This window comes from Phyllostomus discolor, chromosome 3 (assembly GCF_004126475.2).
Source record: "Phyllostomus discolor isolate MPI-MPIP mPhyDis1 chromosome 3, mPhyDis1.pri.v3, whole genome shotgun sequence".
Classification (NCBI taxonomy): Eukaryota; Metazoa; Chordata; class Mammalia; order Chiroptera; family Phyllostomidae; genus Phyllostomus; species Phyllostomus discolor.
Window position 1 is genome coordinate 34,156,317 of NC_040905.2, and position 141,670 is coordinate 34,297,986.

General features: G+C 49.7%; 3 protein-coding genes and 1 pseudogene across 6 annotated transcripts in view; 3 read left to right on the forward strand and 1 right to left on the reverse strand.

Annotated features, from left to right (window-relative positions):
* The first annotated feature begins 20,925 nt into the window (after positions 1-20,925).
* On the forward strand, positions 20,926-30,206 carry LOC114489480 (annotated as a pseudogene).
* Positions 30,207-39,546: 9,340 nt separating this feature from the next.
* Positions 39,547-58,109, reverse strand: TRIP13 (thyroid hormone receptor interactor 13). 2 transcript variants are annotated; one of them, XM_036020302.1, is made up of 13 exons: positions 57,876-58,109; positions 56,926-57,086; positions 55,194-55,323; positions 54,224-54,279; positions 53,143-53,233; positions 51,854-51,926; positions 48,478-48,541; positions 47,622-47,708; positions 47,230-47,336; positions 44,038-44,191; positions 41,746-41,858; positions 40,867-40,936; positions 39,547-40,448 (listed from the first exon to the last, which is right to left on the reverse strand). In XM_036020302.1, exons 1-13 carry the CDS (start codon positions 57,901-57,903, stop codon positions 40,353-40,355), a joined length of 1,230 nt encoding a protein of 409 aa, XP_035876195.1. In that variant the 5' UTR covers positions 57,904-58,109; the 3' UTR covers positions 39,547-40,352. The 2 variants fall into 2 exon arrangements, with proteins under 2 accessions (XP_035876195.1, XP_028371144.1); XM_028515343.2 differs by having other exon boundaries at positions 56,926-57,091.
* A 76-nt stretch (positions 58,110-58,185) lies between these two features.
* BRD9 (bromodomain containing 9) lies at positions 58,186-86,305 on the forward strand. 3 transcript variants are annotated; one of them, XM_028514570.2, is made up of 16 exons: positions 58,186-58,365; positions 59,035-59,249; positions 59,564-59,696; positions 61,137-61,197; positions 61,614-61,758; positions 64,008-64,118; positions 64,806-64,981; positions 66,351-66,483; positions 68,314-68,389; positions 69,713-69,814; positions 70,885-71,017; positions 76,132-76,243; positions 78,400-78,438; positions 81,317-81,416; positions 84,113-84,280; positions 85,514-86,305. In XM_028514570.2, the coding sequence occupies exons 1-16, from the start codon at positions 58,314-58,316 to the stop codon at positions 85,612-85,614; spliced, it is 1,857 nt and encodes a 618-aa protein (XP_028370371.1). In that variant the 5' UTR covers positions 58,186-58,313; the 3' UTR covers positions 85,615-86,305. The 3 variants fall into 3 exon arrangements, with proteins under 3 accessions (XP_028370371.1, XP_028370390.1, XP_028370379.1); XM_028514589.2 differs by having other exon boundaries at positions 64,869-64,981; positions 85,514-85,735; XM_028514578.2 differs by having other exon boundaries at positions 58,187-58,365; positions 64,866-64,981; positions 85,514-86,295.
* Positions 86,306-117,831: 31,526 nt separating this feature from the next.
* LOC114510051 (tubulin polymerization promoting protein) overlaps positions 117,832-141,670 on the forward strand; it is a 31,448-nt gene continuing 7,609 nt past the window's right edge. The window contains exons 1-2 of the mRNA XM_028528743.2: positions 117,832-117,948; positions 136,340-136,660. Coding sequence (XP_028384544.1) covers positions 136,344-136,660 — 317 coding nt within the window. The 5' untranslated portion in view covers positions 117,832-117,948; positions 136,340-136,343. The remainder of the gene's footprint in view (positions 117,949-136,339; positions 136,661-141,670) is intronic.

A 141,670-nucleotide genomic window follows, 5' to 3' on the forward strand; every position in this document is an offset into this window, starting at 1 on the left:
CCAGGGCAGAGGTGAGGGAGAACACCCCTGCTCTCCTGTCCACTGTTGGGGAATACAGACACTTCTGCTTTCTAGGACCACCTCCCAGTATGATCCCATATCCCAGTTTCTGTCCTGTGGTCTGCTTACGGGGACAGCCCCTTGGGCTTTAAGTAAAGCAGCAGCCCCTGCTTCTCTACTCTGCATGCACCTGGGCCTCTGACATTGCATCTGTGTGCTTACCTCCTGGGAGTATAGGTCCTCCTTATCTCTCTGCTGGCCCCCAGAGCCTGGAAGACACCCCTCCCATAGCACACCCTCCAGAAATTTCTGATAAAGTGAAGAAAAAGAAAGAAAGAGAGAGAGAGAGAGAGAGAGAGAAGAAAGAGAAAGAAAGAAAGAAAGAAAGAAGAAAGAAAGAAGAAAGAAAGAAAGAAGAAAGAAAGAAAGAAAGAAAAGAAGGAAAGTAAGGAAGAGAGAGAGAGGGAGGGAGGGAGGAGAGAGGAAGGAAGGAAGGGAGGAAGGAAGGAAGGAAGGAAGGAAGGAAGGAAGGAAGGAAGGAAGGAAGGGAGGGAGGAGGAAGGAAGGGAGGAAGGGAGGAAGGAAGGAAGGGAGGAAGGAAGGAAGGAAGGAAGGAAGGAAGGGAGGGAGGAAGGAAGGGAGGAAGGGAGGAAGGGAGGGAAAGGAAGGAAGAAAGGAAGAAGGAGAAAGGCAAGAAGGGAGGGAGGAAAAGGATGGTTGAGTGAAGGAGCACTGGTCATTCTGTGTAGACACCGGAGGCGTCTGCTAGGAAGGGGAGCAAGATGGAAACTGAAGCTCCCCTCCAGCCAGGCCTGTGGGATTTGCCAGCCCACAGGGACCCAGGGTGAAGGTGTGCTCTGCACACTCCCCAGGTGGGACCTCAGTTGAAGAGGCCGCGTAAGCAGAGTTGTCACAGCTCCTAGCAGAGCTGCAGGGACACTGTCCAGACTCACTGCTCCCTTCTAACCACTTTCTTTCCAGCTCTGTTCCTCATATGGAAATAATATTGGGCCTCATAAAAGATTCAGGTTCTTGTTTTCAAATTATGAAACAAACATTCTCCTTGGATAATACCATGTCAAGCAGCGAGTGAGGTTTGAATTCCAACTTCAAGGGGAAGTTGAGATTAGCTCTAAACCAGAGCATGTAAGTTTGTAATAAACTGGAGGCCACGTTCTGCTGCCAATTAGAAGTAACTGTGGGATCCGTTCCTTTGAATTATTTGAATCTATGCACATGTTAGGCCCTTTGTAAAGCCTTAAAGTTGTGCACAAAAGTATAAATTAAAAAGTAATTAATGCAATTTAATGTCAATGAGTAAACTTCAAGCCCTGCAAAACAGCAGAAACTCATCAAAGCAGAAAAAAACAAATATGTTTCCAGTTTCAGATCTGAAATCCTCCCAGCGGCCCAGCATTTAATCTTGCGGGAAGGCTTGCGAAACCCTCTGGACTGAGGGTGTGCGCCTGCTCCCTGCCCTCTCCTCGCAACACGGAGACATGGTCACGTGTGTAGCCTGTGCGTCCCAGGACAGAACCTCACTGCTTCTAATAGTGTAAAGAGAGAGAGCTTCACTGAATAAGCAGACAGAGCTAACCCTCCAGGACACATCCCAAAGTTTAGCAAAATGGTGTTTTAAACCCTTTGCTTTAACTAAATATTACTTTTGAAAGCAACCAGCTTCTCCAATTGGGCATTTTCTAGTAAACCTCAGCTTCAGGGCTTTGCAAACAAAATGAGATTTAACTAAAAGTGAGTGTTAAGAAGAGGAGCGTCCATGAGCTCCGGGCTAAATGCATGAAGATTAATTTGAAGCATGCATCATTTAGAACTATTCAAGAATGAACAATGGGCTCCATCGTGAGACTGCATGCCTTGTTTTGCAACTCACTGCTGCTCTGGAAAGCACACAAAGATCACTTAACATGTGTGTATAAATGTGATGTGCTTTGTGGCCTTTCTTTCAGTAACTCTGGTGGCCCAGAAGGGTCAAAGTCATCCAACTCAAAGGCCTTCATGACGTCTCCCAAGTCTTTCTCTGCCGGAATTGACCCAAACACCTTCCCATGAGCCTCAGAGAGGAGAATAATGTAGTCTTTCTTGGAAATCTGTTCTTATGTTTAAGCCCCTTCAGGAAGTTATTCTGTGTCTGCGTCTCCATGACACCAATACATTAAGTCAATTAGGGCAAAACTGAGTCACTTGCCCAAATGTTTTGTAATGCATGGGGCTCAACAATGCGGGACTGAGTTGACAGGAGGTTTTGACATCACTGTAACACAGACGTTGTGTCTCAACAAAACATTCCTTTGACACAATGTAGACAACTGTTTCTTTTCCGTGTCATTAGAACATTTGCTCCTAGAAAAACCACTGTGAGCCAACCCACAGAGCCACAGACTTCCCTGTGTCTTTGAGGAAATTGGACGTGGCCTCACAGTCACATCATCCCTGGCCTGGGCACAGGAACAAGTGACATCCTCTGCCCAGGTGAGTCAGGTGCAGCCCTTACCTGCCCCTTAGCTCCTGAGGGAAGGAGCATGAGCAGTGAGCTGCCCAGCCTGGCCAAGTCCACACGGTTGCCAGCTGTGGCTGGGAGAACTTGGCAAGGCCCTGAATCTCCCCTCCATTCCTCTTCTCTTACTGTTCATCCATCGGTTTATTGAGGGCCTACTGTGTGCCAGGCCCTGGGGTGGACATGAGGACATCAGGGATGGCCATTCCTGCTTTAAAAGAGCTGGAAGCTGAGAGGGAGGGACATACAGCACGGAACTAAAGGATGGTGGGGTCCCTCCCTCGTGGGCCCCAGCGAGCCGCCCGCCGTCCATCCAGTAGTCTCCTCAGGTGAGAGGGACTCCTGTGCACATCACTGCCCCAGGGTCCCAGCCACAGCGCAGAGCCCGGCTGCTCCCTGGGGTTTCTCACAGTCCACCCTCTCTGCTGGGTGGAGTACAGATGTTGGGGGCTCTTGTCCTTCTCTGGAGCCCTCGTACCCAGTACATCTGGGCCAGAGCGCCTGGAAACCCGGCTCCCTGCCATCCTCGTAGGAACCAGCCCTCCTCTGGCCCCAACCTGAGTCATAAAAACAGGATTTAGATGCAAATCAGCAAGTGCCACCCACCCCAAAAGGAATACTCTCTTGAAACCGCCGAAGCAGTGTCCTCTTCCCCAGCATACACCCGGAGGGGGCTGCGGACACCTGAGGAGGGAGCCCCCACTCATCTGGCTGGCTCTCTGGAAAAGGTGGGTGTGACCGGGTGCACACACCAAGGTGCAGCTGCACCAACACGTCAGAGGGGACGGCACAGCTTAGGGATTCATGGCTGCCCACCTGGCTCCCTTCTGACAAAGAGGAAAGTGAGGTTTAAGCCGTGCGTGCAGGTGTGGGGAAAGTGATCCTCACGACAGTGAACTGTGCTCTGCTATTGTTCCAGAGTCACCTGGCTTTTCCTCCACTGTGAAGGCCCCCGCGAGGGCACGTGATGTTTGGCTACAAGAAGACAACTACGTGTAGTTGTTTGGAAGCTGAAGTTCTCGTGTGCATGTGTGAGTGAACCTGCATGTGAGGGTGCATGTATATGTGTGTATGTGAGTGTGGGTGTGTGCACAACCTCCTAGTGAACCTCAGGCAGGTGCAGCTGTGTGGCACCGAGGCATGAGCCTTTCTCCACCAAGAAAAACAGGCCCTTCACCAAGGCTGGATTTCAGTGACCACAGGGGCCTGTGGCTGCCTCTGGCTCTCCTGGGCCTCTATGGGAGGAACTGCTCCTTGTACCTAGCCCTGGGCTTCCTGGGTCCTCTCCGGTCGCATGAGCTCGCCCTAGAGCTCTTGTCTAGTCCCTGTGGCCTTGTGGCCTGAACAACGAGGCTTTCCTCAGTGCTGACAGCAGGAGGACATGCAGGAGAACCTGTGGAGACTCAGGAATGTGACCTTGCCCGTGGCCCTGGAGCCCTAGCATGGCCACCACACCCTGGTCCTGAGGGAGGGGGTGCTGTGGGTGGGGCCAGCATCCCAACATTTCCTCAGCAATGACAGCTCCAGGGCTGGGTCCTCAGAAGGCCAAGCCCCAGGCCACAAATTACACTGGCTCAACCACCACAAACAAAGTAAAACCCAAGTTATAATGGCCCAGGGAGCAGTACCCCTGGTGCGGCTATTTCTCACGCTGCCCAGGACCTTCTCTATGGCATGGAAAATTGTAACAGTGGGAAATTGTAGCGCACCCCACCATTCTTTTGACATTATTTCTGTGAGTGGGGACTCCAACTAATATGTAGCTTGTAGATGAACAGAACATTTGTATTAGAATCCTAGGAATCAACTTCAAAAGAAACAGATTCTGACTGTCGGGCATCCCAGCTCTGGGAGATTTGTTGACCTTCCACCGTTGGATCCAGGATGACGAAACCAGGCTGACACACACAGGACCATCACTTGCCTTATTGGAATGGGCTCTGCTCATCTGCATGTGGAGAACTTTTCAAGCCCCTCCTTGATCTCTTTGTTCTGTTCCCATCTCTCTCCTTATAAAAACCTCCGCCTCCACTGACATGGGGAGATGGGCTTTGAGACGTGAGTCCCCCCTCTTCCTGGGAGAGAGCTTTGAGACATCAGTCCCCCATCTTTTAGATGCTGGCATCTGAATAAACCACTTTCCTTTATAGCAGCATCTTCCTCTTGAATATTGGTTTTTGGAGCTGCAGGCAGCCGGACAGGCTTTTCGACATCGCTGCACCACAGGCTGGGGACTGCCCGGGAGGGCGAGTCGGCATTCACTGGTGCTAACCTACAAATAAAAGGCCTTTCCAAGTGAGAGGCAACAAGCACTTACTGAGATCAGTAAGAGCAGCAGCGGCCCAAATAGCGTCCCAGTCAGGAGGCAAAGACAAGGTGTGTTTGCGAGAGGGAAGGGGAATAGTTATCAGCGGAAGGCATCGCAGTTGGTGCAGATAGCATAGTATCACTAATTCTAAACAGTGTTTTTAATCTTCAGTCCTGTAGTCATAATAACTGCTTTCTTGTTATCTTTGCAAACAGATCTTCGGGACACAATGTTGCCCTAGGCCCAGTCCAAATGTTATTTTGCCCTGTTTTTAACATTCCAAGGTTTGAGGTATCAGACATTCAAGGCAGCTCCTCTGGGACGGCAGCTCTCATTCTGTTCTAAAGTGGTTCTTTTTCCAATGATTGTTTACACCGGCTTGCAGGAGGGGCCACATGCTGCTGCCTGTGTCAGGGCACCTGAGACCCAGTCCCCGAAGACCCGTCAGTGTCACACGGGCACTTCAGGTACAATGAGATGGGCATGAGGGCTTGAACCATTGTGTTCTGTATTGTCTTCATACCTAGAAACGGGAGTGGTATTTCTAAGAGGTCTTTCACACCAGGCACACTCAGTCCCAGCTGAGATGGTTTCTGGCAGTTTTAACCCTCTCACGTGCATCTTGTGTTTCCAGTGATTCCGTGGAAAGCAGCCTTCTCCTCCTGCAGTCAGCATATGAACCTCCCGGCCTCCCGTGTCTGACCCAGCGCTGCCAGGTGAGTTTGGACCCCAGGCCCCTGTGGCTGCCTCCCGCTCTGAGTGGTGTGGATGTGAGCCCCTGTGAGGCCCCAGACCAGCTGGAGCTGCGGGCCTGGTGACCTTCACCCCCAGGGGACCTCCTCTCCCTCATGAGCAAAGTCAGAATCGTGCCTCTGACATCACAGGTTGATTAGGGTGAATGTGCCTGGCCCACTGAGTAGTTCCCTCCACCTGCTGGGAGGATCCAAGGAAATTGTGCAGAGAGGAGGATTTGGAGCCAGCACAGAGAGGCCAATGCTGGGCAGCGTGGGACAAGAGGACATCTGTCCTCCAGGTCCTGCCCACATCCCAGGAGCCCCTGCGCTGAGCTGGCAGGCAGGGAGAGGGTGAAGCGGGAGCTCTCACGGAGGCCGTCCCCAGCAGGAGAGATGCCTACCACCAGGGAGAGAGGCAGCTTCCTTCACACCTTCTGCGCAGCTGCAGGGAGAGAGGAGGAACTGCCGGCCTGTCAGAAATGTCCCAGCTCAGGGCCCTTGAGGTAACCCAATTCCATCTGTGGGTGAGTCAGCTCAGGCTGCCATAGACCCACTACAGGCAGGGGCTTAACCTGCAACAGCTTATCCCTCACAATTCCAGAGGCCGGAAGGTCCAGGACACCACATGAGGCTCTAACACGGCTATAAGCTGGCCAGTGAGGCAGCCACAGGGCCCACACTCCCTGCCCCCACTGCCCTGGCTCTGGCTCGTGGCTCGTAGGCCCCTTTTCAAGGGTGTTCACCCAAGGATTTTATTTCTTTTGTGTGACATTACTAGCCATTACAAATCTGTGAAATTAGACTTCTCCCTTGCACTCCAGTGTGATTCTTCAGAAATGCCTTCTCCCTCTAATCTTCACTCACTGCCTGAGTTTCTGATGAGCAAATGCAGGCACACAGAGGGCCCGCCGTGCTGCCCTGCCCGGGAGGAAGGCCCTGTGGCCCCATCTCTTGTTCCATTGAAAGCACCTGCCTGGTCGGGGAGGGGAGTCAAAGAGTTGAAAGTCATCAGCACCAGGTACATCCAAAGCCATGGGCTTGAGGCAGAGCCCAGAGAAGTCCTCTGGTGGTGGAGAGGAGGCCAGGGGCCGAGGAAGAGCAGGGATCAGGGCATTGCATGGCAGGCTCTGCTCATGTCCCCAAACTCCTAAAAACCAGTGTGGACAATCAGGGAGTGATACCAAGACCACGGACAACCTCCTCCAGGACAGACCCCACCGGAGCATACCACAACCAGCAAGGGGTCAGTGCATGCCCAGGTCAGTGGGAAATCAAAGGGGCCCAGGATGGCCCTGGGCAGTGCACCTCAAATCACCAACACCGTTCACCCTGAAAGGAGAGGACCACCAGGAGTGGAGCAGGGTATGGGGCTGGGTGGAGGAAGGCACAGGTCAGAGGGGTCTTGAGGAGAGCCGGACAGAGTGAGAACAATGCCACCCAGCTGGGCTAAGGACAGTGCTCCGCAGACAAGGCTGCGGAATGTCCCTGAAGACATCTGCGGAGGTCAGGGCTGTGTTCCGTGAGGAAGACCGTCAGACTCCAGTGAGAACCCAGAGAAACCAGCTTGGAGGACTCTGCTTTCCCTGCCATGTCCCAGGGGCTGCCTGATCACTGTCCATGGAAATCCATCCGTGTGTACAGGAGGACATGCTGTACATATAGACACATACACGCATGCACATCACATGTGCACACCACACACACTCAGTCATTATATACATATGCACACATGTGCACCGGAGAGGACATGCATACACATCACACACAACTACACATTCATGCATGCACACACAGATGCATCACATATCCAGATACACCACACATCCAGATACACACTACACTTGCACAAAAAGCACACATGCACACATCATACACAGGCTGACACACACTGTACGCCACAAATACACACTCAAAGATACACAAACATAGGCAGACACACAACACACATACTTGGCACACACACTCACCTTTTTCTGTTTTTGAAACTCATGACTTTCTCACAGACCTTTACATTTTTTTCTTTCTGTTTAATTCTCTCTCTGGTCATTTTCATTTCCTTTTTCCTTGCTTTCCATGGTGTCCATTCTTCTTAGATTGTTTTAAATCGAGTCTCCATTTCTGAAATTGCCTTTCCATTGTTTTTCACAGTATTTCCTGATTTCTTCAGTTATTTCATTTATCTCTGTTTTCTGGCTATATTGCTACAAGATTTTCATTTCTGACTTGTGCTCTTGTCTCAAAGCTTAAATATTACCTCAATTTTTTAAATTCATTTTGAAATATTAGGATACAATTTTTGTCGGCTTTTCAGTCAGATTTTCTGATATGTTTTTGTTGCCTGTTGGAAAATTATTAAATTCTTTTTATTGTAACAACGTTTATGGGGTAGGGTGTGGTCTGGGGGCAGGGGTGTCCCAAACAGCACCAACATACACCCTAACAAACTATCGCACTCTGAAGATAAGGGGATAATCCTTTGGGCATTCGAACAAAAAGAGTCCAAATTGTTTACAAAGGAAAGAACATAAGATTGGCATTAAATGTCTCAATAGCAACCCTTTGCTAGAAAACAATGAAGCAACATTTAAAAACACTCCAGGGAAGAAAATAGGGGCCAAGAGGCTGCACCCCGCCAAGCAGCTCTGTGAGGACGAAGGCAGGAGTCACAAATGTGCAAGCTCTCAGGGAGCACCATCCCCATGAGCCCTCCTTCCTGAAGAATTTACTAAAGAACCAACCTCCAGCAACCACAGAACAACTAGAGAAGCTTCAGCACCGGCTCTGAGGATGGGCCTGGACATGTGGGCTTGCAGAGCTCAGGCAAGGGACCCAGACAAGGGTGGCCAGAGAGGATGCACATGTCACATGTTGAAATGCAGAAACAGTGCAGCTAACATGAACAAAATAACCTTTGTGGTTGCCACAGTGTCCCCTCACTGCACTGACTGATGTGTTCAGGGCTTGGGAGAGGAGGCAGAGACCCCTTGGCCAAGGGGCTTGCTCTCGGGGGCTCACCTCCCGGACCCTCTGAGCAAGGTCTCTGCACCCACCTGCACTGTGGACCCTGACCTCTGACTGCACCGGGATGGCACCAGGCACTCCGCACAACAACTTGTGTGCTGTATGCCATCCATGCCGTGGTTGCCTTGGTGTCAACTTCTTACAGGAGATTCTTAGGTCGTGTTTGAATCTAAGTGAACTACGACTGTGAACCTGTCCAGGCAGGGCCACGAGACTTCCGGGCTTCCTTCCTCTGGGCCCCTTTATCAGTAAACCAGAGGTGTCTGGACTCATCCCCCAGGTGCTCCTCTATCTGGACTGGCGCCATCTAACAGCATGTAATGCCAGCACACATGCAGATGTAGATTTTTCTGGTAGTCACACAAAAACACCCAAATGAAACAGATGATAGTAATTTTATTATGTTGTTTAGCCCCAAATACTATTATTTCAGCAGATACCCCAATTTGAAGTTGTTTGTATTCTTTCTCCAGTACTATGCTTTCCCCATTCTGAGTCTCACGTGAGCGGTACCGCTCTCTGTGGGAGGGGGGTGGTTTTCCTGTCAGCGGCCACCAAACTGGACACTCAGGCCTAGACTCGTCCCTTCACCTTCAGATGCTGCCAAGCCCACCACAGAGGGCTAAGTCAGCTTTGAACCTACGCTTGGTTTACATGGCCCAGTAGGAGGGTTGGGGAAGCCAGTGTGAGCCATGTTATGTGAGCTCCTGGGGCCCCAGGCTGGGGGATGTGAAGGGTTCGGTGGGGGGGGCAGGACACATGGTCAGGAAGGGTAAGGATCCCAGAGGACCTGCCTTGCCCTCTGCCCTCCGCTCCCTGTGCACAGACTGTGAGCCCTGCAAGGGCAGCTGGTGCCCAGCTCTGAGTCAGCACCCAGGGATGTGCACACCCCATCTGCTGAGGTCCCACAGGAGCTGTCCTGGGCTCAGGGCACCCTTGCCCCTCCCCCCTCTGGAACAGTCTTCACACCCAGGGCCACAGACCATCCCCCCAGAGGATATGGGGACCCCACATACCCACCTAGGATGTGCAGGATCTTTTCTTCTGGCCCAGGGCCTGTGCTTCCTGAGAAGAAGAACTGATGGCCAGTGAGGCCTCTCCGCTCCCTGAATGTCTCCCTGGGGATGGAGCCTCAGAAGCACCCAGGCCTTTGTTCCTTAGAGCCAGCAGCGCCCTCTGACCCTGGGCTGTAGTTGGAGAGGAGGCAACGAGGGGGGAATGGTGAGTAGAGAGAATGTCCTCGAGGATAGAGTGGGCACCGAGAGCAGGGCAAAGCCTCAGTGGGTGGTCCCTGACCCCTGGATAACGGTTGGAACTGGCCTGGCTTCTCCAAGCGGCAGTGTCGCACAAGAGGCCATTACCAGAGCCCTCACGGCCCACTGCAGACTCGAGCACTGGTGGGGGCGCTCTGCAGCCCTGTGTCCTCGCCTGGGATCCGACCCTGGTTTCAAACCCCTGATTTTCTGGAGTAGGTGGTTTTCACACGTATCTTTATACCTGAAAAAGCTGCTCTCCTAGCTACCTCCTGGCTGTGTTGCCCCAGAAGCCACTCCAACCTCTCTGGGCCTCCAGTGTCACCAGCAAAGCAAAGTGTTTGACCAAGATAGACACCTGGTTTATCCCTGTTCAGTACTCTGTGGTTCCTTCTGAGTTTGGACAGGGTCTCTCAACTCTTGCCCCTTGAGGACTAAACTGCTATGTTTTAGAAGAGTGTGTTCACTGTGATGACCTTAGGGTCATAAATTCAATTTCTGGATAGGACCTGGAGCCCTCCCCACAAGGCAAGAAGCATGATGAAGAGTAGGTTCAAGGTCATGGAACTCAGTGAGCCTGGGACTTCAGGGCCAAGTCCATGCTGTCCTGGCTGCGTAAACACAAGCACACCACTTAGTTTCCCAGGCCCCATGACCACATCTGCAAGATGATTATAATGCAGGCCCAGGGTATGGGGGCCTGGAGACAGCGGGAGCTCAGAGCCGGTGCTGACCGGGGTCAGTACTCAAGAAATGGTGGCCTTTACAAAAAGACAGCTGCCCAGGTATGTTATGTGAGCTCCAGGGCTCATAGAGCTGGTCAACATTGAGGCCCAAGCCTATGCTTCGCCCCCGATCCTGACTCTTGCTCCCCGACAGCCTCAGCCTATATCACTGAATTCCTCTATCTTCCCTGCTGCTCTGTGGGCTGCTGACCACACCTGGCTTCCCCTGACAGTGCCCACACGGGTCTGCGGAACTGAAGTCACCAGAGAACTGAGGCTGTCGGGGTCCTTGAAGCTGATTGGGGTGCAAACCCTATGTGGGCTGGTCACCTGCCCTTGGTGGCCTGAAATGCAGAGCTCTGGGTTGACGGGTAGCTGTAGGGGCAGCCAGCAAACCCAACATAAGGAGGACACACCCCAAACCCTGACCTCCCCAGTGGACTCAGAGAAGCCCCAGCGACTCTTCACTTCACGCTGACACCGAGAACCTTTATCAGAAGACCTGCATCTTCTATGGGGCTGAGAGCCGTTGGACTTGAAGGCCCTCCCGTGGTGTGAGATTCAAAGAAGAGGCTTTAAAACAATGTAATTGAATGAAAGTTGTTTTCTTTTATTTATGTATTTCTTTTTGGAGACAGGGGAAGGAAAAGAGAAAGAGTTAGAGAAATATCAATGCAGGGCTGCTCTCACACACCCCCAGCTGGGGACCAGGCCTACAACATGGCATGTGCCCTGAATGGGAATCGAACCAGTGACCCTTTGGTTTGCAGGCCCACGCTCAATCCACAGAGCCACACCAGCCAAGGCAGGAGTTCGTTTTCATTAAAACAGTTTCTAGGACATAGCAGAGAATCCTCACAGCTCTAAGATCACAAAAGCCACATGGGAACGAAAGGGATGCACGTCAGGCAGCTACACACGTCAGATGGGTACACACGTCAGGTGGGCACACACAGTGAGGAGCAGGGCGCTCAGACACATGCTCCCAGCCTGTTCTGTGTGCATCCGTGTTCACCGTCCAGAACAGCGCAACTCAGAACAAAAACTGGTGCTCATTAGATGAGGCAGCCTCTGCCAGCTGTGGTTATTTCCTGCCCAGCACTGCCCGGGGGGAGAACTAGGGGAATGGCCCCCCTTCCCACGCCCCCCACCCTGAGGAGCCACCTTTTGTTGAACTACAAAGGGAAAATCAGCGAGGCCATGCTTGATTTAAAGCTGAGTCTGTTGTGTCTCGCGCTGGATTGATCCCCTGCCAGCCAGATGTGGCCAGACTCCGCCCTGAGAGCTCCAGCGTGGCTGGGTGTGTTTCTGGCAGGGAGATGCCGGTTTGGGGCCACATTGTTTCAATGAACAATTTGTTCCCTGCTGCAGTCTTGGAGACTAACATTTTTACAGGTGGCCTGGGGGCAGGCAGTCGGTGGCAGGTTCCCCATCCAGCACTTTTTGTTTTGCAGTCTGGGAGGGAGATGGGGAGCTGTGATGGAGTGAGGCTGGGGCATCCACTCCCTGCTTCCTGGCAGTGCTGGGCTCTACAGCTCACATAGTGGAGCAAAGACGAGCCATGTGCTCAGCTGACAGACAGGTGAGGTGCCCTTTGCCAGGCCTCTTGTATCTGAGGGCCACGTCCCCAGGTGAGGTCTGGCTTCAACTGTCAGCCACCCAGGCCCCACCTTGGACCACTTCCTAGACTCCCGTCTCTGAGGGGGATCTTGGTGGTGGAGTAAATCAACGATGTCATGACCTCACCGCCGACATCACGCTGTGTGCCAAGTTGAAGAAAGGATAGAAGCCTCCCACTTTTGGAGGCTGATGAGGGACCAAAGAGCCCTTTGCAGTCATGCTCTGTGGCTGACTGACACCTGATGTAGCTGTTGGGGGTGGGGGTCTACATTAGGGCCTGTGGGTCCTCCCTCTTAGCTTCAGCAGAACCAGAGAGTGTGGACCCTATGTCTGTGCCCAGACACCTGTCCCAGAGCATGTTTCCTAATAGTCTGAGCTCATGTTGCAGCCTTGCATATGACCCTTTGCATCTGTTACCATGGGGCCAGGTATTATGCAAGCCATACAAGGATAGAGTCCGTAGGTTCACAGGCCCTGGGAGGGCCTTGTAATGCCCTCACATAGTCAGTTCCTGGTAAAACCTGCGAAGGAAAGATATTCTGTCAGTCAAGGCCACTGCCTCTCAGAGAGCGCCCCAGGCCCAGTTGGAGAAGACCCAGCCTGGCTGAGTGGATGGCTCCTGGAGACCTGCTGTTTCAGCTGTTGAACTCCCATGCAGCTCAACATAGCTCTTCTGCAGCCATGCCCCTGCTGTGGGGCTCAGTGCTGTGCAGCTCGGGGTCTGGGATCTCGGCAGCTGAGCCACAGACACTCCCCAGCAGGCCCTGGGTGGGACAGGGCACAGGGCCACTGCCCAGCAACCTCAACCCACCCATTTTCTCTTTTTCCTTCAAGGTGATGAAGAGGTTGCCAGGATCCCTGAGAGTTCACAGGTAAGCCTCTTCTGGAACCCAACACTGAATGCTTCCCTGGAACCAGTCCCCAGCACAGGCCTCTCCCAGCCCGTTCTCCCCTTTTATTGTGTTTTTCCCACCACAAAGGAGACAGACAGGAACTCATCCGTCCTGAGAGGCAGCTTGTAATAGAGGCCTAGGCGTGTCGCCAACCTACCATCGAAGAGCCCTGTGCTGGAGCCACCACGAGAGGGTCATGCAGATGCCACAGCCAGACCCAGGGCCCAGGCTCCACCTGTCCCTCCAGGCAGAGAAGCTTTGTTTCATTTCATCCACAGATGGGGTTTCTAGACAAGACTTCTTTGGAAGGACATTTGGACGGATTTAAAAAAGTAGGAAAACCACTGGCAAAGGGGTGAAGTGCTGAGTTCTTTGTTGTTGTTTTTAAAAGTTTTTTATTTATTTTTAGACAGAGGGGAAGGGTGGGAAAAGAGAAGGAGAGAAATATCACTGTGTGGTTGCCTTTCACTCGACCCCTATGGGGTACCTGGCCCACAACCCAGGCACGTGCCCTGACTGGGAATCGAACCAGTGACCCTTTGGTTCACAGTCCAGTGCTCAATCCACTGAGCCACACCATCCAGGGGGTGCTGAGTTCTTTATCAGAGAAAATCTGGCTTCCGATCCCAGATCTCACTTGCGACTAATCCACGTTGAACAACTAACATTCCCCCAACCCTAGGCTCTTGTCTGGGGTGTCACAATGTCCCCAGGGGCTGTTGAAAGCTGTCATGAGGCACTTGGGAGGCCTGTCACGCATGTCCACCTTCGCCACCTGGGTTGCCTGTCGAGCATCTGTGCACTGGGCACATGCAGCACACGATGCTCGCTTGGGTGACTTCCAGCCAGTGTCCAGGCACCAGACGGGTGGGGTGAAGGTGGTACCTGAGAACCAGCTGCTGTGTCAGCCACTCCACCTAGGTGTACCCTCTGTGCTCCAGGAACCCAGATTCAGAGAAGGCTAAACTCGACAAGAAGGAGAAAAAAACTTCTCTTTCAGAGATGAATCCAGATGGTCCAGAGACCCTGCTTGGAACAGCTGTTGATTCATCCTGCGGCCAACCAACTCAGGAATCCAGTCCCAGCTCAGGCTGTTTCTGGCCAGCAGCCCCAGATGGGTTATTTCATCTCAAAAGCCACATTTTCCTGTGCTGTAATATGTTTAACATGTTATACGTCCTTCCGCCCCCACATTTCTCACACTCACCAGACTAAGGTTTGCCGGGGATGGGAGAAGGGAGGGAAGGAAGCTGGAGGAGACACAGGAGGAGCTGAACTTGGCTTGGGTCTAGCCATCCCCCCACTCGGAGCCAAATCCAAGGAACCACGTGGGTTCATGGACGTGAAAGGGGACTGGCCCATCGTTGCCTCCTGGTGGAGTTTGGGAAGCTGGATTTTCCTCCCAGTCCCCACCCTGCACCTGTGCTGCGGGGAGCAGGGATGGGCCTGCCACCATCTGACATGCCTCTGAGAGCAGCCAGAGAGTGTGCAGCAGGAGGCAACACTGCATAAACTTGGCGTTGGTCCCGCCCCCACCCCAACTCCATTGTGCAACTAGGAGTCCAAACCGGGGAGCGCAGCCTGGATGGAAGCAAGATGGCAGCTGAGCAGCCCTGCCTGGGCCAGATGTGGTGGGACAGCAAGAACGTGGAGTGAAAAAGTGCATCATAAACATCCTTAGGGGAATCAAGAGCAGTAAGTTAGCAGGCCAGTCACCTGCCAAAAGAGCAAAGCACCGGTGAGAGTGAGTCCCTCCTCAAAGGCCTCTGTCAGTTGGCAAGGACAGAAGGATGCTCAGAGCTGCCATGGGGAAGCCACAGCCCCGAGGCAGATGCAGCTTTGCTGTGGAGACATCTGCCTGCCTGCACTTGAGCACCAGGCTCTTGGCCTGATACAGAAATGTGAAGACGGCTTTGACAGAACCCAGGCGAGACATCACACTGAGGAAGGGGAGGAGTGCAGACATCTCCGAGGGTGTGAATAGACCTACACAGATGGTGGCTACGAAAAGAAGTGCAACCAGGACTCGAGGCCCCAGGTCGAATGCAGTGGCAACACAAGCATTGGGAGGGAGTGGTGGGAGCAAAGCTTCCCAGGTGCTTTGTGCAATCCAGAGGGGACCCAGGTGTTAGGAATCTGGGAAGCACGCCACACACCAGAGCGGCCATGTCAACAGCAAAGGGTGTAATTTCCAAGTTAACAGAATGACAAGAACAAGGCATCAAATAACTCCAGAGACAAGGAAGGAGGCATAACGTGGAAGGAACAGTCATGAAGAGAGGGAGTCGCCTTTGGGAATAAGACACCCAGTAGCTGAAATACAGAACTCAGAGGCAGCAGTGGCATCCGGAGCCCCAGCAGCCAGATGAGTCCAGCCAAGTGCAGGCGCACGAGAGAGGGCCGAGAACAGAGAGGGCACTAAGGGCAGAAGGGGACGTCCACATCCAAGGGCTCCCAGAGGAGAGAAACAAGGTAGGACAAACAGAAACACATAAAAAGATTCATGAAAAGAGAAACAAGACTGTAGACGGCAGGGTGCACTGAGGCCAAAGAGCACGGGGTGTAAAACACCCCCACCTAGAACCATTGTCCTAAAAATTAAGAGCAGAAAACCAAGGAGGAAAGTCCAGATACTCAAGGGAAGGGGCCCCACAAACAGCAGGATGGGCGTCAGCTGCACGTATCAGCTGAGGACAGTGGAGCCAGGTGCCCAGTCCATGGGAGCCTCAGGTTTTCCGTGGGCTGCACTGGAAGGAGGACACGAGGGTGAAATGGCCTGGTGAGTGCAGCACAGACAGTCTCTGTCGGGAGAACATGAGGGACGCCAGAAGGGGGCACCCATGGTGACCATTGCAGGTTGTCGAGGGGGAACAGCCCAACTGTGGCCCCGACAAGTCCAGAGCAACAGAATAATAAAGATGAATGTGCACCTTCCAAACCATTCAAACCAGCTCAAGAAAACCTGGTCTCAACAGTTGGAGGCAAAAAAAAAAAAAAAAGAAGAAGAGACAAAGACACAGAGACAAAGCGTGGGCAGTTGGGCAGATGGAAACCTGTAATTGAGGGGACGGATGACGAGCCTCCAGATTTCACACACTTCTGCCCTAAGAGGAGACAAGAGGCGGTGCCCACCCTCCCAGCCTGCTCAGAGCTCCCAGTCGACTCGAGACGAGAAAAAAGCAAGGCTGGCTGAGCATCGCTTTCTTAGAGCTGGATTTCTTAGTGTTGTTTCATGTTTCAAAAATACTGCAGCCTTCCAGAGAACAGCGTCTGGCATCAGCCCACAGACTTGGTGTTCTATTTGCTGCATGCTGCGTGTCCCCAGAGCCACCACTGCTGGTCACATGACCTTGGTAAGGCTTTTGCAACCCTGTCACTCACCAGCAAAACGTAGATAATAACAAGGAGGCCTCAGTTTGGGTTTATGCAGAGAATAAATGGGGCGCCCGTAAGAAAAACAAGATCCATGAGGCGGGCGGCTGGCCTTATGCCCACTGTACTCATCCTTGGAGAATCTCAAGAAGCACTCCCTGAATCCTCCTCGTAACCCACGAAGCCATTGTCCCATCATTTGGATTAGGTGCTTCGACTGAGCCAAGGGAATGAACTCACCCAACCACCGCAGGCCAGATGAGGCCAGGCCGGCTCAGAGTGTCGGGGCCGTTGGGATGTGAGCAGGTCCCCAGGATGCTGGTTTGTCATTGAGGGTTCAGGCTTTGTGCTTGGGAGCACCCCACTTCCTAAGTGTCTCGATGACTGGAGGCTTTGTGCTGTACAAACAAGCGGTCAACTCCAATTTCTTACAAAAATAAGATGAAGGTTCTGCTTGGTAGATACACACAATTTAAAACCAAAGCTTTGATCATTTTAACCTGACAGTTCCCCATTCGTGGGCTGAAAGTTCAGCTCCCAGTAATTATACTTACTTCTTCTGCTAAGTAAACATCGGGCCATTCATTTTGCAATGGGAAAAACTGGAAAGTACACCCAGGCCTAACTTCAGGTTGACTTCAGAAGCAAAGAGGGCCTTGCCCGTTGTCCACACAGCACTGCTTCCTGCCCACAGTGCCACCTTTGTAATCGGGACACAGGCACACAGGGTTTCGCCATCTGTCCGTCCAGCCTAAGAAATGGCCCTACTTCCCTTTTATTCCAAACATTAAGCCCAAGAAAAACCAGCTGGAACATTTGCCAATTGTTCTTCAAAGGGAAGTAAAAGAAGTCACGTGTCTCAGACAAAAACATAGCAACTCTGTGATAGGCTGGTGGGTGCGCCAGGAGTTGGCTTCCCTGCCGGATCCTGAGACTCCCACTGTCCTGACACAAAAGGTGCCAAAGCTTCCCCGACCCGAGTGTCGGTAGCCAGCTCTTCTGTCTGGAGCGCCCAGGAAGGGGTTGACAGTGGGTGATGTTGCACTGTCTCATTATCACCATTAGTTCTCCGATTTACTCCAACAAGTGAATAGCAAAGCTGCAGTTCACCCTCTGAGCCAAGACCAAAGCAGCTGGTGTTATAGGCAGGGGTGAGGGGGAGCCTGAAAGTGGGGATGAGGGCCTCTGGCCACGTGGCCACTGAGGTCTCTGAGCAGGCCCCTCTGTTCCTTTGAGAAGGAATGCAGCGTGTGGCTGAACGGTGGGCCACAGGGTAGCAGCCGACCTCCCTCGGAGCAGGGGTGTAGGACACAAACGCACTGGTCAGTGGGCACACAGACCCACGTACAGAGAAGGATTCAAGGGAAGACGGAGCAAGTGTTGCCAAGCGTATGCAAAGAGAAGTAAATTGAGGCGGAAATAGACAATTCTAGCAGGACGATGATGTCCTCACCCAGTGCTGCCTGCCTTGCCCTGAGGGGAGGACCTGCTGGCCACGTCCACCTCAGAAACAAGGGCCGCGCAGGGTGGGCCAGTCCCCAGCAGAGAGCCTGCCTGTGAGGCAGGGAGTTCGGGCCCAGCATTTCTTATCTTAGACAGTGGCTGCCCCATGCTCCCTGACGTCAACGCTCCTCCCTCAGAGCAGAAGACCCCAGGGCAACAGACCTGCAACAGTTTGCTGTCCCCACTGAGTCACTGGGCAGGCACTCCCGTCTCCCTTGGCATTGTTCCATGAAGGCTCCTGCTCTCAGGGTCTCTGATGGGGCAGTTCTCAATTTGGGCTCTTCTGGTGCCCAGAGGCAGGAAAAGGACTCTTCCCCAAACTGACCAAAAGGAAAATTTTTTTAAAGAAATAGGTGACAGATTTGGCCCCTTAGTCAGGTCTGGGGCCGTCCCTGCTAGTGGGACCCCAATGCCACTCAGACATCAGTCCTTTATCCTCAAGTGGGGAAGTGTGACTGGGTTACTTGAGACTTAAAGTGCGACAGGAGAGACGGGGTGGTGGGCTGGGTGCAGTGGAGTCGGCGGTGGCCAGGCTCTGAGCCCTTGGAGGAAAGAGCTGCCGACCTGGGGCAGGAGGGTCACCGAGACTCTGCCTGGGGAGCTGACCAGTAGGGAAAACATAGACACCAGCATCAGAAGAAAGACAGTGGCTTCTGATGGAGGGAGACGACACAGCATTCTGGCCGCCAACACCCCAAACCCAAGCCCACTGCTGCCTTACAAGGCAGGTCAGCAGTTTGTCAGCCCTTCCCACCTGCCTGCAGTCGCTCACAGGGCTGATGGGGTGTGACTGTGTCACCAGTGTGTGTCCAGGCAAAACCAGAGAGGGCATGGTGGGCATGGGCCAACGCTTCTCCTCAGACACTGGGAAGCTCACACCAGACCACATGTGCATGTGTGAGATTGCGTGTGCAATCACATGCATTTGATTGTGTGCATGTGGTTGTATGCACACAGTTGTGTATGGTTGTCTGTGTGCCCTGAGCCTGCCCAGGGACATGCAGACCAAGTCCTGCCATCTGTCCATCCTGTTGGAGTCTCTCTGGCACACTCACTCCTGTCTTCATGAGGACAGCTGACCTACATGCTCAGGGCATGGGTGCTTGGTTTCCCGAGAATAGGGTCACTTTGACTTGGGTTCTCTTGACTGACCCAAGGGCCATGAAATGCAGAGCACCGCCCTGACAGCCCACACCAGGCAGAACCTGTCCCGCCAGCCACATCGTCCTACATACTCTGTCCCATGGCGAGCAGTGCCCCAACTACACAGGCTGGAGCTCCTCTTGCAGATGTGCCCGCCACTGAGTGACAGGTGACAACAATTGATACAGTAAATGAGGGAAGAAGAGTCCTCACCTGTTCCCCACACAGCTTCAGGCTCAGTAAAGCATGGTTGGGGTCGCAGAGCCAGAGAGAATTGTGTTCGTGTTTCCTGCTAAATCTGAAGGTGTGCTCTGGCTCCAAGCTCAGGCCAGCTCACCGCCTGGCCAGGGCAGGGGGGCCCCAGCATCCTCTAAGCCAGATACACAGCTGCGTGATTCTGAAAACTTATATGGAGTCAGAGCAAATGCTTCCTCCACAGAAACTTTCCATGAAGTTACCTGGGGTCACAGAGCCTGGGGTGAGGGAGGGCGCTGGCTGGCAGGTGGCAGCCTGTCCCAGTAGATATGTGGGATGGGCTTGTCTGTCCAAGGTGGCCTGTCCCCACTGGGTCAACGAACAGGGCCCTCTGCTTCTCAGAAATACCAGCCACCCAAAGGTCTCAAGACCCGCTGGAAAGAACTACTCCTCTGTGAACAAAGCAGACAGACCATGCTGACTGGGAGGCTGGTGTGTCGCAGGAAACAGTGTGGCGTTTGCTGGGGGAGGCAACATGTCAAGGACCGGTCTTGCATTTCACATCCCTACTCAGTGGCTCTGGGCAGCTTGGAGCAAATAATCAACCCACTAGGAGTCTGAGTTCCCCTCTTGTTGATGAAGGTACGGTCAGACATCTTTACAGAGTTGCTGTGGACTCAGCACGAGCCAGTCTGGGAGCTCCGGTCTCCTGTATGCCAGCCCAGAGGGAGTGGAGTGGACCACACGTGGCCAAGATCCAAGCCAGAGGGAAGAGCAGGAGCGTGCTGGTAACGCCTGCAGCGAGGAAGCTGACAAAACAGGGCACACAGGTGACCTTTATTTTCTGAAACACTCAAAGAGAAAAAACAAGATAAACTTATGTTGGAGCAATTGCTGCCCTAAACCCAGGTGGTTGGAAGACAGGCTCCCTGTTTTTAATGCCTCAAGAAGACTACACAAAAACATTAGGAGCAACTGAAACTTTTCTAGGTAACCTGGTAACGTGTCTTGTTGACTTGAGCAATTTCAGCTGGTATGGCATTTTGCGAGTCTACTGAGTACATGGTATTAGGAGAAATACCTATAGTGATATCCTTCCCAAATGAGTGCAAAAAAGGGGTGGTGTAAAAAATCCGCACCTCAAACTAAGAACAGAAAGTCAGTCAGGGCATGAATTCATAGCTATATTTCTCAAACTTCTGTTTAACAGTTTTTCTTTTTCCAGGTAAACCATTAACTTAAGAAAAGAAAACCATTAAAAGTAAAACAAGGTGTGCAATGTAGCTCTGGGAACATAAAAGAAAACTCAAGGCATAGAGAAAGAAAGATCTTCAACCATAAATGATATTCAGATCACAGAGAAAGAAAGTTTCCAGTCATAAATAGTAAGTCACATGATAAGAAAGCAGGTTGCAGTCATAAATGATAATAGAGAAGGAAAGGTATCAATGAATAAATGCTAACTCATGTGATCAACTTTTCCAGTCATAAATGATAACTCAGGTGATAAAAACAAGTTTTCCTGTCACAGTGAGAATTCTGGTGATAACAAAGGTTCCTGCGGCGGTGTCGGGGGGGCGGGGGGGGGAAGGGCCACTGGCCCTGGCCTGCTGCTTCAGGGAGGGGCTCGGCAGTGGCCACCAGGCCTGTCGCTTTTCCAGGGGCCACTCCTCCTGCCAGCCTGATGAGATGCTGCCAGTAGCATGACACCAATTCCTGTCTGGCTCTTGGGTGCTACTCTGAACAGTGTCACCCTTTATACCAGAAAGCTGGTGGGCACTACGGGGAAAAAACAAAATTAAAAGAAAGTGGAGGAAGTGCTAGAAAAGGAGGAAGAGGAATATGTGGTGGGAGAAGTTCTTGACGGTGGAGTAGTAAAGGGCAAAGTGGAGTAGCTCCTCAAGGGGAAGAGGGTTCTCCATGAGGGCCACACGTGGGAGCCAGAAGAGAGCCCGGACTGTGCCCACTTCATTGCCAAGTTTCTACAGTCACAGAAAACAGCCCACGAGGGAGAGAAATCAGAGGGAGGTGAGCACAATGCTGGCTCTGACTCTGAAGAAAAAGGAGAGGAGAGCAAGCCCAAAATGAAAGGAGAGTCAGAAAAGCAATGAGGCCCTGGCAAGTGTGGCCCAGTGGATTGAGCTCTGGCCTGTGAACCAAAGAGTCACGGGTTCGATTCCCGGTTACGGCACATGCCTGGGTTGCAGGCCAGGTCCCCAGTGCAGGGGCGGGGGTTGTGCAAGAAGCAACAACACATGGGTGTTTCTCTCCCTCTCCCTACCCCTCTGTCTAAAAGTAAATAAATAAAATCTTTAAAAAAATAGAAAAAGAAAAGAAAAGCAATGAGGCTTTGCCTGGGGTTTGGAGCTGGTGTGAATTATTGGAGCTACAGACTCTAGTGGAGAACTCATGTTCCTAATGAATTGGGAAAAGTGACCTGGACGAGGCTGACCTGGTCCCTGCCAAAAAGCCATGGTCAAGTGCTACCAGGTTGTCATATCCTTGTATGAGGAAAGGCTGATGTGGCATTCCTACCACTTGGAGGGTGATGGCAGAAAAGATGACAAGAGTCACATGCCCCTGTCACATTTGGCTGTGGTTTTCAAGTGGGAAATGAGTTCTACTTGTCCTGACACTATAAAGTGGCTTGAGAAAGTGTTCTTTGCAGAGCCAGTACAGTTTCTGTGCCCTGCAGCAGGTCAAGGGCTGTGTAGGGGAAGGAGGACATGGGTTCCAAGGCAACTCATTCTGCACTTTACTGAGGAAAGCAAAGAGCCTTCTGGGAAGGACGAAACCTGCAGAATGGCTGTGTGGGAGAGCAAAGAGATTTTGCAGATCTTCAAATAGCATTCCTACAGCACACAGCCTTCGTCCTACCACGTGTTAACTCTGCATTTTTACAGCATAGAGCATGTGTGCAGATTTCTGGCTATTACTGTGTATTATTTGGGGGTGAAAGGGATGGGGTGGGAAGGAAGGGCAATGGGTAAGATTCTTTTTGTTAAAACTTGGGGCCTGACTGGGGAAATGAAAAATGAGTAATTTGAGGCATGAGTAAAATGAGTACGGGTGATTCGGTTCTGTGTCCAGAATATTTTATGTTTTGCAAAATATGTCATTGGCAATGTAAATGAGGACTGTGAGAAGCTGTTTAAAAGCTGCGAAAGCCAAGGCATTCTATGCCTGAGCTGAATGCTGTTGGTAACAAAGGACTAAGCTAGTTGATCAGTTACCAAAGCTGCCCTTTGGGGGATGGAAACTGGTTGAGGAGGGAACTTCTTCTATTGGAGCATATATGTAGGCAGATCATTCTGTCTTAGAGGTGCTAATTCTTGAAACTAGCAAGAAGACCCTTTCTTTCCAGTTATGAAGTTGTAAATATTAGCTTGTCCATCCAAACCACTGGCTGAGGTATTTGGAGAGGGTAAGAGGGTGGCATAAGAGGTGTGCAAGTAAAGAGAAATGCCCAGGCACTTAGGGTAGAAAATTCTTGGACCCTCTCTGTTTGCTGAACATTGAACTATTCATGGCAAGATGCAGTCATTGACAACACAAGCTCACCAAATCACTTCAGGAGTTGAAATGTTTCAAAAGCTGTGGTCTCAGGAGAAGATTAAACTTTCATACTGGGGCAGTAGTTCACTTTAAAACACAAAATGAAAAAAAATTCTTCTTTAATCCTAAGAATTATTTAATACCCAAAATGCTGTCTTAAATCATGAGATCCGTCAGACTTGATGTCAACTAGTCCTGCAGCTAGAACCTCATTGTAAAATCTTTTTAGGCCTGTGTTAGGTTTTTATGAAACCTTTGTTTAAATGTAAACTTCATACCACAGTGTTAGTTTTTGTCTTAATAAAACTATATAGATTTATTTTACTTTTTAATTATATTTTATTGATTATGCTATTATAGTTTTCCCAATTTCCCCCCTTTATTTCCCCCTCCACCCTGTATCCCCCAATCCTCCAGCATCCCCCCTTAGTTCATGTCCATGGGTTGTACATATAAGTTCTTTGAGTTCTCTTATCCTATACCATTTTTGACCTCTCCCTGTCTATTTTATGCCTACTAATTATGTTTCTTCTTCCCTGTACCTTTTCCCCCTATTCCTCCCCTCCCCCTCCCCACTGAAAACCCTCCACATGATGTACATTTCTCTGATGCTGTTCCTGTTCTAGTTGTTTGCTTAGTATTTTTTTAGGTTCATTTATTGATAGTTGTGAGTTTGTTGTCATTTTACTGTTCATGTTTTTGATCTTCCTTTTCTTAGATAAGTCCCTTTAACATTTCATATAATTGGCTTGGTGACGATGAACTTCTTTAACTTGACCTTATCTGGGAAGTACTTTATCTGCTCTTCCATTCTAAATGATAGCTTTGCTGGAGAGAGTAATCTTAGATGTAGGTCCTTGCCTTTCATGACTTCAAATACTTCTTTCCAGCCCCTTCTTCCCTGCAAGGTTTCTTTTGAGAAATCAGCTGACAGTCTTATGGGAACTCCTTTGTAGGTAACTCTTTCCTTTCCTCTTGCTGCTTTTAAGATTCTCTCTCTGTCTTTAACCTTGGGTAACTTAATGATGATGTGCCTTGGTGTGTTCCTCTTTGGGTCCAACTTCTTTGGGATTCTTTGGGCTTCCTGGACTTCCTGAAAATCTATTTCCTTCGCCAAATTAGAGTTGTCCTTCATTACATGTTCAAATAATTTTTCAATTTCTTGCTGTTGTTCTTCTCCTTCTGGCACCCCTACAATTCAGATATTGGAATGTTTCAGGTTGTCCCAGAGGTTTGTAAGACTCTCTTCACTTTTTTGAATTCTTTTTTCTTCATTCTGTTACAGTTGGATGTTTATTTCTTCCTTTTGTTCCAAATCATTGATTTGAGTCCTGTTTTCCTTCCTGTCACTGTTGGTTCCCTGAATATTTTGCTTTATTTCATTTTGGGTAGCTTTCATTTGTTCTTTCATTTTTCGACCAAGCTCAATCAGTTGTGTGAGCATTTTGATTACCAGGGCTTTAAACTCTCCAGCAGATAGGTTGGCTATATCATCATTACTTGGCTCTCTTTCTGAGGTTTTGCTCTGTTCTTTCATTTTGGTGCACCTGATAAGTTGTAAGGGTGCGGGGCCTTAGGTAATCACCCATGCAGGGCAAACCTCCTTTCCACAATGTGGCGCTGCCTGTGGGGGAGGGGCCAGAGAGGGAACAGTGGGACTGGCCCACTCATCTCTAGTGCACTTTGCAATAAATTCCCATGTGAGACTGAGAGTTTCTCCCACTGTGGCAACTGCCATAGTCCACAGCCACCTCTGAGTCTCAGTTTTCCCTTAAGTCAGCCCCTCCTTCACAGCCTGCCGCCGTGCCGCAGCCAGTCCCACCTGCAAGGTCCGCAGCCTCACCGAGGTTTCTCTCCATCTGCTTCCTTAAAGGTCTGATTGGTCTGATTGATTTTTTTTCTTTAATTCCATGGTCTTAGAGTTCCATGAAGTTTGATTTTCTGGTGCTTCTGGTTGTTTATTGATTTTATATTGGTCGTAATCTTCCTTTTGGTTGTTCGAGGAAGTGAAGGGTTTCTACCCATGCCTCCGTCTTGGCCAGAACTCTATATAGATTTATTTCAAAAAGCTTCCTAGTTCAAGTGATAACGAGGTGAGAGGGAAAGAAAGGTTTCCAGACACTAATGATACTCATCAGATAAGGAGAGCATGCATCCAGTATTAATAACTTGGATGATAGGGACAGTTTCCAGCCATAAATGATAACTCAGGTGGTAAAGGTTTTTCATTAATAAACTTTAAGTCAGCTGATAGAGCATAAAGGCTTTCAGTAATAAATAAGTCAGGAGATAGAGAAGGAGGTTTCATGTCATAAATGATAAGGGAAGTAAGAGAGAAGGAAGGATTCTATGCATGAATGATAACTCATGTGATAAAAAGAAGTTTTTAGTGATAAATGATAACTCAGGTGATATAAAGAGAGGGGTCCCAGTCATGAAGAATAAATTAGGTGACAGAAAAGAAAGATTTCTAGTTACAAATGACAAACTGTGTATGAGAGAGAAAAAAAGCTTCTGATATACATAATTCAGGTAATAGAGAAAAAAAGATTTCCAGTCATAAATGATTAACTAAGGAGATAAAGAAAAACGTTTTCTATTTATAAACAATTACTTAATTGGCAGAGAATGACTCAGTCATAAAAGGTAAGTCAGATGATAGAGAAAGAGTTTTCCAATTATAAGTTATAACTATGATAGAGAAAGAATGCTTCAAGTTATAAATAGTAACTCATGGGATAGAGAAAAAAGTTTCGAGTCATAAAAGGTAGGCGAAGTTATAGACAAGGAAGGCTTCAAGATACAAATGATAACTACATGATAGAGAAAGTAAAGTTTCCAGTCATAAATAGTAATTCAGGTGATAAAGGAAGAAGATTCCTATTTTTTAAAAAAACTAAAGTGATAGAGAAAGAAAGATTTCCAGTCATAAAAAGGTAGAAAAAGAAAAGTTTCCAATAATTGATAATAGCTCAAGTGATAGGAAAAAAATGTTCTTTTTCCTCACACAACTCCACTCCAGGAAGACAAACAACCCAATTAAAAATGGGCAAAGGACTTGAACAGACACTTCTCCAAGGAGGACATACAGAGGGCCCAGAGACACATGAAAAGATGCTCAGCATCACTAGCCATCAGAGAGATGCAAATTAAAACCGCAATGAGATACCACTTCATACCGGTTATAATAGCCATCATAAACAAATCAACAAAAAACAAGCAATGGTGAGGATGTGGAGAAAAGGGAACCCTAGTGCACTGTTGGTGGGAATGCAGACTGGTGCAGCCACTGTGGAAAACAGTATGGAATTTTCTCAAAAAACTAAAAATGGGACTGCCTTTTGACCCACCAATTCCACTGCTGAGATTATACTATGAGTCTATTTCTGTTCTGCTTGTTCATTTATTTTGTTTTTTAGATACCACATATATGTGAAATCATATGACATTTGTCCTCCTGTCTGACTTACTTCACTCAGCACAATACCCTCTAGGTCTATCCATGTTGTTGCAGATTGCAAGATTTCATTCTTGTTTACGGCTGAGTCATATTCCATTGTACACGTATGTACCACTTCTTTATCCATTTGTCTATTAATGGACACTTAGTTTGCTTCCATATCTTAGTTATTCTAAGTAATACTGTAATGAACATATAAATGTATATGTCTTTTTGATTTACTATTTTGGGGTTTCTTTGGGAAAATACACAGAAGTGAAATTGTTGGGTCCTTCTTTGTCTCTTGTTATAAAACTTTGTTTTAAAGTTCACTCTGACTGGTATAAATATTGCTATGCCATCTTTTTTGTTGTTTGTTTGTTTCCATTTTCATGAAATATCTTTTTCCATTCCTTTACTTTCAGCCTATGTGTGTCTTTCTATCTGAAGTGAGTCTCTTGTAGACAGCATATGTAAACATCTTGTTTTTTATCCATTAAGTTTCCATATGTCTTTTGATTGGAGCACTTAGTCCATTTGCATTTAAAATAATTATTGATAGCTATGCCTTTATTGACATTTTATTATTATCTTTTTTTCCTTCTTAAATAAGAACCTTTAACATTTCTTGTAATACTGGTTTGGTACAGATGAACTCCTTTAGCTTTCTTTTTCTTTCTTTTTTTTAAATCTGGGAGCTTCTTTCTCTGTTCTTCAATTCTAAATGATAGCTTTACAGGGTAAAGTAATCTTGGTTGTGGGTCCTTGCTTGTCATCACTTTGAGCATTTCTTGCTAATCCCTTCTAGCCTGCAAACTTTCTGTTTAGAAATCATCTGACAGTCTTATGGGAGCTCCCTTGTAGATAACTAACTGCCTTTTTTTTCTTGCTGCTTTTAAGATTCTCTTTGTCTTTAACCTTTAGCATTTTGATCATGGTGTGTCTTGGTGTGGGCCTCTTTGGGTTCATCTTGTTAGGTACTCTGTGCTTCCTGGACTTGTATGTCTATTTCATTCACCAGGTTAAGGATGTTTTCTATCATTTTTTCACATAGGTCTCCCTTCCTTCCTTCCTTCCTTCCTTTTTTTGGAAATGTGGTATTTTTAAAAAGTATATTTTATTGACTATGCTATTTCAGTTGTCCTATTCTTTTTCTCTCCCCTTTATTCTCCTCTGCCCTGCACCCCTCTCCCACCAGCATTTCCCCCCAACTTAGTTCATGTCCATGGGTTGCACATATAAGTTCTTTGGCTTCTTCATTTCCTATACTAGTCTTAATCTCCCCGTGTCTATTTTGTACCTGCCAATCATTCTTCTTATTCCCTGTACCTTTCCCCCATTTTCCTCCCACAACTGATAACCTTCCATGTGATATCCATTTCTCTGCTTCTGTTCCTGTTCTAGTTGTTTGCTTACTTTGTTTTTTTTTTAGGTCCACTTGTTGATAATTGTGAGTTTGTTGTCATTTTACTGATCACAGTTTTGATCTTCTCCTTTTTCTTAGATAAATCCTTTTAACATTTCATATAATAAGGGTTTGGTGATGATAAACTCCCTTAACTTGACCTTATCTGGGAAGCACTTTATCTGCCCTTCCATTTTAAATGATAGCTTTGCTGGATAGAGTAATCTTGTATATAGGTCCTTGCCTTTCATGACCTTGAATACTTCTTTCCAGTCCCTTCTTGCCTGCAAAATTTCTTTTGAGAAATCAGCTGATAGTCTTATGAGAACTCCTTTGTAGGTAACTCTCTCCTTTTCTCTTGCTGCTTTTAAGATTATCTCCACCCTGGCTGGTGTAGCTCAGTGGATTGAGTGTGGGCTACAAACCAAAGTGTTGTAGGTTCGATTCCCAGTTAGGGTACATGCCTGGGTTGCAGGCCATGACCCCCAGCAACCGCACATTAATGTTTCTCTCTCTCTTTCTCCCTCCCTTCCCTCTCTAAAAATAAATAAATAAAATATTTTTTTAAAAAAGATTATCTCCTTATCTTTAATCTTGAGTAATTTAATTATGATTTGTCTTGGTGTGCTCCTCCTTGGGTTTAACTTTTTTAGGACTCTGAGCTTCCTGGACTTGCATGTCTAGTTCCTTTGCCAGATTGGGGAAGTTTTTCTTCATTATTTTTTCAAATAAGTTTTCAATTTCTTGGTCTTCCTCTTCTTCTTCTGGCACCCCTATGATTTGGATGTTGGAAAGTTTAAAGTTGTCCTGGAGGTTCCTAAGCCTCTCCCCATTTAAAAAAAATATTTCTTCATTCTGTTCCGGTTGGATGTTTATTTCTTCCTTCTGTTCCAAATTATTGATTTGAGTCCTGGTTTCCTTCCCTTCACTGTTGGTTCCCTGTATATTTTGCTTTATTTCACTTTATATAGCCTTCACTTCTTTCTTTAATTTGTGTCCATACTCAGTCATTTCTGTGAGCATCCTGATCACCAGTGTTTTGAACTCTGCATCTGATAGGTTGGCTATCTCCTCATTGCTTAGTTCTTTTTCTGGAGTTTTTATCTGTTCTTTCATTTGGGCCATATATCTTTGTCTAGGTGCTCCTGTTACATAATAAGGGGTGGAGTCTTAAGTATCAACCAGGGTGGGGCAACCCACTTCGCTGTGTTGTGGTGCTGTGTTGGAGAGGGGTCAGAGAAGGAACATTGCTGTTTGCTTGGCTCTCACCCCACTTTCAGTCACTTCCCCAGCTACCCACAAGTGAATTGAGCCTTTCTGGTGCTGATTCCTAGGTGGATGTGTTTGAGTACATTCTAGGACCCCATTGGTTCCTCCAATGGCCTCTCTGGAGAGGTTGGGAGTTTCTCTTGCCACTGCAACCACCACAGGTTTTTACAGCCAGAGATTTTGAGGCTTTATTTCCCTGCACTGGAACCCTGGGTTGCATGGTCTGTCTTGCTCCACAGTTGTTCCTCCCAGTTTACCTGTACATGAATGTGGGACCATCTGTTCCACCAGCCAGCACCTTGTCATGTGTCCTCTCCACCCCAGCTGGCTGTCTCTGCCCCTCCTACCAGTCTAGATGAATATTTCTTCTTTAACTCCTTGGTTGTCAGACTTCCATACAGTTTGATTTTCTGGCAGTTCTGGTTGATTTTGTTTTTAAATTGGTTGTTTTCCTTCCTTGGTTGTGTGAGGAAGTGAAGCATATCTACCTATACCTCCATCTTGCCCTATTTTTTATTGTTTTTTTTTTTCTTTTTGCTGTTCTGATTAGGTTTTTTCTGCTTCCTTGTCTTCCAAATCTCTGATTTGATCCTGTGTTCCTTCTCCTCCACTGCTGATTCCCTATAATGTATTCTTCATTTAAGTTAGTATATTCTTTACTTCTGACTGTTTTATTTTGTTTTATTTCTCCATTTTTATGTTTCTATTTCTTTGTTCAAGTTCTCACTAAGTTTATCTATTTTTCCTCTATGTACATTGAACATTCTTACAATCATTGTTTTTTTGATGGATTTTTTTAGATTTTTATTTATTTATTTTTAGAGAGGGAAGGGAGGGAGAAAGAGAGAGAGAGAAACATCAATGTGCAGTTGCTGGGGGCTGTGGCCTGCAACCCAGGCATGTGCCCTGACTGGGAATCCAACCTGCGACACTTTAGTTCTCAGCCTGTGCTCAATCCACGGAGCTATGCCAGCCAGGGCTACAATCATTGTTTTGAACTTTGCTTGTTTCCATTTTGTTTAGTTCTTTTTCTGGAGTTTTGTTTTGTTCTTTCATTTTTCCTCCTCATTTTGGCTGCATTTCTGTGTTTATTTTTATGCATTAGGTAGAGATCCTATGTCTCCCAGGCTTGATAGAGTGGTCCAATATAGTAGCTGTCCTGTAGGGTCCTGTGGCACAGCCTCTCCAATCACTAGAGATGGGCATTCCAAATGCATCCCCTCTGTGAGCTGTGTATACCCTCCTGTTGCAGTTGAGCCTTGATTGTTATTGGCAGCTCAATGGGAAAGCTTTATCTCCCAGGCTAATTGGCTGTGAGGACCAGCTTCAACCACCATTGAGGATCAGCTGTGCAGGGGCCAATCTTATGGAGCAGGACTTACTGCAGCTGGGCTCTGGTGCCTACTGAGTCTGCCCCTTGACAGTGTACCTTTTGGAGGAGGTTGCTTCGTGCTTCAATGTGGTCTGAAGCTGTTCACAGGGTGCACTGTCTCTGGAGCCTTTTTGGAGGTACAGGTGAGGTCAACTGTGCCCCACCAGTGTCACTCAGAATGAGCTACAAAGCAATCTGCAGATGGCTGATACTTGTGCTGGACTTGGAGGTGCCCAGGAGAAGCCAAGCTGCAAACCAAGACCAGCTGCCACTAGTGCTGGGCCTGGGGTCACTTAGCAAGATGTACACAGCAGGCTGAAGCCAGATCCTGCTTGTTTGAGAGATTTTAGGAAAGTCTGAAGCATAAACCAAGACAGGCAATTTGCATGGCAAAGCCACTGAAAACAGCCTGTGTGGACCCACAAGTTGGGTAAGGCAGGGTCTCAGAAAATTACTAAGGTCAGGTGAACAGTGATAGTCATGTTGATGGAGGCTCAGATATGGTACCTCCCTGCTGGCTCTGTGGGACAAATGTCCATTAAAGGAACAATGGCTTATGCCAGCACTTCTGTCTGGGAGAAAGCTGCCCCCCATTTCTTTCTCTCCCCAATGCCAGATTACTCACTTCCTCCTTGTATGTTCCTGCTGCCCCACCACTGGAACTCAGAGGGAGTGAGGCTGAAAATGTCTATGTATAGGCCCTGTAAGAGGAATTGCCTGGACTCCAAAAGCCCCCCATCTCACTCAGCTACAATTCAAGCCTGTTTTTAAAGCCACAAGTTATGGGGACTTCTCTTCCTGGCACTGGAACTCTGCACTGTGGGTTCTGATGTGAAGCTGGGACTCCTTGCTTCTCATGCAGGACTTCTGCAGCAGATATTCCTCCTGAGTTTTATCTGATATATGTGAGTACATGACCAGCCTACTCTGCATTTTTGCCCCTCCTTCCAGTCTCGATGTGGCTTCTTCTGTATATCCTTAGTTGTAGGACTTTTGTTCAGCTGGACTCCAGGTGGTTCTGAAAAGCGGTTGTTCTATAGTTTAGTTGTGATTTTGATATGGTTGTGGGAAGATTCCAAAAATGTTTCAATCATAAAAAATAACAGGTTTAAAAATAAAAGTATCCAAGCATAAATGATAAGTCACATGATGAAGAAAAAAGTAGCCAGTCATAAACTATAACTCAGGTTATAGAAAAAGAAGATTTGTTAGTCATAATAATATATCAAAAGATATAGAAAGAAAAATTTTCAGTCATGAGTGATATATAAGATGATAAAGTAATTTCTAATCATATAACCAATGTGAGAAAAACAGATTTTCTAGTCATAAATGGGAACCATGATGATAGAGGTTCTATCATAAATGATAATTCATTATAGAAATGACAATTCATTAATAGAAAAATTTTAAAAAACTTAGTCACAAATGGTCACCACGGTCATAGAAACAAAATTTTCCAGCCTTATATGATAACTCAGGTGATAGAGAATGAAAGGTTTCCTGCCATAAGTGGTAATTCATATGATAGAGAAATAATGTATTAAGTCCAAAATGTCAAGTGATAAAGAAAATTCCTAGTCATAAATGATTTCAGATGTAAAGAATGTTTTCAGTCATAAATGGTAACTCAGGTTATAGAGGAGGAATGTTTCAAGTCATAAATGATAGATAACTCAAGTGGTAAATAATATTTATAGTCACATGATAATTTAAGGGATAGAAAACAAAATATTTTTAGTCACAAATGATGATTCAGACTATTACAGGTGAAGGTTTTCCATCAAAAATGATAACTAAGATTACAGAGAAAAAATGTCTGTCATAAATGACAACTCAGATTATAGAAGAATAAAGCTTTCAGTCATAAATAATAAATAAGGTGATAGAGAAACATTTCCAGTCATCTATGACCATTAAGTTGACAGAGAATAAAATGTTTTCAGTTATAAATGATAACTCATGTGATTGAGAAGGTTTTCATTCATAAATGAAATAATACCTCAGGTTATAGAAGAAGGTTTCTAGTGATAAATGATAACATGTTATAGAGGGAAAAGGTTTTCTGATAGAGAAAAAATCATTTTCAGTCATAAATGGTAACTCAGGTGATAATAAGCAACACTACCAGTCAATAAGAACTCAGGTGATAGAGCACAAATTGTTTTCAGTCCTAAATGATAATTCTGGTTATACTGGATGAAGATTTTCAATCATAAATGACAACTGAGGAAATAGAGGAAGAATATGTCCAGTCAAAAATAACTCAGATAATAGAGAAATAAGATTTCAAGTCATAAATGATAATTCAGGCTAGAGAAAACAAATGTTTCCAGGCATAACTCAAGTTATAGAGAAAATCTGTTTCAGTCATAAATGATAAATCAGCTTATAGAGCAAGAATGTTTCCCGTCCTAAGTGATAATTCATATGATAGAAAACAAAATGTGTTCAGTAATAAATACCCCAGCTTTCAGAGGAAGACAGTTTTCAGTCATCAATGATAACACAGGTGATAGAGAACAAAGAGTTTTCAGTCATACATGGCACCTCAGATGATTGAGAAAGAAGATGCCCTGTCAAAAAAGATAACGCATTGTATAGGAAGACAGTTTCTGGTTATAAATAACTAGGATTATAAACAACAAAATGTTTTTAGTCATAAATGATAACTCAAGTTATAAAGGAAGAAGGTTTTCAGTCATAAATAACAACTCTGGTTATAGGGGAAGAATGTTTCCAGCCATAAATTATACCTCAGGTGATAGAGATACATTTCAGCTCTAAATGACAATTAAGGTGATAGAGAACAAATATTTTCAGTCATAAGTCATAGCTCATGTGATAGAGAAGCATTCCCAGTCATAAATGATAATTCAGGCAACAGAGAACAGATTGTTTTCAGTCATATATAATAACTTGGGTGATAGTTGAAGAGTGTTTTCAGTCATAAATGATATTTCAGGTTATAGAGAAAAATTTCCAGGCATAAATAATAATTCAGGTGATAGATAAGAAATGTTATCAGTCATACACAATAATTCAGATTGATAAGAAAGGTTTTCAGTTATAAGTGATACTGAGGCTATAGAGAAAGAAAGTTTCTAGTCATAAATTATAATACAAGTGACAGAACATAATTGCTTCAGTCATAAATGGTAAAGTTATTTGAAAAGAATGATTCTATTCATAAATGAAAACACAGATGACAGAGGAACAACATATTCAATAATAAATTATAATTCAGACTAGACTGGAAAAACTATTTTCAGTAATAAAGGATAACTCAGGTTATAATGCAAGGAGGTTTTAAGTCATAACAATAAACCAGGTGATAGCAGAAGAATGTTTCCTATTATAAATTATAACTTAGGTAATAGAGAAACATTTCTAGTCATAAATAATAATTGAGGTGATAAAGGACAAAATGTTTTCAGTCATAAATAATAACTCAGGTAATAATGGAAGAAGGTTTTTGGTCATAAATAATGAGTCAGGTTATAGAAAAAGAATGTTTTCAGTCATAAATGATAACTCAGGTTATAGAGGAAAAATGTTTCCTTCATAATTTATAACTCAGTTCACAGAGAAACATATACAGTAACAAATGATAATTGAGATGATAAAGCAAAAAATGTTTTTAGTCATAAAGAATAATTCAGATCATTGAGGAAAAATGTTTCCTATCATAAATGCTGACATAGGTGATAGAGAAACAACATTTCCAGTCAAAAATTATAATTAAGATGATAGAGGACAAAATGTTTTCAGTCATAAATTGTAGCTCAGGTTATACCAAAAATGGTTTCCAGTCACAAATGATAATTCTGGAAAAAGAAAACAATTTTTTTAAGTTTTCAATCATAAATAACAATACCTGGCTGGTGTAGCTCAGTGGATTGAGCGCGGGCTGTGAACCAAAGAGTCGCCAGTTCGATTCCCAGTCAAGGCTCTTCCCTGGGTTGCAGGCCAGGTCCCCAGTGGGGGCCACGTGAGAGGCAACCACACATTGACGTTTCTCTCCCTCTCTTTCTCCCTCCCTTCCCCTCTCTAAAAATAAAATAAAATAATAATAATAATAATAAACATTTCCAGTCATAAATGGTATTTAAGATTATAGAGAATAAAATGTTTGGTCATAAGTGACAGCTCAGATGATAGAGGAAGAATGTTTTCAGTCATAAATAACCCAGGTGATAGAGAATTTTTTTGTTATAAATGAACTCAGGTGACATAGGAAAAATGTTTCTAATTATAAATAATAATTTAGGTTATAGGGGAAGAATGTTGCATGTCATAAATAATAAATAAATTGATAGAAAAATATTTTCATTCATAAGTGACAACTCAGTTGACAGAGAACAAAATGATTTTTGATATGTAATCTCTATTATATTTTATTTCTTTACCATTTAGTCCCCTTATACCTGCCTCCCCCCAGCAATCACCACCCTGTTGTCCATGGGTCCTTATTCTGTTTTGCTCGATCCCTCCATCCCATAACTACCCCTCCCCCACTAGCTATCATTTATTTTCCATCTATGAGTGTATCTCTGGTTTGCTTGTTAGTTCAGTTTGGAGAACAAAATGTTTTAAGTCATAAATTAGAGGGAGAATGAGATTAAGTCATGAGATTAGAGGGAGAATATTTCCTATCATAAATAATAACTCGGGTAGTAGAGGAAAAAGATTTCCATTCATAAATGTTATCTCAGGTAATAGAGAACAAAATGTTTTTAGTAATAAATTATAATTCAGATTGTGAGGTTTCCAGTCAAAAATCATAATTCAGGTGATAGAGAACAAAATGTTTTCAGTTGTATATGATAACTCAGGTGATAGAAGAATGTCTAAAGTTAAATAATAACTCAGGTGATAGAGATACATTTCCAGTCATAAATGATAATTCAGGTGATATAAAACATTTTCAATCATATGATAACTAAACATTCAGAGGAAGAAGATTTTCAGTCATAAGTGATAACTCAGGTGACTGAGAAACAAAAATTACAGCCATAAATAATAATTCAAGTGATAGAACAAAGTATTTTCAATCATAAGTAGTAACTCAGGTTATACAGGAGGAATGTTTTCCATCATAAATGACAACTCAAGTTATAGAGGAAAATTTTTTCAGTCATAAAAGATAACTCTGGTGATAGAGCAAAAATGTATCCAGCCATACATGATAACTCAGGTAAAAGTAAAATATTTCCAATTATAAGTGGTAATTCAGGTGATAGAAAACAAAATGTTCCCAGTCGTTTTTTTAATTCAAGTTACAGAGCAAGAATGATAACTCAGGTTATAGAGAACAACTGTTTTTAGTCATAAATGATAACAGGTTATAGAGAAAGAATGTCTCCTGTCATAAATCATAACTCAGGTGATAAACAATATTTCCAGTCATAAATGACAATTTAGGTGATTATAAACAAAATGATTCCAGTCATGTGATATCTCAAATTTTAGATGAAGAAGGTTTCTAGTCATAATATCTCAGGTCTTAGGGAATATAATGGTTTCACTCATAAATAATAACTCAGGTTATAGAAGAAGTATGTTTCCAGTCATAAATTATAACTCATGTGATAAACATTTCCAGTCATCAATTATACTTGAGGTGATGGAGCACAAAATGATTTCAGTTATAAATCATAACTCAGGTTATAGAGGAATTAGGTTCCCTGTAATAAATGATAACCCAGGAGAATATAATGTCTTCAATCAAATGATGTCAGGTGATAGAGAAGCATTTTCAGTCATAGATGATAATTCAGATAATAGAGAACAAAATGTTTTTAGTCATAAATGTAACTCAGATAATTGAGAAAGAGGGTTTCCAGCCTTAAATGATAACTCAGGTAATAGAGAAACAACATTTCTGGTCATAAATGATAATTCGGCTAAAAGAGAAAGTTTTTCAGTAGCAAAATCATGGTGATAGGAGTCCCAGCAAGTGCCAAAGAGAGTCACCACCTTCTCATCTGGAACTTCAGTTGTTGCCTTGTACTAGGTAGTTGAGCCTCCAAATCCAGGCCTCACTGGCCTTGTATGGCAGGAGTATGTAATCATCACATTCAGTTCTGGATATTATTTACTGCACTGTGCCTTCTCCACAGAAGGTGTGAGAAGAAGCATCAACCCAGAGGGAAGGTATGTGATGGCTAAACTCAGTGAGGTCAGTTCTTGTTCATAGCACAGGGGGTGGCAGTGTGGGGGCCACTTTCATCCACTCAGTCGGGCTTAGCCTGGGGAGGCTACATCACTTTCCACAAGTGGCTCAGGTTGTCTGTCCTCAAAAGCTCTATGTATCCCATCCCTTACTTCCACAGGCCACACTAACTCAAGGGAAGCTGGAAAAATGTGCTACATGATCAGGGATGGGACTTGGAGAACACCATCTCTGTCTGCCATCTCCTTGGCGAGTCCTCTCCAGCCCACCCTGTCATGCATCTCTACCTGCTTCTATGTCACCTCATTTTCCCCAGGGTTAGGGTCATCAGCTTATTGCAATAGCTCCCAGTTGTACCCAGAGTAATTTCCCCAAAGTTAGGCACTGGCTTTTCTACACCTCCACTCATAACCTGTGATCTCACCTATAAATAGAAACTAATCAACACAACTAACAAAAGAGCAAAAAAGAACAGAGACATGGAAATAACAAACTGACAGTGGCCAGAAGGGAGGGAGGAAGGGGATAATGGAGGAAAGAAGGGAAAAAGTCAAGTCAAGGAACATGTACAAAGGACCCATGGACAAGGACAATGGAGTGGGGATATCTTGGGGAGTAGGAGTTAGATGGGGCAAGGGAGAGCAATGGAGTGGGGTGTGGGAAATGGGGACAACTATAACTGAACAATTAAAAAAAAATAGAAAGAAAAGAAAGTGTCCAAAGAGAGAATAGGGCAAGTTAGAAAGTGATGTCTTAAAAAAACTATTTGAATTCTTATTTATTCTAAAATGTCTCATCCTTCCTTCATTTGGCATTACGGATTGTTCCAAATAGAATCTAGTTATTCTCCCCTGGGGGGAAAGAAAAGTATAACCTGCCCTGGCTAGTTCCCTCGGTTGGAGTGTCATTTTCCATACACCAAAAATGTTATGGGTTCCATCCCCAGTCAGGGTGCATAGGGGAGGCAACTGGTCAATGTTTCTCTTTCTTTCAGATCGATAAGCATATCCTTAGGTGAGGATTAAAAAAAAGCATAACCCTCTGCCAACTCTCTCTGGCCTCAAGGCCTGTGTGGATGAGGCCCAGGGCCACCTCTGTGAGCTGGGGTTGGTGTTACCAGGAGCTGACTGCAGCATTTCCCCTGCTCCATGTATCTATCACTGTATCTTTAAGATTGACACAGTTGGCAGTGATGACTGCCCCAAGTGGATCCTTGCCTGGGGATGAGAGCCATCCTAGTGGGGAAGGCCAAGTGGAAACCTCAGAAAACTCCACATGGGAGGCAGGGTGCAGGGTGCACCAGCCCTCAATGTTCAATAGCAGCCTGACCCTGGAGAAACTGAGGACCGTAGCATGACCACCAGACTCCCTCAGGCTTGGCTAAGCAGTGGTTCCATCAGCATATCCCTGCACCTCCACGTCAGGTGTGGCCTCATGGCTGCAGCGCCCCATGGGGGTCAGGTCCATGGCTCATGCCCACCAATTTGGAGCACTCAGACAGGACCAGATGTGGTCACATGCACATGTTCCCTGGATGGTACTCAGTCTCCCCAGACTTGAGTAGACCTTGTGGACTTCCTGGGGACAGTGCCCTGGCCCACGTCACTAATGAGGAATTAGTGGCCCACACCAGGAACACAGCTACACCCACCCCTTCACAAACCTGTTTCTCATGGGCAGGGCAACCCATCCCTATCCTTGCCCTGGGCCAACGGCAACATCTAGCCTTGCCAGGCAATGTGCATCTCAGGGATTTTCACTGCATCTCAGAAAGTGCCCATGGCAGCCAACGCAGGGTCAAGAGCCTGGGTCTTGTGTCCTCTACCTGGGGGCCCAGGTATGACCCACCCCCATACCTTGGCCTTCCCATCAGAAGCAGGTGCCTCTTCTGGGAGGACGGGTGGGTATAGGGATGGCCTATGTCTCTTCTCTTTACACAGGTCTAGTGAGCTAGGTCCTGAGAAGGAATGATGTGCTGAGAGCACTTGTGTTCCTGTGCTACCCTGTCCCCTCCCCTGCAGACACACACACACACACACACACACACACGCAGATGTCCATCTCCATGAACTCAGGCACAGATACACATGTGCATACATATAAGCACATGGACATACACAACTTGTGGGGAAAGTAGAGGGGAGCCTCGGGGCCTGAACAGGAACACATGGCCTGGCTGGTCACCTCTGTTGAACTTGCTTTCTACCCTGGGGCCTTAGTGGGCCCTGAACTCCCTGGGTCACATCCCGTGGAGTGGTGTCGCCCTCTAGTGGATCACGTGTAGATGTGTCAGCCACACACAGAGCTCTAGAACCCACTTTCTGGGAAATGGTTCTAGATCTGGTAGATGGACCTCCCGCCCTCACACATCTCTCATCCTCAGCCAGCAGGGCCTGGACTCTAAGGCCCTGCCCCATCTCCTTCTGAGCTCTTGTCCCCCTGGCTGTCTCCTCTGCTGTGTCTGTTGCTTTATCCACAGCACCTGGGGCTCTCCCTCTCCTGCTGGGCCCCTTCCTTCCACCTGGATACCTGGACTTTGGGTATTTCAGCAGTAAACCCATAAAATAAAGTTGTTTCATGGTCCCTGTCCACTCCAGCCTCAATACTTAAGGCATGGAATGTCCCACCCCCTTCTTCCTTGGTGCCCACAAACCCCACCTTCACCCCCATTACAGGGTCTTTGGAAAACCAGAGAGCCAGACCCTGGCTCCAAGGCAGAAGAGACTGGATGTGTTTCTGGATCTGGCTAAGCCAAGGCTGGTAGACAGCACAGAGACAAAGCCCGTGTGGCCGTGGCTTTAGGAGTCTACCACCACGCAGCCTGAGAGCCCCTCCCCACAGCTGTGTGTGCAGTCCCCATAAAATGGCACAGTCTCTTCTGCCTTTATCCTCAAAGCATAAAACAGGTTAAAAATTAAGTAATCATGTGAGTAATTTTTAAATAATATTCAAAGAGGTTGGGAGCAATAAAAGAAACAAAATGAGAAAATTCTGGAAATTTTTTTTAATACTTAAAAAGTTATATAACAAAAGGTAACATTTTAAGAGGTTCTTTTAAAAATGTGTACAAAACACTAATATAAAATTTATTTTAGCATGAGATAAGATAAAAGCAAAACATAATACTCTGTGGAATATTCCAATTTTCACATCTGTTAACGTGAATTTTCATTTGAACTCTGATAGTGTTACTCAACAGAACAGGGAGAAGTACTGTTGCACTGCTCGCCTGTGCTGGTCAGGAGGGGCATTAGATACACATTTCAAATGAGCACCGAGGGTTGCACCTTTCCCACAAAGTGGACCATGTCTGACTATTATGAAGAACACTGCCTAGAATTTTTTTCTTGATTTCTGTCAGTAACACAAGAATAGGTTTCCTTATTCATTAAATAGTCTGAAATGTCTGTATTAAATAAGACAAGCTCACCTCAGAGAGCAAATGCTGCCTTCTATCTTGAGTGATGTGTATGTTTTTAATGCTATGACCACATTCTTATTTATAACGATAAAATTTCTCGTTTCCCTAATCTATATTAATCATCATTTTTAAACAAAATTTGTCAATATTTTGTGTCTGATCAACTGCAGGCAGGATGAAATAAACACATCTAAGCAGTTCTTTACAAAAAGCCAAGAGAACTTGACCTATATCACCCTTCAAAACATTGAAAATGACAGGCCTCCTAGTATGCATTTGCCTTCTAATATGCATTTAAAAATATGTGAATACAGCACACTCCTTTCAACAACGCTTGGCTCTGCAGGTCTATGCCATGTTGTACAAAGATGTCTGAGAAAGTGACCTCACTGCTTATGTTCATGACTTGGAAACCACAGGTGGGGGAGCCCAGATCAGACACAAGAGGAAAGCTTTTTTCTCTCTTCAAACTGCTTGTCCACTGCCAGGGAAAGGGCCTGCAGGAAGCCCTCGATGGTGACGGTGGGGGCCTAGAAAAATATGCAGGAGTCAATGGGGTGACCCTCACCCTTGGGGGCCACCGGCAGCACCCACCCCATCCTTGATGCAGACAGCAGAGTGGGCAACTCCAGGCCGCTGTTCTGTGTGAGCTAAGCTCAGATCTGAGGGGCACGAGTACCTCTGAGGCTTGGATGTGAGCTCTCGGTGTGTGTGAGCAGAGATTTACGGCACGGCCACCTCCTCCTAAAGGGCGTGAGAGGGCTCCACGGCTAAGGCATCAAGACTAGAGCCTCCTACAGCCCCAGGAGACTGTCCCTTTAGAAACTGAGGTAAAATAAGGCAGACATCCACCCCAATGAAATTGTGACTCCTAGCAAGGCCACACCCTGCTGGAAGGAGTGGGTGGGAAAAGTACCCAGAGGCAGAGGATGGCTGTGGAAAACATACCTGAATGTACAGTGCATGAGCCAGGAAAGGGAGTTTTCTTAGGATGCGGCCACTGAGGCCCTCGCTCTTCCTGTAAATGTAACCAAGTTCGGGGACATCAATTCCATGTGAACAGTTGTGTGTTTCAAGACTACTTCCCCCAGCTGTGTCTCTGAACATCCCTTCTCCAACCCTGCAAGTGGGGCTGGTCTCCCTTAGTCCTCAGCTACTGCTCCAAGTAGGACAGAGTCCTTGCCGCCCTCATGGGCCACCTACAGGCACCACTGTGCTCAGGGACTACGATGCCTGCCCAGTGACATGGATTACCTCACATCTTTATTAATTTTTATACAAACCTCTGAACTGTTCCCCTCTGTCCCATCTCTTCAACAGATAATAATAATAAAAAAATCTTTTAAAAATACTGTTCTTTATGCTATCCCTTTGTTCAAAACCTTCCACATGCCTCATGGCCTCAGAATAAACTTCAAACTCTCTGGTCAGGACTTGGAAGCTTCCCTTACTCAGCCCTCAGCATATAACCCACTGAAGTCCCTGCACACGTGGTATCTGCCCATAGCCTTCCAGAGTTCTGTCCAGTTTATTTGATTCTAACTGTCCTTCAAGGATCTGCTCCATTTTCCCACCTTCCCTTGACCCCCGAAGCCACCTGAGATGGAAGCACTACAGACCCTGGACCTCCATCCTCTGGTCCAGGAGCCTGGCCCCAAAGGGGCTGAGACTCTCAAAGCTCCCCCAGCCTGTGAGTGATGAGTTGTGATTCAAATCCCTGTTCTCTGACCCCACAACCACTACCCCAGATGGCTACAGTCAATTTTGACTCCCTGTTACTACAGCAAATGGGCTTTTCATAGTTACAAAAATGAGGTTCATTCACACCTTGAAATTTCACTCAAAAGGAGGCTCAACTTTGACACGTTGTTTTCAATGAAGCCAATCATCTCTAGCTCGCGGAGGGTCAGCAGCTGCTGGCGAGGGTATATGATCTGACACTGAGAAGATGGGGCAGAATGTAGGTGGTCAGCAACAGAATAGCACTGAGAGAACGAACATAATCCACATCACATCTCATAGACATGCAAACAGGGTCATTAAACACACATGGCTGACCAGGAAACAGGCCGGTTCCCGTTTCACGAGTGGCCGTGGGCGCATATGCACACCACATACTTCCCTGCTTCTCCCAACAAAGACAAGAATACAAACAACAAAACATGTCTCCGCAACAAGCAGCAACCTGGCCTCTTCTATTCTTTGGCCAAAATATGTCCTTACCATGCACCAACATGGGAGTCCAGTCTGGTATTTGGTCTCAAAGATGAGACACAACCTGTAGAAGGCAGAGCTAGGCCCTGGAGCCAGGACTTCACCCGCCTTCCAAGGAGGGTCCGTGTTGGTTGTTTTTAAGACAAGACTCTCATTTGGTGGAATAACACAGACCAAAGGTCTGAGTCTCACAGTCCACCTTGTAGTCCACATGCCTGCACACTGGATGCCCTGCGAAGTAGCCACACTGAACTGTCAGATTGTTACAATGACCACTACTAACTGAATTTTAACATGAACTGTTTCAATTCAGGAGCCAGGAGAGAAGAGAGAGAAGGAATGGTTTTCTCCACACATTTTGGAGGTTTGGTGAGGATCATGGGAAAAATTAAGAAACAGGGTTTGTATTCGGTACGTTCCAACCCCCGCCTAAGTGACTGACCTCCTCAGGCTCCCTGTACCTTCTCTGAGCTGCCCCCCTGCCACCCCTCCATTGACAAGTGGTGGCCTCCAGGCTCATATAAGAATGGCAGACCTCAGGATCTTGAAAAGACAGGGCAAAAATCACATTTCAGCCTTCAGGACTAGACAAATCTCTACCAAAACATTGGAATGCCTTAACTTCCTATAAACTCTGTAAAAAAACTGCCCCTGGCCACATGCCTAGCTCCCAGAGGGCAAAAGTCCATGCACCTGGCCAATCCTGAGGACATCCCCTGGATTCAGAGCACAAGTAGAGTCTGACAGCACACTGAAAGCACCTGGCGATCTTTGGCAGGATCTGCCATCACACTGGCTTCTTGGCAGCAATACTGCATTACGACATTTCTGATGGTCACTTGGGGTTTCAAATCTAAGCTCCATGGGGCCCCTCTCCCTCTCCCACACTAAAGAAATGTAGGACAGAATGCACATGCCAGGACAGTGCTCCCCCAGCTCTGCAACCAGAGCTGAGGGCAGCTCTCCTGTCCCTGTCACAGAGGCTGTGTCATCCTTGTTGAAGATGTTGGAGCTCGAGATCCATGGTGCCAGGATCCTGGTGGATGAGGGCTGGGGAAGGAGGAGAGGGTTCATCCCCCCCTACCAGCAGTTACAACAATGCCATCACTATGATCACCATGTAAATGCCCACTTGTTGGCTGGCTTGGTTACCGCCCATGGCCCCCCAGCGCCCAGAGCTCCTGGCACTGGGCACATGCCAGGTTTCTGTTAGACTGTATTATAAGAGACTGACTGTGATACTGTACTCACTGATGCTGTGCTCACTGCCATCACTAGAACCTGGGACCAAAGGGACATGAACACTGTAGTCCATGACAGGTTGTGAACCTTTAGTAAGAATAACTTCCCTGTGAACTATGACCTTCAGTTAACTAACCTTCTCAACTACAACCTCCAGTCAGATGACCTCCCTGTGAACAATGACCTCAAGTCAGATCATCTCACTGTGAACAACCTCCAGTCAGATGACCTCATTCTGAAGGACCCTCCAGTCAGGATGACCCTCTTATGAACAAGGACCTCTACCATTTTCTTTCAGGTGAGGAAAATGAGGCCCAGAGAACCGGTCATTCGCAAAGGCCATGAGAACCAGAACTTGCCAGGAATGCTGACCTCAGCCCGCACCCCTCCCATTCACTCATCACCTACAGGTGGATCAAACAACCATGATGATTATATTTTGTGCCAAAGAGTGACATACTAAGTCAGTGGCCATAATATTTTGACAATTAACAAAACTTGCCCGATAGAACAAACTGAAATTTTCAATCTAAGAAAATGGTTAATGCCATGTCAAAATACCGTATTCCACATTGAAACTAGCTATTTTAAGTTACACTAAGGAATTAAAAAAAATAAGAAACTAGTTAGTAGAGAGAAAAAAAACAAAATCAAAGTACATACCTTCATCAGTTCTTCCAAACAGGAGAGGTAGATTTTGAAGATAGCTGCTGCAGAAGGTGGCCCAATATACTGCCTGATGTCTGCCCTGTCCACAAAGGCCACGTCAATCCTCTCTGTGATGTTGGAGGTGGTCAGAATCACCACATTGGAGTGCCTGGACACAGAGGAGCGAGGACCAGTCACCCCATGCCTCTGTGACTTGATAATATGCTACTCTACACAGGGAATGTCAAGAGATGCCCTTGAGGGTTCCACGCGTTTAACCATTGTTCAGCTAGCTACACTTCCTGCCCCAACAGGAGTCCACGGGGCCTCCTGAGGCCCTGCAACTCTGAGCTCCTGGCCATAACACAGCATGCCAGGCCAACTCTCCAGAAGCCTTTGTTCTGGTCCCTTCTCTGCCTTTTCAAAAGCTCTCCTAGACACCTGCTGGCTGTTTCCTCACTTCCTTCAACTGTAGAAAAGACCTAATCTCTGTAGTGCATCCCTGACCACCACATCTAATCCCCCAGCACTCACACCCCTGCCTGCCTGCCTGAGCACAGCCACATAACTGCTCATCACACAGCTCTCACCAGTATACTATAGAGCTATATTATTTATCCCTTTTACCAGCTGCTTTCCTCCCTAGCTTCCAAACACCACAAGAGAGCCACCATTATCATTCTGCTCACCAACATGGGCCAGCACAGTGCAGGCACAAGAGGCCCTGGGGAATATGCTTCCCAGCCTGGTGGGCTTGGGCACAGGGGATGTGGTGACACTGCTCTCAGGGCCCATGATCAGCATACAGATGGTCCACAGGCAGCTGTGTGATAAGGGGAACATCTAGGAAGATCAGCTTCACCTGGACTCCGGCAACAGGTGTGCGGCCCTCTGCAGGGTGAGCAGGGCGAGCCAAATGAGGGCAGGGATGAGAGCACAGGGGTCCCAGAAGCCTGGGCAGAAGGGACGGGCATAGAGGCCGAGTGAGCAGGCTGCTTGGTGCAGCACCCAAGTGGGGATGCAGAGGAAGCACATGGCTGGAAATGCATCCCAGGATGGGCTTTGTTACCAAGGGTCTGATCCATACAAAGGCAGCTGTGCAAGGATCACCCAAAGAGAGACCTGAACCAGGATGTGAAGAATGTAAGGGGAGGAAGGTAAGAGGGAAATCAGAGGCACATGTGTCTCTGTTCCTTCCTGAGCCTACATACCCTGATGACAGAAGGGTCAGGGTGATCCCACATCCTGGCCTGAGCAGTGGGTGCATGGCACGGCCATCAGTGTCATGGAAGCCCAGGAAGTTGGGGGTTCCAGGGCCCAACAAGCCACTTGGGAGCATGTCTGATGTCTGGTCATGGTGGACACAAAGACCTGTGATGGGGGCTTGCCCACCAGAACCTTGAGTGATGCTAGAGGACTGAAGGCTATGAACAGGCTATGCAGGAGACCCCTGAACAAACAGCGGGGAATCACTGGCAGCAGAAACTGCCGTAGTCAGGATAATGCAGCCAGGGGAGCCGAATCCTCTGGACATTTCCAGGAATAGGAAAGTGAGTACTTGGGTGAAAGAGGAGTAATAGTAGGGGTAGAAACCAGACAGTCAGAGAGAACGGGAGTAGCAACAGGGAGGGGCTACACCTTCCACAAGGCTTGCTTGTAGAAGGGTGAGAAGAGGCTTCTGCAGTTGATCCCAACAGATAACTACATTTCCAAGAAGCTAGAGATATTCGCTATGGCAAAACAATGATGAAGCCTGAGATAAGACATTCCTTAACATAATTCATTTGTGTCACTCCACATTCAATTAGCTAGCTTCTGAATGATGCTTTGGAGCCCTGGCACCCTGGAATCAGGGAGAGACACCAGAGAACAAACATGAGGACTCTGGTTGACCGAGGGAGCTCTGAAGTCCTGCAAAGAACAGGTGGATCCTCTGGTTTCAACATCACTTCCTTGTGAGGCAGGTTAGTAGGAGTCTCTTCCTAAAGCTGGATGAGTTCTGGGTATATTGAGTACAGGCCCTGTAAGACTAGACTTTGGAGACATGAAATCTGGCCCTACGAAGGGCGAGCAAGTGATGCTCCCCCTGCCCAGTGCCAGCCCTTCAACCACGACATGCCTAGTTGTGCTGGAGCCGATGCATGAGCACAGCAGTGTGCACTCTTCATTTCAGGTTTCTCTGCAGGGTGTGAGTTTTCACCATGCCCAAACTCTGTTCTACATTTTTAATACTTTAATCAAGTAAAAAGTGCTTAATTTCCAAAAAATGCATTTAGTATATGATGCCTCAAAAGTGGAAAAAGAACAAACACTCAATGCCAGAGGCATTTTTAGTTAGGAGAGCTGGCGCAGGGTCCAGAGGTGTGTGATCCTCACACATCTTCTCTGTGACTTCTCACATAAGGTCAGTGTGTCAGAGCCTCTGGAGCCATGTGCCACATAATGGTGCTTCTCTCAACAGGAACAGCACATCTGATGGTAGTCCCGTAAGATTACAATGGATTAGAAGGAAAAGACTTGTGATGTTAGAAGAAAAAGCTGGACCTGACTACAGTGTTGATTTTACTCCTAGCTCTGGGGGGTTTAAATAGATGAGAAGGCTCAGCATGCTGTCCTTTCACTGTGCACCTGTCCATGGCTGGGACCCCAGAGGTGGTGAGGGAGGAGAGCCCAGGAGCCCACATACCCCTGCATGTGCTTGTGCACACACGCACACACACATGCACACAAACTCACTCCTCTCCCTTCCTGTTTCTTCCTTTTATTATTATTTTTGTCTCAGGCTTTATGTCTACGGGTGTCTTTGGATCTCTGCTCTCCCTTTTCTATCCTCTCTTCCCTCCTTCTTCCTGATGTCTGCTTTCCCTCCAGAGCTTCCCTCCACAGCCCTCCCCTTGTTCCCCCAACATGAGTGCACACGTATACTTTTCTTTTATACTGTATTTTTACTGGACATTTTCAATGTTTAGGTATGTGCAGACACAAATACTTACCATGTGTTACAAATGCCTACAGTACTCAGTACAGTAACATGCTGTATAGGCTTGTGGCCAAGGAGCAACAGGCTGTATCAGATAGCCTAGGTGTGTAGTGGGCTACGCCATCTGGGTATGTAAACGCCTCTATGATGTTCACATAATAGCAAATCACCTAATGATGCATTTCTCAGGATATATCCCATTGTTAAGTGGCATGTGCCTATATTACCTTTTAATTTGATCGATTTGGGTCAAGACAGCATTGACCACACGGATGGCATCTGAAGGCTCAGTGCCTGCCCTGCAGGCATTACGGGCAGCTGTGAGGCTCTCCACCTGTGGGGACAGAGCAAGTGGATCAAAAATCACAGTAACTAGCCCCATAGGACAGCTGCAGAACACATCAACTGAACAAGTGAATGAACAAATGAGTGGGTGTATGGGCACCTGGGTGTGCCAGGGGCTCAACATGTGGGATGCCAAGGAAGACAGGGTTGCATGAGATACTGACTGCCTGATGGAGGGTGGACTGAGCACGGGGCTGGTTGCACCCTGGCAACAGTAACAGGCATTCAGTTTTGCATTTCCTCTATCACAAGTTTAATGTCTGGATGTGCCTACCTCATCAATCAGCACGAACACCAGAGCGTCTTTGTCATCAATTAGATCCTGGATCTTCTGGAACATCTTAGTTACCAGCTTGCCACTCTGAAACCAAAACACACTTAGTGTTGATCTGCATTCATCATGCTGCCTGGCGCACACATCTCCTGGCCTGGTATCACTCTGACCCCAGGTGCTCCCACAAGCCCACCGTCTCCTGACGGCCCTCCAAGAACTCCCTAAATCAGAGAAACCCGGTCTGCAGGGGTGGGAGTCAATCAATCCAAATGCCTTCTCTCCCTGCTTCACATGCCAGGACACTGAGACTTGATCCCACATCGAATCCTGTCCAGGGCCACATAGCTCACTTGTCTGCCTTCCTCTTACCCTTTTCCTTTCCCAGCTGTCCTCACGACTGGGGATGAGATGAATTATGGGTGCAAACATGCAAACCAGCTGGGCACACCCCTTATGGACATTCCCTGTCCCCACTCTCATCCACCAGAAGGGCCTACTGACAGGGTTGCCTGGAGCAGAGCACTTCAGTAGTGAGGGACACCTGTGATGTCACCTGTCCAAGCCCCTCAGTTCATGGATGGCTGAATAGGGCTCAGAGCCCGGAGTGCATGCTCAGCCGAGGAGTTAGAAATCAGGATGCCTGCCTCTCCTTCACAATGTTGAATGTCCTGTCCCACCTAGTCAAAGGTCTGGATGTGCCCAGCATCTCGGGCCTCAGACTATTTCTAAGCTACTACTTAGCTCTAGAAGTTTTCTCTGACGACAAAGTCAGCTGCACAGAAAGTCTGCTTAATATACAGGGCACCTTTTCAACTACATGGCTGACAGCCCAGAGAATTATAATATTAATACTTACTTCTGAAAACCACTTAGAAAAGAGACTGTGGCTGTTTATTTCAATTAACTGTCCATATCGGTACCTAGGATGACAAAAAAGAGTTAAGACAATTACTTTGCAAATTAGTCCTCCCGCATCCCCAGTGGCGGCATTTTTGCTTATTAAATACATCTTTCAGCTGCCCAGCACGGTCAGAATTACTAACTGGTTAAGTCATTATAATCACTGACAAAGAATCAAGGTACCTAGAATCTGCATTCTAAGTAAGTATAAAAAATCTAACAGAATGCAACCAAGAGTTCTGGTTAAAGTAAATTAAAAATTTAACACTGAATATAATACCTTCATTTGAATTAAAACAAGAGTAAAATCCCTCTAAGTTTTAATCTACTTGTAATTTATATTTACATTCAAAAAGTACCACTGGTACTAATACAGCAAGTAAATCTACACAAGCAAAAGAAGTTTTGGCTAGAGCTGAATGTTTTTTCCTTCTTCCACAAAACATTAAAGAATGTGACAATTTGTTTTCCAGCAAAACACTGGCAACCTGGGTGCTCAGATGGCAAAAAGTGAACCTTACATACTAACTGAATGACATCCAGCACTAACACTCCAGTCACTCAGGAGATGGCCGAGAAGTCTGGACGCTCTTAGTTCTGAGTAGATTCACACAGGAAGCCAGACTGAGACAGGACAGAAACTGACTCCAAAGTCCTCTCCAGTTTCTTTCATGTCGTAAGTCCACAGAAGGAAAAGAATTACCTTCAAAAAGTATCACTGACTTTCCATTTAAAAAAGAGAACAAGACCATTTACTAATTCTGTTCACAAAAGAGGCGAGAGGAAAGATAGACAATATAACAAAATAAAGGACTGGGTTGAGTATTAAACAGAGTTAATTAATTATAAAGTATTTTGACAAAGTAAAGTGAGCAAAAAATGCTTGCTAGGGCTTCTTTTTGCAATTTATAAGACACAAAATAAATATATATTTCTAGGACTTTATACAGTAATGTGTCATTTCATGACGGGGATATATTCTGAGAAAATGTGTAGTCGGGTGATTTCATTGTTGGGAGAACATCACAGAGGCACTTACACAGACCTCAGTGCACAGCCCACTACACACCTAGACTATGGTGCAGCCTACTGCCCCTGGGCTACCCGCCTGTCCAGCCTGCTGCTGTGCAAAACAAGATGGGATTAAATCAATCACAAGAGAAAATGATGCCATCAAGAGACGCAGTAATCATAAGATGTATGGAGCCAGCATAACAAGGCATACACACTATTTTATAGAAAACTCTTTTCATAAGTAGAAAGAGTATACTGTAAAATAACAATAAAAAACATAGCAAACATATAAACCATAGCAGTAACATATAAGCCGTAAACAGTAACATAGTTGTTCATTATCATTATCAAATATTATGTATTGTGTAGAATTCTACATGCTATACACTTGTAGGACTGGCAGCCCAGTGGGTTTGTTTACACCAGCATCACCACAAACGTGTGAGTAATGCATTGTGCGCTGACATTATGACGGCTACAATGTCATCAGGCAATAGAAATTTTTCAGCTTATGGGATCACCATCATATATGTGATCTGCCACTGACTGAAACGTAGTTATATGGTGCATGACAGTACTGGGAAAACTTGTATTTCTTGTAATAACATTTTCACTCTCTGGTGTGTTAGGAAACTTCCCCTAGACATCTTTAAACACATTTCAGTATGTCAAGACAGAGGCCAAGTTGCCAAACATAAAATAAAGGGTTAAAATAAAGCAATTTCCCTATGTAAAAATACTTACGAGACATTTTGAAAAGAAAGTAAATATTTGTATCTCACAGGATTTCCTTTTCTAAATCCAAACAGGAGTTAACAGGCAGCAGATTTACCCTCTGCTTTTGCCAATTACAGAACTGGACAGAATAAATGAAACATCTATGAAGGGAACTAACTGGACAGCAGAACAGGCACCAGAGGACCCGAGAGAAAGGAAATAAGGTAAGCACCACAATCACCAGGCTTTCTGCCTGGAGCACCTGGAAGGGACCCAAGAAGAGCAAAGCCATTGCTCTGAATTGAGGAGACAAAGGTCAGAGTTCAAGGACCCTGAAGCAGTAGGGAGATGGAGAGCAGAGGTCCAGAGGGGAGGCAGATTTTCAGAAATAAAGCACCAGAAATCATCCTGGGGTCCCTCTAAGTGTTCACTGAATACCTGGACATCTATGAGCAGGAAAATCCACCTATGAGCAGGCTGTCCAGATCTGTGAGCTAAATGGTCCCTAGAGCTCACACAGAGAGCCAAAGTGGAGAATACTTCTTACTCATTCAAGGTGTTCAACTGAGACACCAGCAGAGGACCACTTGAGAATTAAAACTACACTACACTTAGACCCCTCGCTAACAAAGCTTAAAGCTTAAAAACAAACCTCAAAAGAATCACAGTAAGTCATGAGTAACTGAAATGCCTACCAAAACAAGACCCAACAGTCTTTACAGAGCCCAGACACTTCAAATCACAAAGTCCACATTCAAACAAAAATTACCTGACATGCCAAGAGCATAAAATGTGTCCTGTAACCAGAAGAAATACAATAGACTCAGAAATAATGGTTATGAATTTAGTCAACAAGAACATTAAAACAGTTATTATAAATTCCTCAAGGATTTTAACAGAACATGGTGAAAAGTATAAAAGGAATCAAAGAAAAACCCAGAGGAAAAAAATTCACAATCAGAAATAAAAATGTTACTGACTGGAATCAAAAGCAAATTAGATACTGTAGAAAACTGTCCAAAATGAAAAACAAAGAGAAAAACTTTTGTATCTGAAAAAAACAAAAAAGCATATCAGTTGCCTGTGAAACAATATCATGCAGGCTAACATGCAAATGTCCTCTCAGAAAAGGGGCGGGGGGGCAGCAAGAAAATTAGTTGATAAAATAATGGTCAACTATTTCCCAAAGGTGATGAAACCATAAACCTGAAAAAAGACAGAAATCAAGGAGAAAGAGACGAGGCTTGGCCATTCCTGTCCAGTAAGCGATGGAATAGCAGACCAGATCATCAGCAGGGACATCAAGTACCCTGAGCTGACATCCACAAAACACACCACCCGAGAAGAGCAGAAACACGTTCTCCGAAGTGCACATGAACGGTCAGCAGGACAGACCACATGCTGGTCATTAAGCAAGTCTCCATAAATTTCAAAAAACTGAAATCGTAACTCAAGACTATGTTGAATATAGAGCAATTAATTTACATTCGGAGGGACCTTACTTATCATATAAAGTTATTAAAAAATAAAGATAACTTATTATAAAGGGAAAGCAGGAAATCCATTCCTGCTACTTCCCTCTTTCAAATCATCCAAGGTACCTGCTTAAAAGTCGAATGGTCAATTTCTGAGCCAGGGCTCTACACAGGGATGTTTTTCCAGTTCCTGGAGGACCTGTAACAAAATTAAAGCAAATACGTGTGTCAGTGCTGTACCAAACTTCTTAAAACAGCAGTTACATTTTCCACAGAATACAAAATAAGCAGAGAGTTCAATACTATGTTATTACAAGCACTGCCTATTAACTCACAATGAAGTCTGCTAGCAGAATAAGTGCCATAAAATATTACCAATACACTTTAAAAGTCTTGCCCTCTTTCTTTCTAATATGAAGTTAACTTGTATTTCTGGTCTTACCTTCCACTGCTACTAGCACACACCCTGCTTCTGGGGCCCAGGGGCCCACTCAGCCGTCTAAGCGATCACTGCATTTCCTTTCTAATGTCTTCACGGACACCCTTCTTGTCCCCACACATCCTCTAATGTGGCACCTTTCAAAGGTCAAACACACCTTTCCAGCTAATCATCAGGATTCAGGCACTGAAGCCTGCTGTGTCTGCAGCCCACTGCAGCACTGTCTTTCACTACGGATATTTCTCCCTGGGCCTGCACCCCACACTAAACCCAAGGATGCAGGTGAGGACCCTTGGATGTAGAGCTTCTTGCTCTGTGTGTCACTTAGCATGCCTTGTAGAGGTTCTGTGGCGACCAATGCAGAAGAACAAATGCATCTAACAGAAAATGCTGACATGTTGAACTCTGATTTTCTGCAAACATATTGAATAACAAAAGAGAAAATATAGAACAGGTTCTAAATGAAAAATAATTGAAATACCTTTATTAACTGGCATAAAGAGGTTACTCTGAATTCCTACATCACTATAATTTGGGTACCTCAGATTTCTTTCCATCCAATTTTAAGAAAAATACCCACTATTTTCCTCAGAGAAGAACCAGACAGAATTTCTGTAAATCAGGGTTTTGTAGTTTACTACTCATAAAGCAAAGCTCTGAGAATATTACAAAGAAACACAAGGCAATTTCTTTTCAGGAGTTTATGATCAGTTGGGGAAATAAGAGTTAATTGAAAAGTTTAATAATAATATAAAAAAGTCAGAAGGCAGTAACTGAGTGGCTGCCAAATAAAGGGTCACATAACAAATGTTCAGAGTAATGTGAGCTGCATAGGCTTCACAAAGAAGGAACATTTTAGGACAACTCTGGCTCCACCAGAACAAAACTGCTGTAACTCCTTACAGAAGGACAAAGGTAGGAGTAAAGCCTGACATCACACAGTCTGTCTTATAAAATGCAACCCCACATGCTTTACCGTGAAGCAGCACCACCCGGTTCCAGGTGATGAGATTGCTGTCGACATTCTTGTCTGAAAACAGTAACGCTGTCATCACATAATCCAGCAGCTGAGTGGAGAAAGGAAAAATACAGATAAAGAAGCCAACAGGCAAAGGCTCCCACTATGTGTGCTCCTACATGATCAGCCGGGACAGAAGAAAGACAGCCTTTCAGTGACTGCCTCCATCAAACACTTCCTGGATATATCACAAACTTTCATTTTAGAAGGTAACTTAAAACAGAAGAGGATAAGTGCTGGCTATTACTATTACAAGCAAAAAGGATAAACACAAAGACACTTTTATTTAGAAAGCCGAGATCACACAAAATAACTATGGGACTCACCCTGACTGGTGTGTCTCAGTGTGTTGAGCATTGTCCTGAGAACCGAAAGGTCACCGGTTTGATTCCTAGTCAGGGAACATGCCTGGGTTGTGGGCCAGGTCCCCAACTGGGACATGCAAGAGGCAACCAATTGATGTTTCTCTCTCTCTCTTTCTCCCTCCCTTTCCCTCTCTCTAAAAATAAATAAATAAATCTTTTAAAAAAATAATTAAGGGACTTATCAAATAGGAGCAGTAGGCAAGCACACAGCACACTTACTAAAAAATAGCAATAGCCAAGACTCCCTTGTCTCACTGTGGCTGCCTAGAGCAGTGTGGAGGGACAGGATATAGACTTCTAGTGTCCCCCACACCATGCAGAAGGACCCTTCCCCCTGAAGGGGGTTCGGACACGCTGGTACTTGCTTGATCCTGTCCAGCTGCTCTGTGTGCCCTGTGGCAGAGTCCCCTCAGCCCCCATGGGTTGCTAAGAGTGAAACTCCACTGAAGCTGTCTTCACATTCGGCACCCTCCCTTTTCCCCCTCAGGGAATGCCCCAGAGACCAAGTCTACCTAGGAGCAATCCCAGAGGATAGACATCTGGAATCCTGGCTGCTGGCAGACAGTGGCTCCCAAAAGCCCATTTGAGTCAAAGAGCTCAGAGGTGCTGGAGAGCAACACAATAATGATTCCACTACAAATAACAGGAACTTTTGGGGAAAAAGTGCAACTTACGTGAGATTTGATTTCCACATCATACACCAGGCTGTCCCACAGCCCATGGAATTCAGCTGTGACAGAATAAAACAAAAACTTACTTTAGAAAAGCAAGCATTACACCCACCAGCTAGATCTGTCCTGGGCCACCAATTCTCTCTCCTGTTCCACATGTGGTATGCTAAGTGTATGATTACAGGGAAGTTACATTTTTAAAATTTTTTTTGAAATTAAATATGTAAAATAAATGCCAGTTACATAGGACTTCTGACAAATAATAACTGGTTAAGAATTATTTTTTGTCATGTTATTATGCACAGTCATCTTTTGTGGACCCATACTGTACACAGCGCAGACTGAATCCACCCCTCTCCCTATAAGCCACAGGTGGCAAACACAAGGCCCTCCACCTTGTTTTATCTGGCCTGGCACTGTTTCCACCTGGTGGCAGAGCCAAGCTCTCGCTTAACTGTTGAAGAGTAGTTACATTTATATATACAGTGCTAAAATTACATTCGGCCCTTTGAAGGCAACCACGAGGCTGATGAGGCCCCTGGTGAAAATGTGAGTCTGTCACCCCTGCTATAAGCCAACACTTGGGCAAGGCAGACCAGAGGGTCTAATCTAGCCATTAGGACATCAGACATAAAACTTGATGACAGAGTTAACCCTGCCCGCAAGAACACAATGGCAAGTCCACAAACAAACAGCAAGACAGTAGGAGGAAGGAGGCCAGCAGAACTGACCAATGGGCAGGAAAGAAGAGTACAGTTTACATTCTCAATAAATACCATCTATGAAGAACCAGTCCAAAGGAATCCTCTACCTTACTCTATTGTAATATACTCACCATTTTATAAGAAATAAGATGCCCCGAAGGCCTACAAAACAAAATCTCTTTGGCTAACTGACTTGGCAAGTCTGAGGTATGTGTCACCCTCTGACCTCATGGACTCAGCATGCTCCACTTACTGTTACTATCACATACCTGCAGGTAGAACCCAATGATTTGCTGCAATTATATTTTCTGTCTCTTCTTCCAAATTTTCACTGGTGGGGCCATCTTCACTCAGGTGGAAGATATGAAGTGCAATATCGCACACACTCAAATCGATGGGCTATGATGAGAAGGAAAATCAAATAAATCTACACAAATGGAAAAACCACTCATTTTTTAATTCTGAAGTCCATTTTTTAAAATCCTTACCCAAGAACATGGGTAAGGATTTTAATCTGCTGCCTCTTGTATGTGCCCCAATTAGGAACTGAGCCTGCAACCCAGGCACATGTCCTGACCAGGAAATGAACCATGACCTTTCACTTTACAGTACAATGCTCCAACCAACTGAGCCACAGTGACCAGGACTCTAAAGTCCATTTTTAACGTTAAAATCCAAAAATAAAGACTGAAGGTGCAATATGTTTAAAACTAGCTCTTTTATTAGCTTTAGAATTAGCTCTTTTAAACATGTTTATCCCCTCTCCCCTTTTAGGGTCTAATATCGCTCTGAAAAAACAACTTTATTGTTTTTATAGTTACAAAAGGAACAGATGTATGTTGAAAAAATTGCAAATATAGAATAGAAAATATCAAAGTTCCCAACATCCAACCTCATAGATGTTAATCTATAACAATTCCACAAAAGTGATTCTATCAGTTTTCTATCATGCTTTCCCCACTTACTAGAGTTTAGAGACATTTTACATTGGTAGATAGAAATCTTTTTCATGGTTATATCACATTTGGTGTAAATGTGTCAGATGTTTGCCAATCTCTTATGGATCGTTAAAATATTTCAAATTGTTAGCTACTATTAATAATACTTATTCACACATCTCTACAAAATTACACAATTATCTGCTCAGATAAATTCCTTGAGGTGAATCTGCAATCAAAGATGTTTAGAGGGTAGCACCCACGTCCTCCAGTTAGGCTGTGCTAACTGTCCCTCAACAAGTATTGGGAAGTTCTCCATTTCCCTCCCAGGCTGGCCAAAATTGAGTACAATGGCATCAGATATCAGTATGGATAAAACTCCAACAATGTAACAAATACTGGTCGTAATATAAGAGTGGGGAGGTCCACCACGTAAGCATTATTTTAGTGCCACACCAATTCTTCCAAATTGACTCTCCATAAGAAGAGAAATTGCCCAGGTATCAGAGGTGCATGTTCCCGAAGTGGGCACTTTGGGTTGTTTTTACAGTGGTACACCTGCCACAACTCCTCCACAGTTACACAAAGCTCTCCTTAGCTCCCACACGTGAACTCTGTAAGATGGTGGGTGAGGCAGTCTGTACGGTGGGCTAGATGAAGGGCTTCAAGAAGGCAAGCCCTTTTCCTCATCTCCGCTGTCCCCACACATCCTACGGTCCTAACACCCATGCTGAGCACCCATAAAATAGTTTACTGAAAGAACACAAGAGAAGGCTCACAGGCCTCATCAGCGCAGCCCTCTGTTCTATGGTGCTGCAATCTAGTTCCTGGTTCCCAGTCTCTCCGACTGCACTGACAGCATGCAGACCCCGAGGCCATGTCTACTCCCTGCATCTGGCTCCTGTGAGAGAGCCAGTACTTGTCCGGTAGTCAAACCAACAGGTAATCAAAGCAAACCCGTTTCTGACACACGCTACCAAGGCAGCAAGCAGACATTCAGGGCACCAACTTCCTACTCAGCTATAGGTTAATTGTTTCTTCCCCCTGGAAGTTAATAACTTACCTGTGAGTCTTTAATTTTTAATTCTGTGTCAACAATAGACACAGACTGCACATTTCTGGTCAGAAAAGGATCGTCAAACTCAGTCCACGTGTAATCACCAAACACAATATTGTGCCTGTTAAGTAGCTTTCTAACACTCAGCTTTATATCTTCTTTTTTTGCTGTGCTGGACAAACATACAAAACACACAGATCAGTTCTAGGTTAAGAAACAAGACTTTAACAATAGTGGTTTTTTGTGTGTGTGTGTGTTTTTTTTTTAAGAAATCAGGGTATACATAAGAAAGTGCAGCACTTAAGAACAAAGGAGGAGGAAGCGGCAGCCTGGGGATCAAAGCTAGAGTCACTCATTACTGCCTGCCAGCTGTGTGGCCCCGGAGCAGCGGCCCAAGGACTCTGTGCCTCAGCTCTCCATCAGATAGATGGGGCAGTAGCAAAACTTCCTGCTACACTAAGCTACTATGAAGATTAGTCAATACATTCTGAGTGTTTAGGATAATGCCTGGCACATAGTAAGCATTCAATAAATGTTGGCTATTTCCTATTATTAGTGAAAGAAGGAAACCTCACAGCTGTGGGGTCAGGTCAGGAGTCTGCATTTTAACAAGTGTCCAAGGCCTGGCATTCACCCTGAGGAAACCTAACACTTTTTGGCTTGGCATTCAAGGCTCTCCTAGGCCCACCTTTTGCCACCTGACGGCCCTGCTGACTGGTTCTGAGAGAGCACTGAAAATTTTTGAGTATCTGGCCCTTCCCACTTCCAGCTTTCCTGGGCTGCGCCCGGCAGGACCGCGTCCGTCCTGTTCAGAGTCAGGCCAGATAGTCTGGACCGAGTCCGACGCAGTGAGCTCCGGTCAGCGTCTGGACCGAGTGTTATCGGTAGGGGCCACGCAGGTGCGGAATCTGCTCAGGGCTACCCTGGTCCTATCCTGTCGGGTCCGGCCGGCTCACCTGCCGCTCCGCTGGTGCACCTCCACATGGACTGTCGGCGTCTCAGCCATGCAGGGCAGCGCCTGCTTCAGGTCGCCCACGGCCTGGTCCATGGCTCCGCCGTCACAGCCACGAGCACCGAGTAGCCGGGCCGAGCGTGGCCGCCGCCGGACGCCCGGCGCCGCCACCACATCCAACACCACCTCCGCCACAGCCGCCAAAAGGCCCGCCGGCCCCGTCCGCGCTTTGAATCTGCCGCGCGCGGCGCCCCGTCACCCGACCCGGAAGCGCTCTTGCCGGCAAGCGGCGGGGCCACTTCCGGGCGCGAGGTCCGCTTCCGGCGCGGCCCCTCGACCTCCACAGGCTGAGGCGGGGGGCGAGCCAGGGCCGCGTAGCGGCGGCCACGCTCCGTCCGCTTTCGCAGCTGCCCACCGCTCCGCGCTCTGCCCCACAACCGCCATGGGCAAGAAGCACAAGAAGCACAAGACCGAGTGGCGCTCGTCGTACGAGGGTGAGGCAGCGGGCGCGCTTTGTGACGCCGGGCTGGTTGGGCATTCGCGCGGGCTGGCGGGCGGACGGGCGAGGGTCCCGGGGACGCGCTAAGGATCCGGGGCTCGCGGGCTTTTGCGGTGGGCGGGGTCCCGGGCTCGCGGGGGCGGAGGTTCGAGCTCCGTCGGGTCCACCTCCGAAATCCTGGAGAAAAGCCAAACATGTGAGTTGGCTGGTGTCTGAGTCTCCGGGAGAAGTTCTTAGCGGTTTGTCTTCCCGCCTTTCCTTTCCCGTTCCTGGTCCTGCAGCTGCAGTTCGTTACGCGTCGGCAGAAAGCAAGGGGGTGAACAGGGCCTGGGGCTTTGGGATGTGGGATCGGTCTGCGGGATCCCAGCTCCTGGCCTTGTTGCTTCCACTGGTTTTGTTGCTTTTCCCTCTCCCAGGCTCTCTGAGGTTAATGCAGTGTGAGGGGGAAGGAAATGGAGAGGAAACAGAAGTAACACTCAGCCACTCTCAGCTTTGCCCCACCGTCTTTCCCTAATGGTTTTAGCGTTCTTCTGCTCCACCTTAGTAGGGCTAGTTGTCCTATAGGGCCTCCACAGTAACACCCACACATTGGCCAGCCATGCCACCCACCTGGGTGATGTTTTCTCTAAGCATGCACTGGAAGCCACCGTCTCTGTCTCTACAGATTATGCAGACAAGCCCTTGGAGAAGCCCCTGAAGTTGGTCCTCAAGGTTGGAGGGAGCGAAGTGACTGAACTCTCTGGATCTGGGCATGACTCCAGTTATTACGATGATAGGTCAGACCATGAGCGAGAGAGACATAAAGAAAAGAAGAAAAAGAAAAAGAAAAAGTCAGAGAAGGAGAAATATATGGACGATGAAGAAAGAAGGAAGCGAAAGGTAAAACAGGGTGGTGGTGGCCATCATGTCCTGGCCCCAAACCCCTGAGGCGGCAGGCAGGAGTGCAGAAGACTTAAGAAAGGGGGTGTTTTGTTTGTAGCAAAACAGACTGCAAAGGTAGTTGCTTCACTTCTGGCTCTTTGTGCATCACTTTTCCCCTCACCCCTGGGAAGGGTCTTTGCAAGGGTGGGAGTCTGGAGTGGGAAGAGTCTCTGAAAGAGTGTTTCTCTCTTAGCTTTGTGTTTTCCCTTACAAACAGGAGGTTTGTTTAAAACTGTTTGTATTGCTCTCACTGCCTTGACTTTGCCTCATAGGAAGAGAAGAAGCGGAAACGGGAAAAGGAACACTGTGACACAGAGGGAGAGGCTGATGACTTTGATCCTGGGAAGAAGGTAGAGGTGGAGCCGCCCCCCGATCGGCCAGTCCGAGCATGCCGGACCCAACCAGGCAAGTGCTGGCATTTTCAAAGACTTTCTTGGACTATTGGAACTTGTTACTGTGAAGCAGTGGTTGGTATTGTGTCTTTCAGCTTTTTGGGGAAGCACAGAAGGAAGGAACGGTGTTTTCTCTTCCAAGGCCTCGTGTGAAATATCAGAGGTTCTTGCCATCATCTTTGAACTTCTAGAGCAGGGTTTGGTCAAGTGCTGCTTCTGGTGTTTTTCTTTAAGCCCATGAGCTAAGAAGCTCATCATAGATGGGAGGAGGCTAGTGTTTCAAGGACTTCAGAAACACTGGGAGCTGTGCTGACTCTACCAAAGGAGAGCTTCTGGAACACTCTGATCTGTGTGTGGTCACTTCCCTCAGAGGCTTCCAAATGGTCAGGAGGCTTGCTTTTCAGGCGATTCTTTTCTTGCTGGTGGAGGTAGAAAGTATAGTATTGCAATCGTGGTGGGGTGCTGTTTTCTGGCAGTACCCTCCCATGAGTGAGTCATTGCCATGGTGAACAGGTAGGTCTTGGGGCTGCTGAGCATGTTGGGAAGAATGGGTCAGGTGCAAATAACATTTCATAAATGAATAAATATGTCTGTAAAGTTAGTACAGTCACTGGTAAATTGTAACTTAATCTAATCTAACTTGTTTCCTTGATGTTATGCATCGGGTACTCCCCCCCGCCCCCCCCCCCCGCATTATGCATGAAGAGCTAATGATCACATGATGTTTTTCTTGGTCGCTCTGAAGAACATCGCTGTTGGGGACCTGCTGGTCTGCACTCCTGTTGTGCTTCAGACGTGGTTCCTCAGTGGACATTGGCATTTAGAAACCAAAGTCCAGATGGTGGGTGTAGCCCTCAGTGGACAGAGCTAGGAAAGTCCATTACAGACATACAGCTTCTAGAGGGAACCTAAACTGGCATCTGTGTTTACATTCACCAAAAATTATGTTTTTACATGTGTGCCCAGAGATGTAGCTAAGAACTGCAGTGCTCACAATAACCCCTATAGTGTGTATTCTTATTCCAGTTTTACACATGAAGAACAGGCATATCCAGAAGTTTAGGACTCTCAAGTAAAATGATAGTTAGTGAATCCATCAAGTACTATATCCAAAGCCTTTGTTCTTACTTTCATACCTTATCTGTGATGTATCAGGCCCATTGGTGATAGGGGAATAGATTGATGACTAATAGCTATATGTTGTTGGTTTAAGGGATTTTGGCACTAGGGATTGGGGACCTATGTGTAGGTGCTCTTTACACCCAGCTGAACTTGGTGGGGGGCCAAGGCTGAGTTTGGTTTACCTTTGTATCCACTTCTTACTTCAACCTTCTTATGAAAATGCTTTGGAACTTGAAACAAATAAGTATGCACAATGAAATTGAAGCACTCCAGTGAAGTGATTTCAAAATCTTTTTGTTCAATTTTATTTTTTTCCTTTTTAAATCATCAGCTGAAAACGAGAGCACACCTATTCAGCAACTGCTAGAGCATTTCCTCCGCCAGCTCCAGAGGTAACGAGTGTTTCTAAAGAGCTTTCATTTCAGGGCATTTAGGTTCTTCTCTATGAGGTGTTTTTGCCACCACCACTGTTGTGTGTGGAGCAGAGACTTTGCCTACCCTGGGAACACCCATTTTGACAGAACAGGCAAGCACCATTCCAGAGCAGAGCGGGGAAGAGACTGTCAGTGTGGGGGTCAGAGAGCTGTGATGTAGATGCCGTGGTTGCAGCCAGGGTGCTAGTCATGGAATTACTAGTGTATCCAAAAATACCTACAACAATTTTAAAGGGCATGAGTTTTTATTTTTTATTTTTAAGAAATAAACTTTGGTCAACTGTATTAAAATTTTTATGGTGAAGGGTTTTATATCATTCAGAAATTTAGGTTTTAGGGGTTTCCAGTTTAAATGAAGGTGTTTTTGTTTTCAGAAAAGATCCTCATGGATTTTTTGCTTTTCCTGTCACGGATGCAATTGCTCCTGGATACTCAATGATAATAAAACATCCGATGGATTTTGGCACAATGAAAGACAAAATTGTGGCCAATGAATACAAGTCAGTCACGGAATTTAAGGTAAATTAATTTCAGTTCCTAAAATAATTGTTAGGAAGCTCTGCATTAGTTTATGTCCAGTAAACACTTCATTCATCGGACGTAGGTCATTTCTACTTGCAGGTTTTCACACGTGTTTCTGTGTTTGGGTTGATGTTTCACAAACATAGTATCAGGCAAATGGGTTGGTTGTAATTTTCTCTGTATTTTGGTCTAGAGCAGTAATTTTCAATCTTTGTTATAACATGGCCCATGTATACTAATTACTAAAATTTTGTATTTTTGCCTATCTGACAAAAAAAAGGTATAATTTTGATTCATTCACACAGGATGGCTGTTGTTATGTTGCCTGTTGTCATTTTTTTAATTTGATGGACTAAGGGAAAAGAGGTCAATGCTCCTGACTGCATAGCCAGGTACTGCGTGCTTTAAAAATTCTCACGGCACATCAGTGAGCCTCTTTTGGCACACCATTTGAAAATCGCTGGTCTAGAAGCTGGCCCGTGTGTTAGCATGCTATTTGAAATGCATTTCTTTCTTTTTAAGTTAATGGTGCTGGCTTAAATGAGACATGTTAGGTCAAGCAAAGTTATATCTTATTTGGCCTGGTTCCAGAATGGGTATTTTTAAAAATGTAATTTTCCTAATTCTCAGTTTTATCTTATAATAACTGGGAGTTTGAGTTTTTTAGAACAATAAGTTCTTAAATCCTCTGAATACTTAGCTCTTAACTCTCTTTCTTAGTACTGGCTGTGAGAGGTAGGAATTGTTGATTGGTTCCAACACCCTGGGGGAGAATCAAAGCGAATGCTTGACAACATTGGCAGTAGTATCATTTAGGAGACAACACTAAGCTCCTTTCTTAGGTCTGCTAACTTCTGAAAAACTTGGCTTTTCTGTATTTACTGGAGACATCACTGAAAGGGTTTGCTGACCTACAGACGGGAGAAAGGAAAAACTTTCGCAGGAGGAAGGAGTAGTGCTCCAGGGGGCAAATGGTATCAGTCTCCATGCCCTACAGTTCTCTGTCTTTCCTAACTATGGTCCCCAGTTTTGTCTCTGTCCCAGTGACAAAGCCAAGGTGTGAGCAGTGTCCATACCATCTCTTGTCCTCAAGAGAATGGTTTTTTCTCAAAAAAAAAATTATACAGGTTTCAGGTGTACAATTTATAATACATTATCTGTATGTTGTGTTGTGTGTTCGTGCCAAATTGAGTCTCTCTCCGTTTACCATTTATCCCCCCATACCCTCTTCTCCCTCCCCTCACCCCTCCTTCCCTTGGGTGATCATCATACTGTTGTCTGTGTCTATGAGTTTGTTTGTTTGTTTGCTTAATTCCTTCACCTTTTTCACCCAGCCCCCAACCCTCTCACCTCTGATGGCTATCAGTCTATTCTCTTATCTATGAGTCTCTATTTGTTTGTCAGTTTATTTTGTTAATTAGATTCTACATATGAGTGAAATCATATGGTACTTGTCTTAAGGACTTGGAGAGCATTATGCTAAGGGAAATAAGCCAGTCAGAGAAACACAAGTCAAGAGAGTGTTCTGAACCCAACACAGTTGGGACCTGTGATGGATGGGGGCTTCATAGCCTCAGTCTCAGCCCTGGGGACTTTGGCACAGTGGCTTGGTAAGGTCCCCAGATAGCACACACTCTGTTGGTGTGTGGCTTCACTGGTCATTGTCCATCCAGGTGTCTAATTCACCTGTGACAGCTGTGTGCTAAATAATTTGGTTGGGATGTTGAAATACTGATGTTTCGAATAACTTTTAATATAAATTATTTAGTAAAACATTACTTGAGCTCTCTTCTATATAAAACTAGGATAACTGTAGACAAAATTTTAAATTCCATGGAAAAATCCCAGAGATAGAGCACCTGACTGTGCCTACCCCTCAGCTCACCCCTGGACTTTTACTTAACTCAGCTGTTAGTCCTGGCTCCTGTTTACACCCGAGTGCCTCTCAAAGAGAGGGGAGAGGGTTGGAGACAGGAAGGATGCAGAGGGAGCCATCATCTTCCTCAGATGAAATGTACATATTATGCTCAAAAAAAAGTACAGACTTTGTTTCCTGTAAATGGAGATCAGTGAACAAGTATGAAAATTTCTCTGAAAGCTTTAAAGTTATTTTTTTAATCAAGGAGGCAAATTTAATTGTTTTCACTTAATTTTCAGCTCTTCATTTTGGCCTCTTTGACAGGAATCTAAACTCTTTGCTGCTGTGTGGTGTTTCAAACTTGATGAATTGTTTTCTTTTTTTTCAGGCAGATTTCAAACTGATGTGTGATAATGCAATGACATACAACAGGCCAGACACTGTGTACTACAAGTTAGCTAAGAAGATCCTTCATGCAGGCTTTAAGATGATGAGCAAAGTAAGAAAGCCACTAACACCGAGGAGCTACAGAAACGAGAATTCTCCTCTACGTTGTTTATGCCTAAACAGAAACTCACTCACAGTGAATGACATGTTTCCATCTTCCCGTCACTGGCCACGGCATGGACCCCTCTGCTCTAGGGTAGATGCCACAGGCTGTCCTCTCCATGTCCCTCTCCTCCAGGCACTCTCCTCTTTCTCTTCTTGTTCCTGCCCTAGCTGTAAGATCTCCTTTAGGGTGGGTAGAACATTCTGGGTCTGTTGATCTCAAGTCTGGGTGAATTTCTCACTGTGTTGCAGCCAGCCTTTTGGGTTTGATTTGTGTGGCTGCCTCACTGAATCCAGCCGGGCCATCCTGCCATCCTGAGTGGCTTCTAAGGTCTGTCTTAGGAGCCAGGTTGCATGTGCCACATGTCTAGGACCACTGCTTTTTCCCTGATGAGCCTGTAGGTGAGGTGCAGCCCTGTGCCCTCTGGCCTGTTCCCCTCCGCCGGCTCTAAGTGCTCGCCAGCTAATTGGCTACACCCTTTGGTGTTGACCCCACAACCACCTCCTGTTGCACCGCATGGAAGATTAGCTGTTAGGCCAGGTGAGGTTGTGGCCATCCCCATCCCATCCCATCGTCATGGTGCCTTGGCTATGAGGGAGAGGTAAAGTCGTGCTGCTCTGTCCTTTCTGATTCTAGGAGCGGCTGTTAGCTTTGAAGCGCAGCATGTCGTTTATGCAGGACATGGATTTTTCTCAGCAGGCAGCTCTTCTGGGCAATGAAGACACAGCTGTTGAGGAACCTGTTCCAGAAGTTGTACCTGTACAAGTAGAAACTACCAAGAAATCCAAAAGGCCGAGTAGAGAAGTCATCAGGTAAAGAGAAGTGCACTTGCCTGTGGAGTCAGACACTCACCTTGGGAAGGCAGGTTGCTCCCCGGGGAGAGTAGGTTAGGGATACCAGCCTATGTTTCTGCCTGTGTCTCTGGAGTAGCTTAGGGGTACAGTGCTTGTGCAGCATGGTGGGAGGAGCACAGCTCCTCACAAGCTTAGATCTATGTTCAGAAGGATGTGACCATCCTTTCCTGCCCACCTTGAGAGACAGGTGATCGTAGTGTGTGGGTACTGTATGTCACCATTACCACTGGAAAGTATCAGAAGATCACGGGACCCCACTGTCATTTCTGCAGGAAGTGGTAGTTTGCTCTCTGACCTGTGTTCTCTCCATGTGGACATACCAGCATCCTACAGCCAGCACAGTGACTGGTCCTAGAGTAGAGCAGTGTCATGCTAATGGACACAGGAGGCGTAAGGGCTGAGACAGCCCCTCCTGTAAGCACACGTGATCTGTCCCAGGTTTGACGCAGTGAGCCCATTTGTTCAGCCCTGCAGCATGCCTTTTGCTCACTGCTGTTCCCACATGTGTCCTATTTGTGAATAGTTTTTGGCCCTTTCTTCTGAAGAAACCTCACATGCAGAACACATGCTGGTGACCTGGGCTTGCCTGTTCCAGGCTCAGGGAACAAAACTGTCATGTTGGGCAGGCAGCATGCATGGCAACATGCACTTCTCGCCACGCTCCCCGAGCTCCCTGCTCCCGTAGCTGTAAACTGCACAAGGGGAAGGGCTTCCTGTAGGCTAAATTACATCCCCAGGCAGGGCTTGCTCCCGTGGCTCCTTGGAAGTGTCCCACCTACCTACTTCTAGAAACTTCCACAGCAGACGCTGCCTCCCTTGGATACTTCACCTAGCACCTTTCAACTCTTCGAATCAAGAACTCCATGTGGAACCTGAGGCTGACCTGCTAAAGGCTTGGGGCATCCCTTGGGCCTTGCGGTGAAGGCTGTTCTTCAGCCCAGTGAGCAAGCAGGCTTGTGCTCCTGGCCCTGACTCGCTACCAGCTCCTCAACCCTCCACAGGATTTTTGCCGCTTTTTCTAATGGTATCTTGAAAGAGGCTTTAACAATGAGGCTTCTGTCATGTGATGTTTCTTCTGTTCTTAAAGCAACTGAAATGTAACTGATAGAGAAAGTTTACTCGGTTTACACTTACTCTTCATCTTAACGAAAGGGTCTTATTTTACTGTGGTTAGCACTAAAAGGGAAGAGAGCATAAGTACTCTTGGTGTAACTCCTACTGGGTATTTGTGTGACTGGGGGCATTAGGGACTGACTGCCACGAGGCAGGGGTGAAGTGGTTATGCCGTGTGCCTTGTGGTGACTTTTGCAGTTTTTCTGCCTTGTAGCTGCATGTTTGAGCCAGAAGGAAATGCTTGCAGCCTGACTGACAGCACAGCGGAAGAACATGTACTGGCCTTGGTGGAGCACGCTGCCGATGAGGCTCGGGACAGGATCAACCGACTCCTTCCAGGCAGCAAGGTAGTGCTCCCTGATGGGTGGTGTGTTTTCTGCCAGGACAGTGGCACAGCCCTCAGAGTCAAGAGGTTAATGTCTGGATGTTTCAAGTGTCTAGTCCGAGCTCTGTTGCTGTCATGGGGTGCCTTTGTCACTGGAGGGTCCAGCTCAGGAGTGTGTGCTATAGTCAGAGTCAGCACCTTTTCTTCACTGGCCATTGTAGCCACTGGCCCCATCTCCTGGGAGGTAAGGGGTCCTCTAGGGACAGATGCCTATGTCAGGACTATGTTAACCTCCATCATTTGACAGAGGCTGAGCCCACCAGACTTCTCTGCTGCAGGTTAATTCTCCCCGTGCACTCACATCTTTGTGTGCTGCTGCAGTCACTCGTGTGTCTGACGCAGGTATGGCTGGTGGGAGGGAGCCTGTCCAGTGGGGTGCTGGTCATCAGGAGGTTACACCATCCTTTGAGCATCTCCTCTCTGACACAAGAATACATCCTAGGCCAGCACATCTGGTAGAAATAGTGTGAGTCACGTATGCAGTTTTAAACTTCTTATTCATGCTAACAACGACACAGGTGAAATTCTAATATGTTTTGTTTGCTCTGATACGCCCAAAATCATATTTAAACAGATAGTCTGAACTAGAACTTTACAATTTTTTCTTACTAAGTCTGTAAAATTCAGATTATAAAGTACTTTGAAATGATAACATTTTGGATGTTTGGGGTTATATAAATTCTGTTAAGATTAATTTTACCTGTTTTACTTATTTATTGAGCCTGCTAGAAAGTTTGAGGTTTCCTGTGGGGCTGACAATGTCATTCCATGGGACCTGCCAGTCTGCACCCCTGTTGCACTTTAGCCATGGAATCTGCTGTTTCTCCAAGGAACCCTGCTTCCTTAGTGGAGAATGGTGTTTAGAAACCCAGACCTGGGTGCTGTGTGTGGCCCTCAATGGAGAGAGCTAGAAAAGGTCACTACATATGTATGACTTCTAGAGGGAACCTAGACTGACATCTGTGTTTACATTCACCAAAAACCATGTTTTTACACTGAACCTCTGATGCCGTCTAGTATCACCAAGCTTCTCCTTTTCTTCCTTTCAATTTTGTAATTTCACAGTGAGAAACCTGGCTTCTTTTACCCTTAATACACTTATTTGACCAAGGGTAACTAATCTCCCATCCTCCATGCCCTAGTCACCCAGCTTGGGTCCTGGTTCCCCTCCCAGGCTTGCTCCTCCCACTCAGACATTTGTTCCCTCCACTTGGGCTCCAGCACCTGAACAGGTGGGCACCCTTCTCCACCATCTCCCCACACACACCAGCACAAAGGTGCCTTCTCTTCCTCACTCCCTTCATGGCCTGCAGAAGACAAGTTGGTCTTGTTTGGTGGTTGGTTTTTAAATGGAAATAGCTCCCACATGCTTTAGAGATGGAGACCCTGAACTATTTGTTGGTAACAGGATGTTTGTTGACCAGTGTCTTGTTCTAGCTCATTTTATTGAGGCTTCTGACCTATTGTAAAAAGCTGTTTCTAGGTAAATTGTTTTCTTTCAAAAGCTCTTTTTTAGAAGGTGTTAATGAGGAACTTTTCTAAGGAGTTCTTTCATTGCACTCATGTGCACTTTGTTCGCAAGTGGGTCTTAAACTCCAGGGAAAGGTGTGAGAGGGGCCTCTTTCCTTTGTTCATAGAGAAACAAGTGACCTTTGTGACCTTTCAGGATTGTCCAAGCTAGGCCATACTCCTAGGCCTTTATTTTGTTGGAGCTTCAATAGAAGTCTCAACTGCAAAAGCTGAGGGCTGTCACTTCAGGGGGGAGTGTGCACTCAAGCGTGCTTCCTTGCAGATGGGCTATCTGAAGAAGAGTGGAGATGGGAACCTGCTCTACAGCGTGGTCAACACGGCTGAGCCAGACGCCGACGGTGGGTGGCCCATCTCAGGGCTCAGTGTCCTTTTTCGTCCTTGTGCTGTTCTGCTAACCTCTATTTCTGATCAGTGTTTTAAAACCTTTTAACCTGTGTGTGATGTGTGTTTTCATTGGAGTGCGTGACGCCAGTGGTTAAGTGTAGACGACAAGCCCTGTTCGATTTCCCGCTCCCACACCACCCCCCTCACCACGACACTTGTGTGGTAAACAGACTGAGGCTGGTCATCCCGTGGGGGTGGAGGTGCTGCCAGACCGTCTCTGACCGAGGGTCCCTAGGACAGCTAGCAGGACAGGAGTTGCACTTCCACAGAGCTGCAGGCTTGGGGCTGGACATCCTGATGCTGTTGTGAGGATTTACCTCACACATGCAGTAATGACTCCTTTGGCAGAAAACCAGTCCTCAATGCTGCTCTACTCGCGAAGCTTGAAGAAGTAACTGTCAGCTCAAACACAAGTTTTAGAAGAAAAAAACCCCAAGTTGATAATTGCATCAAGGAAGATCTTGATGAAGGCATAAATACTGGGTTTTTTTGTGGTCTTTAATAAGCATTTTTATACTTTTCATCTCCTTCAAAAAGATTTCAAAGGCTTGTTTTTTTAAGAAAAGCAAAACTCTGGAACTGAATATGCAGGCATGCACACACACCCAGAGAATGAAGCACTTTTCTTGGCCATGTGCACATGTATGCAGGACAGCCCCCATGGGCCTGACATGCCTGGTGGCATTATTTCACCCAGCCCTTGACACACAGTTTTATTTTCCATTTTCTGATGTATACAAAGTATAAATTCTCATCAGTTTCTTCTTTAGCCAGAATGAATCATACTGTCTTTATAAGAGAGTAGACAAGTTGATCAGTGGCTTAGATAAAGAACATGAAGTAGAGGTTCCAATTAGGGATTTGAAGAATCCTGCTCAGGTCACGTGAGTAGTGTGTGAGTGATAGCTTCAGTGTAGGAAATGTGCAGTCGGAGAGCATGCAAAGGTGGGGGCTCTACTGTTGCTATAAGAACACATACAGCATTCCTTAGAAGTAGTGAGTGGTCAAGTTGAAAATTGTGTTTCTAGTGTCATGGTCAGAGAGCAGAAGTTTCTCATTATGCTGACTTTGGGGTAGTCATAAAGTGAAATTGGAGTGTGGTTGAGGTTTGAGAATGGGGGTAGTTGGCTTTTGTGAATTCGATTTTAGGTGGTCTTTACAGAGAGCCCCTGGGCCCTCTCCGACACATCTACTGTGAGGTGAAGAGAGTGCTCGAGGTGCTGTGTGGGATGGGGGGGTCCATTAACCACCTACTCACAGCCCTGCTATTCTTGCAGAGGAGGAGACCCACCCAGTGGACCTGAGCTCACTCTCCAGCAAGTTGCTCCCCGGCTTCAGCTTCACCACACTGGGCTTCAAAGACGAGAGGAGGAGCAAAGGTGAGTGTGTGGGGAGTGTGGGGAGGAGCACCCACAGGTCAGTGAGTCATCGCAAAGGAGTCCCCAGTTCCTCCTCCAAGATCTTCCTGACTTACCTGTTTTTAGAAATATATCCAGATTCTGATTTTGAAACCAATAGTAAAATTAAGACCATTTGAATGACAGGAATAAAAATGACATTAGGCAAGTTCCTGCTTTGCCTTCTGCTCTTTACTGATGGATTGGTCTCAGTCCTGTACTTCGTGGCATTCTTGGGTGGGCTGCCACTGCTGTGATAGCCAGGACTCTTGGGGCTAGGTGGTCGTGATCTAGTGGCGGAAATTTACTGTCCTCCAACAAACTGTCACATTTTATTCATTTGGAAGGAGGGGTGATGATGCCTCCAGCCAAGAGAGAGCTGTGCATGACTTTCTCCAGAGAGAATTAGGGAGGGTGTGGGTGATTGGCTGCATTTGTATTTGTGGTTGGCTTTTTGGTTTGTTTTGGAGTGTCTGTTAGTATTTCTGGCTGTTTTGTTCCCAGGGGACATTTTGATTGTAAACTGGGGTGCTACCAGCATTCAGTGTGGAGAGGCCTGGGTTGCTTCCTCACACCCTTCTGTGCCCAGGACACAACCCTCCCAGCCCCTGACATCATTCGTGCAGGGTTGCCAGCATGTACCTCCTTCAGGACAGTGACCCTCCGATTCCCTTTGTATCCCCTCAGCATGAGCCAGCCTCTGTAGGTGAGGTTCCCAGTAATGTCTGGGTTGGGAGAAGAGCCGGCACCAAGAAGCCCTTCTACTTGTTGCACTCACTCCTTTACAAAACACTGAACCATTCTCTGTAGCCATTGGCCACAGACGTAACACAAGGGTGATGAAGCGATTCCGCTACTCATGCCCCAAAGCTTCTACTAGTCAGTAGTTCAGCAAGAATTTCATAGGGAAGAAAGTGTGCCACTGAGGGCAGTGCCTTGTGCAAGAGTGTGGATGAGCAGCCCAAGGAGAAAGGTGGAGTTCGTCTCATGCCAGATGTAATTTGAGTGTAAATGTGCTGTTTCTTATGTTTTCCCTTTTTTCCCACTCTTAGTCACATTATTATCAAGTGCCAGTACTGCGCTTTCAATGCATAATAATTCTGTATTTGGAGACTTGAAATCAGACGAAATGGAGCTTCTGTATTCTGCCTACGGAGACGAGACGGGTGTGCAGTGTGCGCTGAGGTAAGCTGTGCACAGAGACACAGGCGGGCCCCTTGCTCGCTCTGCAGCAGGGGCCGTTTTCCTACCGAGCAGGCACTTCAGAGCCCGTCTGTTGGGGAGACAGCCACTGGCAGCAGGTCAAATAGCAGAAATTCCCAAGTAGTTTTCAGTCAACTTTTGTGGTTTGCTGTAGCCTGGTTGTGAATTTTGGGTAACTCAATCACAATTCCTCATTTAAATCATTTTTTATTTTTCAATTACAGTTGACATACAATACTATGTTAGTTTCAGGTGTACACCCCAGTGATTAGACATTACGCAACCTACTGAATGATCATACCATAAATCTCATTCCCATTTGACACCATGTATAGTTATTAGAATATTATTGACTATTTCCTATACAGTACCTTATATCCATCCCCATGACTACTCTGTTACTATTATTTTATACTTCTTAATCCCTTCACCTTTTACACCCAGCTCCTCAACCCTCATCCCACCTGGCAATCATCAAAAGCTTCTCTGTATCTATGAGTCTGTTTCTGTTCTGCTTGTCATTTGTTTTTTAGATTTAATTTTGATAGATATGTATTTATTGCTATTTTATTGTTCATTTATTTCACTTTATTTTTATTTTTGTTTTCTTAAAGACGAGCCTTTAACGTTTCTTATAATACTGGTTCGGTAGTGATGAACTTCTTTAGCTTTTCCTTGTATGGGAATCTCTTTATATGTCCTTTGATTCTAAGTTGTAGCTTTGCTGGGTAGAATAGCCTTGGTTGTAGGTCTTTGCTTTTCATCACTTTGAATATTTCTTGCCAGTCCTTCAGGCCTGCAAAGTTTCTGTCTTGAAGTTAGCTGTCAGTCTTATGGGAACTCCCTTGTAGGTAACTAACTGCTTTTCTCTTGTTGTTTTTAAGATTCTCTGCTTTTAACCTTTTGCATTTAAATTATGGTATATCTTGGTGTGCGTCTTTTGGTTTCATCTTGTTGGGGACTCTGCACTTCCTGGACTTGTGTAGTTCCTTCACCAGGTTAGGGAAATTTTCTGTTATTTTTCTACATAGCTTTTCAATTTCTTGCTCTCTCTCTCCTCCTGGCACCTGCATGATGAGATTGTTAGTACACTTGAAGTTGTCCCAGCAGCTCCTTATACTGTTCTCATTATTTTAAATTCTCTTTTTTTGCTGTCTGATTGGATGTTTTTTTGTTTCCTTATTCGAAATCGCCATTTTGATTCTCAGTTTCATCTATTCCACTGTTGATTCCCAGTAAATTATTCATTTCAATTAGTGTATCTTTCTTGGCTCACTGGTTCTTTATGGTTTCCACGTCCTTTTTTATGTTTTTGAAATTCTCTCCAAGTTCTCTATTCTTCCCCTAAGTTCATCCTTGTACCCATTGTTTCGAACTTTGTAATTTGCTTGTCTCCATTTTGTTTAGTTCTTTTTCTGGAGTTTTTTCTGTTCTTTCATTTAGGACATTTTTTTATCTTCTCATTTTGGCAACTTCCCTGTGTTTGTTTCCATGTATTAGGTAGAGCTGCTACATCTCCTGGGCTTGGTAGAGTGGCCTACTGTAGGTAGTAGGTGTACTGTAGGGTCTAGTAGCACAGCCTCCCTGTTCACCCAAGTTGGACTCTGCACCCTTTGGCTCTGTTCACTTTCCTTTTGTAGTTGAATCTGCATTGCTATTTGCACGTCAGTGGGAGTGATTTAGCCCCAGGCCAGTCGGCTTCAAGGATTGGCTGTGACCACCATGGAAGTTCAGCTGTGCAGGGGCCAACCCCATGGAGCAGGACTTACTTCATCAGGGGTCAGGTGCCCACTGACTCTGCCCCTTGAGTGTGTTGCTTATGGTTGTGATTGGGTGGTGCTTTGATGTCGTCTGAAGCTGTCCACCAGGTACACTGGCTTTTGTGCCTTCCAGGAGGTGCAGGCCAACCTCTGCCAGCATCTGTGTTCTGTCTGGGGCTGCGTTCTATAGGTGGCTGCTACCTGTGCTGGCCTTAGACATACCCAGGAGAGGATAAGCTGCGAATCAAGGCTGGCTGCCACTGCTGCTGGGCCTGGAGCCACTTAGTGAGGGGGTACAGGGCACACCAAGCCCAGATCCTGCTTGTTTAAGAGATTTTAGGAAAATCTGAAGCATGAGCCAAGACAGGCCACTCATAATGGAAAAGCATTGGAAACAGCTTGGGTTGGCCCAAGAGTTGGTGAGGTGGGATCTCAGGAAAACACCAGGATGGGGCAAACAGTGGTAGCCAGGTTGATGAAGACTCAGCTATGGTACTCACTTGCCAGTTCTGTGGGTGAAGGGCTCAGAAAAGGAACTGTGGCCTCTACCAGCACTTCTCTTTGGTGAAAAGCTGCCTCCCTCCCTGATGGCTAGACAGTTCAGTTCCTCTCCGTATGTACCTGGTGCCTTTCAAGCTGCTGTCGCAGTACTGGAACTCAGAGTGTGTCAGAGTAAGTCCATGCACAGGCCCTTTAAGAGGAACTGCCTAGGACTCAAGAAGCCCTAATTCTCACTCAGCCACAATTCCTGCTGGTTTTTACAGCCAGAAGTTATGGGGACTTTTTCTTCTGCACTGGAACCATGGGCTGGTGCGAGGGGCTGGTATGGGGCTAGTTTCCCTTGCTCCTTGAGGGTGACGTCCTGTAGCCAAGATATCCCTCCTTGTGGGTATGGGACCAGCCCATTCTGCATCTCTGACCCTCTACCAGTCTCAGTGTTGCTTCTTTATATTTTTAGTTGTAGGACTTCCATTCAGCTAGATTTCAGGTGGTTTTGAATGATGGTTTTTCTGTAGTTTGGTTGTATTTTCAATGTGGTTGTGGGAGGCTGCAAGTATTTACTGCATTTACCTACGCCTTTACATCTTCATTGGAAGCTGTAAATATTGGGCTGTATAGGGCTTTGAAATAACTAAGTTTTGCAAGGATTTGAGATATGAGCCCCGGCTGGTATAACTCAGTGGATTGAGCATGGGCCTGCGAACCAAAGGGTCGCCGGTTCAATTCCCAGTCAGGGTACATGCCTGGGTTGCAGGCCAGGTCAAGTAAAATCTTTAAAAAAAATTTTTTTTGATATATGAAAATACAAGCAACCAACTTGTCCTAAATGTCATGTACAGCACGTTCCATCCTGGGCTCCAGTGGAGGGAGGGCAGAGTAGATGAGAGTTGTGTAAGGGTCGTCTGAGGTTTGTGGCTCTGGGGAAAGACTTGAAGGGACAGTCGCCAGGATCCCTGGGCTGAGTCATTCTGTATGCTGCAGACACCATCTTTCTTAGGTGGTCACTCCCCTTTGTGTGGCATGCTGGCGGAAAGCTCAGTCTCAATTTTAAGGAGGTGATGATCTAGGCTGTAGCTCAAAAAGTCTTTTTGTGTGTGTAACCGCTGTGTGTGTTTAGTAAGAGTTTGTTTTGCAGTTGTATTCAGATGTGGTGTTCTTGCTGCATTAGTAGTCAGCTTGGGCAGCGTAATAAGCCCCACAGATAGAGCTGTAAACAACTAACATTTATTGTTTCCCAGTCCTTGAGGCTGCAAGTCTGAGATGCAGGTGTCAGCAGGTCTGCTGTCTTCTGAGGCCTGTGTTGTCTTATTGTCCCTCTGTGTGTGTGTAATATTAACATAAGAGATGTAGTAGTGTGTTTCTGGAGAACTCTCTGTGTATGTGAATTGGTTTCCTAGTTACTCTTATAGAATTTTAGTAATTTTCTGTGGGAAAAATAATTTTGTTAGCCTCTAACAAATGGAATCTTTCCATATTACATCTTTGTTTTATTCTGAAAAGAAAAAGAATATATGAAAACATTTTTAAAAATCAGCCCCTAATACACTAAATGAATACCTAGCCCAGGTTTTTTGTAAAAGTGAAAAACCAAGGAGGAAATTCCTTACAAGAGATGGTGGTGTCACAAATTGGTTACCCTCCTCTTTACTCCTGTTTTCCCTGGCAGCATGCTCACAGTTCTTCAGGAACACCAGTCACCTTTTCTTCAGGTAGCACCATGTAGCTGGACTGAGCTTGTCTTCCCCAAGTACATGCTCCTGAAACGCATGCAGACTCTGTGTGCCGTATAGTGAAAGTCACAGCACACGAGCAGCACACAAAGGGAGGCAGACAGGTCCTGGCCTTGGTGTCAGGGCCCCTTCCTGCTGGGCTCCCCCATGCCACCTTCCCCGGACGCTTTGTCCTGAGGCACTTCCAGACGACGCTGTGAGTGTTCTAGCCAGTTCCCTTCTCAACTGTCCTTGTGGTGGTTTGTTGTAAAATGCTCCTAGCAGAGACTTTGGTGGTGTTGCTTCCAGACCAGCAACCCTCCTCGCTCTGTGTGAAGGTCTTTGAAGTCTGGACAGCCCTTTTGAGCCTTTGCCTGGCTTTGATGCTAGGACCATGGGTTTTCCATCTTCTGCCTCCTTTTTTTTTTTTAATATTTTACCCATTTTATTTTTAGAGAGGGAAGGAAGGGAGATAGAGAGAGAGAGAAACATCAATGTGCGGTTGCTGGGGGTCATGGCCTGCAACCCAGGCATGTACCCTGACTGGGAATCGAACCTGCGACACTTTGGTCCGCAGCCCGCACTCAATCCACTGAGCTATGCCAGCCAGGGCTCTTCTGCCTCATTTTAAATTTGGTTAGTTTTATTTTGATTTTTAAAGCATTCATAAGGCCCAAAAATCGAGCCTGGCTCCCACAACTGCTCCTTCCCCTGCCCATTAGGAAGCCATTTACACTGTGCATCTTTTCTCAGGCTACTTTATTTTTAAACCCAAAACAGTCATGAATGTGCTTCTTTTACAAAAGTTAGCATAAGTCATTCTATCACCCCATACACATGTGTATACACTGTTCTTCACTGTGCTTCTTTTTTAAATTAATTTTTTCTCGAGATCTTTTTAACTTTTTGGTGGCATTGACCATTTTGAGGATCTGATGAAGTTTGTTGGTCCAAATCTTCAATGTATGGGAAGTTCGAAGCTCTCAGAACCTCGTGGAGGAGTGACTGAGGTGTGCTTATATCACAGGCTTCTGTGCTCAGGACTGCTGGCATTGGTGGCAGCAGAGTATGGAAGATGAAAGCACGTAGCGTTTGTGTCAATATGTTCTTTTCTGGCCCTTTCCAGCCTGCAAGAGTTTGTGAAGGATGCTGGGAGCTACAGCAAGAGAATAGTGGATGACCTCCTGGACCAGATCACAGGCGGAGACCACTCGAGGATGCTCTTCCAGCTGAGGCAGGTGGGCTGCACTGTGGCACCATTCCTGTGAAAGCCCATCCAAGTGACTGGCTTCTCAGGGTAGATTGTGCTGCTTTTAGGTCATAGCTAAACAGTTCTTCCCTCACTGACCTTTTCACTGTCAGTTGCCTTTAGAAGAAACTTTTAAAAGTTCTCTCTATTTGCCACATATCTACTCTTCATAACTTTGTGCATACTCGGATTTCTTTCATCTGTCATTTTGCTTTGTTCCGAAGAATCATTTTATAGTATAGAGCTGGCGACGGTGAATTTGCTCGACTAATCTTGGGGAAAGGCTTTACTTTACCATCATTTTTAAATTCATTTTTCATGGGTATGGAATCAATATGTTGGTGTTTTTTTCCTTTCTGCTTTAAGATACCTGACTTGCACTATTTCTGTGTATGCAGTTATTTTTATCTTGTTTTCCATTTGTAATATGTCTATTTTGGTTGACAAACTGACCCTCGAACTCAGTGGTTTTTTACATTCCCTTTTTTCATAGGTTGTAAAAAAAAATGCTACAAACTTTATTTACATGGTTCTCAAAACCTCAAATACAGGGGTAGGTAAAAGTAGGTATAAGTAGGTATACGGTTGTTAGTATGTAAAACTCAGAGTTTATTCTTACATTACCTGTAGTATTATTCATTTGTATTATTTCCATTGAAATATGTAAATTTACTTTTTCCCCACCCTGTATTTGCTCTCTGGCCCTTCAGAGAAAAGTTTGCTGACCTCTGCTCTAGATGCCTTTTTTTTTTTAAGTTTTTTTAAATTTATTTTTTGGAGAGAGAGGAAGGGAAGGAGAAAGAGAGGGAGAGAAACATCAATGTATGATTGCCCCTTGCGTACCCCCAAGGGAACCTGGCCCACAACCCAGGCATGTGCCCTGACTGGGAATAGAACCGGCGACCTTTTGCTTTGCAGGCCCGAGCTCAATCCACTGAGCTACACCGTTTAGGGCTGCTCTAGATGCCTTTTAATTTTTTATCTTTGTAACTGATTTTCAGCAATTTATTTTTGATGTGTCTTAGTGTGCTTTATATTTATTCTGTTTAACATTTGGTGAGCTTCTTGGACCTATTGATTTATGGTTTTCAACAAATTTGGAAGATTTTTCAGCCAAAACAGTATTTGCCCACACCCTTATTTTATCTTTTCTGTGACTTTGATGTGTGTTAGATGTCTTGATATATTCCGCATATTACTGAAGCTCTTCTTTTAAAACGACTTAACTGCCCCCTCCTTTCAGTTTGAATAGTTTCTGTTGCTGTGATTTTGGTAATCCTTCTCTATGCCATACCTAAATTTGTGAATCACAGGTAGTGAATTTTTTACTTAAGATACCATGTTTTCCATCTCTGGGATTCCATTTAGTTTTTTGCTTTTTGTTTTGTGGGTTTTTTTTTTTTTTGCATCATCTATTTTCACATTATGTTCATAATATTTATTATGGTTGCTTTTAAAGTCCTTAGCCACTAATTCTGTCATTTTGATCTGTCTGGATCTGTCTCTGGGCAGATTTTCCTTTGATTTGTAGGCCACGATTTGCTGCTTTGTTGCTTGGCTGGATGTTGGGCTTGCACTACGAGTCTAGACTGTGCTAATACAGCAGCCACTGGCCACAGGGCTGCTGGGAAATTTGGAAGTGCTTGTTTTATTTTAGTTATGTGGAAAGTGTGAGCTACAAACTAGAATTTTAAAGACTAGAACAAAAAAAGAAGGGTTGAAAGTATGTCAGTAATTATTTTATTTGGGTTACATTAGATGAAAATGTTTTTAATAGATTAAGAAAACTAAAGTTAAGACTAATTTTATATGAAGGTTAATTTTAACATGGCTACTAGAAAATTTAGAATTAGGTATAAGCTTACATTATATTTCTGTTGGACAAGGCTGGTCTGGGTTTTATCTTCTTCCTTTAAGGAATGTTTATGTTTGTTTTGGCAAGTCGTTACTTCTGAACCCCCTGGTCCTCTTAAGCTTATTTTTAAGCTTTATTAGGATTCATGTAGGCGACCCTTCTTCTAGTGTTAGTCTGGCTTAAATACTAAGGAGTAGTGAATGAGCCGTCACCTGTGTCCCTGCTGTGGACGGATTGCCCTATATAAAATCACTGGGAAAAACTGATTTCCTGCCTGTTTTACTTTGCAGAGGAGAAATGTCCCAATGAAGCCTCCAGATGAAATAAAGGTGAGTTGCATGGACATGTAAATACAGACATTCTTATTAGGGTGCCAGCAGGGCAGTCGTGCTGTGCTTTTGAAATGGGATGGTTGAGAAGAGCTTTGTATATTGTCTTATTTAGAAGGTAATTAAGTTTCTGATGAATAAGATGAAGTGGTAGTCTCTTTCCACCCCTTGATTTTTAATGGCTTGAGGTGAGGGATATAAAACCACAATAAATTCCTCCAAATCCAGACTCAGGAATCCAAAGGTGCTGGGAAGGGTGGGGTTGCTGAAAGGTGGGCACATCAATAGGCAAATCAGCGGGGTGCATGTGCACTGTACACTTGTGAGTGAGACAAGCTTGGCGAATCTAAGTCATTGGGGCCTCGTGAGTGCCTAATGTAGATAGTTTCTGTTTGAGGAAACTGTTCGTTGTGGTCCAGCTAAGGTTCCCTGCCCTCCCCGCCATTTCCTGTCCCTTGGAAAAAACTTGTAGTGCACTTGGAGCAGAGATGCCAGGATGCTGGGCAGGGTGTTGGGGCCTAGGCCACTGTTGTTTCCTGGCCTTGGTGGTTGTAGGGTTCACCCAGGGCAGGAGGATCAGGTGTCTGGCAGGTGGGACTTGCTGAGTGACAGACTGAAGAAGGTGACAAGGTGTCTTCCAGGAGGGTGTTGTCTGTGGTGCATCTGGGTACATAAGGCAGCCAGGGTTCTGCTCAGGGTCTGTTTGGTTTCAGGTGCACTGTGGCATAGAGTGCAAGCCCCATACCCACCTTTGAAAACCTGGGGCATGCTGCAAGCTGCCTGAGCTGGGAGCCTGGCACACATTTCTGCCCTGCTGCTAGGCCTCCACAGAGTCAGCTCTGGGGCAGGTGTGGGCAGCTTTCAGAAGAGGCTTCCTGTTACTTATACTGTCCCTTATTCTTCATCCCTGTGGTGGCTGTACCTGTCTCTGTGACAGGCTCCATTAAGTGCTTTCCTGTTCATGTGTGATAGCCTGTGTTGACATGTGGTGAGGTACCCACCTCTGCTCACTTCATTCTATCATGCTCATGCTCAATGTTATCTTAGAATGTAGATCTCCAAACTTAGCTAGCTTTGACCAGTGGAAACAGCCAAACCATTTTCCTTTAGGTGAGCCCTGGAGCAGTCTAGCCTTGAGAAAGCTCTCTGGTGTGTGTGTGTGTGCTTGTGTGCATTAGTGCATAGGAAGGGGCATTGTTCTGCTGTAGTCTCTAGGGAAACTTGTGCTGCTAGATGTCCTTCTACAGGGGGAATAGGGTGTGAGCAAACCAGGTTTTTTCAGGATGTCTTAATGAGCTGCAAATTGCCTCATGTTTTAAGACCCTCAGGTAAACCTTTTACATCCTTGAGAGACACAAGCTGGGGAATGATGATCCCCGATGAGCAAGGGTGTTGGTGCTGAGTCCTGGGCGGGGTACCTCACAGCTCCAAGCCTTAGTCTCTGGTTAAGAGGCAGATGGTAATGGTGGGGTTGTTGTGGGAATTTATAGTTACACTCAACCCTTGGGGCCTGGCCCATTATCAGGCTCTGTAAACATGAACTCATGATGGCCTGAATTGTTATTGTGACAGTTTCTCTTGGGAGACATCACTTATCAAAACAGCTAGAAGTAGGTTTTATGAAAGCCAAGTGAAGAAGCAAATTCGCAGATCACCAGGGCCAAGAAAGCCCCTGTAGCAGAGGGTTCACACAGAGGCCCAGACAGTCCAGCCAGAAGGTTTACATCAAGGCTAAGATAGCCCACCCCAGAGGGTTCACACCAAGGCCAAGGTAACCCGATGGCAGAGGGTTTATACCAAGGCTGGGACAACCAGATAGAGTATTCACACTGAAGTCAAGATAGCCTGACCACAGAGTGTTCACACCAAGGCCAAAGACAGCCCAACAGGCACAGGGGTCATAAGCGTGGTATCCCCTTGCTCAGTAGCAGGAACATCAGCTTCTTCCAGTCACTGGGTTCCTGTGAATTGCTGGATGGAGGTGGACACCGCCCCCTACCATGCACTCTGGCAGGGGTCCTGTCTGAGTCCCAGGAGAGGGCTAGGGTGGAGGGGGGAGCATAGAAAAAGCATCTGCACAAGCTGGGCCCAGGAACTCCCAGCACCTCTCAGATGGAGCTTTTGTTTCTTAACTATTTGGTGAAGAAATAATGTCACCCCAGACTGTCATTTGGGGAGGGGGGCATTGTCATTTGACACTAAATTGTCATTGGTTACTTGGGATTCAGCACCCATGTAAGAGTATGTGATTTGGCAGAATTTTGAGGGCCTTAAAATACTAGAGATGGCCGTTCAAATATTTACCTAAAATATAGCTCTATGTTAATCCTAAAAAACTAATATTCTAATAGCAAATCGGATGGAAGAAAATGTGTTTGTGGTCCGGGTAGAGTATTTCAGAGAAGGCAGGGCTGGTCATCTCTGGAATGATGTAGAGAATGGGGAATTGAAACAGTAGACAGAAGACTTCCAGGGAGAAGATGTGCCCCATGAGGGCCAGGAGAGCAGAGGTGACTGCCGTCTGCACCTTCAGGGGGCTCGCCGACAGAAGGAAAGTGAATGCTCTGTTTTGGAGTCTGCTACATTACTTAAGTGAAGTCCCTGAAAAATAGTTGTGGGCTCTTCAGGCACTGTGTACCTACCTGATGCAGAGTCCCCAGAGAACCAGTAGCCTTTGTGCGCCTGTCTGGCATTGTTGATCTAGGTAGTGGCTCACTCATGAGCTCATACCTGGTGGTCCCAGGGATGTAGCATGGGCTAGACACAGCTTGGTCTTACCCACTTTTGGAGACTGGACATGACGGAGCAGGCATGTCCTACCTGTGGATGTTCACTGCCCACTTAGCGCCTTTCCTTTTTTGTTTTCTGTCCTCCACAGGCTGGGGACCCCCTAGGAGATGGCGGCTCCGTGCTGGATTTCATGTCAATGAAGTCGTATTCTGACGTCTCTCTGGACATCTCCATGCTCAGCTCTCTGGGTAGGTTGTGCTGGGCACACGCCTAACTTGTAATATGGCAGTTGGATCGGCTGAAAGGAAGTAGCCAGTAGTGCTGTGTTTCCACTCAACCTGAGGGGTGGTCCCTGGGAGCATAGGGCTGGTACACTGCTGCTTGTCCTTGCTTCTGGTAAGGTGGCTGTAGGTGAGGGCCCTACTGTCCTCAGGATCACCTTCAGGCGGCTCCAGATTGGGCTTGCCTGGGTCTTCTTCCTGACTTCAGGCTCCATGTTTTGAATCTGGGTCCTTCCATTCTGTTGGTTCAGGCACCTGCCCCGGCCTGCAGATAGTGCGTTAATGTGCTCATGTGTGCCCACTAAGATGTGCCCTCATGGGCTGCTGACCACCCCTGCCATGTGGAATGCCCTCTGCATCTCACACAGAATTCAGTGTTTTGAAATCTACTCTGCCATTCCAGCTGCCTGATGACTAGTGGTGTTTGTGGTGCATGTTCTTCCCTCTTACTGTGGACACACCTATATTTTTACCTGGGAGCAGCTCCCCCCAGAGGATATAATAGCAACATCTGGAGACATCTTTGGCTGGTACAGTTGGGGTGTGGTGCTTCTGGCATCACATGTAGAGGCCAGAGATGCTGCTAAATCTTCTGACACACATAGGCTAGCCCCCACAAAGACTGACTCAGCCCATGTCTGTAGTGCCTTATGTTAAAAGTGGGTGTCACCCTGGCCAGTGTGGCTCAGTTGGTTGGAGCATTATCCTGTAAGCCATAAGGTCACAGGTTCAATTCCTGGTCAGGGCACATGCCCAGGTTGTGGATTCAGTCCCCAGTCAGGGTGCATACACGAGGCAACCAACTGATGTTTCTCTCCCTCTCTCTTTCCCTTCCCCATTCTCTAAAATCAGTAGACATTTCCTTGGGTGGGGGTTAAAAACAAAAAGTGGGTTTCATCGAACCATTTTAAGAGCATAAAATCTTGCTTTGTCATCCATCCTGACATCCTCTGTCTTTTGGATGGAGTGTGTTGAGACCATTGTGTTTCAAGCAATTACTGATGCAATTGAATTCACGTCTGACATCTTGCCAGGGGTTTTTTTCCCCCATTTCCCCAATATTCCGGGGTCCCTAACCCTAACCCCCAGGTTTTGGTGATTCTCTAGCACTTAGCATGTGGTTGTGCTCACAGAAAGGACACTGACCAGACTCCCTGAAAGAAAAAGGTACACAGGGTACATCTGGGGATTAGGCGCCCCTCCCCTCCCAGAGCCGCTCCCCATGTGCCCTACCCATGTGCCCTACCAGTTGTGCCTAATCCCCAACAGTGATTGTGACAGCACCACACCTTTGCTGGACACGGCCCCAAATTCCAGCCTTCCAGAAGGAAAGAGGGTGTTCAATATAAATCGTACCATTGCACAGGCAGTTTAGGTGCAGGGAGCTCTTCTTGTCGTTCAGGTGGTGGGAGCCTTCTTGAAATCCTTGTTCAGCATGGCTAGCAGTCTAGAGCTGCTATGATAATACTTTTCTACACACCTTTTTTTTCCTCTGGTTGCACCTTAAGATTTACTCCTTATTACTGGTTTTCAGTATTTTGGTTGTAATGTGCCTTGTTTGCATTTCTCTAGGTTTATTCTTCCTGAATTTTGTCCAGCTACTCGATACTAAGGGTTTAGAGATTTTATCAAATGTATATTAACCCCAGTTATACCCATTGGTTGCCAAGCCTTTGTTTTGGGCTGTCCTCAGGGGCATTGAGTGTTCCATCTGCTGTGCTGACCTGACATTGTCTTTCCTAGGGTTTCCCTTTCCATCCAGCTCCGTGGCGCCTCTTCAGCATCGTCATCCCTTTCTGGCCTCACTGTCACAGTTTCTGTGCCTTCCTTAACACATGGAGCATGTATCCAATTGTTGTAACTCCCTGTCTGCCCATTCCCACATCTTTCCACGATGTTCCTCCCTGGTGGAGCTCTGTTTTCTTGTTCTGTTGCCTGCCTGGTGGGTTGTTGGAGGCCAGACACAGCAGTTATGCTGTTGGGTGCTAGATTTGGTCGCATGCCCTTGAACTGTGGTGGACCTTGTTCCAACAGGCTGTTGGGCAACTTGGAGCTGTCGGACCCTATCCAGGTTTTGCTTTGAGGCATCCTTAGGGTGCACACAGAGCCACAGTGTAGGGTGAACATTGTCCCACCCATAGGCTGCATCCTTCTGCGTGCTTGGGACAGATTGTCACATACATGTGTGAGCTGTTGACCTCCCTGGCAGGGCGCAGGGCAGTGCTTGGCCAAGACTAGAGAGCTCACCAGGCAGCCTGTCTTCTCCAGCTCTTGGCCCGCTCACTGCCCTGTGGGTGCCTGCCCTGTGCCCAGTCCTGGTATCCGCAGGCCTCTTGCACACATCATCTTGTTTTGCCAGTTGTTTATGACAGGAGTACAAGACTTCTGTCCATAACATGGCACAGATTAACATGGCACCTGGTTTCTTGTCACGCACATTGTCCCTCCCATCATTGTCCACCCCTTTCTGCTCGCTCCAGTTGTATCACCCTTGCCTCCAAGCTTGCTTGTGCTCATCTGGCTCCCCTTAGGAGGGGCTGTTGTCCTGAACATGCATAGGGATGAGTGAGAGATTTGCAGGTGTGGACCAGCAGCGCTCACACACAGTGCTTTATGGGTGGGCCAGTTGACCTGAACCGATGTCTTGTCCTGTGTTTTCACAGGGAAAGTAAAAAAGGAGCTGGACCATGATGACAGCCATCTGAACTTGGATGAGACAACAAAGCTTTTACAGGACCTGCATGAGGCACAGGCAGAGCGTGGGGGCTCCCGGCCGTCCTCCAACCTCAGCTCCCTGTCTAACACCTCCGACAGGGATCAGCACCATCTGGGTAAGGCAGCTCCTGGCCTGTCCTCTACCCCAAATCTCCCAGTGTCCGTCTGGGAAGAGAGCAGGAGCACTGATTTTCAAGAAAGGCTAGAGACCCTAGGAGATTGGAGGTTGTGTGGCAGTGAGTCCCAGCCCACGGGTCTGCAGTGCCCTGGAGCTTGAACAGGCCTCCCTGGTCATGTGGCTGCACTGAGGTGAAGTGTTTGAGTGGAATTTAGTTAGTGTCTTGAGTTTGTGGCTTCGGACATTAGGTGCTGGCAGTTGTGTCCCGGACAGCCACATACTGAGGCCCTTGGTAAGGGGCAGAATTAGGCTGTGGCTGCAGACTCTTACAGCATACCAAGTTAGAAGTTGGGAATCTTTCTTTCTTCTTTTTTTTGTTTTTAGTCCCAAAACAGTGTGTTGACAAGTTTGTTTCTCCAGGATCCTTATTTGGGAGAGCACGTGACCTTCCTTGGCCAGGGGGCTCCTGAGTTGAACGAGTGTCGTGGCCAGGAAGGGAACCAGACATTTGCCTCATGGCTTCTTGAATGTGTCAGTGCTCCTGTTTTAGTTTCTAGATACGAATATCAAATTATTCTTTCAGAGAGTAATTGGTGGCTGGTGGCAGGTGGGAGAAGTGGTGGTAATCAGGTACAGAAGTTTGGTGAAGGCTGTCCAAGTCAGGACCGGTATTTTCGGTCCTATTAACCTTGTGATAAATAATATGGGAACTGGGTTCCAGGTAGCCCTGGGTCAGCTCCAAATCTGAGAACTCCAACATCCTCCTAGGCTCTCCAAGTGGCACTGGAGCCTTCCTGGGGGACTAGGGTTTGTCTGAGGGGCCCCTGGCCAAGGAGCCTTTGTTCCTACAGAAGCAGTGGTTGTGCTGTGTGGAGGGAGGGTCAAGGCCAACCTTCTGCTACAGGGTGTCCACAGCTATGCCTATGGAAAGTGGTCTCCACCTATCCCCAGGAGTGGTAGGGTGTGGTTTGTACCCTGGGAGGGATGAGAAGGTGGCCTGGACCCTAGGAGATATGATGGGGTGTCCTGGACCCTGGGAATGGTGAGGGGTAGTGGCCCACACCCCAGAAGGGGAGGAGGGAGGTGGCCTGAACCCCGGGAGCCATTGCTCTGGCTGAGTCCAGGGCTTGGCTAACAGCAGTCACACGGACATGGTTTTGGCCAGGAGTCTGCTGAGCCTGGACCATGCGTACAGATCTATTGAAATGTCTCGTCTTTCCCATGATTGCAGGAAGCCCTTCTCGCCTCAGTGTCGGGGAGCAGCCAGAGGTGACCCATGACCCATATGAATTTCTTCAGTCTCCAGAACCTGCAGCCCCTACGAAGAGCTAGCCTTGTAGATAGTCTTAGATACTTTTTTTAAAATTTTTATTTGCATGTACAGAGTTTTTGTCATGAGACAAGGACTTTCATGTCCCCTTTGGCATGCAGGAAGCAGCCTGGGGAGGTGGTGAATTGTCTCTGATATCATGTCGGCCGCATGTGGGTCCATTGTTTCTGTAGATAGCCCTATGAACCCCAAATAGTGGAAATCCTTTATAAAGGGTGTGTGATTAGATCGTGTAAAGCTGGTGTGGTCTGTCTCTGGGCTTCGTGGTATTAGTAAAGCCTTCTCTCTGGCCGGTATTGGGTGCATCTGTTTTGCCCCGTGACCTCCACAAGTGGCCCTTGGGAAGCAGATGTGGTAGAGTCTGTCCACACTCTGTTGGGGATCCTGTATGTTCATTCCCGCCCGTCCCCCACATCCCCATGTTTCCGAGGCAAGTCATGGTGGGGGTCACACACCCGCCTGGCCCTGGACAGGCAAGGAGTTGAGTGCAGCTTCCTTGTTCTCTTTGTAATTCACGTGCCTAAGAAAGGAGTACATTCTGCTGGAAGACTTAGAGGTCAGCTGCCCTACCAGTTACCATGAAGTATTGTGTCCATATAAAATGTTTTTTATTCTGGATATGTTTATTGGATGCCTGTTTATATTGGCAAAATGTAAATACAGATCTTAATAAAAAATACACAAAGAGTGTAATTGTATAGAATTATTTACTGCACTGATAGGTGTCCACTTTGGGGTGACTTTTCAGTAAAAATCCTTTGTCACACAAGGTCGACAGTGTCGTTCATCCTGCCATCTCCTTGGCATCTAGCCAGGTTCTCGGCCCCCACAGTGATGTTTGGAGTCCCACCCGTTCCTGCACAGCTTTCTGCTGTTTCGTTATTGTGAAAACAAGATCAGAGTCCATTACCCCCCAGGGTGGGGCCAATCCTGGGGGAGAGTATGTGTGACTGCGAAGCAGTGGGCAGTGTGACGTGTCCAGGCCCATGAGCCCTGTCAGACAGGGTGAGAAGGGCCGGAGTTGATGAGTATGCCCCGCAGACATTTGGTGAAAGCGGAGCAAAACCTGTCACAGGTGAAGCATCAGGAAGCAGCTGTGGTTTAGGGGAGCAGAAAAGGAGTTCTTAACAGGCTTAAGCTGAGGAGCATTACCCCACAGTTGGGCCACAGAACTGCCCCAGCCCCGCAGCTGGCCCTCTGCTGGCCTCAGTGCCGCTGCTCCCCTGCTGCCCCCAGCCTCACCCCTAGCCCCTCATCCCTGCATTGGCCACCCAACTTCAGGAGGCTGGGAGAGGCAGAACCTGGATTTCCAGCCTTTGGATGGGGGTGGGTTTTCCAGCAGAACTCAGGTCGGTTTCTTTGATGATGGAATGGAGCTCCGATTTTGGACTAGGTCCAGCAAATCTTGTGGGTGAGCGTGCTGGAGCTGCCTTCTTCAAGCCTTTACCGCTCTCTAGCCTCAGTTCTTGTCTGCCAGGGCAACTTCCAGTATAGCTCACAATGGCACTATCCAGAGCCCCAGGCCTTCCAGAAAGGAGTGGTGGTCTCCCAGTTTAGAGCAAGGCCACAGCACAAACAGCGGGAGGAGCTGCTGCCTCCTGAGCCTGAGCCTGCGCTACAGCCTGGCACAGCCCGGGACACAGAGTGTGGAGGGATTCCCAAGGCCTTTCTGCTCAGAAGGCTGCAGGCCCGCAGGGAATGAAGGTCAGGCACAGTCAGGACTGGATGAACCTCTGACGGAAGGTCTCAATGTTTTGTTAAATCTTTTGGTAAAATTCACATGACAAAATTAACCATTAGCCATTATCAGTATGCAATTCAGTTGCCATTGTGCCTTCACAGTGTTGTGCCATCGAATCCAGAGCATTTTCATTACCCCAAAGGGAAGCCCTGTACCCAGGTATGTGCGGATGTGCAGGTGCTCAGGTGAGCTTGCTTGGGTGAGCACCTCCACTCCCCTGTGTGGCTGCTCCCTGCCCCGCCCTATCCACACCAACCTCCCTCACCTGCAGTGGAGACCCTTGCTTGAGGTGTTTTGGGGACCTTAAACACGTGCACAGCAGAACCGCACACAAGTTCGCAGAGCGCTATGATCATGGAAGGTCATGGATGGCCTGAATTTCAGGTGTGTTCATCAGTCATGCATAGGGTGCTTGTGCAGTCCATGAGATAGTGTGGTGGACCTGTGTTGTGGGAAGGGACATCAATGTGCTGCAGTCAGAGGGGCCAGGAGCAGGCTGCAACGTGAGCCCCACAGAACATTCATCATGTTTAAGTCCCTGCATGAGTCTGCACGGAAGGCCCTGGTGCCCCCAGAGTGGGGGTCAGGCTTTGTAGGTTCTCTGTTACCTGTATTTCCTAGTGTTTGGACAGTGAACATGCCCTGATTTTGTAGCTTCTACTGTTATTTTCGTGGAAGATTTCTGTGCAGTAGGGTCATTCTCTAAGGCCTGAGTGGCTGAGGCCACTGTCTGGCTCTGGGTCATTTTGAAGGCCCCCACCACCTGCACACTTGGGATACTCGGGGGTGGTGCGTTTCCTACCCCTCACGCCTGGTGGCCTCCTTCAGCGTCACCCAGGCACTGCCTTGGGGGCTGTGTGGCCACCCTGCACCACCCATGGGCTGTCCATGTGTATGTGGAGAAGCATGTTTGGCACCCAAGGCAGAAACGGCATTAATCTTAAGTTATCAGGAAGCACTTTCAAGAACTATGAAGACCACACTGACCAACACTTGGACAATGAATCCACTGTGCACAGGAGCTGTGACATGGCCATCTAATAACTGTGGTCTTTCTCCAAGTCACATACTTTTGAAAGCGTGGGTGCCTTAGACTGACCACCCTCTCTGAGGGGGCCTTGCCCTGGGTTTCAGTTACCAGTGATCATGGCTTTCATGTCTCCCATGCCCTGTGGCCTCTGTGTGCTGTTGACTGGATTCTCAGGGGCTTGAGGCCATCAAGCAGCCCCATTGTCTGCTCTGGGTCTCTGGTAGCTGGTTGGCCTGGCGCCTGCTGGGACCCCGGCAACAAGGGCCTGCCCCGGGCAGCACCATGGACAGCAGTGCCCAGCAGCTATGGTGGCGTCCTGGTCAGCTGTGGGTGTCTTTGGGCTCTCACCTTGCTGGGACGTGGTTTCAGGTGGAGGTCAATGCAACAGAGCTTTGTTGGTGTCAGCTCGGGCCTGCCCAGCCCTGCCCACAGTGGCCTGGTGAAAAGGCCCCCTGACCCCTCAGTCCCTGGGGCCTCTGAGACTGGCGATCCCAGGAGAGCCTCTCTGGCCCTGTCTCCTGCTCACCTGTGGTCAGCCCAGGTTTCCAGGATAAGTGTCCATGTCATCCCAGTGATGCTTTGCTCCTTTGCTGTCTGTTAGGATAGCATCGATGCAGTGTGAGGAAATGGAAACCCAGGGGAGCTGGGATAGGGGGAGGCCAGGTGACTGGGCGGAGCGCACTGACCACAGCCAGAGGTCAGCCTTAGCACCAGCCCTGTGGGCCCAGCTGCCCAACTAGCAGAGAGGTCCCTGGGCTCTCCAGAGAGGCTGCCATGGCCACGTCATGCAACACACAACTCATGGAGAGCCCTTCCTCTAGATGGCTCCTGGCCCCACCCAGGTAGCCTTGTAACCTGCTGGTTTCTCTGTCTTGTGCCTCTGTATGTCCAGGCTTGGCTGCTCATTGGGGGACTGACCCCTGGCCACCACAGGCGCTGGGCAGCAGGGCTGCACACAGCACATTTTGGACGAGGCACAGCCTTTCGAGGCAGGGGCTGTCCTGGCTCAGGTGGCTGGACCAGGAAGTCAAGTGCTGCCGGAGGCAGTGGAGCCCACGGGATGCCACCTCTGCAGACAGAAAAGGGACGTACCCCATCCACTCTCCTGACCCCCACCAAGGAGGGGATGGGTGATTGGCCTGAATTTGGGGTCCTTCAGGTAGGAGTTCTTGGACCCCACAGATGGGAACTGAAAATTTCCTGAGCTTAAGAATTGAGACACTGAGGGAAGAAGCAGGGAAAGAGAAAGGGAGATGTGAACCATGCTGGTTGGCTGTTCTCCAGAGAAAATCCTCCCTGGCACGTAATTTCCCACTCAGCGCACGGCGTTCACATGTCCCTCCCTCTCTGGCTCTCCTGCCGTGGCCCTTTGGTGGCCACCAAGAGGGCAGCCTGCTGAATGATCAGACTTGCATTTGTGTCTATGCCGCAGTCCCCAGGTCTGACCTAGAGGCACCCACGCTCTGGAGAGAGGGTATGAACCTCAGTTCCTGCAGCAAAAACAGCTGATGGGGTCAAGAGTGAGGAGGAAAGTTGGGACCAACTCCCTGGCCACTGTGAGCTGTTGAGGCCGGAGGTCAAGGACAGCCATGAGCTGACTGCTTAAATCACTGAGGGGCTGTGACAGGAAGTGTTCTAGTCAAAACTGAGGACCACGTGAAACGATCTCAAGTGCAGGTGGGGAAGGGTGCTGCTGCCCGCCAGTCCATCCCTTCTGAGGTGCCCCCTCGCCTGTTCTCAGGACCTCCACAGTGTCTGTTCCAGGCCGCCACCCTCACAACTGGCAGCAGCTGGGTCCAGAGGACTGGGTTTTGTGAGGCACCTTGGGCTCTGTCACTACCATGTCAACCAGGGAGATCCTGAGGTCCTGGTTGGAAGGTCTTCCTCAGTGTGGCCTGGGCTGAGCAAGAGCATGTGTGCCTTGTTCAGTCAGGACATCTCTGATGGCCGAGAAAATGACAGTGTGTTTTGGCTGTGAGGGAGGTGTGCACTTCACTTCTTACTTCTGTTCTCACCAGAGGGCTAAGTAGCAGGTTTAACCTCTGGAAGTCCAGAAAGATAGTCCGGGACAGCAGGACACAGAACAAAATAATGATTGAGAAGTGTCGGGCGTCTGTGTCCGATGGCATGGTGCTGTGAAGATGCCGATGTGTGGTGTGTGCATGTGTGTTTGGCGTATGTGTGTGGGGTGTGGGGTGTCTGCTGTTGTGGTGCGGTGTGTAGTATGGTTATGTTCACATGCACTGGCAACGTCAACGTTGTGTGTCAGGTGGGGCGGGAAGGAGGGCGTTTTCCTTCGCTCTCATGGTGGGCCTGACCAGTCTGGCTGCGTGGCAGTGGTGGGAAGTGGGCTCGGTGAGTGGGGAGGAGCCTGCTGGTGTCTGCTGTGGCTGGCTCGTGTGGGCCTTTGCCCGGCCTGGATGCTGCCTTCGCCTCCTGTCAGTGGAGGCGTGGGGCCTCCACTGTGCTGCAGTTCCGGCCCTGGGGCCTCACTGGCACAAATACCTCCTAAGAAGCGTGGGGGAATGCCTCTGTGCCGTTGGCAGACAAGACAACACTATTGTTTCACTGCTCTAAGTGTGAAGTAGGCAGGGTAGAACTCAGTCTCCAGTAGGAAGGGCTATTTCCCAGAAGGCCTGGCCCCAAGTAGACGTTCCTGGAATTTGGATGGATGGGCGGCTGGAGGTGGAAGGCTATGACTCCTTCTCGGGGGAAGAGGGCTGTCCCCAGGCAGGGCACTTTGTCCACACAAGGAGACAGTTGTGTCCATGGGGAGCCCACTTTCACTGTGCCCATTTCAACCCAGAAGGAAACAGGAAGTGCTCGGAGTTTTGTCCCAGTTTTTTTTTTTAACTGATCTGATCTCCCATGAGATCAGAATTTGAACTAGAAAATACACACTGTCCCTTTTGCACGTATTTCAAACTGGGTGAAAAGAACACTTGACTTTCATTAATGGAGATGAGTGCAGACCCTGCTTCGAGGGGAGGAGTGGGATGAGGGCGGGCAGCACCTGGGTGCAAGAGTTCGCAGTCCAGCCCATCTGCTCCTGAGGAATCCATGTAGATCCCCTCACAGCAGCTGGGAGAGCATTGGACTTCAGCTACTGCCTGCAGATCAGCCGTGTCCTAGGAAACGTGGTGAGTTTATGCCTCGCACCCATTATTTTGGCATATGTCATCTTGTTGACGCTCTGCCTTTGACCAAGCATGCTTGCTGACTGTTGCACAGACTCATGGCTCTGTCATCGGGCGTTGTTTCAACTTGATTTCATTGTAGATTTGATTCAGATGCACTTGCAGATTCATTTGCTCACCGCTGTGGGTGATTTTCAGATTTGCTGGTGTGAACCTTTTCAGCGTACTCTGAATCTCCCATATTCCAGGATCTTTCAGTTTGCTCTCACACTTTAGTGAGAGTTTGGTTGCGTCTATTTTAGGTTCCAAAGATTATCAGAACTTGAAGAATTGCTCTGTTTTAAATTCTACAAAATCTGAAGCCAGTTACAACTTTTAGATATCCATCTTTTGTAGGTAATCTTTTTCTTTTTTTTCACTACTCCTGTCTGGCTCTTGGAGCATACTTTGAGTCTAAAGTTCTAAATCTTCTTGAAGTACAGGCAATCTTTCTTCACTTTTTATCTTTTGTTTCTTCTCTCACATCCTCTCCGTTGCCTCTTCTGGGAAACCCTAACAGATAATATTGTGTCTCCAGCTTCTGTTTTCCACGTCACATAAATTTTCTCTGATTATTGTCACTTGTTTACCTCTCTCTTCCAAGGTCAGCAACAGTTCCTTGATGTCACTTTCCAGATCATGGGACTTTAATTGGGGTCATGTTTTTTCTGTTAGTTGGCTCTTTCATCTGCATGATGTTTTTATCTGTGAATCGCATTTTTATACTAACATCACCTTCCTGTGTTCTCCCCCACCCCCCAGGATCTTGGTCTTGTGTGATAAATGCAATATTTTCTCAGGTCTCCCTGAGATTCTCCTGCAACCCGAATAAGCTTGGGGCCACTGTCTCCATGTCCACCTCGTGCCACACCCAGAGAACCAGAGCGGGTGACCAAAAGCAATGGACAGCAGCCAAAATCTGCCCTCAGGAAAATTCCCAAGAGAACGCACAACTCATAAGAAAGAGTCTTAGAATATTTTCAGCATCTCTATTTCCAAAGAAATACATTTCTGTCAACTACATTTTTTGGTGCATTTTATTCTGAAGGGACAACAAAGGGCCCTGCACAGTGCATAGTATAGCAAAGTTTTCTAGAAGTCCACCTGTAGCGGCTGCGAAATACTGTTCCCCTCATCTCCTTCACCCTCCAACGCTCTGCAGTCTCCCCGACGCCAAGTCCTTCCCCTTTCCCTTTCCCTTTCCGGTGGCTCCTGCCTCCCTGATGGGGCCATGGGTCCCTCCCAGCTGCTGTACCTGGTGACGCCAGGCATAGGCCTTTCGTGTCCCTAGAGAAGGAATAGCACAGAACTCTCTGGAAACGTTATCTCTGGTTCTGTTCTTAAAGGGCTCCTGCAGGTAGAATTCTCAGATGATTTTTATCGAATAAAACCAGCAGAGCTTGCTTTTCCTGCATTACCTCAGTTTCCCCAGGGACGGGGACCTCATGCTGATGTGGGTTTTCATCTTGTACTGATGGGTCTTCTGATGTGTCTGTGCACATTTATAAACATGCCTCAGACTTGTGTAGAAAGCCACTCCTGCCAGGCCGTGACCTGGTCCGTGTTCCTGATCGTCTTGGCCCAGTCACCTTCTGCATCACTGCAGGCTGGCCCCTGGCCATGAGGGCCTGGTAGCTGCCAACACCTGGCGTCCTGGTGGGTGGGTACCCCTTCTGGTTCCTTGACCATGTGGGTCACACACCCTCAGAGAGCTGTTTTCCACAGCTGCATTGTGGCTGTGGCCTGGTTGATCTCTGCAGGATTTCCTTTGATTCTCCTGTGGAGGGCCCGCTGCTGGCTCCAGGCTCAGCCCCAGCCCCAGCCCCAGCCCCAGCCCCAGCCCTGCCACTTCTGCTACCAAGAGTGGTCCCGGACAATGCCGGGCTGTGGATTCCCACTCCTAGGATCTCTCTGTGTGGGACGGTGGTCAGGAGGCCCACGGCCTACTATATTCTCTCCCTTAGTTTTGCAGTTGGACCACGGTGGGCCACTGGCAGGGGCCAGAGATGGGTCCTCTCAGACCCTGTGGCCAGCAGGGCAAAGCAGACATTGCTGCCTCTCTCACCTGTCCAGAGTGAACAGCTGGTGGAAGCCCCTCTGCAAATACCAGGTGATATCCTGAGCCATGTTCATGACCTTGGCCATAACCACATTTTGCATTTTTATTTCCATGCTGCCACATGAGTAGAAGTACATCACCTATGAAGCACCCTTTTACTGGAGCAGCACCTGCCTGTTGTCTAGAGTGAGGAGGGGCTTTGGAAACACGCTCCAGAGAGGACTCCAGGTGTCTGCCTGAGACCTCTCCTTCTGCACTCTGTCTTCTTCACTGAGCCACCTGCGGGGGTTGATTCCTACTCCCCACTTCTCACCCCACACCCCCCCATTGTCATGGTGCCCCCCGAAACACGTCTGTCCTCTGTGCAGCTCACTATCTCGGGGTTCTGGCTAGAAGTGCAGGTGCTTACACAGGAGCATCTGCCTCTCACCTGTGGTTGATGCAGACAGTGTGCCTGGCTACGAGAGGGTAACGAGGGGGCCCCGGGGAGGAGCAGAGAGCCATGGGATCAGGGAGGAGGTGGAGATCTGGGCCACTGCAGCTTTCCCAAGACTGCACTGGGTTTGATCTGTGTTGTCCAATGAAGAAGACTGAGTTTAGTAAGAACTTTAAAAGAGTGCTAATATGTTTACAATGTACAGTTGAATTTTGCTTCCCCCAAGCATCTGTCCAGGGGGTGGAACCTTGTCCCCCACCGCAGAGCTTTCCAGATCAGCCCCTAATGTGGCTCACTCATTTCAGGACTGAGATCCGCCCTGGGTGGCTGCACTCTGCGGTACATGCAAGGAAACACCCGCCTTTATATCTCAGTGGTTCGCATCAGGGCAGCTTGAGGTTTTGTGTTTCTTATTCAGTCCTCTTGCAACATCAGCCCATTTGCAGGCCAGCGCCCCCCTTAGGAGCACTGTGGATTGTACATGAGTTTCCCCTGGCTGCTGCCATAACAAGTACCACAGAATGGGAGACTTAAACAAAGAAATGTATTCTGGGGCCAGAAGTCTGTGATCAAGGTGTGGGCAGGGCTGCACTCCCTCTGAAGACTCCAGGGAGGATTCGTTCTCTCCCAGTCTGGTGGCCTCAGGTGTCCCTTGGCTTGTAGAGGGCAGCCTCCTCTGTGTCCTCACATGGTCGCCACTCTGTGCACATCTGTGTCCTCAACTCTTCTTATAAGGACACCAGTCATGTGGATTAGGACCCACCCTGATGACCTCGTCCTAACTTGATGGTTTGCAAAGACCCAATTTCCAAATAAGATCACACTTGCAGGTCCCGAGGCTCAAGACCTCAACATCTTTGGGGGGACATGGTTCAGCTTGTAACTGTTGGTTGTGCTTATGTGCTGGATTGTAACCCATTATCTTTATTCTCTTTTCACCCAGAACTCAGCCCTGTTTTGGCCCCATGTTCTTTGTCCAGTGGTCACCCTGAGCTTGAATCTGCCTTACGGTGCAGCAAGGAGTTCGGGCTCACATGCACTCCCTGCCTGCACCTGCCCTGCCCAACCCCAGCCAGGTAGCTCAGTGCCCGTTCTGTGCCACCCCTCCCACTTGTCCTAAGTGGGATGTAGGATGGGTTCAGGTTGTCCAGGGCTCAGGCTGCCGTTGAAACAGAATTTCCAGTCCAGTTTCCCAGCACTAGGAACCCCCTTCTCCCACAAGCGACATCTCTCAGGCCCCAGCAGTTGCACTTGGGCTCAGTGCTCTGGCCACTGAGGGGGCGCCTGCAAGGGCCGCAGCCCATGGCCCTGGGGTAGGCAGGGTGGGCTGCCCCAGTGGGAACAAAGAAGGAACAACAAAGGTGGACCTCTGTACAGGGCAGAGGTCAACGTCCAGTATTGGCTGACCCTCTGAGTCAGTGCTTCTCTTGGCTGTCTGATCCCTACGGTCCATTGTAAGGAAAGCCCTGGAATCTGATGGAACTTCATTAGATCAGGGCATCCTGTCTTGTGGCCAGAGGCATAATGGACTTGGGCATGTGGTGGAGAAGTTCCCAGTGAGGACATTGAAGCTGGCATCTCTAGCACGTCTGGCTTTGACTCCAGGGCTGGCCCGGGAGGGGGAGATTGGACGTGACTGTGGCAGTGGGAAGCCTGCTGTGGGCCCTGCTCTCCGCCTCTTCCTGTTGCAAACAGGACGAGAGGTTAATAGTGTGACGAGGGCGTGTCCCGGGCTGGCGCCCTCTGTGCTGTTTGTTTACCAAACACAGATTGTTGCTAGGGACCTTCCTGCCTGTTCTCAGAACAGCTCCTGTGAGCCCTCAGGGCTGGTCAGGCGGCTCCCGAGTTGTAACGAAAGTGTGACCACGAACCCCCTTCCTTTTTCTCTTTCGTACAAAGTTGAACCTAAGATAAAATGGCCTCTGAAAGTGAAAGCAGGGAACCTGAGGACTTGGCATCTACCCTGCAACCTTTCCATTCCAGGGGCTCAGCCCACCCTCAGTGAAGGCCACTGAGCGTGAATGGGCCAGGTCATCTTGGGCGAAAATATGACCAACTTTCGCTCAGCAGTCATGGCGGTGGGTGATCCGCGTGTCCTGTCGAGGGGCTGACTCAGACCTGCTGGAGTGCTGCGCGCTGGCCCAGGTGTCAGGTCCAGTGATGGGGCGGGGTCCTCCCAGATGAGGTGCAGAGGGTACTTGTTTGATCTTGGTGTGGACGCCTTCCCATCTGCAGAGACTGTGGCAGCTCTGCCCACTGCGTCCAGGCAGGACGCTACCCTGGAACCCCAGGGTCCCTTCCCTCACCTCTTTGCTACCAGGAGACACGCCCCAGCAGACGGCCTGTCCACAGCCTAGCAGATTTGGGACGGTGTGGGAAACTGGGCCCAAGCAGCTCTGTGCGGCTGGCCCGGCAGGCCCAGGTCAGGTGACCCAGCCCCTCCTCTTCAGGACTGAGGATCCTAGTGTGGACTGTGATGTCCCCACGCTCCCTGGCAATGGTCTCGTGTGTGAGCCGAGTGTAAACATGGGGGCAAAGGTTTGGGTCCCAGCTTCACCTGCTGCCCAGGAGGAGGCCCTACGCAGCCACCCACCCCGCTGGCTACCCCCAACACCACCACCCTGCCCACTGGTTTCCGACAAAGGCCACTCCACTCTTGCTCCGGGGAGGAAGGGGCTGCCCGTGGGCCACAGCGCCACTTCCTGCTGTGTCTCATTGTCCTGGGCTGGCTGTCACCCTCCTGTGTCCTGCCACTCAGGACATGCTCCTGTTACCCCAGTAACCACACAAACAGTGTTCCTCAGGCTTCAGGGACCAGGTGCAGGGGGACCAGCATGCCAGGACCTTATTAGTATTACCAGCTGTGACAGTGAGGCCTGGCCCAGCCTCTGGCCACCTGCCCTGCTGCCCCACACCCCATACAGGAGCCTGGCCTCAGTCTCCTCAACAGCAGAGTAGGGGAGGCTTAGGCCTTATGCCCAGCCCCACAGGGTCTGGTGGCCCACGGGAAGGGCCTGCGTGTCACCTTGTCCCCTACATAGCACCTGAGGGGTCTGGTCAGTATTGTCCCCCACATATATCCCCCAGAGCATGGCTGGTTCTCAGCCATCTCCCCACCCCCACTTCCCAGCACCTCCTGGCTCAGACCCACCCCCAGCCCAGGCACCAGCTTCACTATCTGACCCTCCTGGCGCCTCCCTCTCACCCACCCTCCTTAGGTTGTCTCAGGGCACCCCTAGCCAGGTGGGCCCCAGGGCCTGGGCCCGCCCTCACTGCCAGGATTCCAGAGGACAAGGGAGGAGTGAGCAGCTTTGGCCAGAGCCAGCCTCCACTCGGGCTCATTGCACGTTGTGGACTTTTGTGACTGGACCCTCATCAAGACAGGACTGCACATATGAACCCAAGCCCCAGAGCCCCAACGGCTCCACACTGAAGCCGACCTTGCAGGCAGACCGGGCAGAGCCTGAGAAGGGGTTCCACAGGATGGAGCCATCACCCTACCTCTCTGTTCAGAGCCTGCCCTGTTTGCTGACCCTTCTGTAAAACCTCTAGAGCCTTTTGTATGCGGTGGTGAGCCAGATGAAGCCCTCCCAGCCACAGAGAAGGAAACCGTGCTTGCAGGCAGCACTTCCCGCCATGCCAGGCTGCCCTTGTCCTTCTGGAGATGGGCCTGTAAACCCCGAACCCTTCCTTCCCTCCTGGCGCAGAACTTGTTCCTGGGAAGCAGGGCAGGGCTGATGGGAGGCCACGCTAGTGCTTCCGCCCCCTTCTGTTTGGTTTCCATGGGGATGGTGTGTTGGTCCCCAGGGGAGAGGAGGCGGAGAGGTGGGAGGTGAGGGCTTGATTTTACCTCTGAGCCCTGCAGGGAGTGGGAGCTGGAGAAGGCCCAAGGGGTCCTGGTGGAGAGAGAGAAAGCGCCCACTCGCCCCATGGCTCATTGGCTGTTTGAGTCCTCCCTCCCTCCCTCCCTCCCTGTTTTGTTTCTTGGTGATACACTTTAGTCCTAATGCCACCCATGCTTTCAGCAGACGGTCTTGGCTGCCCAAAGAGCCCCCACCCCCAACCTTCAGCGTGTGGCTTGGTTCCCACCTGTGCACACAGGCCTTCCCCTCAGTGAAGCGTGTGGGGGCCACACCCTTAGTGAACAACTATTTGCCTGTTGTGAAGCCGTGGCTTCCATTTGAAAGCCTCCCTCCAGCAGGCCCGGTTTCGTCCTTTCCGGAGGGAGGGATGGGGGCAATAGGGGCCTCCCTGGGTTCCTGCCACTAGCCGGGCCCCTGGCTCCTGACCGAGCACCAGGGCCAGGATGCCTGAGCTGTGCTGACCAGGCCTAGGGCTAAGTTGTTGCTTGACACCAGCCTGCCCCCACAGAGTGACTGATGGGTTTGTCCCTTTTCTTTTCATCCTGCACTTAGTGTCTGTCTCTCCTGGTCTAGCCAAAGCGAGTGTTAGACACCAGAACAACCACAGTCAACCACTGCCTCCTTTCAACCAACCTGAACACCATCATGTCGCTGAGGACCAGTATTGCTCTCTGTGTGAGGTCACCGTGTGAGTGCTGGGGTGCGGGGCCAGGAGACACCAATGGCCCTGCACCCACTCGGTGGACAGCCAAACTGAACTCTCCAGCTGATTGTGAGGGCCCCTGCGGTGCGGTTTCCTCATAGAAGCAGATGCTGTTTTCATGCCACTGACTGGTGCCGCGGCCCTCAGACACACAGTCCCCACCCAGGCCTTTGTGTGGATCAAGGCACAGGACAGCACTGTCTTGGGGATTCTTAGATGAGCCCCTACTGCCACCTGATCACAGGGCTTGTCAGATTCCGGGGTCTCTAGCGACCCTGGGGACTAAGTGTGTGGCCTGTGAGGGAGGCCCAGGGGCTCGGGGTGGGAACCGAGCCTGGCCTCTAGGCCTCGAACCCTGGTACCGTGTAGCAGGTGTGGCCGAGGGAGGGCACCACACCACAGGGACAGAGGCCCTCTCTGACTTGGGCTGCTACTACCTGTTTCTCCCAGCACCCAGGCAGAGGCAGCTCTGACCCTGTCCCTCACTTTCACAGGCTGCTAACAGGCTGGTCCTCTTAAGTTTTTCCTTCCACAAGCACAAAAGCCAAACATTGTAGTGCCTGCAACAAGTGCATCGCTGGCTTTGACCATGACTGCAAATGGCTCCACATCTGCACCAGGAGCAGGAATTACTGGGGAGGGGGCTGGGAGGGGGGAGGGGCAGGAAAGAGGGGGCCCCAGCAGGGAGTCTGTGGGCTGGGGGCCTCAGGGTTAGGGCTGGGGCGCCCTGGGCAGTGAGGGGCTGTGTCTCACCCCCCAGCACAGCAGCACTCAGCGTCCCTCTGGTCCCCTGCCTGATTATGAAACATGTTTGGATGGCGCTAAGCCCCTGTCCATAGGACACAAAGTGGGCTGATGTGCCCTTGGCCTGCTGGCCTGGGCCCCTGTGCCTTCTTCCCACCAGTCCCCAAGCACAGAGGATGTGGGCTGGGGTCTGTGCCAAGGGCAGGCATCCAGCCATGACAGGAGGCATTTCCTCTGTGTGATCCAGGTGCAGGGCCCGTGGGGTTTACCGGGGCTGTCAGCCAGCTCTGCTGTCCTTGATGGGCTTCAGGTCTCCAGAAGCAACACAAGTGCTCTTCCCCTCGCCCATGCCAAACCTGGGAAGGGAAGGCCTTTGCTGGCACGTGGTGTGGCCTCCCAGCTGCAGAGAGGGGGCTCCGTAGCTTACCTGCCTTGGGCAGCAAGTGCCCCGAGTTCCCACTGCCAAGCAGGGGAGACCGCATAAACGATGCAGCGCTTGTTCCTCCTGCCTCCTCTGCTATCGAAGAGGAGCCCCACGAGGTCAGGGGGCAGGGTGGACCCCCAGTCCTCACGCTACCATGGCTCCCTGTCCCTCCCCACACCTCCTTAAGGCTGGCTGGTCACCTTGAGGTCTGAGGTTTGATTAGCTGCTGGGGAAATAGGCGAGGGTGAGTGGCCCTACCCGCAAGGAGGACAGAGTGGTCCAGGCTCTGGAGATCACAGCTGCGGACACAGGGCAGGCTGAGCTGGGTGTTCCTAGTGGGGCCCTGAGTCCCTACCCACAACCACTGACAGGGTCGGCAGGACAGAGCACATGCCCAGCGCACAGACGGGAGAGGTCTGCTTTCCTTGGTTAGGAGCATGCAGACCAGAAGGGCCAGTCTGTAAACAAAGATTGGGGGACGGGGTCGAGGTGAGAGCAGGGCCATTGCCATCCCTGAGTGGTGGAGACTGTCCTAAGTATTGGCATCTGTCCTGAGTTGCCTCCTGTCCCTTCAACTGTAGGGCAGAGAAGGCAGGAGAGAGCAACATCATTTAGAATATAATTTGGCTAAAGTTACATGTAACAGAAGCCCTGAGAGAGGCCATGACTTGCACAGTCAGGAGAAGAGAAGAAGAGGAATGGTATCAGGTTAAAAGATAGAGAGAGCTGTGGTGCAGAAAAATACAGGAATCAAGGGAGGGGACAATTCTTTGTAGATGTCTAAGGGGAGAGGACAATGACAAGCATGGCCCTTTAGTTGGACCCCCACCATCACCCTGTCCTCGGGACCCACCTCTTGCACCAGGTGAGAGGGTATTTCTGCTGGGACAGCAGGACCAAGATGACCCCGAGGAGTCTCTCGGGGCTCCTGGAGAGCAGAGCCAAGCGCGGGGGCCATGCCCTGTGTCCTCTACAGCTGTGGGGTCATGGGCCCAGGCCCTGGAGCAGCCAGGAGAGAGGAATAGGATCCATAGGCAGGACCAAGACATCATGAAAATCCAACAGGGGGACTGAAAAAAACACTGACCAGAAATCCCACCAATGAAAACATTCATTCAGCCCTGGCTAGTGTGGCTCAGTGGACTGAGCGCCAGCCTGCAAAATAAAGGGTCGCTGGTTTGATTCCCAGTCAGGGCACATGCCTGGGTTGCAGGCTAGGTCCCTGATTAAGGGCATGTGAGAGGCAACCACACTTTGATGCTTCTCTCCCTCTCTTTCTCCCTCCCTTTCCCTCTGTGAAAATAAATAAAATCTTTATGAAAAAGAAAACATTCATTCAACACAGTGACAGGGTGTCCACCAGCCAGACATGCTGCAGGGCACTGGTGGCTTTCTTGTGTTCACACGGTGGCAGCACAAGGCGTGCCCTATCTTGTCCTTGGATAGGGCAGGGCGTGACTTCCCGCAGCCAGAGAAGCCTGCCTTTGGAAGTCAGGATGGTTGCTCCTCCAGCCTCCGAGAGGAGACAGCACCTGGACGAGCCGTGTCCGTGGCTCTAATGCAGGACATCCCCAGCTGAGCCAGAGGAGTGCAAGGAACAGTGCCCAAGGCCCCAGTCGCCAAGGCTCTTCCCAAGGTTTCTGAACTCACTGGGGGGTGGGGGGAAGAGTGGTAGGGTGATGGGGTCAGGGACAAATTTTGGAAACAGCACCCCAGCAGCAGAGTGTGCGATAGCCAGCCTGGAGTAGCAAGCTGGGTAGGCGTGCCAGGCTGGAACCCGTGGCAGCCATTCAGGACGTACATGACGAGTTCACAGCGACGAGGGAGGGGACAAGGAGAAATCAAAATCCACAGGACGTTAGGGCCAACTGGAGATTGGAGGACGGAGCTCCACAATTCTAACCCAGACAAGCAGGAAGGCAGTGGTGCCACAGTCACTGCAAGTGGGACTCGAAGGAGGAGACCCCTGAGAGGGAGCTGCACACTGAGTGCAGGACTGAACATGTCTACCTTAGAGCAGTTGGACATCAAAGAAGAGATTTCCAACGAAGGAAAAAAGTTGGGATATTATAGTAAAATATGGCCACTTAAACAACACATGTTCGTTACCTCCCAGAGCTTGCGGGTCAAGAGTCCAGCACAGCTGAGCTGGGTCCTCAGGACCTGGATCTTTTGAGAGCCTTCCATCGGTGCTGGCCTGTGGTCCCCTCTAACTGGGGAGGATGCCCCCCCCCGCACCCCGGGACTCAGCACCAGCTTGTTGGCAGGGTCAGTCCTGGTGAGTTGTTGGACAGTGGTCTCCTCCTATTCCTTGTCACGTGGATGTTCCCGTATGACGGAGCATCTTGTAACACAGCAGTGGAGCAAAAGAGAGGGCAAAAGAGAGGGCAGCAAGATGGAAGCAGCCCCCCTAGCCCAGTCCTGGAAGTGGCGTCCCATCAGCCTTCTCTGCGCGTTGCTAGAACCAGCCCGCACTGCAGAGCTTGGAGTGCACAGGCACCAGCGCCCGCGGTGGACACCGCCGGGGACAGTGGGAAGCTGTTAGCAGTCGGGTGCTCCGTTCTGAAGCTTGAGACAGCAACATCCTGATGAGTCCTCGGACGTAAGTGGCAGTGAAACAGCAGCAAGGATGAGATCTCCTGGGAAGACGGGTGGATGAGGAGAGTGCCCACGGCGAAGGTGTGAAGGAAAGCCACCGTCAGGGAAGGTGGAAGATGGAAGAGAAAGCATCCCGGGTGAGAGTGAGCCAGAGCAGCATTCTGCACCCTGCTCCCCACCCCCCCAGCTACTGTTAGAGGAGACAGGGTGGACGTCCTTCCAACCAACGCATGCGCTTCGCACTCTGGCCTCCAAGTTCCCAGCCTATGAGGTTTTCCTCGGCTTGATCGCTACATCAGGGTTAAATTTTGTTATGTGAAACTTAGAATGAGTGTGAGCTCTGGGAGGCATGCTTTACACGCTGATTTTGATGGTATTTGTACAGAACCACACAAAAGAATGAATGTTTCCACTAGAATATACACAAATACAAATTTATGACCTCCGACTGTGACCCAGGTTCAGAGGGAATGTAGAAGAATGAATGCAGTGTGAGCCAGGTGGAGTTAATCAGGAGAGCTACCGTCTAAGTCAGGCCCAAATGCAACAGAAACAGAAGCACTTGTCAAGACTGCCCAGGGAAGGGGATAGGGTGCTGCTCCATGGGGCTCCCCACAACCTGGGTGAGCAGCTGGAGGGCATCACTGGGGTGTGTGAGGCAACCAGCCCTTCCTCCTGCTCCCCAAGCTGCAAATAGGCTGCTGTGGGTGGCCCTTTTCACTTTCCAGAAATAATTATAAACCATCTGTTCTCATGTTGGTTAGTTTTTAGGAAAGAGAAATGGAAAATTTGGCCCCTCTATGGAAGCACAGGGTTGAAACAGGCATAGAACCCATTCTCACTGACACTGTTTTTCTACTGACACACGTCTCAGATGCTCTTGCAGCAACCTGGGGGGCTCCTGCCACATGCTGGAGCCAGTGTCAGCTTAATAAAAGCGTGCTGGGCTCGGCACTCGCTATAGGTCTGTGCTCACCTCATGGGCTGTGAGACAGGGAGGGTGGTGGCCCCTCCAGGCCTGCCAGCCTGCAGGCCTTGGGCAAAGGTGAGGAGGTGCTGCCGCTGGAGGTCAGGTGGGCTCTGGAGTGGCTGTCCAGCGGTTGCCCAGCACTCTGGGTTAGGACCCAGCCCCCAGTGGCTTCCTCCCAGGAAGCCACTGGGGGCTGGGCAGGTGTGCGCAGTGGAGGGCTGGCAACTGTCCTTTTCCTTCTTTCTCCTTCCTTGTGTCCAACAGGATGAGTACATTTGATCATGCGACATGGGGCCCCAGACAACAAAGGTCAAAAGCCTCATCAAGAAACCAGAATCTGATCAAGTACAAGGACTGCCACAGGTACAGGTGTCCCTGTGCTCCGTGATTCCTGTTTATGCAGAGCGGGGACAAGGCCCAAGGTCGCCTTGCGGCTAGGACCACTTAGCCACAGTCTTTGGCTTCTGTGTGGCATGGTCCTGTGTGGGCGAGGCGGCGCGTGTGCGAGTGTGTGCGGTGCCCGTGTTTGTGTTACATCATCTCCACACTCACCCCGCTCGGGATCGGGCCAGCAGGGCCAGTGCCACTGGGACTTTTGCTCGAGCTGCTTCTTATCAACACCACAAACACTCCCTCGAGGGCTGCCATTAAGAAAATGAAAATATAAGCCACAGACACAATATTTACAAATCATATACTTCTATCCAGAATATAGAAAGAACTGTCAAAACTCGGGTATGAGAAAAATGACCCAGGTTTTAAAATGGGCAAAAGATTCAAACCAACTGTTTGCCCAGGTGGGCCTGTGGGTGGCAGAGAAGCACGTGGTGGGAAGAGGGCCAGTCCCCTCGCTGGCACTGGGGGACGCAGATTATTGTGGAGGAAGCCGTTATTGTGGATGACGAGAAGCTAATGTAAAAAGGCCAGTGGTACCGAGTGTGAGTGAAGCTGAAGGGGAATTGGAAGTCCTACACATTGCTAGTGGGAAGGTAAAATTATACCACTTTGGAAAGCAGTTTGTCATTTTCTTAAAAACTGAAACATGTATTTATCGTGTGAACCAGCACCCCCATTCCTGGTTTCTTGTACAAAGAGAAAACACAGGTGCACACGTCACAAGAATTGGGAGGACAGGTGCTGTCCCCACAGGGAGATCCTATTCCAGGACCCAGGAGACTGAGATACCAGTACTCAAAACTGACTAAAACTCGGCTTGAATTTAGTGTAAGATGTGCTAAGTGTCAACAACTTCCTTATTAATTTTGGGAGCTGTCATGCATCCCCCTTCCCTTCCCCACACAGGATATGAACAAGAACCCCAGCTCATCTGCACTTGAATAAGCTTGTCAGTTTACCATGCCATGACCTGTCTTCCCACCATCACCCCTGGTAATCCTAAAGACCTCCTTCCCTCGCAATGCAGCGCCTTTGCCAGCCTGGCTCCCCCTCACCTACAGAGCCCATGGCAACGCCCTTCCCGCGCTCCCACTCAAGCTCTCTCACTGCTTCCCTGCACCCCCAACCCCCAAGGCGACTTCTCCCCTGCTCCCTTCCCTGCGGTTTCCCTTGTGCAGTAAGTGCAGAGCACTCAACCTGTGTCCCGGGAGCTGCTTGCTGGTTTCCCAGTTTCTGCAGAAAAGAGGAAAACCACGGTCAAGAGGCTTGACGATGCAGCTTCCCCAGAGGCGAGGGAGGGAAATGTCCCAGCTCATTCTATGAGGCCAGTTTTAACCAAAGTCAGACAAAGTCATCACATCAGGCAATATCCCTCATGAAATACAGACAGAAATACTTAACAAATATTAGCAAACCAAATCCAGCAACATATACACAGGAGTATATGCCATGGCTATGTGAGGTTTATTCAAGGAATGCAAGATGTTTTTAAGATCCGAAAATCAGTTTCATGATATAAAATACTAATAGACTAAAGGACGGTAAACATATGATCATGTCAAGCAATGCAGAAAATGTAGCCGACAACTCCCACTTATGATAAAAAATATTCTCAACAAGGTAGGGATGAAATGGAAAGACCCTCATTCTGACAAGGAGCATCTGTGAAAAACTTACATCATACTCATCATATGATGTAAAACTAATATCACATTTCACGGTGAAATACTGGATACTTCTTCTTTAGGCAGGAAACAAGGCAGGGATTTTCACTCACCACTTCTATGTAATATTGTATTAAATTTCCAGCCAGTGTGATTAAGCAAGAAAAATAAAGGCTTACAGAATACAAAGTAAAACTGTGTGGATTTGCAGGCAATATAATCCTAAAATACACACACACACACAAAACGTATTAGCAACAGTAAAACGGTTTAGCAAGAAACAGTTTAAGAGCTCTCCAGTAAGCTACCCCTGGGACATTCATCGTCTGTGTTGTTTGGAGCACAGCTGAAATCAATTACAGCCCCCGACTGGCTTCAGGAGCCTCCAGCCATCTCCACAGCAAATTGCTTCGGCCATGGTCAGAGTCAACATTTTTCAGTTGCATTGGTCCACCTAGAAACGTTTTTATGTAACTTTCCATTCACTGGCATAGTTGTTAGAAAAATACATCTTTTTTAAACTTTTGCTAATTAAAAAAAAGTTTGCAGGACACAATATTAGTGTGTAAAAATTATATTACTCTATACAGCAAAGAAGGATCTAAAAATAATGTTTCCTATTTACAACTATGTAAAAAATAATAAATTGAACAAAACTAGTACAAAACCTGTACACTGAAAGCTACAAACCATGGCTGCTAGTTGCAGACATTCGAAACCAATGGAAAGACATTCCATGCGGGTAGATTGGAGCAGTCGGTGTTGTCAAGAGAGCGATTTCCCCCTGAACTGATCTGTGGACTCACTACAATCCCCACTGAATTTCCCAGCAGACTTCTCTTTTTAAAGGGAATTGACAAGCTCATCCTAAAATATCTGTGGAAATTTAGAACACCTAGAGTAGCTAAACACAATTTTGAAGAAAACAAAACTGGGGGAGCTACACAACCTGACTTCAAGTTCCTCTAAAAAGCTACAGTGATCTGGATAGTGGGGGGCTGGCCCAGGGGGGACGTACAGATCAGTGCAGTAGAACTGGAACTCCGGAAATACACCTTTACGTTTACGGGCAGTGAATTTGAAACAACCAGGCCAAGGCAATCCAATAGGGGAGAGATGCGAATAATTTCAGCCGATGGTGCTACAACAACTAGATATTCATATTGAGATCAAAAGGACTAACACCCTACTGCAACCATACACATAATTAACTCAAAATTGACCATAGGCCTAAATTTAAGAGGTACAACTCCACCACTTCTAGAAAAAATAATGTAAGAAAATATTTGTGATCTTGCATTAGGCAAACTTTCCTTGTTATGATACCAAAGCACTATCTATTAAAGAAAAAAAGTGACACGTGTACACATTGTGAAATGGCCACCACAATCTAATTAATTAACACATCCGTCGTCTTACATACCAACAGTTGCCTTTTTCCTTTTTCTGTTTCCTGTCTTTCTTTTTTGTTCTGGTGAGAACACTTCAGAAACACTCTCTGAGCAAACGTCAGGTCCAGTCACTATGATGTGCACTAGCTCATAAGCTGTCTTTTTAAAAGGTTTTCCTTTGGGTACAGCCACTAATAAACTTTGACCCGGGAATTGCACTCCTGAAACTGAAAATAGATTCTAGGCTTCCTGGGTTCCATTCAGCTCTCCCAGTTACCTGGGCAGGTAACTCATTCACCTGTGCTTGCTCCCACATCTGTACAACGGGGGCACAGTAAAATTACCCACCTGTGAGGGTTTTATAAAGATTAAATGATATGGTCCCTGAACTAGCACAGAACCAGGTAAACTTGTTTATTTCCTTTAAAAAGTGTATGTATGTCATATTTGCAACTGTATAAAACAAAATTCAAATTTTATAAATAGGAAAAAATTGACAGGAAGTGCATGAAAACGCATTAGAATGATTGATCTTTGGGCAATTTTTAGTTTTTTTTCCATCTATTTTCCAAAGTCGTATATATGGTTGCACAATGTTTAGAATATACGAAATAATGTTAAAATACATGACATAATATTTAAAATTATTTTAAAGGTAAAGAAGAAAAGGAAAAATGGTATATCGGGCTGCATCAAAGTTTAGGGTTGGCAGTGGGTATAGGTTTGAACAAAGTCTTCATGAAGAGGGTCTCCGGATGGTAAGCAGGCACGTGAAAAGGTGCCCAACACCATTAAACGTTAGGAAAGCACAAATTAAAGCCACAGTAAGATATCACCGCACACCCATGACAATGGCTAAGATTACCAGTACCCAGTGTTGACTAAGATGCAGAGGACTTGGAAATCTCACGTGCTGCTAGTGGGGAGGTGAAAGAGAAATGCCAAATGACGCCACCTTGACAAGCAGTTGGGCGGTTTCTTTAGCCAAACACATGCTCCCCATGCAATCTAGCCTCCTCACTCCAAAGAGGAGTGAACATGTGCACATGCAACATGGCGTATTACTTTGTTAGGGCTGCTGTGACAGAGTACCGCAGACTGGGTGGCTTAAGCAACCATTATTTTCTCTCAGCTCTGGAGGCTGGAAGCCTGAGCGCAAGGCGTAGTCAAGGTTGGATTCTTCCCAGGCCTCTCTCCTTGGCCATCTCCTCTGTGGCTTCACACGGTCTTCGCTTGGTGTGGACTTTCCTCCTGACCTCTTCATGGCATAGACGCCAGTCACACTGGATTAGGGCCCACCCCAGACCCTTTCGCATGACCTCTTTAAAGTCCCTCTCTTCAAGTGCAGTTGCGTTCTGAGTGAGTAGGGGTTAGGACTCGAACGTACAAAATTGGAGGGAACACAACTGAGGCCATCACATGAGGATTGGGAGGATCGGGACCCCCTACCAGAGATGCTTTTCCTGGACCCAGGATCCCCTGAGGTACCATTACTCAAAATCAACTAATAATGGACTTGAATTTTGTTTAAGAATAAGCTCAGTGTCAACAACTACTTCTTTTTCTACTTTATGAATTATCATTTATGTCCTCACGGGAAATAGAGTTTCCCTGCACTTGGGTAAGTTTGTAAGCTTACTGGAGTGTTTTTATCTTTCTGAAAAAGAGCTATATACTTGTCTTAACTAAAATTGCTTAGAAAAATAATTCATATATAATGGGATATTTTAAAATACTACAATGACATAATAGAATATAAAATTTTTTCAGGTAACATTTTTGATGCTGATAGCCATTCATATAGGTTATTGCACTTACCCGACTTGAAAAATTATAATAATTCTTCTCTATATTCTTTATAACTAACATTCGAACTAACTGCACAAGTATAAGTGATGGTCATTTCTTTTCTATCTTTCTGCAACATTCTACATCTGGATGCCCTTTTAATAGTTTATAATAGGGTTTGGTAAAGTAGGGCTCGTCCTTCACTCATTCCTGAGTCAAGTAGATGCCAAATAAACATGCCCACGTGGACAGCTCTGCCCAGGAGCACTAACACATGGGCTAGCCCGAAGTGCACGTGGCTTTCTTATCTTTAATATCACAAAGGCAGGAAGTTGCCCATCATAAAGATCATGATCAAGCCCTGGCTGGCGTAGCTCAGTGGATTGAGCGTGGGCTGCGAACCAAAATGTCGCAGTTTCAATTCCCAGCCAGGGTACATGCCTGGGTTGCAGGCCATGACCCCCAGCAACCGCACATTGATGTTTCCCTCTCTCTCTCTTTCTCCCTCCCTTCCCTCTCTAAAAATAAATAAATAAAATCTTTAAAAAAACCTTTCTTTAAAAAAAAAATAAAGATCATGATCCATTTTAAAAGTACACTCTGACTAAATAGTACACTCATGACTAAAGCGTACAGCCAGGAAAGCCATCTTCTCAGAATACTGAGCAACAAGAGGTGTCTTCACAATGTGTGTGTCAGTTATATACTCTTTGCCCCGCCCCCACTCTTACCTGACAGTACGATGAGCACACGTTACCTTTGTAACGAGAATGCTGGTTCAATAAGACACTTTCCTACGTTTCAATCATGTGGATGTGGTGTTCTTACTCTCTGACCTCAACAACGTTCCATCCAGCGCCCCTGTGGCAGGTTAGGATCTCAGTTCCTAGAGGCCAAAGCCTTTGCTGATGGGAAAGAGCCCACCTGCTTCGTGCCTGTGGGGTAAGGGGGCGTTAGTCACAGGCATATTTTATTGTAAAACATTGCACTTTAGAAACTGTCCTTCTCTAGTGGGAGTTATCAGACAAACTTATTGGGGGATTTTCGTCTGGTCTGTTGATCTGTTATGGGATATTAAATTGAATGGGTGGATAGAAACCATTGTATTGACCAAATGAAGTGAAAATATGAAAGGGGAGTAGGATCAGTCATACATATGAAGCTACTTCTTGTCTAATTTCAAAGGAGTTTCACCTAGCTAAAATCTACCATGCATCTTGTTCTAATTTCCTGTCAGTGGGTAGAAGCATCTCTTTGCACCATCCCGCTGATAAACACATGGGGTTCTTTCCACACGGGGTGGGGGCCTGTCTATTGTACATTAAACTCTGAAGCACTCAACTTCCCAGGAGCTGCCTGTCCCCGAGACTGTGTGGATAAGAGGGAACCACAACAACCAGGCATTTGTAGGGTACTCGGCAGCCCTCAGCGGCCTCTGTGAGCTCACCTCCCACAGCGAGGGCTTCTTCCTTGATATGTGTCTTTTTCTGCCCCATCCTAGCAGATGAACTGTGAGGAGTTCCAGGAGCTCTCTGGGTGCTTAACTCTGAGCTCCAGGATTCCCGTCAACCCAGGGAGCATCCCACCTTTACCTTTACCTATACTGATAAAGGTGAGCCAGGGCTGCTGGTTGCTGAGACTCCAGTGCAAGGACAAGAGCCAAGTAGGGTGGGTCTAACACCACACAGGAACTGAGGTTAGGACAATAGTCTGGGTTGCTTGTTTGACTGTGTTAAACATGTATAGTGGTCCCGGGGATACTACTGAAATGGCAACCAAGGTGAATGTGGAACAAGAAGAAGAAGTGAGGGACAAAATATATTCTTGGCTGTAGGATGCATGCGAGCGTGTGATGGAAGCAGATGGAGCACAAAATGGTGTTGCTGAAACCGAAGCATCGTCTGCTTGCTTTGGCAGAGTGCACTGCGGTCTGCCACCAGTGCTGAGATGCGCCAGAGTGATGGTGGACAGTCATATGATCAAGGATATAGGGCAAAATGCTAGCAACGATAGGATCTCCATGGTGGGTGTTTTACGGGGGTTCTGTATAATCCTTGCCGCTTTTCTGTAGGTTTGCAAGTTTTCATAAGAAAATGTTGGGGAATAACTGTGCTCATAGAAAACAGGGGGAATAAAGATGGGGTGAGTGTAACTGATGGTTGAAAAACGAAGCATGTCCGTGGGTGAGTGAGGCATGGGCAGGGGTCAAAGGTGCACTGAATGAGGAAACCGGCAAGTGAGAAGTGCTGTGACGCCCAGGGCATCAGCGCTGTTTGGGCAGGACCGGGTACCACGGGCTGAGGGGCACAAGGCAGACCCACCCATGGCCCATGGCTCAGGCAGAACAGAGCTGCTAACAGCTGAATGTAGAGACCTGCCAAGGGCGGGAAGCAAGACCGCCCTAGGGCAGCAGGGAGCAGGCCCTCGCAGACCCCTGGGCACTCCCATCCAGAGTGGCTTAGGAGCCATGGGGAGCCTGCAGGGCTTGTCTCCCCATCCCCTTCAGGCAGCAGGGCCCAATTTCTCTTCTGTGGCAGCAGAGACTACTCAGGAGCATGTGCTGGAAGCCTCTAGGCTTTGCCCCTGATTCTACTTAGGACAGCCCTGACCAAGGAAGGTCAGACTCTGGCCCTTCACCGCACACCCACTTCCACTGAGTCTGACAGCACCCCCACCCCGCCCGTGGCCTCCTCTCAGCGCAGAGCCCTCGTGGGATCCTGCCGCTCTAACGGCCCCCGGCTGCCCCCCGGGCTCACTTCTCTGCCTGGCTCCAAAGCCTGCAGCTCTTAGCAGAGCCATTGGAACCTAAGTGGCACCATAAACTGCACTTGGACTTCAGCATTTAGACAGACCTGAGCGACACTCTAGTGTGGAGATGTTATTGGTGCTATATAACCTTGAGTAAGTTTCTTTTTTTTTTTTGAGAATGTTTCTTAAACTTCCCTGAGTTCGTATTTCTTCATGAGGAAGAAAGGGGGTATTAATATCTTACTTCCCAGAGCAGGATGCCTGAGCAGACTGAAGGAGGAGTCACGCACTCTGCTGCCTGGTGCCCGGCTCCCAGCGACGCCACAACACCCCTGCCGCACACTTGCTTTGGGCCTTGGTGCACAGAGCGGCATTAACCGTAGCCCTAGTTTGGGGCACAGAGTCATCGCCGACCCATACGCAGCCTGCCTTTTAAGTTTACTCTGTGTTGTAGTTATTGATTTTTGATCACAGGACCACCGTTCAAAAGAGAGCAAGGTCCTGACATGGCCTGCTGATGTGGCGCCCGTTCCGTGTCTTTGCACCCCATCCTTGTTCTTCCTTCTCATGTTTTCCTTTTGATTTCGTGTTTTAGATTATACGTATTTCTAAAAAATGCACTCATGACACTGGCTACTTTCATTTTACAGAAAGCACACTATGCATGTAATGTTTGAGTCTGGGGAATCACCTTTTCCACCCCACACTACCTTGCCAAGACTGCCCACATTGTCTCACTGTGGTCCATTTGCTTTTGCTTCTGTGGCTCTTTCTTTCCACGCCACATCTACCCACCCCCTCTGCTGTGGACAGGCCTCGGGGTGGTTCCCTGGGTTCTGCTACCAGGCTGGTGCTGCCATGCCCAACCTTTGCACATCTTCTGTCGTAAGTGTGCGGGGGCTACTCCCAGGTGTGGAATTGCTGAGCTCATGACTGCTCGGCTCTACCAGACAAGGTCATACTGTTGGCAGAAGTGCTTGGCTACCCCGGAACCCCCGTGCTCATTGAGCAGGGCACCAGTGCATGGGGAGGCAAGCCCACATCCTTCACCCAGTGCAGTCACGGCATCTACCACATGTAGGATGAATGTCCTGACACTTGGGAGCTGAGGGGATTGCCCACACCCCGAAGCTCACCAGTGGGAGAGCCAGGTGCATCTGTCTCTGCTATGTACTTTGTTGCTACATTGTTCTCTTTGGTACTATAACAAATGCCACATCATACGTTCCCTATTATTTCTCTTTCTGTAGGTTGCGAAAGATATTTTGTAGTTTGAATGGGCTCTGCATGGAAACCTAGGTGTTCCCTCCAGGAGCCAGCCCCCACCTCCCAACAAAGTGTCCGGAGACCCTGGCCTTGATCTCCATTGTGAATAGGGCTGGGCTCCATTTCTGGGTGCCAAGGGTTTGGTGAGCCCCTCTGCCTCCTCCCTGGTGGGCACTTGTGGTGACTTTCCTTTGCTGTGCAGGAGCCGAGGGGCTGGCATTGGCCGAGTGCCCCACCCAGGAGCCCTTCTCTGAGATTCCGATCCTGGCTGTGGAGTCCACCATGGAACCTGCTGCTCCTGGACCTGCTGCACGGCAGCAGCCAGAGTGTGCCAACTCGGGAGCTCCCAGGACGCCCTCCCGGAGGGCCGGGAGGCCCAGAGGCTGTCCTTCCCCACCATCATCACTGTGAGGGAGCTGGGTGAGGAGCAGGCCCCCACCACAAGTGCCTCCTCCAGTCTAACCAACTTCTAGACCCGAAACAGGAGGCATCTCCGCGCTGGGCCCAGTGGTTCAGCTGAGTGGGCATCCGCATCCCTCAGGGATGCACCAGGACCACCTCTCCCTGGCCTCCAGCGTGGAGCTTGGCTTCCCCTCGAATGAGTGCATGAGGTTGAGGCAGACACTCCCCCAGAGTCACCCCTGACCATGATGCCTAATGACCTGGAGCTTGGGGAGGAGACTGGACACAAGAAGGTGTTTAAAGTAAAAGAAAGAAGCTCTGACTGATATGGTTCAGTTGGTTGGGTGTCTCGGTCCACAAATTGCAAGGTCATCAGTTCAATTCCCAGTCAGGGCAAATGCCTGGGCTGCAGGTTCTGTCCCCATTCAGGGCACGTGAGAGAGGCAACCCATCAATGTGAGAAACATCTCATATCGATGTTTCTCCCCCTCTCATCCACTCTCTTAAAACGAGTGAACATCTTCCAGGTCCTTCCCTTCCCCACCCGCCGGACACCAGAGCCCAGAAGGGGTGCCCGGACCCCACTCGGACCCCTCGGCTTGCACTGGCCCCGCGCTCTCTACGAGAGCCATGAAAAGACGGAGCCAGAGCTGCTCCTCCTTTTTGGCTACGTGTGGTTTTATGAACTCTGCACTTACTCAGTTTGGAAGCCATATTTTATTTTATTTTTTAAGATTTCATTCATATGTTTACTTACCAAACATATATATTAAACATTATTATGTTCAGAGTACCATGTTGGACACTATTATTTCGCATGAAATTAAGAGCATGATAAGATACTTTCAGATTTGTGTGAGCATTTGACGTTAAAAATCCTTGTTAGAATAAGGATTAGACTTTGTTTCTTGATCTATAACAGAAGTTGAGAGTTGAGGCTCTTGAATGCAGTTCCACAGGTGACGAACAATGACCTGAGATAAAATTCACTGGTGATGAAAACTAGAACCCAAGGCTCCTAACTTGCAAGCCAGTGTTTTACTGTGCTCTCCTAGTAAGTTTTTGTTATTTTAATACATTTCCTTGGAAATAAATCTTACATGCCCTGGTTCTCAACCAGCGCGTATTTATTAACTATTTTTCTACAGATGAGTGAAATTGAAGAGAAGGTTAAAAATATTCATAGTTATATGGAAAACATACAGAATTATATTCAAGATGGGGAAGATGACTATAAGAAGGTAAGTTAAAACATTTCTTTTTTTTTAAAGATTGGTTAATATCTTTTTTTAAGATTTTATTTCTTTATTTTTGGAGAGGGAAGGGAGGAAGAGAGAGAGAGAGAGAGAGAAACATCAATGTGCGGTTGCTGGGGGTTATGGCCTGCAACCCAGGAATGTACCCTGGCTGGGAATCGAACCTGCGACACTAAAATGTTTCTTTATATTTTTATTTCTTGTGCTTAACGTACTGTTTTTGTAGCAAAAAGAAACCGAATTTAATAAACAAGGAGCTCAGCTAAGTGGGAGCGAGAAGCACCGTGAGGAGATGAACAAGGACGGGGAGATCAGGAGACGAGACACTGACACACAAAGGGCAGCTCTTTTTTGCTCACGGCTTACGGTGGCCTGCAGGATTACACATACCAATAACATTCTGTTTTTAAATGTCTTACTTTTATTTCCAATAGATCCCTGGAAGCCATATTTTGAGAGACATGGTTTTGTACACATGTCTGTGTTATTCAGGGAAGAAAGTGAATCCAGAACAGACTTGGTACAGTGTTTTTACTCGCGTTCATCGATAATGTTGACAAGTTTATGAGTTAAGGAACTTCAGCATTCTTTAGAAAGTTTTATGGGAAATAATAAAAATTGTAATGGCAATAAACTTGAAATCAGTCTTGGTCATTTTAAATCTTTGTCCCTTGGCTGGTTCAGTGAGGGGCTGGCAGAGAGCCTGGGTGGGAGGGGGGACCCTTCCCCTGCTGCTGCCATTGGAGCCACCTGGTGCTTGAGGCTCCCTCGTGCTCCCAATTGTGTGCCGTAAGAGCCGCTCAGGGCGCCAGGGAGCGCAGTGAGGGACCTGGAGGCCTGTACCGGTAGACTGCCATGGCTGCTGGGCGCAGATGGCCGCTGCTGGGAGGTGCAGGAAGAGCATCTGACAGGTGCGACAGTCCACCAGAACCTTGGAATGTGACTTCACATGCAGATACAAGTAGGGACCTCGACATGAGGTCATCCTAGATTATCCAGGTGGCCCTCAATCCAATGAGAGCGTTGTTATAAGAGACATGGGGAGGAAGACAAATGGGCGGGGGGAGGGTATGTGAGGAAGAAGAGGTTGGAGGGACACAGCCACAAGCCCAGGGACCCCTGGAGCACCAGGAGCTGGAGAAGGCAGGAAGGTCTTCCCCCACCTCCCCGCCCGGAGCCTCTGGAGGGAGGGTGGCCTGCTGGCACACTAACTAGGCCCTTTTGGCCCCAGAACTGAGAGAATTTCTGTTGTTTAAGCTGCCAGTGTGTGGTCCTTTGTTCCCTGGGCCCCAGGAAACAAGGAGCGTCCTTCCTACAAATACAGATCACTCCAGTTTACAGTCAAAGCCTCTGTGATCACTTCCCCCACCCCCGGCCAACTGTGAGTGGGGGTTTTAGTAACGGGAGGGTAGATGGACGCTGGCCAGGTCTCAGTGGACCAAGAGCCAGGGTGCAGTGTCCAGCAGGAAGGGCCCTCTGACTCCCGACCCTGGATAAAACATGCAGTTCCATCACGAAGTGGGACTTTCCCAGCCTGGGAAGAACTTGTGCCACTATTAAGTGATTTTTCTGAGTGTGGACTGAGCTGACTCCCTGTTAAGCAGCAGCATGCCCGTGAACTCCAACTTCCTTCATTCACAGATGACCAGGAAAGGCACAGACAGCAGCACCATCTCTGGCCACTGACAATCCAGAAGCAAAGCATCAGACCTGGAACATGGGAGTGGCACCTGCCAGGCTGAGTCTCCACCCTTAACCTGGGCCAGGTGTGCTGACTGCTCACTCAAGGCTCTGAGAGGCCGCCTCCTTCTCCCCATGCCTGGCCTCTGCTTCCCACTTGAACATTTTTGTTCCTTGAACATTTTTGCTTCTGAAGCGTGGCGCTCACCTCCCATTGCTATTTTACCATCGTCCAAATCACTGTGTTTACGACAGAGCACTTGTGCGGGTTTTGAAAACTGGGATTAAACAATCACCTGGCTGATACCAGTATGGGAACATACTAGTAGTGTTTTTCATTATTTCGTTTTCATTGTTTAGGGCTCTGTGGTCACAGAGAAGGCACAGTCCAGCTTCAACCTAAACAGAACCAACCATGAGTTGGGGGAGTGGAGCCTCAGGAAGGCATGCTTGAGTTTTCCCTGCTCTTCCAGCTCTAAGTTCTCAGACTTGCCTGGTCTCTGGGGTAGGAAGGAGCATGAGAAGCTCAAGTCTAGGCCAGTTTTAACTGGAAGTAGAAACCAGAGTGGTTGAGACCTGGAAACACCGTGCGGATGGAGTGGGGGCTGTGCGGCAGCAGCCTGTGGTTCCCTGAGCATCAGGGAACCACCTTCTCTCGCTCTGTCTGGTGGACAAACACCCAGCACCCCTTCTCTGGCTCAACACCCCATCTTCCTCTGCTGGCCTTTGCCAGGCTCCCCGACCTGCCCGGAGTCTGAGGAGAGCCTGGAAGCTGTGCTTCCACATGCTGACTCATGCCTCAGGCACTTCTGATTCAGGCGAGGTGCTGACAGCGGGACACACCTGGAGGATCTGTGTGTGAGTGGGGGGTCTTCAGCCAGGAGGGGGAGGACAGAACCTGGGGTGAGTTCCTTGGCTAGCTCCAAGGGAACCATAGCGGTGAAGCTGTCAGTGACTTCAAGCCACCGTCTCCCCAGAGGCTGAGCCGCCTCCAATGGCCTCAGAAGACTTCCTTTACAGAAGGGATCCTGGACGGTGAGAGGGAGAGCCCTACACCTCAAGTCTCAGCATTCAGGCCAGTACCTGAGTCAGGCCATCACCCTGGCCACAGAACCTTTCTGTTCAGCAACCTTCTGTTGAAGGCTGATACCACCCCTGCCCTTCCCAGAGCCGGCCAGGTGGGGCAGGGGCCCAGGGGAAGGGCCAGGTGGGGAAGGGATCTGCTTCCTTGTCTGTGCTCCACTCAGGTCCTCGCCACAACCCCACCTCCGTACCCCCCGACTGTCAGGGCGCGGCCCCACTCCCTGACCACCGCCCCCCCCCCCCAAGCCTGCGTACATTCCTTAGAGTTTGAGCCTCCCGCCACCCCGTCCCCTTCGTGGCCCTAGAGTCTCCGCAGAGAGGCCAGCGCACTCCGCCGCCCCACCCGGCAAGGCCAGTCTGCGCACCCATTCATCCTCCCTCCGCCCGCATCTGGAGAGGGGACGCGAAGACTTGACCCACCGTCCCTGGGGTCCCGAAGGGCCAGCTGCGGCCATACGGGCACTGCCCCGCGAGGTTCCCACGGCTCTGCTCGTAGAGCCGGTGGACTCGGGGCCTGCGCGGAGACAGCCTTGTAAGGCAGAGGCGGCGCTCGGACCGGCCTCCGAGCGCCCCGCGCGCACCCGGGGCTGGGAAGGACCAGGGGCGGGGCCGCAAGGAGCACCCGGGTGGGCTGGGGTGGGGGCCTGGGCGGGGCCGGAGGCGAGCACGGGTCTGTGGGGGCAGGGCTGGGGGCAGGCTGGGGTGGAGGCCCTGGAGGCGCGCGAGGCGCGCGGGGCTCGTGGGGGGCTGAGGGCCGTGGGGTCGAGCGGGGCGGGGCTGGGGGGGGAGTGAGCGGACCAGTGGGGGCGGGGCTGGGGCGGGGCCCTGGGCGGTGGCGGCGCGAGCGCACCGCCAGGCACCCGGTCGCGCGCGGCCGAGTCGCGGAGGCGCCGCCGCTGCAGTCCCTGCGTGTGCCAGGTAAGTGGCCGAGGGGCTCGGGTCCGGGGCACGGTGCAGAAGGCACTCCTGGAGGACTCGGGGCCCCAGGACCGCCTGCTCTTCCCGCCACCTGCGCTCTAGTCTCGGGACTGCCAGGTGGTCGCGCTGCGTCGGGCGCGGGTCCGGTGACCGGGGGGACGCGGGAGGGAGTGACTGGCGGTGCAAAGGACAGGTTTATAATTGGGCCCCAAGCGAGACGCATTGCCTTTCCTCGCCTCGGTACCCTTGCAGTCCCTTCTTTCAGGGGCTGCGCGGAATCGCCCCCCCCCCCCAACTCTCCACCCCACCCCCGCCCTTCATGTCCAGCTGCAGAAGCTCTGTTTATCGACGCCGGAGCCTGGGGGGCCGCTGCCCGTGAGAGGGCTGGAAATTAGGACTAAAAGGGTTTGAAATGAAGCCACTGTCCTACAACAGTACGAAACGGCCGTTTGTGTCCCAGGGCCCAGAATGAGCGTGACCGTGAGGGCAGCGTTGCCCCTCTCAGGGTCCCAGCCCTCCTGGGCCCGGCACAAACGACACCATTATGTCCAGGGCAAAGTGTCAGGCCTACAGTCTGCAAATCGAAGATTCCCGAGGGGCATTCTGTTTTCTTACCGCGCAGAAGCCGCAGTCAAGATAAAGCGGTTGGCTGCGGATGCATTTCCCACGCACCTATGGGGGCAGTGGCCGCCTTTGAGGGAGGGTCCTGAAAAACCCTTTATTCTGCTGTTTCAGTTTTGTACAGAAGCCTTGCGACGCGGTGGGAAAAAATTCTATTCGCGCTTCCCTGTTGGGACTGCTATTTTGATAGGCGTTGTGTGTTCTCCGAGATCTGACACCTTTTAGGATGAGCCGGCGATGCTGTCATCCACCTGCGCATTTCATTGGCTGATTCCCCTGACATTTATTGGATACTTGAGGAGTCCCTGGGGGATGCTGATAAAAAGACCTAGCTCCCTTGGCTGCCACCGCCTGCCTCCAGGCACTCCCCAAGGCCAACCTCTCAGGGAGGACTAGTGGGAGAGGGGGGAGGTGCTCCCCAGAGCCCAGACGAGCCCCTGGCCTCTAGGACGTGATCAGTAAACACTGACCTGAACTCTGAGTGCACTGGGATCACATCCGGGGATGAGGTGATTTGGCTGGGGAGGGAGAGCTTGGAACAGGCAGGAAATGGGGGGTGTGACGGGCTCAGTGAGACAGGCTGCAAGGCTTCCTGATGCCTTAAACTGGATTCCATGATCCTGTCTCTGGTACCGGCCGCTGTTCCCATCACATGGTGGGAATCACAGGGCTCAGTGCTGGGTGCTGGGTGAACTTCCTGGGATCTGGAGCTCTGCAAGTGCATGCCACGTGAGTGTTATGTATGCTTGGCTTCCTCCCGCAAGGCCCCTTGGCTTTCATGATTTCCAAAGGGATCTGACGCAGAAAGGTACCATGATTTAGGGGCTACAATAAAAATTTTCTCTCCACCTGTGCAGAATGATGAGGTGATGGAGATTACAGGAAGCTGTGCTGATTGTACTCTTATCTCCCCTGCCTTGTTTGACTGAGCTTCCTGAATCCTTTCAGGTTGCAACAAAATAACTGTTTTAACTAAGTACAAGGTTATAAATGCTAAGGGTGGAAAATGTGCAAGTTCCCTAAAGAAAATTAAAACCACTCATCACTGATGGAGGTTTAAGAAAACTCTGAGCAGCAAACTGTCTGTAGGGGCATGTCCTTATGGCTTCCGGGGCCAGGGGGAGCAGAGGAGGAGGGCGGTGGAGCTGCTGCCTATGGAAGAGGCTGAGAAGTCCTGGGAGTATCGAGGGGAACACTTTGTGAAGTACGTGATTAACCGCTATGCTGTACACGTGAAACCAATACACAATCATATTGAAAGTAAACTGTAATCGAAAGATTTTTTCTTTAAAGGCTTCCTGGGGAGAGGCTGTGCTGACTTGAAGCCAGGCCTATAAATAGCTTGTGATGGTGCTGGTGAGGCTGGAGGAGCATGCACCAGAGATACCGTCTGAGGATCTTGGACAAGGGGCCTCGCTGCACCTTGAAGTGTCAGGTCCTCCTCAGGCTGTGAGATCTGGGCCCTGTCTGGAAACCACTCCAGACCAAGGGAACTTTGGGCATGGTGCCAAGTCCACTGAGCCTGTAAACCCAGGACCAGGTAGATGCTGGGACCAGGCAGAACAGACACCCACCCAGATCCTACTGCTTAAGGTGTTCGCTGGGAAGGAAGGAGTGGGACTGCCTGTGTGGGGCCCCCTGCAGCTGGGGCTCCAGGTCCTGTGAGCACCCTCTCCATGGTTCGGCCCCCTCCTGGAGAGAGTAGTTTCCTCTTTGGTGGGGATGTAACCACAGTGTCATGACCCACACTATCCCTAACCATGGCATCCCAGCTCCACAGCCCCTCCTGGGAAGCTTTCCAGGCAGCTTTCAAGGGGCAGTTCCTGGCAATGGCTTTAATGGGCCTTGCTGGGTTCACAGGAGAGGGTGCAGGGCCTGTGTCGCAGTGGGGCCCCCAAAAACCACATATGGGGAAGGGCTGCTCCCCACAGCAACACACCATACGGTCCCCAAATCTCAGTTCCTGGTGTGAGAGTTTACAGCAGTAAGACTGTTTTTCATTTCCATATCCCCTTCAGCTGCACAGTGGCGTGTAGTGGCAGCTCAGTGTGACGGTGGTTGGCTCTAAACATCCAAACGCAGGACCTTCTTCGGTGAAGAAATGCAGAAAGCCTTTCACAGAGTGTCAGGCAGTGCTAGGCTTCTGACTTGTGCACCACACCGAAACGTCTTCTGCAGCCCCTCCTGCTCAGGGACCGAAGCTTCTTAGCAGTGGGGAGTGTGGGCTCATCCTCATAAGACCACGTCTATGCGGACTTTTTCTTTTTAAAATTAGGTTTGTGAAAGGGAAGGATGGGGCCTTACCTTTTTTTAAGCCTAACACTTAAAACTGCCGGACCCCTTTCTTGCTCTTCTGTCCTTTTTTCTTGCGGTACAGTGTCTCCGCCCATCCCCAGGGGTCCCAAGTGTGGTTTTCTTGGCGTGATAACTGGGGCACTCCGTGCGGGCTCCACATGACCTCCCCCGCCCTGGGCCACTTTCCCCGAGATCTCATCCTGTAACCCTATGGCACCCATTTGTTCAACAGATGTCTGAGCACCTGCCAGGTGCCAGGTGAGCTGGCGTGGCCTCCGCCCTGGGGAGCTCTCACTCTAGCTGGAATGTCACATAACAGCCAGCGTCCTCTAGGTGACCTCATTTAGGCCTTACACATGCCCACTGTTTCATCTCTTGGAGAGCGATGAGCCGGGCGGGCAGGTTGAGCTGCACTGTGGGTGTGTGCATGTGGGCCTCACACCCAGGGGCCTGGCCCTAGAGTCGGTGTTAATTAAGTCAGATGCCCCCTCGCATCTGACTTGAGTGAGCTCCCAGGAACCTCCAGCCTCGTGTCGTGCACTGCCCCTAAGGAAGCGTTTTCCACACACCATGCGCGTCTCATGGTCCTCAGCATGCTCTGATGACCCTCAACCCCTCCCTGTCCCCCACCCTGCTCTGGTTTTCTAGTGCCGTACCACAGCCCACCCCAAACCAGGAGTTAAGACAGTGTCAGCGTTCTGTTTTCTTATGAATCTGCCACCCAGCAGGGCTTGGCATGCATGGAGGTCTCCATTCCCTTGGCCTTGGCACGGCGGTTCACAGGCTGGGTGGACCATCCCAGGTTCCTCTGCTCGGTGACATGTCTGGGTTGGTGGCTGGCTGCTACAGCAGGGCCTCTTCTGTCTCTTGTGGGATTTTTTCAGAATGCCAGCTTCAGGCTGTCTTTGAGCCACCTTTGCTTTTGCCTCGCCTATTAGTTCAGGACTCCCTGATCCAGGTCCCTGGAGAAAACTGGGTAAGAGGAGGCTCACCCTTTATGCCGTGATTTCAGAAGTCAGCAGCCTCCTTGCCCCTGTGCCCTGTGATAGAGGTGCCGAGGTGCCAAGGTTCCCGAGGAGGAGCCACACAGTGGGAGAGGCATCAGGGCAGCAGGCACTGGGAAGTACATTGTCCCCTTCCTTGATGCTTCTGGGGGCCTCTTTAGGAGACCCGGTGGTCTCCCATGCCCTTGCCTTTGGCCTTTGACAGCCGCTGACGGCCTGCTCATGCCCGCATGGCACAGAAAGTCCCTAAGTTCTGTACTTCTCTTGTCCCCATGGTCAGGCAACCACCTGGTCCTTCCTGGCCCTGCTCTTCCCCTGGTCTTATCTCCTTGGCCAGTTGCTCTCATTTCCTGGCAGCAGGGCCCACCTCCAGGGAGAGACGGCCTCATTGGTCACCCTCCCACTGCACCCTGGTCCTGATTCCTGTGGCTTGTCCGGGCACCACGCTGGGTATCCTCCTGGTACAGACACTGTTTTCCCTGGCATCTGCGCGTGCCTGGGGCCGAGTCGGCACCCTGGCTGTCAGGTCTTCTCTGCTGGGGCCTTCTCCACCATGGCTCTTTCTTCTCTGAGTATCTTTGCTTTCTGCCTGAGTTGCAACACAGGTGACTCCTGCCTTCCCCCAGGAACCCAGCCTGCAGTGGGCTCATCTTCCTGGAGTTTTCCCCGTGAAGTCCCACTTCCCACTCCACCCCAGCCAGCCCTTCTCCTGAGCCCCCAAACCTGACCCAGTTTTTCTTACAGGTGCCCTCAGTGCCATGGTTTGGTGCACTGAGCTCTCACAGGGGACTGTCCCCCTTCTGCAAACCCAGTCGCACTTCTCCACAGCCTGCCCTACGTGCCTGTTTCCTTGTCCTCGGGCACCTCTGCCACATCCACTTCACTTCTGTGGCTTCAGTGCTGCCCATGCCAGATGTCCCAGCTGCGCAGGGTCGGCTGCAAGCCTCTGTGCCTGTGCGAGGGGCCGGCTAAGGGCAGATTGGCGCTGGAGGACCACGGGACCCATCACAGCCTCCTGCCCCAGCCCAGCCTTCCCTGCTGGGTGTGTTGGCTGCTCTCCTCTCCTGTTCTGGGGAAGGGGATGTGCTTTTGCTATGGCTTTGCCAGCCACCACCGTGGTTGTGTTTGACCTTCAGGCCTAGGAAGCCATAGAGCACACACTCGCGGCGCTGGCTTGTTTCAGTCTGTGCCATGTGAGCCGCTCGTCCATGTGGTCCTGAGTGGCCAGTGTGGACGTGTGCCAGGGCTGGGAGCCCACCACCATCACTTACCCACTGTGCGCCCAATGAGCATGGGGACATTTCCCTTTTTTGGCCATTGCGAACAAGGCTGCCAGAGCCTACCTGTGATGCCCTCTGCGGCACACATGCCAGCGTTTCTGTCAGTGAGTGCTGACTGGGGAGCAGGCCCTGGGTTATCTAGATGTCCCGCTGCAGTTCCTGTTGCCAAGGCAGCTGGAACCGCGTGTCCCAGAGTCCTCTGTGTCTCCTCAGCCTGCAGCACGTGGCATTGCCGCCCTTTTGGTCGTCAGCCAGTCTGGAGGGTGTGGTGGTATCTGCCTTGGGGTTTGTTTGCACTTTCTGGGTTATGCACATCCCTGCGGTGCTGGGCACTGGACGTGCTGCCACTGAGTGTCAGGCCGGGTCCTCGCCGCTGTCCTAGAGCCTTCTGCCTCTCTCTCGTTGATGAGCAGGGTCCCTTGTGGGCTCTGGGGCGCGCCCATGTTCCTAATGAGTAACAGATTCCTCCTTCCCCGTGGCTCGCCTTTCACTCTGTAATATTTTTTGATGAACAGGAGTTCTCGGTTTTACCCTGGTGCCATTTGAATACCTAGCGATGCTTGCATCCCGTGTAATGAATCTTCCCCTGCCCTGAGGACATCAGATGCTCTTGTGTGTTATCTTCCCGCAGCCTCATTACCCTGCCTTCCCCGCTTCAGTCTGCCGTGAACCTGAGCTGAGGGTGTGGGGAGCCAGGGTTCTTTTTTTTCCATGTGTCTATTCAATCAACCATCTCCACTGACTGAAAACATTCTTTTCCCCCTTGCCCCCTCCCTGCAGGGCCACCTTTGTTATGCTGAATGTGTCAGTATGTGCTTGGGTCTACTGGGGCTCTGTTCTGTCCCACTGGTCCCTTTCTCTTCTTGTGCTAGGAACACTGTTGTTAAGTGTGGTTTTTGTAGTGTTTTTTTTTGGTAGGTACCCTTGGTCAAATTAAGGAATTTCCTTTTTGTTCTAATTTGCTTAGAATTTTTATGGTGAATCGATGCTGAACTCTGCCAAATGCTTTCCCTGTATTTATTAAGATGATAATATGATTTTTATCCTCTATTCTGTGAGTGCGATGAGTTTTGTTGACTGATGTTAACTCTAAACCATCTTTGCATTCCTGGCATGAATCTGACTTGATTTTTGCATCTATGTTCATAAGTGAGACTGGCATAAATTGTTCTTTACTTGTAACACCCTCATCAGGTTTTGTTTGGTACTGGGATTGTGCAAGATTGATGTCATTTATTTTTCAATATAAGGTAGAGTCTGCTGGCAAAGACATCCATGATGAGGTTTGTGTGTGTGTGTGTGTGTGTGCGAAAAGTTTTAAATAAGGATTCAAGTCCTTAATAATTATAAAAACAATTCTTATAATACCTATTTTTTGTTACTTTTTAACAAGGTGGCTTTCTTTGTTTTGTTTTGAAGAATCTGTGTTTTTAGAAATTTAGATTATCAAATGTATTGGTGTAAAGCTGTTTATAATATTCTTTTATTATATTTTAATCTTTTAATATCTGTAGAAATCGTAGGGTGTCCCCATTTTCCATTCCTGGCATTGTATGTTCTGACCTTCTCTTTTTTTTTTTTATCACTATCCCCAGTATTTATCATTATAATTGGTGCTTTAAAGCAGTAACTTCTGGTATTGTTGGTCCTCTGTATTGTGTTTTTTTATTTATTAATTCTTATGTTCATCTTTACTGTTTCCTTTGTTTTTGTCCGTATGTATGTGTGTATACCTCCCCCCCCCCCCACACACACACATTTCCACCGCATTTAGCTGTTTTCTCTTGGGCATTTCCGATTCATGAGTTCTTCTTAATGCTGCGCTGGATCTGCTCTGCTGTTGAAACCCATCCACTGAGCTCTGAATTCTCGTTTTTGTCATTTTTTCTTTTAGTTATTGTGTTTTTTACTGCTAGGATTTCTAACGTGTTCTTTTTCAAAGTTGCTATTTACATTTTTATAATGTCCAGTTCTTTGCTGGAATTTCCCATCGTGTCCTTTTTCTTCTCTGCGCATGGCACATGCTGCCCTTTCTCCTCTGCACACCCTTCTCCTTGGTGCACACGGTTCCTTCACACTCAGTGGCCCATCGGGCGCTCGTAAGTGGAACCTCTAGGCTGCTTCTGTTGTCTGCTCTGCAGGTTCTTGGCGCTTTCCCCCTTTCTGTGCCTGGTTATTTTTTACTGTGTACTAGATATTGTAATCCAAATATGTTCCTAGAAATATTTTATGGTCTTGATGACAGTCTTTCTCTAGATAGTTATTACATGGGTCCTGCTGGCATTTTTGGGCACTAGCACTGCAGAGTCACCTGGATCCAAGCTGTGGGTTGAGGGCCTGAGTTGACTCGGTCTCCAGCCAGCTCACCCTCACTCCCGAGCACCCAGCCCCTGCAGGAACAGCTGGGAAGCCATGTGCTGAGCCCACAGAGCTCCCCACCACTCCGCCAGCACCAGCCAGTGCCCGCAGGGGAACGGCTGAGTGAGCCGCTGCCCATTCAGGGTTCTCTCTTTCCTGGGGCCTGGTTGCTTACTCTTCTCTCTCCTCTTAGCACATGGGTGTTTGAGGAAGATGGGTTTCTAACTGTCCACTCTTCCTGGCTGCCCTGTGGGTGGCGGGCCGGGCCTCCACCACAGAAAGTCGGAGGGCAGCATCTGCATTTTCAAAGCTCTCAGCCGGTTCTGAAGGGTGGCCCGGCTCAAAACCCCTACACTGAGACCCACGTGCTGTGTTCGTGCTGAGCAGGCCTGGCCAGGGGGAAGCTGGCGTTTGCAGGTGATGCCCACCTCTCCTCATGCTTGCTGCTCTTCATGCCTGCGCCAGGCTCCTCCTGCATCTCACCCACAGGGTGGGCCCTGCTCAGTGCTCCCGTTTTTCTCCCTGACTCCAGTGCTCTGTCGGCTTCTTCCCACATCGGCTGCTTTTTGGGGCAGGAGATCTTTGAGGACTGAAGGTACGACACACTGTGTGACCACTGCCAACCGGGCGACCTGGTCAGCGGCCATTTCCTGCAGGTCCTCTGTACTTTCTGGTTGCATTCCTGTTGCTCTTGTGGTCACCTCACCGCTTTGGCCTGAACGAATCCCAGTTCTTTCTGACCTGCCCTCAGTTGTCATCCTTGTTGGGTTAGCCTTGGGTGTCTCCAAAGCAGGAGAAGCAGCAGGGAGCCTCTCTGGCCTCCCGCTCACCCAGCGGGGATGGCGCCCCCTTCCGGAAGCAGCCACCTAGCACGTGCACATGCAGTTTAACCTTTCCTGGAATTAACAAGTTTCCTGTCAGGGTCTCACGTGCTTCACCCAGTATTTTTCCTCTCCTTGAATGTGCACTCATCTTTTTTCCTGCCCAAATACCTCCAACCTGAGGCCAGATGGATATCTTAGAATACAGGTGTCATTTGGCAGTCCCCTACTTAGAGGCCAGCCTGGCTTAGGGTGACCTCCAGGGGCCTCTGGAATCTGCCACACCAGGCCCTCTGCTGCTGCCGCCCCGGGTTCTCTGTGGCGGTAACCACCTGAGGGCATTGCCTCCTCTGGGTCTTTCAAACTCTCTTCTCTGCGAGGGATGCTCCCCCTCTGGTCTCACCTGTATGAGTGTCCCGGAGCGGCTTTAACAAAAAAACGCAAACTGGTGGCTTAACACACACAAACTCATTCTCTCCCAGATCTGGGGCCAGAGGTCTGAGACCAAGGTGTCCCAGGGGCACACTCCTTCCAGAGCCTCTAGGGGAGGGTCCTTCCTGCCCGTCCCGGCTCCTGGTGCCCAGGCGTCCCTGGGCTCCGGTCTCTGCCTCTGCTGTCACGTGGCCTCCCCTCTGTGTTCGTGTCCCCCCTCTTCAGTCTCATAAGGACACTCTCACTGGACTCAGGGCCACCCGGATGACCCAGGCTGATCTCGTCTCAGCACGCTTGGCTTCATCCCATCTACAAAGAACCTCTTCCCAAACAAGGTCCCATTCGCAGGTTCTGGGTGAGGACAGGACACATCTAATTCAGGGCCACCATTCGCCCCACCACACTGGCTCCCTGTGTGGGGAGCCTCTTGGCCCCTAGGTAGGCTGCAGGACGAGACACCCCCTCCACCCTCACTGCTTCCTTGTGGGGCGAGGGGCTGGTGCTGATGGACTGTGTAAGGGAATCAGTGACTCGAAGTTTCTCCAAGTGTCCTCCTTTAACCCTGTGCACACCTGCTCCCCTCCTTGGCCACTGCTGGCCGGCTGTGTTCTTGGATTTCGTAGGAAACGTGCTGACAGAAGCCAGGGTGTCTCTGGAGGCAAGAACGGGGCAAAGTGTGGCTCCTGGGAGGCCAAGGGTCCCAGCCAAGTGGGCCCCCCTGAAACCGCCAACTCCACAGTGACCAGAGAAGTCCCTGCTGGGGGCACCAGCTCTTCCGAGGGGCAGGGGAGGACAACTGCCTTCCTCCGTCTTCCCGACTGGAAAGCCTCTCGGCCTGTGAGGTGGTCTGTCGGAGTGTGTTCCAGTGACATAGACTATGTCCCCACCCCTCCCGTTTCTGTCCTGCCTGGGTCCTGTGGGGGCCCAGGGTGAGGAGAGCGATGGCAGGATGGGCCACGGTCCCAGAGTGGCCTGGGGAAGCTTGCCTCCTCTGCTCTGTCTCCTCTTGTGTCTGGGAGAAACCACATCTGACCTGCGAACGGGGCCCAGGGAGGGTGTGATTCAGTTCTCAGGCTTCTCCAACCCCATGGACCTTCTGGGCCAGCGGCCTAAGGCTGCGCGTGACAGGACACCAGTGGCATCCTGCTCATGCAGCCCTAGTCCGGGCAGCTCGGCCTGTCGGAGCCACTGGACACCTGGACTGTGGGGGGCCAGGGTGCTGGGGGTGGCGGGGCTGCTCTCCACGCTGACTTGGGGCCCCAGGGACTGTCCCTGTGCTCTTGGCGGGCGCCTGTGGGCTCAGAAAAGGCCGCTTTGTCCAGCTCTGGGAGGCTCCCGCTGCCTGGGACTGCTCTCGGATGAGACGAGTGGCCATTCATATCGAGTGTCCAGGGCAGCCACGGGGTGGGTGGCCATGTTGTGATTAAAAATGTGAACAATTGCCAAAGGGCTGCGTTGTACTCAAATGTACTCAAATAAAGAGCTGAAGACAGGGCGGGGGTGGGGTGGCAGGGGTGGGCGGCAGTGCTGGGCTGGTCCTGGGGGGATCCAGGGGCTTCTAATGGCCTTTGTTCCCCTGAGCTGTTCATGACGGGGGGTGGGGGTGTGGGGAGGGTTGCGCCCTCTCCAGGGGCAGCACCAGCACTCCTAGACCTTGACGCTGGGGGCCTGAGCCTCCAGTGGTCTCTGGTGAGCCAAACATACATGATCCCCCTCCTGACTTCAGGCCCCCTTGGCCTCTTGAGTTTGCCGTCCCAGCCTGACCTTGCCTTTGCTGAGGGTTTCACACATATACCCAAGTGTCCCGGCAGATGTCACAGTGGTCGGTGGCGGTCGGGACCTATGCGAGCCTGGCAGGTTGCCTCAGTGAGCAGGAGGCTCTCCCTGGACCATCTGACCGGGCCTACGCTTCCCTTGGTGTCTTGGGGGCAGCTGTGTTTGGGGTTTACCTGGGGCTTCTTGCCATTATCCCCCCGCCAATCCTCTTTCCCTCTTGGTCAGTGTCCTGGGACCAGGCCCTAAGGGAGCCCACAGAGTATTCCCAAGGGGTCCTTCCCCGGTCCTTGGTGCCTGGGGTTCCAGGACCCGGCTGCCACAGAGGCCTCTGAGGGGACAGGGCACAGGCTCTCCCTACCTTTCTTTCTCCCCTTTGGCACCCTTTGTGTGGGGCCTCCTGGTTGTCTTTGAGAGTCCCGCAGTGTCTGGCAAGGCACCTCCTGTGCCCCTCCCTCCTCCCTCCCCCCTCGGGTGCCCGTAGCTCAGCTCTCATTTCCAGAGCTGCTCCCTGGCTGCCCGTCGCCCCTGCAGGTGTCAGGCACTCTACTGAGGTCTGAGCAGGGCTCAGCGTAAGTGACCCTCAGGAGTGCTTGCATTTCCAGGGCCTGCGAGGGTTCTCGCACAGGCCCTGGGCCTTGGGGTCACATCAGTGGGCCCAGTGGCCATCCAGGGGCTCTGGTTCCCAGCCCTAGTGGCGGGCAGTACCTCTGACTCCTAGTGGATGTAACGATTCAGAGGATTCTGGGGGCATCGCACCCACCCTCAGCAGCCTGTGGGGCCGAGGACCAGTGAGTGACTCGTGGCAGGAGCTCCAGGAGCCCAGGTGGCTTCCTTCGGACGCCCACTCTCCTGGGAGCCCGTTCCACCTTCAGGGCCTGCATGGCATTTGTCCCCAGCCCAGGAGACACACCCCGTTCTCGCAGAGCACAGTGGGGCCCGCCCATTTCCCCCGATCCAGCTTGCGACACAGGCGTCCCAGGGGACTCCAGCCCACCTGAGGGGGTTGGCGCTGTGCCCTTGAGGAGCAGCTTGAGGACACGAACTCAAGCGAGACCCTGCATTTAGACGGCAGAGCCGCTGCCGGGAGCAGCTGCAGCAGAGGCCCGGCAGCCTCCGCGGGCGCTCAGCAGGCGTGGCTCCCCATCCAGGCCCACAGGCGGTGCCTGAACCCTGAGGGTCCTCTTCTCTTTAAAAGGGGAATTCTCCCGTGGGGGTTTCTGCATAGCCATACTTACACCAGAAGGTTCTGGAGTTGAGTCACCAGAGCCAGTCACCCCCCCGCCGCCCCGCCCTGGTTATTTGGCAAAGAATGTTCCTCTCGTGTTGGTGATGGAATCCAGGCAGTCCTAGCTGCAGAATGTTTCTCCGAAGAGCGGGTCCTTGACCACTAGTGCACGGGTGTCTGCTTCCCACCGCATGCTGTGGGCCCAGACTGCTCAGGGGTGGGAGGCGGGGTCGAGTCCCCCTCAAGGGTGAGGGCTGCATTTCCAGCAGTTTGGCAGAGCTGGGGGCCCCAAGTGGCTGCCCGCTGTGGGCATCCTCTTGGGAAGGGGCCGTGGGCCACAGGGACTCTCTCTCTGGGCCCTTCCATGAGAGTCTGAGGGCAGCACCTAGAGCAGGCCGGCGGGCAGAGGACACTGCTGGACAGGAGAGGCTGGTGGGGCCCAGCCTTTCCCCTGGGGTCCCAGGGAGGCTGTCGGTGCTGCTGCTCTGAAGCAGGGGTTCCCTGGGTGAAGGAGCCAGCGGGGGGTCTTGCACAGCCCCCATGGAGAGCAATGGGAGCCTGAGGCAGGGCGGATGGTCCTGGGTGAGCTCTGGAACCCTGCAGCAGGTCCCAGGTCCCAGCCCCGTGCATCCTGCTGCTGTACGCTGCCCACGCTGCACACTGTCTCTGGCTGCCCACCCTATTGTTAGTGCTGCTTGTCCGCAGGCTGTCACTCAAGCAAGGCTCAGTCATTGTGGTGCACCCAGCACCCACCGGGGGAGGACAGCATGTCAGCCAGCTTGGTAATGCCCAGCATGCCACAGGCAGTGGCACCAGAGGATGCAGGGTAGGTAGGAGAGAGCCACAGGCCATGAGGGGCCTTGGGAGCTTGAAGGCAGCTGGTTACCAGAGGCAAGATGGTCAGCCCCACTGGCCAGGTCAGATCTTGGGAAGCGCCAGCAGTGAGGGTGTAGACTGGGGACAGGACAAGGGAGCTGATGGGGCATTAGAGATGAGTTGCTGAGCGTGTGTTTAAAGGAGCTCAAGAGTGAAGGTGATTCACACCTGAGAAAGCAGGCACATACCCGTCTTTCCATTCAGGGCACAGCCACCTCCTGTCTGGGAAGGGGAACCTAGAGAGCACACAGTTGCTGTTGCTGCTGTCTTTAACACTACACCTGCCCCGGCTCACGGGCACATGACCCTGCTCACAGACATACCTGGTCTTGTCCACAGACACACCTGGCACTGCTTACAGACATACCTGGTCTTGTCCACAGACACACCTGGCACTGCTCACAGACTCCTGGCTCTGCTCACAGACATACCTGGCCTTGTTCGCAGATACACCTGGCCCTGCTCACAGACACACCTGGCCTTGTTCACAGACTCCTGGACCTGCTCACAGACATACCTGGCCTTGTTCACAGATATACCTGGCCCTGCTCACAGACACACCTGACCCTGCTCACAGACACACCTGGACCTGCTCACAGACACACCTGGCCCTGCTCACAGACACACCTGGCCTTGTTCACAGACTCCTGGCCCTGCTCACAGGAACTCCTCTCTCTACTCACAGACATACCTGCTCCTGCTCACAGTCACCTGGCCCCATTGCAGGCATGTCATTAACATGAATTTTCATTCTTCCTGGTTGGGGCACTGTGTGTTGATGTCATGTGGCAATTGTGACTGCTACCTGTTGGGGTCTGTCCTAGGTTTTGCCTCAGGCTGCCAAGTCTCAAGCAGGTTTCCAGGAAGAGTCATTCTGAAATGCGGCCCAGTTTGTTCTGGAAGCAGGGCCCTGTCATGGCCCGTCGTTGGAGCATCCGTAGCCTGTGAAGGGTGATGGGCCAGGAAGACCACGTGGTATCAGAGACAGCCCCTCCCCACTGGCAGGGTAGTCCCTGGACACCTGAGGGGCAGGTGTCCCTAAGTTTGGATGAGGTCACCTGACCAGTAGCTTTTGTTTGACAACTTCCCGGGTACCTGCCCCTGCATCTCCGGCCACTCTGGTCTGTAATTCCACCTTTTGACTGCCCTGCCCTCTCCAAGCCCTCCTTGGAAAATGCAAATCTGGTAACATAGTCCGTCCCCACAGCCAGGATGAGGGTTTTATCAGTTTCCTCCTGACCCTCCAGGGCAGTGCCTGCCCGGCCTCAGGCAGGACCTGGCAGAGGCTAATGGCTCACTCAGAACTGGACGTGCTGCCTCCACTCACCTCCTGCTCTCCCTGCCTTCCAGGGTCCTGCTTGACACTGGGGGAGCCCAGAGCTGCTGAGGGCCTCGGCCCTGGCAGGGCGAGGGACACAGTTCTCATTCTCTTGCCCAAGGACCCCTGAGGCCAGCAGAAGAAGGGTCCCAAGGGAGCCCAGCTCCTGGCTAGGGAGGCAGGTGCCACCTGCCCGTCTGCCTCCTCCCTGCCTCTCCGTACATTCCTCCCCCTCCCTCTGGACCCTCCCCCACAAGCATATGCACGTCTCACAGAGTCAGGGATCTTTCCAGGGAAGCAGATGGGAAGGGTCAGGAGACAGACTGGGTTTTCACATGGAGTCAGAGGTCCTGGACCGTGAAATAAATCAGAACTTCACTCGCTGGAGCTTTCCTGAGCCGCTGAAAATCCTTACATTGAGGGAGCAGGGACAGCCCGCTGGGCATCCAGGCTGCCATGTCTGCAGCCAGTCGGGGTGACGCCTGATCAGTCTCCACTCCTACCGTATGCTCACCTGTGCCCTGTGCCAAGGAGGGATCAGCTCTGCTGGGGATGCAGGGCATACACCTGAGGGCACAGGGCACACACCTGGATACAGGGAACACACCTGGATACAGGGCACACACCTGGAGTTGCAGAGCACGCACCTGCGGGTGTAGAAGTCATGATTTACTGTGGAAACACAGTACACACCTGAGAATACAGGCCACACCCCAGGGAATGCTGCATTTGGTGGGTTGGCATTTTGACTTCCTGGCATGCTCTTCCTCTAAGTGACTTTGTTTTTTTTTGTCATGGTGGGAAGAGGGTGGCATGGGTGGAAATGGGTATGGAAGGCCACCCTGTGGGCCTCACTGCACCCCCAGAAACCATGGTGGCAGGAAAGCAGCAGGGAACCACAGCTTCCTTCGGGGGAGAGAAGCCAGGCGGGTCGGGGGCTGGAGGCTGGCGCTGGGAGGGAGGCCCCATGTGTGGTCTGTCGTCATTGTGCAGAGGGCCTCTCTGGGCACTGCTGTGCTGCAGCGTACCTCTGCTGGAGCCCTCGGCTTCTTCTATATTAAATTTATTGTTATGATATCCTTATGGGACTAGTGCATGGATTTATTGGAGCAATTCAAACCACAGAAGCACGTGACCCCCCCCCCCCCCCCCCCGCCCAGTCCAGCCGCCCGCAGTCTCCGTGCCAGTGCCGACCCGTCTCTCTCGTCCCCACTGTCTGTTTTCCCAGAGTGGGGCGCGTGAGTCCCGCTATTCCACATCCTGCTTCTCCACATGACAGACGGTAGTCTTGGAGGTCTTCCTCTATGCGCACGTGGGGTCTAACTCTTTCTGTTATTTTTGTTAAAAATATTTTATTATGATAATACATGTTCATAGTAAAATAAAGTGGAAACCCAGAACAGAGAGCTGTGTTCTGGGTCTTGTGGCTGTGTCACCTCTGCAGCTTCAAGGTCACAGACTGGCTGGCTAGGGCGGTGGGGGCCGAGAGGGGATGCCCTGCTCCACCCACCTCCCGCCTGGTCACTACTCCAGGGCACTTCTCTCTGCCATCACCTGGAACATCTCTGCGGACAGACTCTAAGTGAAAACCTGTGAACACACCCAGAAGCAGCCCTGACACGGTGCTGACAGGAGGCCTGCCGCGCGAGCCCACGGCTCCAGAAGGAGACGTCCAAGGTCGAAGCCGCCGGCGGCCTGCTACAGAGAGACCCTGGCCCAGCCGCCCCCAGGGTTGAGTTCAGAGGGCTCCTGCTGGCAGGTCTCCTGTTCACTTCCTGGGCTTCTCCCGGCCTCCATGGCCCTGTCTGCCTGCTCTTCCCGAACTTTCTCCCTGGGCGCTCCTTCCAGGGCTGCCTGCGGGCGGACTCCGGGCCTCCTGAGCTCTCTCCAAGGCTAGCTGAGGGTTCCTGCCACGCTGCCATCTACAACCTGCTTGAAAAGTGTGGCAGAGCCACCGAGCTCATCCGTCTGCAGCCATCTCCAGCGCCTCGCCCCTCGGGGCCAGGGTGTCTGTACAGAAGTCCCAGCTGGAAGGGTTTTTCTTCATGACATTTGAAGCCCCGTCCCTTTTCTCCCAGTGCCCAGGACAGCAGACAGAGACCAATGCAGCCTGACCGCATTTTCTCTGCCCTTTCCCCTTCCACCCGCTCACCAACATGGGGGGTTTCAGTCCCGTGGGGTTCGGGGCAGCATTGGTGGAGACGCTGCACACAGAGCAGCAGCGCACGTGCCAGTGCCCTTGTGAGGCTCCAGGCTCCCCTCACGCTTCCCCTCCGACCTGTCTAGATCGACACTCACCGCCATCTTACCTGCCTTAATTTCTCCTTGGTGCGCCTCTTACTGCCTGAAGCCACCCCGTCTCCCTGTTTGTTTACTCGTTCATTGCCTGTGTCCAGTTGGAAGGTAACGCTCATGACAACAGGACCTTTTCACCTCTTATTCAGTCCTTTACTTGACTGTGGAGGCAGACCTCCCGGCGTGGCGGGGCTCACTCAGCCCCACGCTGAGCAGGGTTGGGGGGGCCAGGGGGAGGAGCCCCATCATAAAATAGTGCTTCTAGGAAATCTGCAAAACACAGAAAAGCACAAGAAGAATGACCCATAGTTCCGACACCCTGGTCAGCCATCCCTGATGTCACTCGGGCGGGTTTTCCACTCACGAGATGACGTTTCCTGGGCCACAGAACCTGCACTGAGTTGGAAGCATCCTAAGAGGTTTCCTTCTCCTTGACCAAGTTGAACAGACATGCACGTTCCCCCAGTTCGGCTCCTGCTTCTAGTCATTTCTCAGCCACTGTTCCTCCCTGGGCACCGAGGGCTGAAGAGGTGCCATGTGAACACACTCAGCAGATCCTGGAAGGGGCTCCTGTTTCAGACAAAGAAATGGTGTCAGGAATAAACCCGAAAGTGATTCTGCGACACCTGACTCCTCCTCACCCTGATGCTGGATCCCTTGGAGAGAGAGCGCTCCCTGCCCCACACCTGCGCCCTTCAGGAAGCCGGACATGCAGGTCCAACTCTCATTCGTGCCCAGAGCTGGCTGCGCCCTGTGTCGGGTGTCCAGGATTCCCTGCAGAAGCAGGTGTACTTTTTGTGCCATCACAGAGGACCAGGACAGGGTGGGACCCTGGCCCGTGAGGCTCTAAGGACATTTAGTCCAATGATCGAGGGCATTTGACTTCTACTCGTTGGGAATATGTAGGATTTTGGGTTCAGCGGGGCCCCCCAGGACCCCCACGATGCCGGGTCGCCCATCTTCCTTTGTCTGACCAGTGCTGAGAATGCAGATTTGAAGGGGATTTTCAGTACACAGCAGAATTGTGAGCAAGCTTGCACAGACTGTCACCTGGATTTTGTGTTGTGTGCCAGTGGATCCTGAGTTCTGACCCCTCATTGGGCCCCTGGTGGCATCTGTTCTCAGTGAGGCAGAGACAGAGGTGAGCCCCAGGGCTGCACTGCTATAGGAAGCTGCTTCTGAGGGACCCATAGGGATCTGATCTTGGGGCTGCGCATCTCGGGGCCTCGCCCTGGCCACCAGCAGTGAGGCAGTGGGAGGCTGCGTGGCTACAGACGTGGGGGAGGCGTTGGCGTTCTGTGCTCCTGAAACCTGCCAGAGGCAGCACGGGCTCCTGGCTTCTGAGCCCCCAGGGACCCAGCCCAACTCTAGGGATCAGGTGCCTCACAGGGGCAGAGACTCATGGGCAGGCTGGGGCAGGCTCCCTGAGCTCGCCACATGGGGCCCCCAATGGCAACCTCCCCCCAGTGCATGTGGCACCCCTACCCTGCCCCTGGGCACAGCCGCAGTCGGCCCTCAGCGTTCCTGGGCAGATGCCCCAGGGTGTCCCTCTCCCACTCGATCGAGTGCAGCAGGCTCAGCTCTGACGTGAGGGTGGCAACCAATTCTGGATACCCTCCTCCCCGAAGATGGCATCACTCCCTGGACCCCTGGAAGAGTGTCTTTCTGGGGAGTTACCCAGCAGGTGTGGCCCAGGGAGGAGACTGTGATGGAGGAGTGACAGGGAGACGAGAGGGTCCTGAAACTCCAGGTGGCTGGGCCGGGTACACCACCGGTGGCCCCGCCATTGCTGATGGCTTTGACTACTCAGGGAGGAGCCCTTCACCTGCGAACAGCTGGCAGGGTGCTGGTGTGAGGGGCTGTGCCGGTGCCATGTGCAGCAGCAAGACAAATGCTCACCATTCTGCTGTGGCCACCGGGGCCAGGGCTCTACCCTCTCATGCCTGGGCTTGGCTCTGAGGGGGCCCAGGGGCCCTGCCACATCGTGGGTGCTGCCAGCCTCCTATCCTGTGAGCAGGCAGCTGGAAGGGCCTTGGGCAGTGGTCCCATGGAAACAGAATAACCCCCTTTCTCTCCCCTTCCTCCACCAGAAACATGGCCGACAGCAAGGCCAAGCCTGCCAAGGCCGCCAACAAGACACCTCCCAAGTCCCCAGGAGACCCTGCAAAGGACAAGGCGGCTAAGAGGCTGTCCCTGGAGTCAGAAGGTGCCAACGAGGGGGCAGCTGCCACGGCCCCGGAGCTCAGCGCCCTGGAGGAGGCCTTCCGGCGGTTTGCGGTGCACGGGGACACCAGGGCCACCGGGAAGGAGATGCACGGCAAGAACTGGTCAAAGCTGTGCAAGGACTGCCAGGTGATCGACGGGAAGAACGTGACCATCACCGACGTGGACATTGTGTTCAGCAAAATCAAGTAAGTGCTCCAGGGCTCTCTCACCGCAGAGCCGGTTTCCCGGAGGCCTGTGGTCAGCCAGGCCTCACGTCCAGGGTCCACTGGTGGGTTTTGTGTCTTAACAGGCTGTGAGGTGGTGTGATGCTTCCAGATCCTTCCCTTTCCAGAATCATATGCCCAGGAATGGGAACCAGAATAGGCTGCCTTGGGGTGAGCAGGGAGCGGGTTGGGGCAGGGGATATACTGCCCTGCCCTTGGGAGTGTGTGGGGGGTGGGCCCCGGTGGCAGAATTCCTGGCCCACTGTGGGCGGAGTGTGAGAGGCGGCACTGTGAAGCCTGTCCCTGAGGTGTGACCTGCACCTCGCCTGCCCCTGCCCTCTCACTGCCCTTTTGCTTTGGGGGATGGTCACATGAAGATGACTGTGGGGTTCACAGTTAGCACCTGCGACTTCACCTGCGGCCTGGTGACCTTGGGCGGTGCACTCCTGTGCCCCTCTGTGTGCATGTGCACCTGTGTGCAAGCATATGTCTGCTCCGTGCACCTGTGAAGACACGGTGCTGTGTGTGTGAGTGTGCATGCGCGTGAGCACATGCTCCTGCACACATCCTGCCCCCTGGACGCCAGGAGCACGCCCAGGAGTGGTGACACATACCCTGTCCCATTCAGCCAGGCATCTCTGAAGCTCAGGGACATTCACTCGGCCTCCTCAACCCACAGCCGCACATGAGAGAATTAACAGTGTCCCCCAAGGCCACCAACTGTCCAGCCGTCTCTGTCCAGGTCGTGCTTGTGGCTGGGAAATGGCTTTATTTCAGCTCATCTCTGGGCGTGTCCATTGTGGTCGATGTGACCCTGCAGTTGTGTGATGCTGTGACCTTGCCATCTTCATCCCAGGTGTCCCCGCACCCCCCCCCCCCCCCCCCCCCCCCGTCAATGGCCTGGCTCCTCCATCTACCCATCCTCCAAGCACAGAGGCAGTGAACAGTTTTTTTTTCTTTGTGCCCCTGAGCCTGGGACTTCATGTCACCACTTTGCTTGTGGAAACAGTTTGGTGTGCCTTCATCACAGTGTGGTCTCCCTGACTCCCCAGCCGGTCACACCGTCCCGCCAGCCACCTGTGGTGGACAGGCAGCTGTCACTGCTCTCCGAGGGTCGGCTCACTCCACCCAGTGGGAGGTGCACCGGGTGGTCTGGCTGGGGCAGGGTGGAGGTGTCCCCACAAGTGGCCCCCGGGGGTCAATCATCTGGACCTAGTCATGGGGCACAGGAGGCAGGCACTCGCCAGGTGGGAGGGACGCAGCCTTTCCAGTCTCACCTGAAGAGGCAGAACCGTTTCAGATTGATGACAGTCAGGCCGGAGCCCCCGACACAAGAGCACAGGACTCGGGCTCCTGGTAGACGCTCGGTCTCCTGGGCACCTGTGTCTCCTCAAGGCCCCAGGTTAGCCGGGTGGGGGGGGCAGAGGGGGGGACAGGAGCTGAAGGAGGAGGGGGACGCAAATGAGGAGGAGCAGGAGGTGGGTGCAGGTGAGGAGAAGGCGGGCACCGGTGGGGAGGAGGAAGAGGCAGTGGGCACAGGTGAGGAGGAGGAGAAGGAGCAGGGACTGGTGTAAGGCCCAGTAGGGTCCCTTCGATCTGTTCCCTGGGCAGGCCCTGCAGGCCTTTAGCATTGGCTTTTGCAACCCCAGTGTGTCCAGGAGAGACAGAGGGCAGACACAGGAGCAAAGGAACCCCAAGAGCCGTGTTTGTTGGGGAATGTTGCAGAAGGGCTGGGGGAGGTGGTGTGTCCAGTGCAGGTCAGCCCTCCAGGGAGAGCACGGGGCCCACACCCTCGGCACTGGCCCTGCATGCAAAGTGTTGGCAGGTGGGAGCAATTCATTTCCTCCCTCCTGGTTCCTTCTGCAGTAAGTTGCCTTTAAGCTTCTGCATGCAGGCATGCGCACCCATTGGCATGCAGGAGCCCACAGCCTGCACACACCTACACAGACATGCCTATGCACACGTATGCACACCTGCACAAGCTCACCATACACATATGCACGCATGCATGTGCACACAGGTAGAACTTAGGCTGCCCACAGCCGTGCAGCAGGGGAGGTGGCAAATGTAGTGGTGAGTCATTCAGGACAAGTGCCCTGGACAGGCCCAGAGACCCTGTGTATAGGAGGCACGTGCACTCCGATGCCCACATTACAGGAGTGAGTGGGCACCAGAAAGGACCCCATTTGCTCCCCATGCCTGTCCTGAGAGGAAGGACATCAGCTGCCCAGACCCTTAGGGGCTGAGGTGTGGCCCCAGTTCCCCGGTATTGGTGGGATCCTCACTGCAGAGCCCAGGGGACCCCCAGTGTCTCTGCCCCAGCTCTGTAGGGAACATGGAATGGGGGAACAGCCAGCTGCGGCTGCAGCCCAGTGAGGGCCTGTGGTCACTACACAGCGAAGACCGGCCTGCAGTGGCCGCAGGGCCCCCTTGCCTGGGTGGTTTGCTGGACACCACAGGATTACAGTAGGAGGGATTCACGCCCTTGTCCCTCTGATGGGCAAGGTGGACAGTGCCCAGGGCAGGGTTGTAGGATCCTGCAGGACGGGCGTGGAACCTCAAAGTTGCTGAGTTGGTGGAGAAGAGCAGCAATTTCTGTTTGGGGGCGGTTGCCAGGGCTCCAGGCGGTGACGCCAGCCAGGGTATCTGCAGCCTTTGTTTAGATCCTGTCGCCATGGCAGTGCCTGTTTGTTTTGATGTTACTATGTGTTAAATTTTAAACAAATTTCTTGCAGCTCTATACCAAGTCTTGACTAAAGACTATTGTTACCTAGACAAAGACTCCAGCATCCTCCATGCCCCAAAGGACAGACAATAGTCAGTCTGGAATATTAATTAATCAGGACCTTGTGTGCACAAGCAGGAATGTCACCCCAGTACACCACTTGGGGGGCTGTGGACAGCCATGTCCCCTTCCATCCTGCCTGCATGTGCGGGTCAGGCACTGGGCCCTGCCCTGCAGGGGAGAGGCCCGACCAAGGGGGCAGAGGAGGGCAGGGGTCGCTGTTGCAGCCTCTCGTGACCCACGCACACACCTGTCCTGTGGGTGCTGCGTGCTCTTAGAGAAAACAGCCTGTGTCCTGTGACACTGGTGCAGGGAGACGGCTCTGCAGCCCTTGCGTCTGGCGTCTGCGTCCCGTGTTAGGAGGGAGCGGGTGGGCGGGGCTCCCTGTCACAGAAGACCTGGAAAGCTGCTCCGTTCTTGCCACACATGCTCTGGTCACAGCCAGGACATGTGGGAATTGTCTGAAGCAGGGGTGCCTGAGCCAGGGGTGTGAGCCGCAGAAGCCCAGCACAGAAGCATAGGCCCGGAGCCTAGATGCCATCCCGCGTCTCTCCGGCGCCCAGAGCAGGCTGAGCCTGTAGTAGGAGCACCAGCAGAGTGCAGTGGTGGGGGGGAGAGTGCCATGGAGGGGCTGGTGGAGTGGGCGGAGCTCTGAGGGTGATGTGACGCCTGAGAAACACCACTGGTGTCACGGTGGGCGGCTGGGGCTAGTGGTAGTGCCTGCTCAGGGCCCCGAGGCTCCCCCAGCCCTGCTTTGCTCCTGGGCCTGAGGGCTGGCATGCACACACTCTCCTTGGAGGGGAGGGCAGCCCCTCCCTCCAGGATGACGATGAGGGTGGGGCATGAGAGAGCAAGAGAGAGAGAGGTGCACCCAGTCCCCCGCTGTGCTTTCTGCTTCACATTGAGGGCCTTCCAGAGTCGGGGTGGCCATGGTGGTGAGTGCTTCTCCGTGGGGCCTTGTTGTGAGCACCAGGGGCAGTGCAAGGTGCCTAGTGGCTGTCATCCTGGGCTCCGCCCCTCCCAGGTGAGTCCAGCCCCAGGCACCCCTGTCCCCGTGCCCGTGCCACCCCAGCCCTGCACTGGGCAAACACCAAGTTAGAGTCAGGAGGAACATGAAGGGCAGCTTTTCCTGCTTAGGGGAAGTCACTGCATGTGTGTGGGTGGGGTGGGGAGGAATCACAGCTGCCCCTTCAGGCAGGTCATGGCCATCAGCAACCAGACCTGCGACTGAGTAGCTGTCAGCAAGTGTCACCCACCACAGCCAGGTCTGCACTGATGGCTCTGTACTCGCTGGGGCCCAGGCAGGCGGGGCTGCTCAGCGGAGCAGGCGGCCCTGGGCAGGGGTGACAGCGGGTGTCTGCCAGGAGAGCCCTCTGCAAGCACAGCCAGAAACCCTGCAGGCAGGACTCCCCCAGAGGTGCATCCCCACCAGACATGCTCCTTCAGGAGCCCCCACATCCCCACTGACCCAAGGGATGATGGGAATGTCACCGAGGTTCCTGGCCCTCTGACCCTCATCAGTGCCTTCTGGATAGGTCACCGGGTCCCAGCTGCTGCTGGTCAGGGGAGCCTGGGAGAACTAGCACTTTCCCTGAGACTCCTTCTTCTCCCCCCAGTCACCCCTGCCCACCCCCCGGCCAGGGGTCCAGTAGGCTGGGAGCTGCCTCTCAGCAAGGGCGTCCTGGGAGTGTGCAGTTTGCTCTGGTTCACGAAGGTGCTGGCTAGGAGGGGACTGCGGGTGGGGGGCACAGGTCACAGTACCCCATCCTGGGACCCTTGCTGGTGTAGGCCCTGCAGGCACACAGGTCTGGGTCTGTCCTTAGAAGGCTAGGCTGGCCTTTGGTGTCCCTGGGTGACCTTCAGGAGCAGCTGGACCAGCTGCCTCCCTGCCTGCCCTAAGTTGGGCCTGGAGGCCCAGGGGACGCAGGGGCCTTGTGTGAGTGGTGACCCCGTCACTGCTGGGCTGGCCTTCCAGCAGAACAACAGCCTTCTGAGCCGGGCGCTGGTGGGGACGGGGGGGGGGGGGGGCTCGGTGTGGGGACACCGCCGTTGTGTGCACTTGAGAACAGGCTCAGTCTGTGTGTGGAGGGCAGTGTAATGTGATCGTGTCTCCGGGGAAGGGCTGGCATTGTCACTCTAGAACTCGCTGGGGACTCTCTCCACAGCAGGGAACCGGTCCCCTGGGGAGACCCACCCGTTGGTCACAA

Excerpts from the sequence above, each read along its gene's own strand:
- TRIP13 (XM_028515343.2), bottom strand. The coding sequence starts at position 57,967 with ATGGACCAGGCCGTGGGCGACCTGAAGCAGGCGCTGCCCTGCATGGCT. Across the intron at positions 51,927-53,142 it reads CCGGGTGGTGCTGCTTCACG|GTCCTCCAGGAACTGGAAAA; the intron begins GTAAAGCATGTG and ends ATTTTGTTACAG. Across the intron at positions 40,449-40,866 it reads CTCATGCACTGTACATTCAG|GCCCCCACCGTCACCATCGA; the intron begins GTATGTTTTCCA and ends ATATTTTTCTAG.
- BRD9 (XM_028514570.2), top strand. The coding sequence starts at position 58,314 with ATGGGCAAGAAGCACAAGAAGCACAAGACCGAGTGGCGCTCGTCGTAC. Across the intron at positions 58,366-59,034 it reads GTGGCGCTCGTCGTACGAGG|ATTATGCAGACAAGCCCTTG; the intron begins GTGAGGCAGCGG and ends CTGTCTCTACAG. Across the intron at positions 61,198-61,613 it reads TTCCTCCGCCAGCTCCAGAG|AAAAGATCCTCATGGATTTT; the intron begins GTAACGAGTGTT and ends TTTTGTTTTCAG.